Source organism: Quercus robur, chromosome 2 (genome assembly GCF_932294415.1).
Source record: "Quercus robur chromosome 2, dhQueRobu3.1, whole genome shotgun sequence".
In the NCBI taxonomy this organism is placed as follows: Eukaryota; Viridiplantae; Streptophyta; class Magnoliopsida; order Fagales; family Fagaceae; genus Quercus; species Quercus robur.
The window spans coordinates 25,804,372-25,942,189 of NC_065535.1; the positions used below are offsets into that span (position 1 = coordinate 25,804,372).

A 137,818-nucleotide genomic window follows, 5' to 3' on the forward strand; every position below is an offset into this window, starting at 1 on the left:
TATCATTTAACCAATGGAGATAAAACATACTTATAAAAAAAAAAAAAAAAAAAAAAAAAAAAATTGGAAATAAAACATAAAACAAGTCATCAATATCTTTTCCTTTATTTTTATCTCTTCCTACCACAACAATATAAATGCTAAAATAAAAATAAAATATTTATATCTCCTATTTAAGATTGGTTATTTGCTAAAATAAAGTAAAATATTTATTTTTATTAACAAAACATGATGTTGTGATTTTCATAAAGAACAAGAATTTAAAATAGTTATTTTTGTATTATACATGTTATTTTTGATATGTTAGACTATAGTTTCAATGAATTTGTCTTAATTTATAGTTTATATTTTATTTGTTATTATTTATTTAGAGGAAGATTAAAAAAAATTGATATTGGGTTTATAAATCTAAGAATAGAATGGGAAAAATAAATAATTCCTTTAAGATTACTATGAATAAACCAAACATAGGAATAGTTACATTCCAAGACATTTAGATTGCAAAATATCACATTTCAAGGAATTTGGATGCCGGAAGTAATGTAGATTCTCCCGTACTAAATGCCACCTAAACATAACATAGAGAAAATAAAATAACTTCCAACATTTGATACATTCTTCTCATGCTTAAGATTCCCTATATGTACTTACATGTATGCTTTAACACACATGCACAAAGCTATTGATTAAAAAGAAATAATAGCAGCTTGGAAAACCCTTTTCTGTAAATCATATTCTTGTTTGAAATCCATAAAACATTAGATTTTAGAAGCAACATCATTTGTAGCTGTCAAGAGGTGAAATGTCTCTAGGCCTATCATTCATCTAGATCTTTAAAATCCAAAGTAACTTCACATATGATGATAAAAGTGTAGCAGAAAGAAACCGTGATGACGACTTTGGAACACTATCATAATCATGTCAAAACTCAAAAGGTTCCCATACTTTTGATTGTATGCCTGCATGCATAGTGTATTTTACCAAAGAAATCGTGTGAATTTTACTAAAGAGATAATTTATGTTTAGGTAATGTAAGGAAGAAGTTTGTTGTTTATGTAAATAGAAAGAAAAGACTTGATAGTTTTGGTTTTGAAGTGTCTTGTTGTTTGCCATTATATGACAGCTTATCCTAACCAAGGCATAACAAAGCCATAGGTGTCTTCGCTTTATGGTAAACTCATTACCATCACAAAGTTGATGCCAGAGTTCAAATGCCAACATCTATCACACATAGCAAATAACAACAAAAGAATTTATGAAGGGATAAAGGGTCTGATTCTCTCACATCATCTACCAATCTGACCCAGCTTTGAGAAGGGTCTGCAGAGGTGGTTGATGATGTAGATGCAGGCTCATAAATTTCGACGAGATCACCCCAAGAACTCCTGCAATACTGAACGTTTGGCTATGTTCAAATAATTTCCCTTTATCTTTAGGGGTAAGGTACCCACGCTATCTACATTCAAGAACTCTAAAATTTTATTACTTATAGAATAAATAAAAAAGCTCTAAAAAGATTAACATCTACAATTCAAAACATAGAGAAACTCAAAGGTTTGAGAAAGAAAGTTAACTAGTAGCTTTCATCCAATCATATAGAGACTTTACATACAACAACAACGAGCCTTAAACTCAAATTTTTTGTGGTAGGCTAATTCTCAACAGATAGTTAGAGTTGGCTACATGTATGAGAAATTTTATTACGTTGAAGGAAGCTTTAAAAGAGAAGCTTCCTAGAAATTACAATTGAAGGTTTAAGGTATCTTTGAAATTACAAATGTTCTGCGACCTCGAAATTAATCACATGATACAATAAGGAGTCACAGCCCACACACTACTATATCCTATCCACAAGAGAAGACATCTATCACCTTAGATGGCATCACCCAATGCAATCCATAAGTAAAAAACAAAGAACCATTACTCAGGCAACTGGACAATGGAGCAAAAAGATGATCAACAAACTTGCTATTACCTTTACGCATGCAAAACTGGTTGACCAACGCTATACTCCTTTTACCAAGGTCGCGTCTATGGTCAAAATCTAGCCTATGTTGTAGTTTACACCAAGAAAACCACCATTTTATGTACCTTACTGTTCCAGGCACATCTCCATGGAAAGAGCCTTATAATAGCACCTCTCAAACATTTATAGTACGATCGAACGCTAGACACAACAGTACTATTGGGTTCCCAACTCATACAATCAGCCCCTTTAGGAAGAGAAATATGAGAATATGAAGAATCCATCGGAGATTCTATGACCCCTCCAACTTCCAATCAAAGAAATTACAGATGAACTTGAGGATCCAATAGTATGTCCCATCCTTTCCTATGGTCTACGACATAGGGAACACTAAAGCTTATTTGTTCTCCACAACGAACATAAATCCAGGAATACCTCTTCAAGCCCAATCAGCACACCACATGCCAGAATATGATTTTTCTAGCAGCCCTTACTCTCTGATATCAGAGTGGAGAAGTTTTTCTAACCCACTCTAATTCCTTTCCAAAGACTACATACATGTGGTAGAACATGTCCAAACCTCCTCTAATTATTTCTAAAGACTATATCCATGTGGCCTACGCACATCCAAAGTAGATCAAACAACTCCCAATTTCCGATAATTCAAAGCAACTACTCACCTCCAAAAATGGTGAGTAGGTGCTTCGAATTACACTTTCTATCTAGCCTTCCTATTAGTTTCCTTTCTTTGTTTTTCTACTCATACGGAGGGTTGGGAGAATGCATTTTTTCCATCCTGATTGGGCTTTCTCAATAACCAACTTTATCCTATCTCTAAGCCTACTATCATGGCATTAGCTAATTAGCACTGAATCAAGTATCTGTCTCCCTTCTACAAAAGTGTAATGATATTTTGAAACTACTTTTACCGGTACAGTTTTGAGTCAATTCACCAAACCTTAGCTAGTATCTTATCTACTCTGCCAACCAAGCTAATTGGGCAGAAGTCTCTTATATTTTGAGTTCCAGGCTTCTTTGGTATAAGAGTGATGAGAGAAGCATCAAGGGAACTTTTGAAGCAGCAAGTTTCAAGAACTTCCTGCAAGAAATTCAAAATCTCTCTCCACAATTCCCCAACATTGTTGAAAAAAAATGCATGGTAAACCTATCCAAACCCTGAGTTTTATACCCTCTCAATTATTTCAATGCATTTAGAACCTCCTCTTTTTCAAAATCCCTCCAACCCATAAACAGTAGGAAACTGAAACATAGCCACCTTAGAGCATTCGCATCAGACTAGCCAAACTAGCCCTATGTTAAATATATAGCTAAAGACCCACAAAAAGCCCACGCATCAGCCTTACCAAACTAATACAAAAAATTTAACAATCAATAGTGCTTGCCAGAAGCAACGAGTCACTGCTCCTCACTATTGTTAAAAAAATAATTTTTATTCCTTCTCCCACCGTCTCTCTTATCTCTCTCTTTCTGTCTCTCAAGAACCAATCCACATAAATTGATGGGGGTTGATTTGTTTGGGGCTGCTGGTAATGCGAGGTGGTGGAGCTTTACTAGTTCATTCCAGTAGCAATGCGAGGTGGCATGGTGTTGCGATTTGGCTAGAACTGAATCGTTGGTAGGCAACGTTCAAAGAGTTTCCGTCGTCTGAGTCTCCGATTTGGGTTGCTGCTGCTGTTTTAGGTGTGTATCATTGATGTTCAAACTGTTCAGGACAGCAGGATCTCCAATTTGTGTGTTAAATTTTGAACCAAAAGTGGTTTGGAGATTTCTGATATGGTTGAAGAATGGGTTTTCAACATTTTGGGTTAATTTGGCTGGGATTGTGGTGGTCTGTGTGATGAGAAATTTCTTTTTGATTGAATGAATCGAAATACAAGACTCTGTTCAATATATATGGAACAGAGTATAATATCAAAACTGACAGAGCCTACTACTCACTAAGATAATTACACAATCTAACCATTAGAAAAAGACACATGTTTAAGTAAGTACATGACACTAATGATTCTAAAGAACACAATAGCAGATAGGACTTGCAGTTGTGTTGAATGTTGAATACAAACGGCCTGTAGCTTAGGTCATTTGTGTTGCTGCATCTTCACACTTTCTGTCACTGTATTCTTGCTACTCTGATAGTGATTAGGTTAAGGTATGTGCAATTGGGTGAACAATGAAGAAAATGGGGAAAGGGTGGATGTGAGAGAATAAAGGGGGAAGTCTTGGTTTATTGCGGTGGTGCCAGGAAGCCTTGGTTGAAAATGGGGAAAGGGTGAAGGAGGGTTGGGAGAGAAATAATAAATATTAAATAGAGTAGAGAAATAAATATTGAGTTTGATGCATGTGCTTGTTTGTGTTTGTTTGTTAAACTAGAAAAAGTAGAGTTTTATGGGTAAGTTTAGCTAAAAATTTGAGAAGGCTGATGTGAATGCTCTTAGGCCTCAAATCTTCAGACTCTTCATAAAACTGCACTATCCTTTACTGTACCTCATTTTCCTCCATAAGCAAAGTATATAATTCAAATCCAAATAATAAAAACTCACCCTCCTATATGTATTAGCCAATCTGTGAATGAATCTGATATTCAAATTCACAGTCCTTCCAATGCCACAAAAAGTCCCACTGTAACTTCTTAATTCTATTCGCCACATGGGTAGAAAAACAAAGAAAGGAAACAAATAGGAAGACCAAAAAGTGCAATTTAAAGAAGAAACAGACAAACCCCGTGGAGAGATGCATCTTTTATCCTAATTAGGCTTTCTCAATAACGAATTTTATCCTATCTCTAAGCCTACTATCAAGGCATTCATTAGCTATTAGCACTGAATCAAAGTACTTGTCTCCCTCCCACAAAAGTGTCACATGATATTTTAACACTAATTTGACCAATAAAATTATGAGTTTATTCACCAGAGCCTAGTATCTTATCTACTCTGCCAACCAAGCTAATTGGCTGGAAGTCTCTTAAATTTTGAGCTCCAGTCTTCTTTGGTATAAGAGTGATGAGAGAAGCATCAAGGGATCTTTTGAAGCAGCAGGTTTCGTTAGTTTCCTGCAAGAAATTCAAAATATCTTTCTCCACAATTCACAAGCACTGTTGAAAGAAAGCCATGGCAAAACTATCCAAACCCTGAGTTTTATCCCCTCCCATTCATTTCAAAGCATCTAGAACCACCTATTTTTCAAAATCTCTCCAACCCATAAACATTAGGAAACTGAAACCTATCACCTTAGGCCTCTAATCTTCAAGCTCTTCATAAAGTTCTTCATAAAACTGCACTATCATTTCCTTTACTTGATTTTCCTCTGTAAGCGAAGTATCGTTCGCCTCTAACCAATAAAAGTTCACCCTCCTATATCTAATACCCAATCTGTGATTAAATCTGATAATATTGTCACCCTCTCTTAACCACATGGCTCTAGACTTCTAACACCATGAAATTTCCTCTGGTTGTGCAAGTTTCCAATCCTGCTTTCAATACAAGCCTTCTCCTCCAGGACAAGCCTTCATGCCCCTCTTTTGCATCTAACGATATAATGTCAGCCAAGTGTCTCTTTAACCTTACATCTCCAAATTCCTGCTTATTTCAAACCTTCAAATCATCCTCGAACACTTTAAGTTTTCAAGCTAATACAAAGCTCATATGCCTTTGGAAATTATAGCCATCCCACCCTTCACTCTATTCACAAAACTTCAAAAACATATAAACAAAGTCACAAACATGAACATGAATCACTAAACCACATGAATGAGAGGAGCTTGCATAAATGACTTAACGGGCATGACACTATTGGTTATTACAATCAAAGACCATCAGAAGAGGAAAAACCAGAAATTTCATGTAACAGCTTCTCACCCAAAAAAAATTACTCATATTAGGAAGCACAATTGACATATATTACAAGTGTAATTTACATTTCATATTATTAGGGAAAAAAAAGTATCACATATTACAACATTCCTTGCCTTCCACACCTTGTGAAATATAGCATGATAGAGCAGGAAGACTGCAAAGATCAAGAGAAAGAACATGAGACATCAAAAGGGTTTTAAGCCATTAAATAAAAGTCACAATACCTGGAAAACTATCATCTGCATAACTAAATTGTCTCCATGAAATTGACACTAGTGGTCACACATTTGTCTCAGGATGCCACTTTATGCTGCATCCAACACTTTTGCATACAAGGGGAATAAAACTTCTAATCAGGTCATTATGTCCTACAAGGGATTTTAAAGATATTTGATGAAGAAGAGAAATAAAGTATAAATGAAGAAGGTACCTGGGTTTCTGAACTGATGGTACCAGTTGTCCACTGAGAACACAATCTATTGCCAGGCTTAGGTCCCTAAACAATGCATTATTGAAGCAAATTAGCTACCATTGTGATATTGATAGAAGTTATATTGTACATCTGAACATCTAACCTTCCATTTACAGGTACATTATTACTTGGTCGGGAATCATCAAATTGGCCATGATATACTAGCTCAAATGGCCTCCTACCATCCTGTTTTCATTTGATAGAAGCACCTGTGTTAGAAATATTACACACTAACACAAAATACAAGGGTTGGATCATGCAGATGGTTTCAAACCAAATGAAGAAAATCATAAAACTGGACTCTTTGAGCAGGGTCTTATCTGAGGGACCATGCTTGAAAAATGCAATTTATTTAAGTACATTTTCACCTTTTTGAATAGGAAGAACTCCGGTGTGCAAACTGCTCCAAAATCTCGTGCAACATCCTGTGACTGCAATTGAAAATACACAACTAAATACAAGGCACAAGCAAGAAGTTCTAATCTCCCAGCCATCCTACTTCTAAGGAAGGTTATCAAATGCCTAGATATAAATTTTAAATAAATAAAAAAATAAAAAAAGGAGGGAATTGGGGGCAAAGGTAACGACCAAGATCAAGTGAGCCTTTTTTTCTATTTTTTTAATAATAAAATCATATGGGATTAGATTATAGAAAACAAGAAATTCCACTTCCTACAGATAATATTTTTTTTTTTGATAGATAATGTAATAAATATTATTAATAAAAGAGCCAAACTGAGTACATTGGGGATGTACTATGGGGGCACAAATCAGGATGTTTCCTACAGATAAATTTATATCAAAATAATAGAAAAAGAAATTTTGGAGGAGGATGAAAAAGGAGGAAGGGAGAGGGAATTACTTGGATGTAACAGTAGCTAGTTTTATGTCATGTTCAATTTGATAGTGGCTCCAAACATGGATGAACAAGAATGCAGCAGTTCAACAAAATCAAACCAAATAATGAAGCTAAAAATATACACACAAATAGGCATTTGCATATGTGATTACAGAAAAACTGTAAGTAGAAGGTTGAGATTGACAGTAGAATACTGAATACCTCATCATATAAATATGGGAAAGGATAATTAAATAGTTTAGCTTCTTCTGCCATGAATTGTGGTCCATCCTGTGAGGAACAGTTCATGTTGAACAAATCACACAATAGCTTCAACATAGCTCTAATCCCAATTTATGGAGTTATTAGAACCTGTGGGTGAGTAGCTACAGAATTTGAAGATATTGCAACAACTGCAAGTCCTTTCTGCAGCAAGATAATAGCATACAAATAAGTTACACATGCATGGTCGATTACTTATCCACGATACTCGTGCAACTGGAACGGGAAGCAAGCGTATTGAGACAAGATGTTTTCAGATACCTTCATATAAAAATTTGTTAGCTTCACAATATCCTTTTTCAAGTGTTTAACAAACGGGCAGTGGTTGCAAATAAACATAACCTGCACCACAAATCTGTTAGAATGAATATTATCATTGCTTGTATTATTGCAAAAGACTGTAAAGGAACATCAAGACCAAGGAAGAAACTCCCATTACTGTCATAGGTCAATTCAAGAAGTTTTTAAGTTGAAAACCCTTCCAGCCGTTGAAACCATTGTTCCACATAAATTCATAACATGGTGTAATAACAAAACCAATTCCAAAGGTTATTGAAGAGTTAGTACAGGATTCCGGTTCAAGAATTCTTACACTTCAACATTTATTTTTATTGGTAATTACACATGCCCCAGATGGGTCTTGAACCCACAACCTTACCCTCCACATTGCTCTTACAAAGGGAGGAGGTGTGATTTAAGCCACAGCTCATTGACTCTTACACTACAACAGATAACAAATCGAGGCTGAGCTTTTTCACCAATGGAAGATTAACTTGTTACTACTTCATAATTTCATCTATTAAATATTTATTTTATGGGGACAATATGTGAATTCTAATTGAAGCAAGGTCATATAGTTTTTTGATTGGTAAGTTACACATATACCCGGTGGGTCTTCAACCCACAACCTCACCCCCTACCTTGCTTTTACAAAGTGAAGAAGTGCCATTTATGCTGGAGCTCATGGGCGCAAGAGTCATATGGTCTGAAGGTTTAATTATAAGTATTCAAGGTTTGAAAAAGTCTTTAGTTTGGATTTTTACTGTACAAGTTATAGTTAGTTTTCTAATAATGGACGAAAACTGTAACTGGATTTTGACAGTTAGACCTAGGACATTTATTGGTAGAGTATCGGAAAGATGAGTCAATAGCACATCTAGGTGGCTTTCAACAATTCGCTATGGAATTTTGGTTTGAAATCTTTAGGAATAGAAAGGGAAAAGTATGAAGGAATGAAATGGAATGTAACCCAAACCTTCCTTCGATAATTATAAAGCCTAACACAAACCAATATTCTGTCAATGTTACATTTAATAATGTTAAAACCCAAGTACCACTTTCTTAAATATGACTACAATGTAATAAATTTTTTTTATATTTTATTATATTCATATCAAAAAAATGATCTTTTACTTAACCAAAAAAAAAAAAAGAAGAAAGAAAAAGGATCATAGTATCCAAGCTGACACAAGCAAAATATAAAAGTAAAAGGGAGAGGTTACCAGTAAAGCAGGATATGTTTCAAAATCATCCAAATTCCACACATTCCCAGTAAGTGGCTCTGGAAGCTAAACCAACCAAAATTCACATTACACCCAATAAATAAACAAATAAAATAAGTTGATGATTAAAATACAAAATAGAATGAGGAAGAACCTGAAATTGTGGGGGTCTGAAGCCTAAGGAGGTGCCTTGGGAGAGGGTTCTAGCAGCTCGAATCACGAACTTTCTTGTGGGTACCACTGACTCAGTCACAGTGTTCCCAATTGGCTTAAAATGAAAACCCATTTTAGAGATAGAGAACGAGGAGCATGTTGTTCTTGTTGGCCTCAACAATGGTGCCAATTTGCCCACTGTCACTGAGGACACCGTAGCCATGGTTGATTGATGCTCTTCGGTTCGATTTTTGGTTGAGATGGAAAACGAAGGGGCGAGAGCAAAGAGTTGGATGACATGAGATGAGAGAGAACAGAAAAGGCGAAAATACAAGAGACAAACGCCAAAGCCCAAATAAAAATCAGCCCAGTCCACACCCAGACCTAAAAAACCAAGCTTAGTCTGATAATGCACCAAAGTCCACTTAAATACCCACAAAGCCCATCCGATTTCAAGAACAATGATACCACCATATAACTTTTGCTGCGACTAGCCCATTTGGTGAGTTGTCAATAGCGGCATAAAAGTAGTGGGTTTATAAACTCCACTACTCACAACTCATCACGTGAGTAAGTTGTTATAAAGTTGTGAATTTTGTTATGGTCTTGTCATTTTGGCCAAAATAAAAAGCCCACCAGTTAAGAGCATCTCTAATAATCTAGTTAAACATAAAATATTCTCTATTATAGAGAGTGAAACCACAAAACACTGATCCAACCATCTCTCTAAATCTTCCCAAAAAAAAAAAAAAAAATTGCTCATGTACCTCTCCAAACATGAAAGGTTATTATAGATTAGCAATTGAATTTCTTTCATTAAAAAATTCCAACACCTGAATATTATATCATTTCTTTTTCTTTTTTCTTTTATTTCTTTTTACACTCACACTTTCTCTCCATTTCTTCTACCAAAACAAACAAAGGAGGCCCTTTGCCTCTTGGTTTCTTCTCAAATTCCAGCACCTATGAGAGTATTGGCTCAACCAACAATTGAACAAAAGCTGAAATCAAACTAGTATGCCAACTTCAATAATTTGAAATCATTTTTCTAATTGGTTATTTTTGAGTTTAGAAAAATGGAGTTATGGGTATGATGGGTTTGTGTTTTGTTAATTGTTCTTGATTTGGTTTTTTCAAGTTTCAAGGGAATAGTGGTTGATTAGCTACTTTTAGGTTTGGGATTGAGTTCAAAATGGGTTCAACTTGATGAGGCAAGACAACAGTATCAAGCATTCCATGGTTCCACATTTCCATGTGAAGATTGTTGGAATATTTTGAAGCACTCACCAAAATAGTTGCAGATTATTCAAGATCATAGACCAAACAGAGGGAGATTTGAGACAACATCTTCATCTTCTAATCTAGAATCAATAAATTTAGAAGATGAAGATATTTCATATGTTCCCAATGTATTGGAGGACCACCAAAAAAGAAAGCTAAAAAAAAAAATGATTGAAGAAACAAAGAGCAAAGAAAGTACAGTTTCAAATATGGAAGACTTATTTAATGTCATGATGGAAGAAAGAAAGAAATATTGAGTGAGATGAAAATGACTACTATTGAGAAAGAACATCTTGCATACCATGAGCAAGAGATGATGCGAATTCATCTTGAGGATTAAAAAAAAAAAAAAAAAACTTGCAACAATGCAAATGAAAATGGAATTGGAAATGGAAAAATTGAGATTAGAACTGATGAGGGATGCAATTGTGTTGCCTCCAATGCAACAAGAATATATTCATCAATGGCAAATGGAAATCCTTGAAAAATGAAGGAATTAGCTTGACATAGGATGCTCTTGTTTTGTATGATTAAGAGAGCACTTTAAGCTTGTTTTATATGATTAATAGAGCACTTTAAACTTGTTTTGTTGCAAATGTGATCCAACTGATTAGAATATATTGATTCACTCATTTTGTTTTGCTGCAATGTGACACACTAACTATGGATAGTAGTTGTTATCTACTATTATTTGATATGTTACAACACTTGCATTTATCATTGCAAGTAGTCGATAAATTTGGTGCTATTATCATTTAAACTTGCAATTATAACATAATATGTATCAATTAATCTCAAAGATGTTGTTCGATCTTAGGGTGACATTAGTCTTATTTATACTAAAAATGTATGATTGTTTGAAAAATATAACCATTGTAAAAAATGACCATTTAGTAAATATGATCATTTTAAATAAATTTTTTTTTAAAAGTCTATTGGGAAATATGACAATTGGAAAATTTGAAAATGTTGTCATTATGAGATTTAAACAATATAGTTGTTGGGAATTTGAGAATTATAGCCGTTGAAAATGAATAAAGAAATATTCAAAAAAAAAAAAAAGGAATAAAGAAAGAGTGAAGAAATAATATTTATATAGAATAAAAAAAAAAATCTATTGTAAAGTGTATTTGTAAAAATAAGTAGACAAAAGGTAAAAATTATTGTTTACTCTTCAAAGTGCCATTAGCTCTCTCCAAACTTTTTCAAAATTAGATTTTCACAATCAGTCTTTTCTCAAATTATACATTGACTTTAGAAATTTTCTCAAAATTATATTTTTCAACCCCAAAATTTCTAGTTATATTTTCAAGATTACATTTTGGCCTCAAAACCTTTTTTTAAAAAAAAAATAATAATAAAATAAAACCCTTAACCTTACAAAAATTATGAAAACACCCTCGAAACTTCCAAGTCTACCACATAAATGCCAAAGCACAAAGAACTCAATAAAATTGTCTTCCACATCACATAAATCACATAATTATATTTGTTTGAAATAAATGCATTGCAATTTGCTAATTCAATTATTTGTGTGTTCTTCTCATGCGTGTTTGGGCTTGGAGTGAGGGTTTCACATGGTAGCTCCGTAGCTACTCGTGAAAGTTGTGGAGCTGTCACAATACTCAAATTGCCTAAACCCAATTATTTCAAAGTAATGGAGCATGTATGATCATTTCGGTTTTTTCCTCAGTCCAGAACAACCTCTTTAATTAGAGCCTATGTTCAAACTATTTTTTGAAATGTCACATAGTCAACTAACCATCACAAATAAACTGTACATCACAAATGTTTCTAATGGACAAAATTTCTCTCTAAACTTATTTGAAGAGAAACTCTTCAAACTTTTCAGATATATCTTTTTTTGGTATGAATTTTGAAAATCTCTAACCGTTGAATTTCATGTTCCTTATGTTTTTAGCATGCATATCAAATTTCGTTCAAATCGGATGTTATTTACTATTTGATCAATAAATTTATTCTTTATACACAATTTTAGATCACAAAAACTTGAAATTTTAATATTTATTTAATGACATAGCAATTGATTTTTGATCTTTTTGAAATTTTATAAGCATGAAGAATATAATAAGAACATACAAACCAACGGTTAGATTTTCAAAATTTACACTCAATATAAAGATATATAAGAAGTTTAAAAGATTTTTTTTCCAAATTAGTTTGGAGAGAAATTTTATTCCCTTATTGTTCTATACCCCAAATCGATCCTAAAAGTTAGAATGGGGACTATTGTTTTGATCTTTGAGATCAAAACCCAAGAGCAATGCTCTCCCCCCATGTGACGCACTATTTTCAATCTTATTCGAGAGAAATAGCCTGGCATATCTATGTCATTATCATCATTGTAAACTATATGTTGATCTTATTAACAACTATTTGGAGCAAAAAGAGAACACGCCAAAAGGATAAGCATACCGACCAGTTTAAAGTACTGTAAAATAATGCAACTCATAGTTATCCTAGGCTATAAGATTAGAAAATTAAAAAAATATCTTCCATGATTTAAAACAATAGTTACAATTTCTTTAGCAAAATATGCTCTTAAGTCAGCGACTAGTTTAACTAATGCAACTAATAGTCTAATACATTATTCATTTCTCTTTAGTCCTAAACTAGTGTAAAGTTGTTATTTACAACTATTTTGTGTTGGTTTTAATTCTGTGCCAAATTTTATTGTAATTCTGTTCAATCTTATATACCCTGTATTTTATGTGGGATTTCACTGTATGTGTTGTGTGTGAGAGAGTGTGTGAAGACTTAAGACAAATTGAAGATCAATGGAGTTTTCGCGGGTAGCTCACAAGAAGCCTTCCTGAGAAGTGAAGCCATGTGCTCATCGCATGACTGAAATATGAAAAGTCATGACAGATGGTGACAACTAGTTTTCATGAGTATTTCGCGAGTAAGGCCTTCCCGCGAGATACCTGTGAAACATTCTATTTTGCTATTTTGTCATATTTGATACACCATGTTTCTACTCACACTATATATACCCACATTATCCACATATTGTGATTAGTGCTTTTCAGAGAGAAAACCCTAACCATAACCCTTGAGTTAGAGATTGTCATACTGAGTTAGAGATTGTCATATCCACAATCCTCTGTACAATCCATTGTGGTTTTCCTCAATTCTTACCTCTCCATATCCAAATCCTTGAGAGGTTGATAGTCCAAACACTTACCACACTCATCCTGAATATAAAGTGAGATTTTGGTGCTGCTGGGAAGTATTGGAAGAAGCCATTTGTTTGGTGGATGCAATTGGGTTGAATTGCGTGATCCGAAGAGTTAGAGAAGACAAGGTGTCATCAAGTCAGTTGGTAGCAAGAGCTTAGAGGGCTCAAGTACATAGGGTAGACTAGGCTTAGAGGGTCTTTTGTTATTCGTGTACTCCAACTTATTTTCTAATTGATTGATTTACCGTTTGGAGAGCGGCAAAGAGATTTTTCGTCGAGTACTTCGGTTTCCTTTTCGATAACACGTCTCCGTGTTATTTGTGTTTGCATTTTTTTCCCCTACTCTTTTAGCTTTCATTTTATTGTTGATATTTGATGGATATGGCTTAGAGTAGTTTATTTTTTGTTTGCTCGTATTTACTCTATTCCGCACTTAGTTTAAGTTAGAGTAAAATTAATCAAGCCATAATTTTAATTTGAGAGTTTAACCAGCTCTTGTATTTTCACACAAATTCGAGCTTTCAACTAACTACATTAATTGTTCTAATAATTTCTAATTACTTTGTTCATTTCTATTTACACCTTGAATCTCTATTCTTTTTTCTTCTCCTCTCTCCCTCTCTCTCTCTCTCATTATCATCTATATGATTAGTTAAATACAGATTGAGATCCTATTTCTTGTAAGTGTCATATCTGTCATGTCATACAAGAAGCTACTTGATCTAGAAATAGGATCTCAATCTGTATTTAACTAATCATATAGATGATAATGAGAGAGAGAGAGAGGGTGGCCTTAACTTAATTACAATTGACTTTTGTATTCGCTATTCAATCAAAAGGTGTACTTTTAAACGTTACAATTGCTTAAAGCGCACTTGGTTCCCGAAGGAATCCATGCATTCACACCATTTTTTTTTTTTTTTTTTCTATAATTCTCTTATCCTTTTTTGGGATCCCCAAGGAATAATCCATTTGCATTCTCATACTTTAATCTATATGACTGTTTCTTGAGTGTTACATTTCGAGCTAGCCCATTTCAGCTCGAGTGATCTATTGCCTTCATCAATACACTGATACGCAGAGCAAATTCGGTTTAGTTTGGCCCTCACTGGTGACAAATATTTCTTATGCCTAACGTTGTATTTAGTAAACCAAAATGGCAAAACTTTGATCCAAAGTAAGAAATTTCAAAATTTCTATACATATCCATGCCTTTTATTTTCTTAAAATCCTAACTAACCAACAGTACATAACAGTACTGGTACAAGTCACTGTTGGTGTGGGTGTGCTCTAAACACTTTGTTTATTATTGTGAGTTTCACATTTATTTAGAGTGAGCTCTTTCTTGTGTTTATAAGACAGTGGGTTCAGTATGAATTTGAACATTATTTATATCACATGCGCGTTCTGTTGCAACTTACAACCATAACTCAACCGTTTGATCATTTCATAAAATGGTGCTGGATGCTTCAAGTCTTGTCTCTTTAAGTTACAATATGTCTTTATCAACTTGTGGTCTGTGTGAAAGCTAGAAGTCTTCAAAGATCCCGTTTTCTTTATCATTTCACAAATTTTGATCCAACATAGAAATAAAAAAGATTAAAATGAATTTTACTCCAATAATTGTATTAAGCAATTCGCATGATCGGTAGACTTTCAAGTATAATATCTAGTTTGTGATGTAAGTTGAGATTCTATAATGTTATACAATATATCCAGTATCAAGTCACAATATAGAGAGACTAAACAAATAATAATTGTCCATAAAATATAAAAATAAAAAAATAATAAGGCTTAGAAAATTATTTAGGTCCTTGAAGCAAACGCTAATAAACAATCTAAAATTCGACAATTAAAAATGTTTGGAGGACATCACTGAGTCACTGCGGTAAGCATATGCTCAAGAGGTTCTCTAGCGTGCCGTCCCATGTTGCCTGTTTGGACGGTTTGACTAACATTGGATGCTGTCTGTAACTATCAACAACAACATGAACATTGAGTTTTCAAAGGAAATGCAAAAAGAATTTCCAAGAAGAATAAGAGGTACAAATGGATGCACTCCAAAAGGGAATTGTACTGTTGGGTGCTTCCTAATTCATGGTGCTAACACTATAAAATCTAATGCCCAGATTGACCAAGCTCTTGACTCAACCTTGACAACTTTATTTTGGCAAAAAGATTTTGAAAATAAGTTAGTTTTTAGCTTTTTGTCCTAAAATACTACCAACAATTATATCTTTTAATAAAAATTATGCAGATAAGTTATTGAAAACTATGTGCAGGTTTCCAAAGGGACACTAAGATTCGACTTGGCATGCACAAATGTACTAAGACCATGTCAAACTAAAAGGGGACCTCTTTTTTGTGTGGATAAACACTAAAAGGAGACTTGGAAACACAGCAACACACTGACTAGTGACTACCGTGACAGTGACTTTCTATATTTAGACATAGCTAGTCGGACTTTTAACTCTTCAAAGATGTACAGGCATGGTAAAAAAAAAAAAAAAAATCAGTTCTAGGGATTTAATACAAATCTCCTATGCCATTTTTTGTATACCACTTTACGTTTTATTAATCACAACTTGTTATGTGTATGATTTTTTTACATTTTTAACTTTAGTTATTTTATAAAGAAAGTAAAATCAATACATAGCAAGTTGTAATTGGTGGAATATAGAGTGATACACAAAAAATGGTATAGAAAAAAATAATGCTACAGCCACAAACTATTTTACAACATTTTTACAAACTGGTGATGTGACCAACTTCTTATTGGTTTACATCTTGACCCCTATTAACATCACTTTTTTATTTACCAATAATCACTCACCACATTAGTAGTTTATAAAAAATTTTGTATCTTTGGCATTACTCTAAAGAGAATTTGTATTCTCTAGGGATTAGCTATGAAGAAAAGTTTTGGATCTATTTCTTTATATTGATCAAAATTTCCGGATATAACAGAACACAAAGTGATCACAAAAGTGGAAAATTATTAGATGTTCTAAAGAGTATAGTAGTGTGGTAAGGGTAAGTCATTTAAGGACAAAATTTGGTTACAAACTTGGTTATAACCAATAGTTACAACTCCTACTAAAATTTTTTTAATATAACAACATATTTTAAAAATCTAATAATTGGATTGCATATTCTTTACATTCTTAGTAAGAAAATCAAATTTCATGTCAATCGAAAATAGTTTAATGTTTGATTGATAAACTTATTTTTTATACATAATTATGAACTACAAAAACTTGAAATTTAAATGTTTGGTTGATGACATAATTATTGATCTTTAATTTTTTGGAAATTTTACAAGTATAGATGATATAAGAAGAAAATGTAATTTAATGGAGGATTTTTCAAAACTCACATCCAATAAACAAATATTGAGTAGAATTGTAGTCATTGGGTACAATTAAGCTTGTAGCTAAAATTTGTTTGTCATTTAATATGACAGAAACTCATAAAGTAATATGAAAAAGAGTAAGAGACAAAATTAGGTTGTACATAATTTTTCTCCAAACCAGTTTGAAAAAATTTCTTCTAACTTATTTTATGACAATTAATAAAATTATTCGTGTATATTATTTAAACAAGTCATATAACTCGTTAAATACGTTATATGATTAAATATACACTAGATGATATTATCATTTCATGGGATTTTCTTGTGCACCAGTATGGAGGTAAACTTTTTCCAGCTAAGATGTAGAGTTTGGCTTCAGCCCAACAAATTGTAGTCACGGCTAGGATTTTTATTGAAGACGTAATATCAACCTTTTCTCAAATTTCAAAAGCTAGCCTCTTTTTAGCCCTTTTCACCTTGCACATGGCCAACATTATGATAAATATTCCCTCAACTGGTAAAGGATAAAGTGTGAGTCCTGATAGCAAAGACTCAGGACAATGATAAGAGTGTTAGCGGCAATCTAGCCAAACTTATATGCCCCACATATCAAAGTATAGTCTTAAATATAAAATTGCAATTAAGAGAGGCGATAACTCCAAGGTCAAATTTAATGTCTCCATCAATGGCTTATAGAAAAAAACTATTAAAAAATTTGAAAAAAAATGTTCCCATAAAAAAAAGGTTAGGAGTTTCAACCAGAGAAGCTACCGTCTCTCATCTAAAACTTTAAAAAGTAACATTTGGGTTGCTAGTCTCTATCAGTGTGACAGTCATCACTCATCAATGCAAATTCAAAAGGCTACCCCTCCCTCTTTTTAAATGTTAGAAGTTAGAACTTGGCAAGTGTAATTTATAGGAAATTAAATATACCAAGTGGTTTAAGGGCTATTTATTGAAACAATAATAATCAAGAATTAGAGAAGATTGAAGAGGGAGAGAAAGAAAAGATAGGAGTTTGGAATGAAGAGGAGAAGAGAGATGGAGAAGGGATCAGAGATAAAGTCTGCCATTGAAGAGCTCTCTATGATGGTCAAACATAAACCTAGTGATAATCATGATGCTGCTGCTCACATCCCCACAAAGCCTTTTCTTTATGTCTGCAACTTGTTTGTTCAAGTTCTTGGTAGGTCTTCTCTCTCTTTCTTTTCTCTATCTCACAGTAGCTCTTCTACTTGTACATGTAGAAACTCACATAATCCTTCTGTGGAATAAATCCTTTGGCAGATAAGATTGGACCAACAATGGCTGTTCTGAGAAATGACATAAATCAGAATATTCAGGTAAGTCGAAAAGAACATCAGGGCATACCAAAAATCTCCCTTTTATTCTTCTTTTAAATTTTTGGGCAGTATTACTCTCCTTATAAGTATCTCTCTTAGAATTTCTTCTATGAATAGAGTAGTCATGATTTTTGGAGCACCTTGCTTTTCTGGCTTTATAAAAATTGGTTATTTTCTAATCAGAAATTAATGATTGATAAATATTTGCTTATTTATCCTTAATTAAGTTCATTTTCATGTTCTTTCTCGTGTTATAGAGATTGGAAACGGTGCATGAATCCGATCCTTTACCGAATTCAAATTTGGTTGAGATATTGAAGAAAGAGGCCAGTGAAGGCAATGCAAGAAAAGCTAAAAGCTGTAGTAGAGCCTTTCTTTGGCTTACCAGGTAAACATATCTATATCTTTGTCTTTTTTAACACTAAAAATTTTATTAGAAATAAAAGGTATGGTGATGTTTCGAATCCAATATAATCCTAGGAATCAAGCAACTTTTTCTGAGAATGTTTATGTAGCTTAACAGGGGAGCAACCTTTCTTTATTGTAAATAAATATTACTATTAGACTACAACTTAGTGTAGTAAGTAATAACATTAAATGCGATAAAGAAATAAATGTGTCTACCTAAAAGTCTGTAGCATGGCAAATTTTTTGTCTTCAGTTTGCCAATGACGTGTTAAACAAAGTTACGAAAGCTAATGGTCGTTAGTCTCTTGTCCTGTCCATGCCATCTTGTTTGTGGTTTCCACAAGCCTCATCTATCTGTTTATGGTTTCCACAAGCCTCATCTATTTGTCACTGCATGATCCAATAAACAAAAAGATTATTCTCCTCCCCGGCCCCACATCCAAAAAAAGAAAAGAAAAAAAAAACCTTTTAATTCTAATCCGATCGGATCACAAAAGATCGTGCCTTTTTTTTTTTTTTTTTTTGGTTTAGTTTGGATCATGTGAGATGAGTTTGAAATTTTTTAATTCTCGAGATTGAGAGGATTTGAAGGCAGGGGAGAGAAGGGGAAAGGTTTCACTTATATTAAAAAAAGAAAAATAATTTTTTTTTTAAATTTTGCCCTTATTATATAAATTTATATTTATCTCTTTAAAATTAGCAAATAGATCATAATTGTCAACTTATGACTATTCCTATCCAAATGGTTGGCCTAGTGATTCCAAATGCCTCATTAGAATCATGATTCATGAGGACTTAAGGCTCGAAATTTCTAACTAGCATCTTGGAATCACTTCAAGAGATTCTTCCTTATAATTACTTAATATGGTAGGAATACATACATCTGGAAAAATAATCAAGCACTCCAAGAGTTATGGATACCCTCATTAGCTAATAAAATTAATAATAATAGTTTTTAAGGCATTCAAATAAGGGGATGAATATTTATTCCTGTTTCCAGTACTAAATTATTAAAATATTCAAGTAAGAGGAAAGGGTAACCATTCCTCTCTTGTCTACTCTGTTTCCCTCCTTACCCTCTACTCTCCTCTCCTCCACTCTAAACTACTGAATACATAGTAAGAATTAAGGCTATAAATAGGCTAATAGTTGAGTCAAATTCTTTTTTATTTTTTATTTATTTCTTCTTCATCCTTTTTAGCAAACTATTCTCATCTCAATTTTAAAATCTAATGGCTATATAGGCCTAGGTATTTAGTTATATATACAAATGATTTCGTTTCTCTCTCTCTCCAGATCCATGGATTTTACTGTGGCATTGTTACAAAACTTAGCAAGAGATCCTGAGCAGAGCATGGTAGAAGCAGTAGAAGAGTCTTACAACCTCACTTTGAAGCCATGGCATGGATGGATATCATCAGCTGCTTTGAAAGTAATAATACCTCTCTCCCTACTTGCCTATATCCGTTCCTTTTATCTTAATCACTTCTTTTTCATCTAGGTGGGTGAGTCAAACTGACCAAGTTTGAGCTGAGAATTAATGTCTGTCTGGACTGGGCCATCAAGGCTTTTCATGTCTTGTTTATCCTCATGAGTACTGCTTTGTTTTCTTCTAGGCATTGTCTTAGTGATAAGCTTTGTCAAGCAATAAAGTATGATCATGCGACAATATGCTGCATCAGCCTTTTTCAATTTCTCTTTCAACTAACAAGTATGGTGTTTGCAGGTAGCTCTAAAACTAGTGCCTGATAACAAAACCTTCACCAATCTCCTAATGGGAAAAGATGATAACTATGAGACCCTTAAAGAGCAAATGCACACCTTTATTTCATTACTTTTGCCTTTTCTAGAGGAAATCCACTCTATCCTGGTACGCTTAAGTTCATGATTGCTAACACTATATGCATGCAGTTCTTTTTTAATTTATCATTTTTTTTTTGTTTTTGTTTGCAGAGGGTGTATAACTTGGACAGGTTAAAGTCTACCTAAGAAGATACCACAGAAAGAAAAGACGAACATATATATACAGAGTTTGGTTATTTTGAATAACAATGAATCCCCCCTTCCCTCTTTTCCTCTCTTCCTTCATGTAAAAAATATATATATGTGTAGATAGCTCTTTAAGAAAAATTTGGTATAAAGCAACTACTATTCACTCGTGTAAACTTCTATGATGTATATAATATATATCATCTCCTATGTTTAGTACAAGCACTTCCTTGGATAAAGTTAGCTAGAGAATACTACTAAATCCCAAAACTTCCCACAATACATTCTTTGAATTCCTTCCAATTATTAACGACCATATATATATATATATATGTCACTGTTGGTCATATCGACCAAATTTGAGTAAAACCATTCTCTTTGTGAGCAGCACATGTCCTTTGACCCTAACCAGTTTATGCTTCTTTTGGGGGTTTGTACAAGGTAGCATTAGAAGAATGTTAATTAGGATTCAATTTCCAAGTTACACTAAAGATGGCAAACACCAAGTATGAGGATGAGGTAGAGAAGTTTATGATAAGAGAAAATTTTCTCTTTGACATAGGTGAAGGTGAATGAACCATCTCTTAATCTAGCAAGTAATTCATAAGGCTTTGCTTGGGAAATCAAAGAAGCACGGGAAGATGATTTAATCAAAGAGTGTCCCAAAGTTTGATTATGATTTAATCTTAATTAAATTATTATCGAACGACCTTCGTTTTGTACAAATAAATAATCGTTGGAAAGGTCTCATAACAAGTTTCAATTTGGTAAGCTTTGTTCACCATAAGTCCCACTTGAACAAAAAGGATTTTTGAAAATAGCAAAGTGAGATCTTTAATAAAAAAAAACTTGGGTTTGGTACTGCCAATCAAAGCCTGGAGTTTGCCAAATTAGAAAAAATGGAGCGATGTGCATGGTAGTTAGAGTTCAAAAAGGTGATTTGGGAAGCATGATTGTTTGACTATCACTACAAGCATATTTAGGCACCATTAGGTTAAATTAATGGTTGATTTTGAAGGTTGGGTTCTATGTTTGAGAAAATGGAAATGAAAAACATGCAAAGAAACAAAAATTTACGGGGAAAATCCCATGTATGTGTCAGTTTGGGAACATATTATTTAGTAGAAATTGAAAATTTTTTGTTGAAAGTACTATAGATAATGGTAAAAGTTAACTGAAATAGTAAAGTGAGACTCATGTATAGTACCAAAAAGTGTAGTGAGACCCATGAATAGTAGCAAAAATAAGTTAAATAGTAAAATAAACTGGCAAAATTAATCAATGCCAAACGCACACATTAATCTGGTATGAAAAACCAAGGGTGGAGCAAAGGTTAAATTCTTTCTCCTGGAACTGTTTCTTTATAGAGAAAAATGTCTAAGTTTTTTAGAAGACCCCTCTCCCCTACCTATTAGCCTACTGCTCTTGAGCTTTTCTTCCCTACCAGACTACTACTCTTTTGAAATGAGCGAATGGGCTAGCACTAGTATTGTAGCAAAGTCCTTTAGCCAATGAAACTGGGTTATGGTGCTCCATTCCTTGTGCGTGGGAGTATGTTCCTTTGTCGCCATGTATGGTTGTTGCACCCATGCACGATATTTTTTAAAAGTAGAGGACACAAACTCTCCAACTTACCTCGTTTGAGACAAACAAAGGTTGGAAAGGCCAAAAAATTAGTTCTCAAAAATAGGAAAAATCATGCGAAACCCACAAAATTGTCCAAAATCAGGTTTTGGTACCTTCTTTGCACACAAATTTCTCATCGCTCACACAACATTAGTCCAAAAAGTTGGTACTTTCTAAACCTAGAAGTGATTATCTACATCAAGCAAAAAAAAAAAAAAACATCGTCTCAAGATTGCATCCAGATTGCTAGAAATGACTTGTGGAAAACTACAAAAATAAACTTGGAGACTTCTTCCTATTTGAACCACCCTACTTCATACCTGGGGGCCATTTGATAATGTTGTTTTAGTAACGTTGTTTGTATTTTTTGAAAATACGTGTGAGTAAAAAAGTGTGTAAAAATACCTGTAATGTTATTTAAAAACTGAAAAGTGTTGCTTAAACTACCATACCAAACAGCCCCTAAAAAACTTTTTGCACATTTTACCTAAACTGCATAAAGCTGGAACATTTGGAAAGGACCTGATGATACCAAGTACATGCAAATTTTAGTTTGGGAAGGTCTCAAACCAAAATGTGCAAAGTTAGTACCTTGAAATTGACTGCTCGTGGATGTAGGCATCTCTTAGAACCACGTAAATTATTGTGTTTTTTATGTGTATGCTTATTGTTGTTGTTGTTGTTGTTTTTTTTTTTTTTTTTTTTTTTTGGTATTTATTATTACCGATTTGGATCCTGGTTTTCTTAAATGCTTATAAAATTTGCACGGCTCAAAGTTGAGATCAATAGTGTTTGAGGCAACTACTAGTGCTAGCAAAATAGTCACGAGAGCTAGACACTCATGGTTTCTATTAATCTCATGCCTTGGCTATGTATACAAGCTGAATCTGCAAATGTAACTCTAGAGTAACAAACTTAAGGTGAGTTTGGTTCAGCTTTTTGAAATTTGGCTTTTTGAAGAGTTTTCAAAAAGTGCATAATGAAAAAGTGTTTTTTCAAAAAGTTGAGTGTTTGGTAAAAACTGTTAAAAAGTGTTTTTTGAAAAAGTTGAGTGTTTGGCTAGCACTTATAAAAATGGCAGTTTGAGGGGTAAATTACCAAAAAGGACAATGTATATATAAGGAAGTTTATTTCATACTTAAATAAATATTGTGAAATTATTTTTTTTCTCACTAATATTAGCTAATAATAACCTACCACTTAAGATTTATTGTTAAAGTATTGTGATAATTTATACTGCTTTTAATTTGAACGTACTATTACAATTATTTTTTTTCTCTTTCTAAAAAAATTATTTTTTTCTCACCAATATTAGCTAATAATAACCTACCACTTAAGATTTATTGTGAGAATATTGTAAAAATATTGTGATAGCATTTCTCAATTTTAATTTCTTATTCTTTATTTATTATTATTTTTTTCTTTTCATCCATATTTCCTTCTTTTTTTTTCCCTCTTTTTTTCTCCTCCACACATGTACCCTTCCTTTTTTTCTTTTTTTTTTTCCTTCTTTCCTTTTTTTTTTCCCTACCACTTCCTCCACGCTCCAAAACATTCCACACAGAGCCTCTTTTTTCTTTCCTCCTTTCTCCCTTTTCTCTTGCCACACAGAGCCTCCCTACCACTTCCTTCACATATTACTGGCAGTACCCAGTACCCACACTTCAAGAAGACCAATACCCACACTTCAAGTACCCAGTATCCACACTTTAACTCTATTTTTTGAAACACAGTGGGCAATTTGGGAAGAAGACGAAGAAGAAAGAAGAAGAAGAAGAAGAAGATCGATCCGGATCGGTCAAGAGGAAGCCGTGACTTTCTAGCTACAGACCAAAATGCACCTCAGAGAAATCCCTCTCTGTCGAAGCTTGCATGGTTGAATCTCTCTCATCTAATTTCGAGTGTTCTGCTACTATTGAGTTTGTATTTTGATTTTGATTTTGGGTTTGGGTTATGGGTTTTCAGTTGATGGTTTAATTTTAAGTTATTTTTTGTGGATTTTGGGTAGATCATGTTTGATTTTCGTTGTATTTTGGGTTTTCGTTGTTTTAATGGGTTTTGGTGGGGGTGGTTTTAACGAGTGATGGTGGTGGTGGTGGTTGGGTGGTGATGGTTGGACGGTGTTGGGTGGAAGATTCAACGGATGACAATAGAAAAGAGAGACGTGAGGGAGTTGGCTTTGCGCAGAGTAAAGAGATGAGATGAGAGGAATGAGGCACTGTGTGTGAGACTCTGAAGACATGAGCATCCTTTATTGAAGGGCAATTTGGTAATTGCCCAACTCACCCCAACGGATATATCAAAATGCCCATGGACTTTTGGCAAAATGGACTTGAAGAGCTCCAAATTTGGGATGCACATTCTCTTTACAAGTATAAAACGTAACTTTTTCCAAAAAGTTTGCATTTTATACTAACCAAACGCTATTTTTGGGCTGGCTTTTTTCAAAACGTGACTTTTAGGCTGAAAAAGTTGAAACAAACGGGCACTTACTAGTTATGACTTAGCATTAGCTCACTTGCAACATGCTCTTGCCAACATCTGAATGAAACAAAAAATTTAAATTGGACATTATGAGCACTCTTGTTCCCATAATCCATTAGTCAATCTGAATTATACAAAAGTTGATATCTTATATTAAGAATTACCCTCAAGGGAATACTGTTCAAATTCAATTTTAAAAATTACCCTCAAGGGAATACTGTTCAAATTCAATTTATTAACTTAATCGTTTTATTATCAATCAGTACTTTTCCTCCTCTCTTTTCTGGTACATCTATTTCCATATCAAGGTTAGCAATCTATTGAAATCTCAAGGAGCTGTTGGAATACGGATATTCTCAAAGATACCCAGTTGGTCTATGCCGAAACTAAAGCCATTTGTCATAAGAAATGCTGGGAGGATCATGGAGTGCAGTTAGTGCTGCCACTAAACCAGCATTGCTCGAAATAGTTGGTTCAGTAAACTGTGGTTTATCCCTTTAATCTATGAAACTGTCATTTTGGTCTGGTCCTGCTACCATGGCTCCCAAAAGAACATTTGGATTTGGATCCACAGAGTTTAGCCATCTATCCCCCTCTGCACAAGAGTAATGTTGATTATCCCAAGGGATAGAGGAACTCTTGTGGTGAACTTGAGTCGGGAAATGGTCGCCAAAGCCAACCATGTAGCTCATCTTCATTGGATTATCTCCTACTATGTAATTAGCCTGAAAGAGTACAATTAAAATGAAGGAAAATTACTGCCTATTCAAATATATGAGCTTTATGAATTAAATTCCATCTATTCTATCAAGCAGCAAGGCTAAATATTGTGATATTTTTAATTCTTGTGTTCACTTTATTGTTGGGAAAAATTCTATATTACTGTGAATAAATTTTAGCAAGCACAGCGGAAGCACAACCACACAAAAACATAAAGATTTACGTGGAAACCCTTTCTCTTTGAAGGGAAAAACCACGGGACAAACTCCGAATAATTTCACTATATTAAATAGAGATTACAACATGTAGAGATACAACTTGAGTAAAAAAAAACTCTCTTTTTCTTTTCACTCACTGCTCTCTTTCTCACTGTATATTTTCTCTTACTCTCTCTATTTTTCTTTTCTCTTTTGCTTGCTCTCACTCACGTAGCTCTTCAAGACTGCACTAGTCCTCACACTTTGGGACTTCACTTCTTTTCTTTACACTCTGCACTGGCCGAATGGCCTCTCTATTTATTTCTTCATCTTTTCCTTCTTTTCTTCCTTTCACACTCTTCACATCAAGTCACAATAAGTGCAAGCCACTTACTTTGACTTTGCTTCAACTAAAATCTCTTTCTTTAGCTCTCATTGACCGAATGGCCTTGCTTGTTTCTTTCCTTTTTCCTTTCAGCTCTGCCATAGCAGAATAACTCTTGCTTTTGCTTCTTTCTTTTCTTTCTTCCTTCAGCATGTTAGACATGCCTAAGCCAACCAACCCAATTACTAATGTTGACTTTTGTACATGATGAAGAAAAGATAAGAAACATTAAAGACAAGCTCATTAAATGAGCATGTCTATTACAAGTGGGCTGAACTCATGGTGTAATGCACCCAACAATCTCCCCCTTCAGCCCACTAAGGGAGGAGATTCAACTCAATTCTTCAATTAGAATTTATTCCGGTCAAGCCAGAACCAAGCTCGACCTTTTTCATTATCTTCACCAACACTGAAAAAATATCATCAAAATTAATACCTTTCATTTTCAAATAATTTATTTCATCTTGGATATCCTTAATCCAATTTCTTAGCTCCCCCTGCTCAAGACCTTCACGATCTTTCACTTCATCATTCTTCCTTGCATCATGATATTTTTCATCAAATATCACTTTCTCATTTAAATCACTTTCAGGTAGAGAGAATTTTACTCTCTTGGCTGCAACACTATTACTATCAACTCTCAACTGTTGAGTTTTCTCAAAAACTTTGGCTGCATTGGACTTTTTCTTACAAGCCCTCACATGAGTCCTGTACATACTGCAACAAGCACGTCCTCTTGCAATAACCAATAATCCTTTAGAAAGTTTCCATCTTCCATTGCCAAGATGGTTACTATAACCCACTCTATCCAAAGCCAAAGTAGACAACACATTCATCCTTAAATCTGGAACATGTCGCACATCCTTCAATATCAACGTGCAACCAACATTTGTCTTGATGCACACATCACCAATTCCCACAATTTTTGAATAACTGGAGTTACCCATCTTCACAACACCAAAGTCGCCTGCTTTGTATGTGGTGAACAACCTTTTTGTGGGGATAACATGGTGGGAAGCTGCTGAATCAACAACCCACTCAACATCATTCTTAGCAACATGCTTACATTTTTGCTTTTCAAGAGAGAGCATCAAAACATCCTCATGAAACCCAACTGCTGCAGTGTTCTTCTCATCATCATTCTTTTCATCTTTCTCTTTAGTTTGTTCTTTATTCCAATGCCAGTAGTTTCTTTTTATGTGACCCTTTTTCCCACAATGGAAACATTCTCTTATCTCTTTAAACTGAGATCTACCTTTTGACTGTGACTTGTCATTAGATTTGGCTCGATCATCAAGCCCTCTGCTTCTATTTCTACCCTTGTTCTCCATAACAAGAGCTTGACTTTGTGCATTGTTTGTACCAGCATCTCTTCTGCGAACCTCCTCACTTAGAATCAAATCTCGAATATCATCATATTTGAGTTTGCTTTTTCCTGCAGAATTGCTCACTGCCATTCTCATGGCCTCCCAACTGTTTGGCAAAGAAGCCAAAACAATTAATGCACGGATCTCATCATCAAAATCAATCTCCACAGAAGACAATTAATTTGTGATGGTGTTAAACTCATTCAGGTGCTGAGCCACGGGAGTACCTTCCACCATCTTCAGATTAAACAACTTCTTCATCAGATGCACCTTATTGTTAGCCGAAGGCTTTTCATACATGCTAGACAAAGCCTTCATAAGATCCACTGTGGTCTTTTCCTTCATAACGTTGTGTGCAATTGATCTTGTTAGAGTTAATTGTATAACTCCTAGCACCTGTCTATCAAGAAGACTCCATTCTTCTTCTTCCATACTATCTGGTTTCCTTCACGAAAGAGGAAGATGTAATTTCTTCCCATACAAATAATCTTCGATTTGCATCTTCCAATAGCCAAAGTCTGTGCCGTCAAACTTCTCGATTCCTGACGTCTTTCCTTCTTCTTCGGCCATTGCTCCCAATCGAACCTACGCTCTGATACCACTTGTTGGGAAAAATTCTATATTACTGTGAATAAATTTTAGCAAGCACAGCGGAAGCACAATCACACAAAAACACAAAGATTTACGTGGAAACCCTTTCTCCTTGAAAGGAAAAACCACGGGACAAACTCCGAATAATTTTACTAGATTAAATAGAGATTACAACATGTAGAGATATAACTTGAGTAAAAAAAAAAAACTCTCTTTTTCTTTTCACTCACTGCTCTCTTTCTCACTGTGTATTTTCTCTTACTCTCTCTATTTTTCTTTTCTCTTTTGCTTGCTCTCACTCACGCAGCTCTTCAAGACTGCACTAGTCCTCACACTTTGGGACTTCACTTCATTTCTTCACACTCTGCACTGGCCGAATGGCCTCTCTATTTATTTCTTCATCTTTTCCTTCTTTTCTTCCTTTCACACTCTTCACATCAAGTCACAATAAGTGCAAGCCACTTACTTTGACTTTGCTTCAACTAAAATCTCTTTCTTTAGCTCTTATTGGCCGAATGGCCTTGCTTGTTTCTTTCCTTTTTCCTTTCAGCTCTGCCATAGCGGAATAACTCTTGCTTTTGCTTCTTTCTTTTCTTTCTTCCTTCAGCATGTTGGACACGCCTAAGCCAACCAACCCAATTACTAATGCTGACTTTTGTACATGATGAAGAAAAGATAAGAAACATTAAAGACAAGCTCATTAAATTAAATGAGCATGTCTATTACAAGTGGGCTGAACTCATGGTGCAATGCACCCAACACTTATGCCCCACCAATTACATTATGTAATGAGTTAGATTTTTTTTTTTTTTTTTTTTTTTTTCATTTTAAACTTTGGTTACTTTCAGAAAAAAAAGAAGGAAGTGTGATAAGTTCTGATTGTTGGAATATAAAGTGGAACACTCAGAATTGGAAAGGATTTTTATTAGTGAGTTTCAATATTTACATACGTGTATATTCAAATATGGAATGCAGTTGAACAGACTTTTATCTTGTGTTTTATCGAAGTTCTGATCAGAAAGATAAGAACACATTACAGAGTCAGTCAAGTTTGAAGATGATAATAAAGCATCTTCATATGGGTAACCAACATCATGGAAGAATCGAAGTCGTGTTAGCAAAACCTGAAAGAATGCACAAGTTAAGAAATTGCTCTGTGATCCACACCCAACTTATGTATTATCTTCTAAAATTTTCATATAAGAATTACCGAATTAGCTGTAAACTTGTTGTTCCAATAAAAAATTCCTTCGTCAAAAGGAATTTTATCCTTCTCAGCATCGTCATATCTTCTGGTAGCATCTTCTAGGTAAGAAGTGTTCACAGTTGCAAAGAACAACCAAGTTCCTCCCCAAATCAATTCATCTAGGTAGCCAGATGAGTTATAGAAATTTCTTGCTTCTCCTCCACAGGCATCAACCGTGGTGTAAGTACCCTGCTTCGTAGAGTCTACGTTAGTTGCAAGCTCAAATAACTTCACTGCTGCATCGACTAAATCTTTGGAGTAAGCCTGATCATCTTTAGTTTGGATCATGTGAGATGAGTTTGAAAATTTTTAATTCTCGAAATTGAGAGGATTTGGAGGCAGGGGAGAGAAGGGGAAAGGTTTCACTTATATTTTAAAAAAAAATTTAAATTTTTTTTAATTTTGCCTTCATGATATAAATTTATATTTATTTCTTTAAAATTAGCAAATAGATCATAATTGTCAACTTATGACTATTCCTATACAAATGGTTGGCCTAGTGATTCCAATTGCCTCATTAGAATCATGATTCATGAGGCCTTAAGGCTCGAAATTTCTAACTAGCATCTTGAGATCACTTCAAGAGATTTTTCCTTATAATTACTTAGTATGGTAAGAATACACACATCTGGAAAAATAATCAAGTACTCCAAGAGTTATGGATACCCTCATTAGCTAATAATATTAATAATAATAATAATTTTTAAAGCATTCAAATAAGGGGATGAACATTTATTCTTGTTTCCAGTATTACATTATTAAAATATTCAAGTAAGAGGAAAGGGTAACCATTCCTCTCTTGTCTACTCTCTTTCCCTCCTTACCCTCTACTCTCCTCTCCTCTCACCCTAAACTACTGAATACATCGTAAGAATTAAGGCTATAAATAGGCTAATAGTTGAGTCAAATTCTTTTTATTTTTTATTTATTTCTTCTTCATCCTTTTTAGTAAACTATTCTCATCTCAATTTCAAAATCAAATGGCTATAGAGGCCTAGGTATTTAGTTATATATACAAACGATTTTGTTTCTCTCTCTCTCCAGATCCATGGATTTTACTGTGGCATTGTTACAAAACTTAGCAAGAGATCCTGAGCAGAGCATGGTAGAAGCAGTAGAAGAGTCTTACAACCTCACTTTGAAGCCATGGCATGGATGGATATCATCAGCTGCTTTGAAAGTAATAATACCTCTCTCCCTACTTGCCTATATCCGTTCCTTTTATCTTAATCACTTCTTTTTCATCTAGGTGGGTGAGTCAAACTGACCAAGTTTGAGCTGAGAATTAATGTCTGTCTGGACTGGGCCATCAAGGCTTTTCATGTCTTGTTTATCCTCATGAGTACTGCTTTGTTTTCTTCTAGGCATTGTCTTAGTGATAAGCTTTGTCAAGCAATAAAGTATGATCATGCGACAATATGCTGCATCAGCCTTTTTCAATTTCTCTTTCAACTAACAAGTATGGTGTTTGCAGGTAGCTCTAAAACTAGTGCCTGATAACAAAACCTTCACCAATCTCCTAATGGGAAAAGATGATAACTATGAGACCCTTAAAGAGCATATGCACACCTTTATTTCATTACTTTTGCCTTTTCTAGAGGAAATCCACTCTATCCTGGTACGCTTAAGTTCATGATTGCTAACACTATATGCATGCAGTTCTTTTTTAATTTATCATTTTTTTTTGTTTTTGTTTTTGTTTTTGTTTTTGTTTGCAGAGGGTGTATAACTTGGACAGGTTAAAGTCTACCTAAGAAGATACCCCAGAAAGAAAAGAGGAACATATATATACATAGTTTTGTAATTTTGAATAACAATGAATCCCCCCTTCCCTCTTTTCCTCTCTTCCTTCATGTAAAATATATATATATATATATATATATATGTAGATAGCTCTTTAAGAAAAATTTGGTATAAAGCAACTACTATTCACTCGTGTAAACTTCTATGATGTATATAATATATATCATCTCCTATGTTTGGTACAAGCACTTCCTTGGATAAAGCTAGCTAGAGAATACTACTAAATCCCAAAACTTCCCACAATACATTCTTTGAATTCCTTCCAATTATTGACGACCATATATATATATATATATGTCACTGTTGGTCATATCGACCAAATTTGAGTAAAACCATTCTCTTTGGGAGCAGCACATGTCCTTTGACCCTAACCAGTTTATGCTTCTTTTGGGGGTTTGTACAAGGTAGCATTAGAAGAATGTTAGGATTGAATTTCTAAGTTATACTAAAGATGGCAAACACCAAGTATGAGGTAGAGAAGTTTATGATAAGAGAAAATTTTCTCTTTGACATAGGTGAGGTGAATGAACCATCTCTTAATCTAGCAAGTAGTAATTCATAAGGCTTTGCTTGGGAAATCAAAGAAGCACGAGAAGGTGATTTAATCAAAGTGTCCCAAATTAAGTTTGATTATGATTTAATCTTAATTAAATTATTATCGAACGACCTTGGTTTTGTACAAATAAAGAATCGTTGGAAAGGTCTCATAACAAGTTTCAATTTGGTAAGCTCTGTTCACCATAAATCCCACTTGAACAAAAAGGATTTTTGAAAATAGCAAAGTGAGATCTTTAATAAAAAAAACTTGGGTTTGGTACTGCCATTCGAAGCCTGGAGTTTGCCAAATTAGAAAAATTGGAGCGATGTGCATGGTAGTTAGATTTCAAAAAGGTAATTTGGGAAGCATGATTGTTTGACTATCACTACGTACAAGCATATTTAGGCACCATTAGGTTAAATTAATTGTTGACTTTGAAAGTTGGGTTCTATGTTTGAGAAAATGGAAACGAAAAACACGCAAATATACAAAAATTTACGGGGAAAATCCCATGTAAAAAATGACTAAATTTTTAGAAGACCTCTCTCCTACCTATTAGCCTGCTGCTCTATCTTGAGCTTTTCTTTCCTACCAGACTACTACTCTTTTGAAATGAAAGAATGGGCTAGCACTAGTATTGCCGTAAAGTCCTTTAGCCAATGAAATTGGGTTACGGTGCTCCATTCCTTGTGCGTGGGAGTATGATCCTTTGTCGCCATGTATGGTTGTTGGCTTGTTGCACCCATGCACGATATCTTTTAAAAGTAGAGGACTGGACACAAACTTTCCAACTTACCTCGTTTGAGACAAACAAAGGTTGGAAAGGCCAAAAAATTAGTTCTCAAAAATAGGAAAAATCATGCGAAACCCAAAAAATTGTCCAAAATCAGGTTTTGGTACCTTCTTTGCACACAAATTTCTCATCACTCACACAACATTAGTCCAAAAATTTGATACTTTCTAAACCTAGAAGTAATTATCTACATCAAGCAAAAAAACACATCGTCTCAAGATTGCATCCAGATTGCTAGAAACGACTTGTGGAAAATCTACGAAGCACAGGTGCGTTTTCGGATTCGAGTGTAGGTGCGGGTGCAAAACTCGGTAATTTTTGAAAATATAGAGTATGGATGCGGCAATTAAAAATTATTAAAAATGTTTTTATATAGTAAATTTAATATTTTTTATGTAAAAAAAATTCAAATAAGGGGGTAGAGTTTATTATTAAAAAGCAATTATTTATGTTTTGTTTTTAATAAAATCAATGTTTTTGGTAATTTTAAACAAAAAAACCACCTTCCAAGAAGTTTCCTTTGCTCCTTTTCCAATTCTCAAGCCCACTCACGTGAAACAATTGACTTTCTCACTTACTATTATTTTGAGAATGACTTTCTCACTTACTTAATTTATATTCTTTTGTTATCTATACTATTATTTAAGGGGCTTCTTTTGTTTGGATTCCTCAATTTTGATGCCAAAATACCCTCAAATTTACCAGTTTGTAAAGCTTAAGTTAGACATGTAAAATTATCAATTCAAAAAGTCCTAAATTTTAGATAAATTTGAAAAAATATTGCCTACAAAATAGAAACACTCCCACTATCCCACTTATTCTAACACATGTTTCTATTATTTTATTCTAAAAAAAAAAAACCTCATGTTTGGTAAAAAGAAACACAACTATATAGTCATGTTTCTAATATTTTATTCTTAAAAAAAAAAAACCCTCCCATTTAGTAAAAAGAAAAAAGAAAAAAAAAAGAACACAATTAATGAAATACCCTTAATTTAATAAACACTTAGTGCCCGTTTGGATTGGGCTGAAAGCTGCATCTGCGTTTTTTTTTTTTTATGAGTCTCACAAATTACACTTTTCAGCAACTTTTTCATTAAAAATGGGTGTCACAGTATTATTTATACATTTAAAAATTATTTCGCTACAGTATTTTCAGTTTCAGCAAAAATAAACTGTATCCAAACAGACCATTATCTTTATCTCTAAATCATAAGAAATGGTTTAGAATCTTAAATTGATAAAAAAAATTTTAAAAAAAAAACCTAATGAAAAAAGCTACATTGTATCAAAAAAATTATCTACCATGTTCTTATTTATTTATTTAAAAACTATCCTAAGTTTTGTAAAAAAAAAAAAACTACCCTAGCCACCCCTTTTTTTTTCAAATTCAAAGTTTAAAAACAGTACAAGTTTTAGATAACATCACATTTAAAAATTCAAGTAAAATATGCTAAAATTTCAAATAAAACTACCACTCTTCCACTATCACTCCCAGAATCACAAGTTATTTTTCCTTTATCTAAATGCAAGTTACATGGAGTTATATTTCTGCCAAAACTACCACTTTTCCACAATCACTCCCAAAGTCACAAGTTATTTTTCCTTTATCTAAATGCAAGTTACATGGAGTTATATTTATGCCATAATGATAAACACTCATGAGAAGAATTATCCAAATTAATTCATGGCCATGTCAAAGGTTACTTCCACACCATGTTAGGATTTGCTTAATTTGTGATTTATACATGTGAGTTTGTCACTTTGTCTTCAGTGCAGTTTGATCAATAACATCTTCTAGGGATTTTTTGTGATATTTACTTTACTGGGTAAACAATTGTGGGAATTACTTTTTTTTTTTTTCTTTCTTTTGTTTTTCTGAATTGCAACAACCAGGTTATGAGTAAGATTGCTTTACAATGCCATTAAAGTCCAATACCCTTTAAACATTGTCCTTTTATGGTCGTGGTATTTAGTTTACTGTGTTAACAATTGTGGAGTTTTTACTTTCTTCTTCTTTTTTTAAATTGATTTTGCAATTGGAGTCTAATACACTTTATAGGGGGAGTAAACATGAGATTGTAGGGTCAAGTTCTTATCTACTTTTTACTCTAATCTTTTTTTTAATTTTTTCTCTCTTAATTTGGATTATATTTTCCATTTTTTAGTTAATTTTTTATGGATGTATACATTCCTCTTCTACATTGGGGGTTCTAAAGTCAAATGTAAAAGAGGAATCATTACCACCAAATGCAGTTGTGTTTATTTATTTATTTTTATGAAAGATTGTGTTTATTTTTAAGTGCATACTAGCCTTTAAGCGTGAGCGCGTACTCAGACGCTCTTCTATTTTTTTTGGGAAAAAGTTAATAATTTACATCCATTATAATTTGGAATTACTACATTTTCCAACAGCAAAAATATCTAGGCGTGTGATGAAAAAATTATTTCACCCACCAACGTATAACACTCATCACACACCTATGTATTTTTGTGATTGAAAAATGTAGTAATTTCAAATTATAATGAATGCAAATTATTAAATTTTTCCCAAAAAAATAGAAGAGCGCCTGATCATGCGCGTGCTTAGAGGCCAGTAAACTTTTATTCTTCTTCCTCACCTCTTCTAAGTTCTAACAATTTCTTTGTGCCTTCTCATCTTCTTCTTCTTTTTCACAAGGCCACATGAAGCAGAAGAATGGCGGCCAACGACCCATTTTGGCAGTCGTATTGGCCAGAATGGGGCCGTATCAATCTGTTTTGGTGGTTGGAATCGGATTGTATTGGCCGTTTTGGCTCCCATTTCTGTCTGAATTGGGCCAAATCAGAAAAAAAAAAAAAAAAAAAAAAAGAAAAAAAGAAAAGAAAAGAAAAGGAAAAAAGAAGGGTGAATCGGCACGTCGGATGCTAGACACCACATCAAGGCGAGTCCGGTGTGGGTGCGGTAGCCTTGGAGCCACACCCATGCTTTCTAGTGGAAAAATTCAAAAATCAACTTGGAGACTTTTTCCTATTTGGACCACCTTACTTCATAACTAAATAACTTTTTGCACATTTTACCCAAACTGCATAAAGCTAAAACTTTAAAGGACCTGACAAGTACGTGCAAATTTTAGTTTGGGAAAGGCCTCCAACCAAAATGTGCAAAGTTAGTACCTTGAAATCGACTACTCGTGGATGTAGGCATCTCGTAGAGCCATATAAATTATTGTGTTCTTTATGTGTATGTTTGTTATTTATTTATTTTTGTATTTATTATTATTGATTTGGATCTTGGTTTCTTAAATGCTTATAAAATTTGCTCAGCTCAAATATGAGATCAATAGTGTTTGAGGCAACTACTAGTGCTAGCAAGGTAGTCATGGGAGCTAGACACTTATGGTTTCTATCAATCTCATGCCTTGGCTATGTAAATAATTGTAGTGGGCCTTTTTGGTTATATTGGGCTAGGCTACCTCCTGTGATACTGGGCTCAAATATTCTGAGTAAGGGAGTTGAGACCGGTCCAATTGCAACTCAATTTGGTCCAACTTGTGCACAAACTATACCTCGTTCACCAAGAGCGTACTTATGGCAGGGCAGAGCTGTTTTAGATGAGTCGTGGTAGGCAAATATAATAATAATAAGACAAAAGAAATTACTTTGACTTCTTAATTAAAGTGAATAAATGATCCCTAATCAAGAAAAGATAATCACAGTTTAACAACAATTACTTTTATAAAGAAAGTAAGGGGAATAAGTGGGTAGTATATGGGTTAATTAAAAAAAGAAAGAAATCAGGCTAAATCTGATCCGCAGAACCAAAACCAGAGAGGGAAGAATGCCTTTTCTCAAAGTAAATAATCTTCCAGGGAAATCCTGCCGTGAAAATTAATCACTTTGAGGGAAACGGACCTGAATGGTTAGTGCACAAGAGAACTCTTTGTTTTTGGCAGAGAGTAGGACTTTGAGAAGGAGAGGGGGAATCAACCTATTGGTGCATGCTTGCTGCTTTAACTCTTTATCTTTTTCCTTCCTTCTCTTCTAATATTCCCCTTTCTTATCTTTTTTTCTTTCTTCCTCTTTTTCTTAATACTTGTTTTCTATTTCCTCGTTTCCAAATTCCTACACCGTGGTGCTTGTGTCGTCCCCTGTACACGGCAAGGGCCTCTTTTTATAGTGGTTGTCGTGACTGGGTTTTACTATTTTAGCCCTTAACCATCTTTGTTTAGTCTGGGTGTACTTGTCGACTACCACTGGTCCGTCTGTGTGCCACTCCCCGTCACCAAACAAAAGAAAACTATTTTGTTTGTTTGTCTCCCGTGACACCCTTCCCTGCTATGGTATGGGTGCCTTCTCTCTCCCTATCCCTCATGGCATGCACCTAGTGGTTCCAACTCAACTTTACTTCTTTTGGGTGGTATGTCATTCCAGCAGGACACTTCCCCCAAAAGAGCTCGAGCAGGAACCTTAGAATAGGTTTTTCCCCTTTCCGCCAAAGCATGCCCTCTTACCTCTGACCCATGACCTTATCGTGTCCTGTATTGGCTGGGTACAAGCTAGTGACGCCTGGGCCTTGCACGTGCCTCTCTTTCATGTATGTCCAAGATCTACTTGCTGCTCATGCATTTGCCGTGGTTGGCCTGCACAGTCTGTCGTCCTTTTTTTGACTATTTTCTGGATTCCTTTTCTTTTATGGCTTGCCCCACTTAGGGGCTAGGCCTTGCTTGACGGTGGGTTTTGCCTTTCTTTAGCCCACCCTTTTTCCTACTACCATCTCCTGCCACACCACTTTATCATTCCTGCTGTGAAGTTGTTTGCCTCAATCCTGTTGAGCCTCTTTGGGCCTACCGTTTATTCTTCTCTCAATGGCCCAGTACGGCCATTGGTTCTTTTACTACATCACTGACGGGCTCCTATGTCCCATTTGTTTTCTCTTGGGCGTCCCTCCCCCATTTGCTTTCCTTGGGCTTCCTAGGCCCTTTTTTTTTTTAACTTTGCATTCCCATGAACTTTTACTGAGTTCTTTGGGCTTCCCCGGCCCAATTACATTATCCCTCATCTTTGGAACTCATGGGCTTGCCATCAACCTCTTACTTTCTTTACTTTCATTACTTTGGGTCTGCCGTGACCCATTCTCACTTTTCCACATCATATACTGCCCATGGTTTGCTTATTTCTCTCTTTTCGGGCTCCTTTAAGCCCATTTATCCCCTCAAGACCCATTTGTTTATCTCATGGGCCTGTGATCCATTATTCCTGCCGCTTGAGCTTAATGAGTTTTTTTTTATCCATTTACCAATTCTTTTCTATCCATATTACTGGGCTTCTCTTTTCCACCTGGACTTCCAAAATGGCCATCAACAACAATATGAGTGTGTGTTTGCGTGCAAATTATTTAGCGTTTGCGTTTTTGGTTGGGTCTCATGGCATTATTCACAACCCAGCCAAAAAATGCAAAAACGCACATAGCCATGCATTTCTGGGTCTCACGGTACTATTCACACATTCAAAAATTATTTTCTTACAATATTTTCAGTAATAAGTTTTCAGTTTTCAGCAAATAAGCGGTATCCAAATAGACCCTGAACCTGCAAATGTAACTCCTGGGTGACAAACTTACTAGTTATGACTTAGCATAAGCTCACCTGCAACGTGCTCTTGCCAACATCTGAGTGAAACAGAAAATTTAAATTGGACATTATGAGCACTCTTGTTCCCATACTCCATTAGTCAATCTGAATTATATAGAAGTGGATATCTTATATTAAGAATTACCCTCAAGGGAATACTGTTCAAATTCAATTTTAAAAATTACTCTCAAGGGAATACTGTTCAAATTCAATTTATTAACTTAATTGTTTTATTATCAATTGGTACTTTTCCTCCTCTCTTTCCTAGTACAGCTAATTCCATATCAAGGTTAGCAATAGATTGAAATCTCAAGGAGCTGTTGGAATACAGATATTCTCAAAGATACCCAGTTGGTCTATGCCGAAACTAAAGCCATTTGAATCATAAGAAACGCTGGGAGGATCATGAAGTGCAATTAGTGCTGCCACTAAACCAGCATTGCTCGAAATAGTTGGTTCAGTAAACTGTGGTTTATCCCTTTGGTCTGGTTCTGCTACCATGGCTCCCAAAAGAACATTTGGATTTGGATCCACAGAGTTTAGCCATCTATCGCCCTCTGCACAAGAGTAATGTTGATTATCCCAAGGGATGGAGGAACTCCTGTGGTGAACTTGGGTCGGAAAATGGTCACCAAAGCCATGTAGCTCATCTTCGTTGGATTATCTCCTAGTATGTAATTAACCTGAAAGAGTGCAATTAAAATGAAGGAAAATTACTGCCTATTCAAATATATGAGCTTTATGAATTAAATTCCATCCATTCTATCAAGCAGCAAGGCTTAATATTCTGATATTTTTAATTCTTGCCTGCGAGGCTGCGACATGGAGAAACTCCTCAACATCTTCACAGAAAATCCATCATTGCTACACATCCCACCTGATCTACGCAGAAGATCAAGGTAGTCACTGTACAATTTGCTGAGAAAAGCTGCTGTTGCCGCAAACTGGAGTGGCGTATCATAATCAGGCTTTAGGAAGATCAATCCACCTACATCAAGGAAAGTTATGGGATAGCATGAACAGTTCATATACACAAATGCCCGGAAATTTGTTTCCATATGTACAGACATGTATATTCAAATATGGAATTTAATTGAACACTCATAGATACAAGTGTCAAAAAGTGCATTTTAGAATAAAAATCCTTTCTACTTGTGTTCACTTTATGCCCCACCAATTACAGAATGTAATGTGTTAGATTTTTTTTTTTTCTATTTTAAAATTTGGTTACTTTAAGAAAAAAAAGAAGGAAGTGTGATAAGTTCTGATTACTGGAATATAAAGTGAAATACTCAAAATAGAAAGGATTTTTATTAGTGAGTTTCAATATTTACATACGTGTGTATTCAAATATGGAATGCAGTTGAACAGACTTTTACCTTGTGTTTTATCGAAGTTCTGATCAGAAAGATAAGAACACATTACAGAGTCAGTCAAGTTTGAAGATGATAATAAAGCATCTTCATATGGGTAACCAACATCATGGAAGAATCGAAGTCGTGTTAGCAAAACCTGAAAGACTGCACAAGTTAAGAAATTGCTCTGTGATCCACACCCAACTTATGTATTGTCTTCTAAAATTTTCATATAAGAATTACCGAATTAGCTGTAAACTTGTTGTTCCAATAAAAAATTCCTTCGTCAAAAGGAATTTTATCCTTCTCAGCATCGTCATATCTTCTGCTAACATCTTCTAGGTAAGAAGTGTTCCCAGTTGCAAAGAACAACCAAGTTCCTCCCCAAATCAATTCATCTAGGTAGCCAGATGAGTTATAGAAATTTCTTGCTTCTCCTCCACAGGCATCAACCGTGGTGTAAGTACCCTGCTTCGTAGAGTCTACGTTAGTTGCAAGCTCAAATAACTTCTCTGCTGCATCGACTAAATCTTTGGAGTAAGCCTGATCATCTTTAAATACCAATGATGCAGCTGATAATGCTGCAACGATTTCCCCAGCTAAATCTGAAGCTGTGATATCACATGTAGAAGCAGGTCTTTGATAAGTCATGTCTTCTGGCCTTTCCCAACAGTTTATATCATTAGGATTCTTGGAATCATTATTAGCACTTCCAACCTAAAATCACAATGCACAAAATTAAATCTCCAATGCCAGACTCTAGGAAAAAGGACGAAGGTACAATAGTTATGTATGCTTGCCTGAGAATACAAGATGGGTGCAGCAAAAGTTGCATTTGGAGGAACAAAATGCTTAAGCAAGTAGTCACTGCCCCATTTGATGATGTCCTTAACATGGTCAAGCTCACCTATATCAGTATACTTTTGATGATATTCGATCACAGTCCAACTCAAGAGTGTAACAGTATAAGCTGCAGGGAAACTGAATTTTATATTGTTTCCTGAATCATAAAAACCACCCACAAGGTCATGTGTACCAGTTGAGTTCCCATCTTGCAATCCTGAATCTCCTCGAAATTTTACAGGACTGTTACTCGGGTAATTTCCAGCTGAAAAGAACAACTCTTCAGTGAGTCACAAGAAAACAATCAAGTTGTATCAAAAAAGGAAAAGAAAAAAATCTTATATTAAATGAAATGCTATGATATATATAACACTTTTGAGCATCAAAAAATGTTAGAGCTTGGCTTATTGCAAGTGTGAGATTCCTTGAAGTTCCATGTTGGGCATGTTTGTGAGGCAAAAAGTGTATCAATAAGACAAGGGCTAGGACTAGCAAAATTGCGAAGCCTGAAATGTAAATAAAACGTTTGAAATATTTTTTTGTCTGTGATAATGAGATGAAACTCAATGGATTTTGAATATGAAGAAGGAAGTGAATCATAAGCAGTTTCAGACTTAGGGATGAGGTTCTAGTTGATCTCTATAGAATTCCACTGGCTTGATGAAGGGAGAAGGCGACCAGACTCTTATATTGTATGAACAAACCTTACAGTGGGCCTTTCTATATCAGAGGAAGACATGGTTTACGAATATGGTATCAGGAGAGAAAAGAAAACATGAAGAAGAAAGAGATTCAATGCAAAATAGTTGTGATAGCTAGATGGTCTTCTTCTAAGGCCTTTTCTTTCACTTACCGGATAACTCTATAAACAGTAAGGTCCATCGATAATTACAATTGAAACCATTTTTTAAAGAAGGTTTTATATTATTAATTCCTGATAAAACAAGAGCCATAATGCTAGCTTGTCTATGTATGTATTAACAGTTGCTGCTAAAAAGAATTATGGTAGCCTACAAAAAACTTACAGTTTCATATCAGCAGCCATTTAATGTTGGGGACATAATCGTTAATGTATCATATAGGGATATCAGTTGACACAAAAGTTTAACCAATAGGGTTGGGACCAATTTTGTTATATCAACCACCTACTCTTGTGGTTAGTATCCAATGCAAGAGTTCATCCTATCAAAAAAATAAAAATAAAATGTGGTTCACTTAACTAATTATGTCACTCACACGTGAATATTCCCAAAATAATAATAATAATAATAATGAATGCAAAATACATAAGCTCGTTAGTGGTATGAATTCAAAGACTAAAAATTTAGGAAGTACAGACCCTTTATTTAAGGTGCCGTATCCATGTTGTATTCGTGTCGTACTCATGTCATATCAGTGTTATATCGGTCGTTTTATGTTATAATTTTTTATAAATTGCTTATGTTACCATATCCTACCCGTGTCCATACCCATACCGTGCTTCTTAGCTAAAAATACATATTCATGATTTCTAATTGATAAGATTCCAAGGAATTTGGATATTATGGACATACTAAGAGATGCTTTGTGGATGGGTGGAATTCTTGAAAACGCCCAAGAAAAGCCGTCTCAAGTTCAACGATCATCTCAATGCAGTCTCTGTCTGTTGTGCCTTGGAGTAAAGTGTTTGAGAGATATATAGAGACACTTCGCTGCCTATTGGCCTTTGCAATTTACATTAAAAAAAACCAGGAAGGAAAGCATCTTTTCTATTACAATTTAAAACTATCTTAACTGTCTCTCATTTTGTAACTCAGCCAGTCAACTCGTAGTGTTGCACTTCCTTGACTTCTGTCTAAGGCGCACACAGTGATGCAAAGATGCTTTGTTGTGCATGGCTATATGTAACATTATTTCACTTATATGTAAAATCCAGCTGAGAGAAGCGTTGCATAAGATACTACGGAGATCCACACACTATGATCCAAGAGATTACACACCCTTGGACACTAAGCACAACCCACATTTTAGAATTAAAGCCCGTTGAATGCCCTTTTGGCTATTCACGTTTTCTCATTCTGACCTGTATACTATAAAAAACTGCACCACCGTTTAGATTAATTGTTTTAAAACTTGTTACAGATTTTTAATGATAGATATTCTATATTGAATTAAATTTATGGATAACAATAATTACCATCAAATATTGAGGAACCCTTGATTTGGTCTATGAAACTTATATTAGATGTGCTAATCTGTTAATTTTTATTTATTTTCTATTTATTTTTAAAATAAACAGAGTGCTGTAGACTTATATGGAGTTATAGTTATTTAAATTAACTTTACAACTATAATTGCATGGACAATCACTATTTACCAGGGAGAAGACCCAAAAAGGTGGACTGGAGATGGAATGGGCCCAAAGGAGTAACAGAACAAAGCCCAACCCATAACGTTAACGGGCCACAGAATTTGCAGACACTAAACACAAAGAAAACAGAACAGTAGAAATGCTGAATACTGTAATTAATGTACCCGTAAAATCTGGTTAGGGCCCTTGTCTTGATGGGCGCAAAAAAATTTCTCAATTTAGTGTTAGTGGACATTAAAGAGAAGCCACACTTTTGGGCCTTCTAGGTTCTAAGTTCTAACGGAGATCAAAAAATAAAAGGACTGACCACCTCGAAGAACAATCCTTCTCTGGAAATGGAAATGAGGAGTATCTTCTTTTTTGTGTTTGTCAAGTCAACAGCCAGAGTTAGCACAAATCACAATCTGAGTTAAAGATTAAACAGTACGTAGAAGCAAACAAGATCCTCTCGAAACCTGAATCTTGTCTGAACTAAGAAACCCCAGAATTTTGCATTGTCTTTTTAGTGAGTTCTCTTTCTTTGCTTAATTATCAAATTATCATTATTACTCAGATCAGAGATCCATTTGATTCTGCTTCATTAATTCATACCTGCAACTTGATGGATTGATTTTCATTTTCCCTTTACAAAGCTATCAAAATTTTACAAACCATTCTTTGATGTATGATATGATATCTCTTGCTTTTTTTGTTCAGAGTTGTGTGTGTTTTTGTACCCAAAAAAGAATCGGAAAAATCCATGACCCCATTGCTTAATTTGTCTAAATTACCATCTGGGTATGCTTAATTTCACTCCCTTTCCAAACACATAAGCTGGATTCATACTATCATGAAAAATTATTCATTTGGGTCTTCTGGGAGTCCAAAGTCTTTCCTTGCATACCCCAAAAAAGGTGGTGACTTTTTTGATTTAGAATCAGGAACTAGTAGACGTATCCGAAAGCCTAAGAATTCACCCTTTCATCCCATCAAAATGCTTAAATCTTTCGGAACCCGTATTCAGTATTTCTCTAAGCTGCACCCACTTTTAGTTTTCATCATCTCCTTGTCACTTGGGCTCACAATTCTCATCATATTGTCTCTGTATGAGAGTCATTACCGGATGGTGATTAATAGTTATCAAAAACTCGATGCGGGTTCCGATACTTATCCATTTTCAAAGCTTCAGAATCTTGTAATGGTTGCTGGACATTCGGTTTATACGAGTAGTAGCTGTGGGAAAGTTGATAAGGAGGATTCATGGTTTTTGGAGTCTTATCAGAAGAATCCAGGCCAAGCTTCTACCTTTGTGAGACATATAAAAGAGGGAGTTGATATTGCAGCCAAAGATGATGCAGCTTTGCTTTTGTTTAGTGGTGGGGAGACTCGGAAAGATGCCGGTCCTCGTAGTGAGGCACAAAGTTATTGGAGTGTTGCTGAATCAGAAGGATGGTTTGGTGAGTGCATGTGTTATCTTAGTACTTGGCATGCCTGATCTTAAATAGAAAATATTTATAAACTAAGAACTTATTTATTGTTGATTGCTAAAGAAATGTTTCTAATTTTTGTCTGTTGGATAGAATATAGATTGTACCTGCTCATTTATCTATATACATATTGGCCTAAATTTAGAGTTAGACGTACCAGAGTTCATGGTTATGTTCAAAAAAGTTTCTCACCTTTTAGTGGAATGGTTGTAATGATCTGCTGAAAAAAGATGCTCGAATTTTGATCAATATAGTATTAATCAAGAACAAAGTGCATACAGTACAAAGCAAAGTAAAACTTCCATGGCATTTGATTTGATTGTATTAAATTTGCAGTTGCTTAGTATCATCATAATGTAATTTGTGTGTTTGATTGTATCGTCCCCAATTGTATACATCCTTTATACTTGAGTGACTCTTTTTTTTCAATAAAATTTCATTATCTATAAAAAAAATAAAGAAGTATAATCATAATGTATTTAATAACTATTATGTTATGAAATTATCCAAATTTATGTAGTACTAATATATTTTACAACGGTGATAAATGAAGATTAGGAAAAAATTGCACCTCCTGGAGTAATTTGAGAATGCTGTCTTATTGACCATTGATCTCAGTTTCCATCTGTGAATAAGTAAGCAGTTGTTGGATATCTGATATGAGATCGGCTTAAGGGTATTTTGGGTATAAACTGATGTAACTGTTGAATAAGTGCTTGTTTGGTATTGCTGAAGGAAGTAGAGCTTTAACTATAGTGTTTTAGTAGAGCTTTTGCAATAAAGATCTTTAACAGAAACGAGTTATAGCATTTATAGCTAAGCAAACTACAATGATAAAGTGCTATAGCCTATAAAGTTGTTACTTTGTTTGGTAAGCAAATTGATAAAGAGCTTTTAAATTTGAGAAAATAGCAAAAGAGGACATAATAAAAGTGTTTTGTATTCTTGAACCCAATTAGTTCAATTGGCAAACTACCAATCACTTCTTCTAAATCCTGCAGAAGTGTGAGCTTTGTGCATTGGGTACAACATTTCTTTTATTAATATTGATATTATTGTTTTTTATTTTTATTATTATTATCATCTCTCTCTCTCTTTTCAAGTTTAAGGGGGTCCTTATAGCTCTTCAGTAAAATTCCCATAAATGTGGTAAATTTTGCTAAAGAGCTTTAAGGGTCCTTAAAGCTCTTTAAGTCCATCCTCAGCGCAGATCTAAATAGGTGTTCAATAGCTTGATATTCCATAAAGTATATACAAATTCCTTTAGTTTAGTTGCGATAGGGTCACATATGTCATGCATTCCTGTGGATCCTTATAACAATCTGTGTGCACTAGAGAATCTGGTTAGCAACTTCTTGTTACAATTGGAGCTGTTGCATATGATCTGGTTGTGTCGTCAAATTTAGCATATAGCTCAAATGAATAATCAAATTCAGCATCAAAGTTGGTATTTGAGTTGTTTTCAGATGAACATAACATGGTGAACACTGCTGCTCTGCCACCTCCACTATATCTAAAATCACCAACACCTCTACGGATATTATTTTTGCTGACCCTACTGCCACTGTCACCTCCAGTATTCCAATCTAATGTTTCCAAATCTACCCTAATCACTCCTACCATAATTACCCTCATTGCTAGTAATGTTAGCAACCCCCTACAGTGTTTACCACTGTACCACCACTCCCAGTGCTGTGGTCATCAAAATCTTTGGTCCAAATCTAGAAATACTATTGCATTAGTTTTTGAGTGATAATTTGCTTAAATGGCTTCTTTTCCTTTTGCTAGGAAGTGAGGATGTTTTTCCTTCATTTCTTACAGTGAAGATCAGAAAGACAATTAGTTTGCTTTTGTTGCTTCTTGTAAGTACTATTTGAAGCCATAACTAATGGTGCTTGTACCATTGTGCTCTTTGTTTTACTACCAACACGCCCCTTCAAGTGGGGCAACATACCTGTCAAATGGGTTTGAGCTTTGGATTGCCAGCAAAATTTCATGTTTGTTATGGGTGTAGTTCTTGCTAAATTGGGTTAAGCTGAATTTTCATGTTGCTAATAAATAGTCTGGATAACTGCAATGGATGACAGAACAACATCTCCATTGAATGGTTTTCTGTTAGCCTTGAGTTGTTGATTGTTGTTTTATAACAATGGAAACTCGATAGATTAAACATTGTTTATTTGTATGGTAGAGTTTTTTCTGGTACATGAAAGCTGTAAACTATCTGATTCTTATGCTATTGATATGCAACTTATGCTATGACTGCTTTTATAGGCAGTGAAGAAAATGTGAGATGGAGGGCACTCACAGAAGAGCATGCAAGGGACAGTTTCGAGAATCTTCTCTTTAGTGTGTGTCGTTTCCGAGAGCTTACTGGGACATATCCTTACAACATAACCGTAAGCCCCTTCTACTGGAAGCTTTATTATTATTATTTTTATTTATTCTCTTTTCTAGTGTTTTCTTTTGGGGCTAAATACGTGTATGTACATGAGATTGGATAAAGTTGAGAAAAAAGAAAAAACCAAAAAAAAAAAAAAAAACGAATCATTAGACACTTTTATCTAAGTTTTCATTCCCTCTTATAATAGATGGGATCACAGTACAGAATAGTGACTATAAATCCGTATAATTTCTGTACATCAATAAAGGTTTCAGACATAACATAAGCATTTCCTTTGGGCCAGAAGAAGAAAAGAAAAAAGAGAGGAGGGGCAGGGGGTTGAGAGGGGGCATGATCATTCCCCCAAATTTAGATTTAGGGGATTATGAAATATAAATAACTTATGATTCTATGAAAACTATAATAAAGTCAATTATTCAAGTTTTTTACTTTGTTTTTGTGTGATTGGAGTTGCCCATGATCATCAAATCAAATGTACACTAATATTGTAAATACTTTTGACTTGTATCACTGGGTATCAGTTGCTGAAATGTACACATTGTGTCAACGAAGTGAGACTCATTCTTCAGAACATTTTTTAAATTGGTGGTAAAGGTTACTAAATAAGTGTCTAAAATGCTGATATTTATTGTGTAAAAGTTCTGTCATACTGTAAGAGAACACGCTTTTTTTTTTTTTTTTCCTCTGAAGTTTATACCCAATTTACTTGTCAAAATTATGACCTCGTTGATGCATTCAGCCATGTACAACCACTTTTCTCGATAATGTATCATGTCCTTTATTATTATTATTTTTTTCTTATTCAAATCATGCCTACTACAAGTTAGGTATTTTATTAATTTTTAATTGTTGCTTGAAAATTTCTGCAAGTTATATTTGAATTGAAACAACTTTTTTCTCCTTGAGTGATGCGACAACCTTGTCTGTTCGCCAAAGTAATGCACATGATCTTGATAATATCAGATGTGAGTGCAGACTGCAGAGAGATGAAAGACATTTGTCTTCCATTATGATACTTTAATAAAGACTCCCAACTCAGAGTCTTTTTCACCACAGCAGCTTTATACCCCCCACCACCCCTTTTCACCTTTCAGGGTTCTGACTTTCATATTGATTTCTTTGTACATTGGGATCAGGTTGTAAGTTATGATTTTAAGGAAGAGAGATTTGCACATCTACATCGGACTGCAATTGGATTTCCAGAGTCAAGATTCTTCTACTTAGGCACCCCAGCTTCATCTACTTCAAAAGAAGCAGCTCTGAAAGGTGAGGCATTGGTGCGGGCTCAATTCCTAGGAGATCCATATGGCTGTCAAGGTTCACTCTATCGGAAAAGACTTGGTCGTGATCCTTTTCACCGGTCAATACCTTATCCTAATGGGTGCCCTGAGATTAAAGATCTGTTCAGATATTGTGGGGCAGGTCCCTTTCCAGGTTCCCTTCCTTGGGTTAGTAAAATTAGTTAGAATTTTTTTCTACCTTGATATGTAACATAGGATGAATCCACCAATACAGCCAGAAAGAGGTGCTTAGCCTGACAATAATGTAATTCTTTGTAATAAACGTATTATAATCAATTTGTTGAAAAATGAAAAGAGAAAATTAGTGTGGTTGCTTGGAGAAAATATGTAGAAGTATGTTGGGTAAGTGTATGCTCTGTTTGGTTGTGGATCTCAAGACGCTAATCATATTCATTGCCTCCATGGTGTGCATTGTATTTGCTCTTGAAATTGACAAATATCATTTTATTGTGATATTAATTTTCACATGTTGAAAGGTTTATATGGTGTCACTTTCATTTTAAATCGATTACTTGTATACCTTTAAATCTGTCAAAAACTATATGTTAACAACAAAATGACCTTTGTCCTTGAAATAAAACCGGTCATTAATCTTCTTACTGCCCTTGCGATAACTGTCCTAATCAAATTCTCAAAACATTTCGTTAGATTAAGAATTGAAGGAAGGATATCTTATAGCAAACTTCACTCTGAATACAAAAGAATTATACATTTGCACTAAAGAATTTATTTATACATGAAAGGAGTGGAACAAATAGACTCAGAATATGAACGAAAAGAGAGGAACAAATTCTCGTTTTGGGAAGCATGGAAATTCTTAAATTTCAATGGTTCCCAATTTTGAAGGAATCCTTTTGCACATAAAGTTAGTGGCGGAAGATTTTGGCGTCAGTCAATTTTTTGATTCTGCAAGTGTCCTATATTGTTGTAGGGCAAAGCATGTTGGACGTGAGCAATAATTTTGTAATATGGGAGTACAGTGATGGTACTCGCTCCTTTCACACAATAATGAGTCTCGTTAATGAGATTCATGGCAAGATCCATTATTTATGTGGGAGGAAGGAATATTATATCATTATATTATGAGAATACTAAATACCCAATAATTTTCTGTTGGGCAATGATGTACACATTTGCGGAGAATTTAATCAACTCAGGTGAATGTATTGAAATTAACAAAGGAAAAAGTTTAAAAATCCTATCATTATGTAGATAAAACTAGTGATAGAAACAAGAGTACAATGCTTTATTCATAATATATAATTCGAGGGAATTTGAACTTTGGCTTGCTTGGTTTCAAAAAGGTAGTGTATCCACTTTTCATTTTCTTTATTTTATATTCAAAACCTGAATTTGAATATAGATAAAAGCACCTATTTTCACATTTAATAGTGTTTGGTAAGTTGTTTTGTAAGTTGTTTTGAATATATAATTTGGGTATAGAATATATCATATCCGGATTTGGTCATTATTTTTTATTAAAAAAAAAAAGTAACTTTTCTCACTCACATACATCACTAAAAAAAAAAAAAAAAAGCAACCTTTTGTTTTCATAATATTTACGAACTAGTCGTAAACCCGTGCGATTCACGGGAAAGTTATTGATAACTTCCCTAATATGGAAAAAAAATATCAATATCATAGTATAATTTATATACCAAATCAATAAAATCTATCACTTACAAAGTAATAAAATCTATCACATGTACTGAGATATTGTGATAGCCAAGAGCTTGAGATTTGATAATAGTTACAATTTAAGAGGAAAAAAAAAATACTAATACCAATAATGATAAGTCCAAATCCAATATAATTTGATATATTTTTTTCTATCACTAATAATTTGTTATACCTAAAATGTATGCTAAAGATGACATTAATAATTATTCTCAATACCTAAAAATCATATGTAATATGAACAATATATATAAAAAATAAAGAAATGGTTAACAAAATTGGAGTAGTAGTAATTAAATTTGTAGTTGTTTATCTAAAAATAAGAGTAGGACTTGCAAAATAAGTATTTTTAAGTTATTAATATATAAGGGAAATAATGTAGACAATCCAATATGAGTCAACCTATTTTATAATTTTAAAAAAATCTAAACAATTGAAGAGACGTGAAGGTGGGAAAGTAGTCGGTAAAAAAAAGTTTTAAATTCCTTCTGCATTTCAATTTGTGAACCTAATTTCACTTTCCTCTCTTTTTTTCTTCTATTTTTTTTCCTTCTCCACGGTTTTTAAATTATCTCATCTCTATTTTTTTTTACTCCTATTTGGAATTGTTCTTATACACACTTAAAAAAAAAAAAAAAAAAAAAATTTCCAGTGCCTTATCTTTTATTTTCCCAATCCTACATGGCTACATCAATACAGCTTCTCCCTTCTCTCTCTTCCTCACTCTCTCTTCTTAGTTTCACTCACAAAAACAATAAAAATGTTATGTTTTTTTACAAAAAAAAAAATCTTGCACTCCTTTTTTTTTTTTTTTTGTCAAAAGATTTCGTAAAAGTATTCATCTTATTGTTATTTTCAGACCTGAACAGCTAAATAAACTGTAAAAAGGAAGGATTAAAATTTTTGAAATTAGACCAAGGTCAAATCAAAGTTGAACCATGATGACATCATAATTAATTGAAAATATAAATAAATATATTAAATTAGTACAAATTGAAAAATTAATTAAAATAATCCAATTAAATATAGAGAGATATATTTCTTTATATAATATTGGTCAAAATCCATATAATTTTTAAGATATTTGAACTAATATGTCAAATCAAACCCAAATCTGTACCTAATAATAATAATAATAATAATAATAACAACAATAACAACTACATTTTTTTAGAATATTATAATCATAACGTGAACCTAAATATAATGAAAAAGAAAAAGAACATGTTGACAAAAAAGGAATAAGAGAGAGAACATGATAGATGATACATACATATCATTATCACGTGGGGGAGGGACTGAAAATTGAAATGAAATATAGTCTGACACTTTCAACTCCCACCATTCAATTTTCCACAAGTTAGTCATGTAGAGGTAAGGACGAAACAAAAAGGGGTAAGAAGAAGAAAGCACAAATCAAATTTGAATAAACGAAGAATTCAATCCTTACAGCAGGTAGCCTTCTTCTTCTTCTTCTTCTTTTTTTTCTTCTTCCTCATCTTTGAAACAAAACCATCAATGTTTGACAGATTTCATGGTGGTTGAAGCTTCAACAATGGTGATAAGGTGTTATGAGCCTGTAAAATACCTTTTTTTATATAAAATAAAAATCGTCCCCTTTTTTTTCGTAGAACAGATCCTTTGTCATCCCTCTCTTATAGAACTACTCTTTTCTAAAATGATCTAAGAAAGAACATAGTGGGCATTTCAAGGGCAGAAATAATCTTTCAGGTCTTTTAAAAAAAAAATTCAATGTATTTATTGTTTTGGGTTTAAGATGGGTGCAATTTGGCAATTTCTTTTAGTGGAGTTTTTCCCATACTTCAGAAAATAGAATCAATTAATTTTTTTAAGTGATTTTCACTTATTCCTTTGAGTTTATAATACAAATGCTGTTGTACTACGTTAATATGTACCCGAATTTTATTTCCCATACATTTGAGGAAAGGGTATCTGACCTTTAAACTTGTTTTGGCTTCGTTGGCTGGTGTTACAAAAAAGAGAAGTCTGCTGCAAATGGTAAATTTCAGAAGAAGGAGAGAGTGAGGAAAAAAGAGCGTACAATGAGAAAGACATAAAAAAGAAGGTGAAGTTTTATTTATAATTACTGCTCCAAGAAGAGACAGAACGTTGTGTCTCTTTTTAGCAATAGGCAGTTTTTGTTTTTATTTTTATTTTTATGGTGAACGTTTCAGTTTTATAACTACCAAATGGTACGGTGCAACTAAACAACAAAGGTAGCAGAAAATAATACTGAAACAGTTTGTTTAAGTGTCAAACGAAAAGGTATATTTTTTTGTGTTTTTAATCGTAAACATGGCATAAATTTAGGTAGTCATGTGGTGTAATGAGGCGTGGTCAACAAAAAGTCAAACGTTTCGGTTTTTAATTATTATATAGATATGCTACTGTATTCGTATTCATAGAAAACGAAAATGCTGAAAAGTTATATTTATTTTTTGTATTCAAATCCAAATTCTAAGGTATTGAAAATGAAAATTGAATACAAATGTTAAAATCAAACCAGTTTTTTAGTGGTGGAACCACTAAATTCTGAAAATGAAAACAAAAAACCGTGATTTTTTCAGCTAAACAAACCAACTTAAAAGTTTCCCTTAGTAACTTCAGAACTTGCCAATTGAGTTACAAAATGCTGGACGCCTTATTCATTAAGTACTTGGTAAGCTATAAAGCTACCCTGTGCTCCTCAAGATAGGGCAGGTTGAAACCGCCGCTTCAGTGGAACTATCAAGACTAGCACCTCGCAGAAGACCTCCTAGCAGTTCTCCACGGTCAAAGAAGAACTCAGTCTTGATGATTTTCTCTTGTTCATCCAACTGTTTCAAACAAGAGAATAAATTCCATATGGAAAAGGACAGATGATCATGAATCATGATGATGCTAAGCTCCTGATTAAAAAATAAAAAATAAAAAATTGCAGGAGGATACCTCGAAAATTCCAATCCCAAAGAGTTCAACCATTTCCCCAGTTGGTGCATGGCCCTTGAAAGGACCCTCCATGTAACCCCAGTGCCTGAACTTGTATACAATCACTGGTGGTCCTGAATAAACTTGGAGAATCTCCACAGCAAACCCACGAGGGAAAGCCGTTGTGAAAGCTATATGAGATGAATCAGCTGTTTCTTCTGCTGGGTTGTACACACGAAGCTTCTCTGGCAAAGAGGTTTGTAGGAAGAAGTTGTAGCCTCCCCCAAGCTTACGCTTTTCTTCCAAATTCACTGCCTGCCTTCCTGCATGTTTTGCATCAGTATACATATGGTCAAAGAGATTAGAGATGCTTATACACAAAACAACAGTGAAGTAAATCTATATATATGTGTGTGGAGTAAAAACTGTTACCATTTAGACTGGCAGTATACTTTTTTGGATCAATTGATTTATTGTCATCAAAGCTTTTCTTGTGGAATATCTCCATTTCCCATGTCTTTACAAGGTTTTGCACTTTTTCTTCAAGTGAGCCAGGAGGCCATACCTGCCATTAATCAATTATTGGTTATCAGACAGATCATACAAATATAATTATCGTATCTCTTAATATACAAGAGAGAGACCTTAGTTCTGCCTTCTTCAAAAAGCTTGTTAACAGCATCATAATTAGGAGGAGCACCAAACCTCCATATGGTGTTCTTCTCCCCTTCATCATTTAAGTGGGAACGATATTTGTCGTGATCCATTTCTACTTACACCTTTAGTAAACAAGAAGATTTAAGTCTTGCTTAACCTTGAACTAGAATTTTGTGTTTGAGAAGACTTTATATGGGCAAAATTTTACCTAACACCTTTATTTATTTATTTATTTTTTATGAATACCTAATACCTTTAGAAAAGTAATAATAATAATAATAATAATAATAATAATAACAACAACAACAACAAGGGCGTAGCCATTAATAATTACTTAGGGGGCCGGGTTGTAGTAGAGATATACTAAATATAATTCATAAGTTTATTGAATACAAAATTATCAACTTTCATATATCATCATATTCTTGTACATTAATGAACATGAAAAAATGTCTAGTTTAATGTAGACATACAAAAAAGAAAATTCACATCAAATTATACCTGACGACGATTTTTCATGGAATAAAATTCATCCATTATCATCTCTATAGTGAAATTCCCTACAATGAATTATCATATAAAATTCATTATAATAAATTATCATCCACCTTTTAGGATAAAAAAATTAAATAAACAAATCAATCAAAAGTATAAACAAACAACATAAACAAAATACACAGACTCACGAATCTCACCCCAATTGCCTTTCATAGATGATTATTTATTTATTTATAATTTACTTAGTTTACTACCCAACTACACAATGCAAGCCCCACTGAAGAGACAAACAACACAAAAGCCAAAATGCTAAGTCACAGGGTTAGTGGGTCAAGAATAAAGAATACAATAACAATAAACACAAAAAGACAAAGTCAAATAAGCATAAATTGCTTATTGATGGAGGCATGACACTATGGAGGCGTGAATTGAGAACTGAGAAGGGAAAAAATCCAAGGCATATGGTGTGTTTGGATACCGCTTATTTTGATGAAACTAAAAAATTATTATTGAAAGTACTATAAATAAAGGTAAAAGTTAGTTGAAATAATACAATGAGGCTCATGAATAGTACTAAAAAGTGCAGTGGGGCTCATGAATAGTAGCAAAAATAAGCTGAATAGTGAAATAATTTTAATTTTTTATTTCAATCCAAATGCACACATAGGCGTGACAGTCAGATTGTTTTCTCCTTTTTTCTAATGGTGAGGATTGAAGATGCTTTTGTTTTGTTTGATCAGGCATTTTAGATTTGGGGTTGGGCTAGGCTGGAAGTGTGTTTAATTTAGGGGAGAAATTTTTTTGTTTTATTAGGGATTTGGGGGTGGTTGGTGGCGCTGGATGTGGGCCAAGATTTTTCTTTTATTTGAAGTTATATTGGACTAGGACTTTAGAAGAATTGTTGAAATAGTCTGGGGGGATATTTATTTTTGCGGGTGCCCATGTCATTTTTTATATACTCTAATGGAATATGAAAAATTTTGGGGGGCCAAGGAGCCAAGTGGCTCCGCCCCTGGATAATAATAATAATAATAATAATAGTTGTTAAATATTAGCATTCATACACCATGTTGAATATGCTAGTATAGATGTGGAAGCGAAAGCATAAAGTATAAAATAAAATAACACACGAGGGTTACGTGGTTCAGCCTAACGACCTACATTCACGGAGGAAACCCTAAAGGGCTACATCAATAATATATTAAAGTGTAGTACAAATCCTGTATTACAATGAATTATAACATGTTTATATAAAGTAGACTAAACCCTAGACTAATAGACTTCTAGTACAAATAGGAGACTTGGCTTGCACACAAAGTAGAATTAGGCTTGAGCCTATCCTAATGGGCTAATATATCTCTAACACCCCCTCTCAAACTTAAGATGGAAGCTTGATGAAATCTTGAGATTTGATAAGGTTGAGAAAATCCCTTGAATAAAGTTTGGCTCTGTGACGGTAGTTTGAGGAAGGCAATGATCTTGCAGTGTTGATGCGACTTCTAACGATGGCTTGACTATACCAGAAAGTTTTGACAGCAACAGTAGGAAGCCAAAGAAGATGAATGCAACAAAGAAAAATATCGAGGAAGACAAAGATTGCTCTTAAATATATCGTAAAGACAGAAAATCATGGCCACAGGAAGGTGGCTCTGATACCATATTAAATATTAGCATTCATACACCATGTTGAATATGCTAGTATAGATGCAGAAGCGAAATCATAAAGTATAAAACAAAATAACACACGAGGATTATGTGGTTCAGTCTAACGGCCTACATCTACAAAGGAAACCCTAAAGGGTTACATCAATAATATAATAAAGTGTAGTACAAATCCTGTGTTGCAATGAATTATAACATGTGTATATATAGTAGACTAAACCCTAGACTAATAGACTTCTAGTACAAGTACGAGACTTGGCTTGTACACAAAATAGAATTAGGCTTGGGCCTATACTAATGGGCTAATATATCTCTAACAATAGTAATAATATAAAATTTAAAAAAAAAAAAAAAATAGTTACCTAACACGCTTAGAATAGTCTGAGACTCCAATCTCCCCGCAACCATGAGTCAAGGTTTTGATCATATAAATAAAATAAAACAAAAAGAAGCGTATGAGTATATGATCCTTTTTTATTTTTATTTTTTGGAAAATAAACAAAATGGAGACTAGTCACAAGACTCACAATAAAATATCTGAAGGAAAAGTAAAATAAATGAAAACATACAACGCATCTTACCTTAATATGCATTAGCATCATTAAAATGCATGAATAAGTACACATGAAATGCAGGGGGGAAAATTTTTAAGAACATGAACACGTTGTTTAGGAGGCGTTATATATTTCTGCCGGTTATTATTATTATCTATATATATATATTATATATATATATAACCGAAACCTCTAAAGCTCTCACAATTTTCCACATCAGCACAATATTTAAATAAAATTATTTGACTTTTTAAAAATAAATAACACACATTCCTTTTTCAAAACAAAAACCTAACTAGCCATGCTTCTCCTTCTTGAGCTAGGGTTTCAGCCATTCATACTTTTCTCCTTCTTTAGCACTCCCTTTCCAGTTGCTACATCCGAAAAATCAAATCAAGTTTTGGCTTTTTCTATTTGCTAAATTTTTTTTATATTGATTTCTAGGGTTTAGTTCAATAAACATTAGCAATTTACAAATCTGTGCAACCGACAATACATATTTATAAGTGATGCAAGTGTTGACTAATATTTGATTGCTGATTTTTACAAATTTGTGCAACCGACAGTACATGTTTATGAGTGGTGCACGTGTTGAATAATACTTGATTGCTGATTTTTCAACCTTCAATGATAGCGTACATTTCTAAATCTTGCAATCAAGTTTAGATATTTGTTTACCATGACCTGATTATATTAATATCTTTACATGATGAAAATTTCTGTGATTATAAATCAATAATTCATTTTTATTAATCATTGATTTGTGCCCTTTGTTATAGATTCAATTTTGCAAATCTCTATGGATTTCACCAATGACCTTTTTACTATGGATTTTCGTTTGCTGAGTGAAGGCTTAGTTATTGGTAGCGTGGGGGAGGGAATCAATCTTATGAGGTGATGTCAACAATTATAACATACTGTATGAATTTTGGTACAACTACGCCTCCATAGCAACTTTCTTAATAATTTTTAATTTCTGTTAATGATTGTTAATTGGAATTCTACTTTAATGTAGTAACTATGGCTCCCTTGCTTATTTATAAAACTGTTTTTGTTTTTGCAATTGGAATTTACAAGTACTTCGGTGGATTTGTGGATTACATTGATTGGCAGAAGCTTTTAGCACCTTCAAAACCCACATATGTGATCATAGCCACCTCACCTAATGGTTCTTCTTATTTATAATTTGTGTTGATATTATTCTTAGTTGAGAAAGGAAAGAAAAGTTACCCAACATAGGTAATGGCGTTAAATTTAATTTTACTATATAGCTGAAATAGGTTTGCATTTGATTTGATTTTTTCACTTGTAGTTATTTTCGTCAATGTTGAATACTTTCTTGAATTCCAAATGCATTAGGATTATGATTGTCTCAAGTGAAGAGAGACATTTTTTAAAATTTTTATTCAACCACCCCCTGTTGGTGCATCTTCATATTTTGAATTTATATTGATCTAATTGTTATTCCTATCTTGCATGCTTTCTTTGCAGCATAATTGCTAATAATGATAAGTTAGCATATGTAATGTGTGGTCTTATTAATAGTTAAATATATATGGGGAAGTATATATCTTAACTTACATTTTAGTTTAATTTTCGTTTTTATGAATTTAGAACAATTATTGATATTGCATATTTTATATAACTATTCCGTGCATCGCACGGGTTAGCGACTAGTTATTATTATTATTATTATTTTGGTAAGTTAGAAAAACGAGAATTAGTGACAGATTATGAACATGATCACACAAATATGTTGATCACATTATATCATTAAGAAAATGAGAACTAATAACATCTTATCACCTAAACTTTGTTGTGAAACTGTTGTGTCCATTATATATTACTCATTTATTTTTTGGTAATATCAAATCAATGCTGAGTTATGGTTGGGTTTTATTGTGAGCGCGGATTTGATTGGGCCCTTTCAGATAACACAAGGTGTATAGAGATTATGAAGGAATAAAGAGGATATTGGGCTTTTGCCCTATTTTGTAAAAAATCTAGCACAATATCCCTATTTTGAAACTATTTTGGTCCACATCCTTGTTTTAGTACTCGATTTAAAAAAAAAAATTTGAGTTATAAGTGGAACTCGACATTAGCAATGTCGAGTTTTTTGCATATTATGCCACTTAATTTAAAAAAAAAAAAATTTAAGTGAAACTCAACTTTGCTAAAGTCGAGTTTTAATTAAAAATTTACATATAACTCGATTTTGAGGATATCGAGTTTTATACCGAACTCGATTTTGTTAAAATCGAGTTTCAAAAACAGGGACATAAACCTAAATAGTTTCAAAATAGGACCATATTGCTGTTATTTTTACAAAATAAGGGCAAAAGCCCAATATCCCCAAGGAATAAAAGGGTCATGTGTTTTGCACTATTAAAAGCAAAGGGAAATGCAAAAGCTCAGCATGTTAGCAATATCTAGTCTTAGTTATAAAAAAAAAAAAAATCCAGTTGACATGTTGTCAGTTGGGCATGTGATTTTGGTTGCGAGGTAGGTTTGAAGATATGTAGCTGCTATTTTATCAAAATCCTTAGGAGTACTATATTTACAACATTTTCATAATAATTTTACAACAAGGTTTAGGTGGCAATTTATTACTAGTTCTCGTTTAAACCCACCACTAACATCACGTTTTTGCAAAAGAACGAACACAACACTTAGGCTGTCGTGTCTATGTGTGGCATGTACAGAACACAGGAAACACATTGAACATGGTTGCATGCATGTCCCAGTTGTGTTTTATTTATTTATTTATTTTATTTTTATATGACTGACATGGCTAGAAAGAGCTTGTGCCCCCCCCCCCCCCCAAAAAAAAAAAAAAAACAAACAGAAGTTAAACACACTACCTCTCACGCCAATCTCCTCCCCCACCAATCTTTTTGTTCTTCTCCTCCCATGTCGATCACTTCTTCTTCTTTTGTTGCTCTTAGATCTATTTCTCTTCTACAATTTTACCCCTTTGCCCTTTTTCCTTCTTTTGTCTGTGTGTGCCTTTTAATTGTTTTTTCTGCCTCACATTATCACACACTCACACATGAAGAGCTCTTTTATCTCTAGCCACCCATGTTAACAATAGATATGTTTATAAGTTAAAGTCCACTATCTATCAAGCCAAGTAATCGACTATAACCTAAAAATATATGTCCAACTCCACTTAAAATGCCTACAAAATAGGACATTCTCCTACTAATCCATGTCTTCAAAACAAACTTATTCAAAAAACCTTTTTTTTTTTTAATTTTAAAAAAAGGGAAATTATGATACTAGACCAAAAAATTAATTAAAAAAAAGCCTCATTGCACGCGCAAAGCACGTTTGATGTGGCTAGTATATATATATATATATAATTAATTAATTAATTTATATATATTTATATATTTTGCCATACCCGTGTCCTAATTTTTCAAAAATTGTCATATCTTTGTATTATACCTATGCTCGTATCCATGTCCATGTTTCCTAGTCTACCATTAACAGTTTGCCACCTAAGTTTTGTTATGAAATTTTTGTAAAAAGTTTGTGTCCATAATTTTATTCCAACCCCTGGTTTGAGTTTCTTTTACAACCAAATAATATTTGCCTTATTTCTTCACTAAATTTGGTTCCTGCATTATAAATTTATGGAGAATGTTAACAAGCACCAGAGAGTGCTTGTTAAGGTTTGCCAATGTGGGTCCCACATTAATAAAAAAATTGAGTAAATTAGAGAAAAAGCATGACATGGCTTGTAAGAAAAAATCGGACAAATTTGCCCTCTTAATATGGGACACGATTGGCACTGGCAGGGGGCATTTTTTTCCTTCGACAAAATTGCCTTCTTAACACATTTCCCTCTCTTTCACTTTTTATTTCCCACCAAATCTTATTTTACCATTATTTTACTGTCCACTTTCTTTCACTTTACCAATATCAAACTCAATTTCTTCCCCTTTACCAATATCAAAGAGAAGAAGAGATGAAGAAATGTCAATAAAGGATTGAGGAATAATTAAACAAGGTACCACTATTGTATTTCATTTGATTCATAGTTATTTTTTTAAAAATAGGTTAAAATTAATATGTTGTTAGTTTTTATTTTTGATACATGTATACTGTAGCACTAATGGATGGGGATGTAGTTGCAAAAGGTTGCTTTGACCTAAATGAACCACTTCAAGAAGGTATTATAATTTTATTTTATTTGTGATTTACATTTCATTTATCATAGAATATTTTTAAACTCTTGTTTTTATATAGCACCAAAATTAATATGATGTTAATTTTTATTTCTAATACATGTATTATAGCATCAATGGATGGAAATGTAGTTGCAAGTGAGAGTCACAACTTTACTCTAAAAAATTGTTTTGACTTAAATGAACCCCTTCAAGAAGGTATTATAATTCTATTTTATTTGTAAATTTATATTTCATTTATCATAGAATATGATGTTTATATTTTAAACTCTTGTTTTAATATAGCACCAATGGATGACAATGTAGATGCAAGTGAGACTCATCAATTTGTTCCAATGGATTGTTTTGACTTAAATGAATTGTCTCAAGAAGGTATCATTATTTTCATTTTATTTGTAATATATAATTCATATATCATATAATATGATGTTGATTGTTTTTTTAATTTTTGTTTTAATATAGCACAAGTTGATGATGATTTGATTGCAAGTGAGGTTCATAGAAGTGTTTCAAAGAATTGTGTTGAATTAAATGAGCTTCCAAATGACGGAAAAACTCATAATACTTATGGAGATGAAATAATTGATTGGAATGAATGTCCAATAGATAAAATGGGAGTTATTGAAGAACATGAAGATATAAATTCAATAGAAAATGAATTTGAGCCTTTTGTTGGTCAATGTTTCCTTAGTGAAGAAGAAGCTTTCATTTTCTATAAAAATTATGCAAATCGATATGGTTTTGCTATTCGAAAAGGTGATACTAAGGAAATAAAGGGAGAAATAGTAAGATGTGATTTCTTTCGTCATCGACAAGGTAAACAACCACTAAAAATAGTGGATCCATCTAAGGAGCAACGAAATAGGAAGTTTTTAAAATGTGGATGTAAAGCTCATTTAAGTATAATTTTGCAAAAGTCATTTGATATTTTTCCTCGAGAATGGCATGTCACTAAGTTTGTTGTAGACCACAATCATGATTTGTTCTCCCTTTTAGAAGTGCAATTTCTTCCAGCCAATCAAGTTATCAGTATAGATGATGAAAAACACATTTTCTTATTGAAAGAAGCTGGACTTTCAATTAGAGAAGTAATGCATGTTATGGAACTTGAGAGGCATTTGAAACATGGACAACTTCCATTTTTTCAAAGGGATATTCGTAATCTTTATGTGATTATGAGAAGGAAGAATGCAAAGAATGATGACATGGATCTTTTACAATTTTGTAAAGTTGTTAGAAGAGAACTCTAGATTCCAATATGCATTTACAATCGATGAAGAAAATAGATTGGAGCATATTTTTGGTCACCTACTCATTGTTTTGATTGGTATCAAAAATATGGAGATGTGGTTGTTTTTATACTGCTTATAAGGTGAATGCTTATGATATGTCTTTTGGTATTTTTTTTGGTGTCAATAATCATCGAAAGAAAATTCTCTTTGATTGTGCACCTCTTCAAAATGAAACAACAACTGCCTTTAGATGGTTAATGAAGGTACGTTCTTTGTCTTATAAATTTGTACAATTATTTTTTAAATTTTATTTGATTAATTAGTAGAATAATAACGTATATCCTTTGAAATATTTTCATGCTTTAGTAAATTTGTATTTGATTAGCAGACTTTTGCATGCTTAATGAAGAATCAACCCAAGGCAATTTTGACGAACCAAGATCCATGGATTACAGAGGCAATATCAAAAGAATTGCCGGCTACAAAGCATGCCTTTTGTATATGGCATATTACCGCTAAATTTAGCGGTTGGTTTGCATCAATTCTTTGTAATCAATATTCAAATTGGTGTAGGTCCCTTTCCAGGTTCCCTTCCTCGGGTTAGTAAAATTAGTTAGAATTTTTTTCTACCTTGATATGTAACACAGGATGAATCCACCAATACAGCCAGAAAGAGGTGCTTAGCCTGACAATAATGTAATTCTTTGTAATAAACGTATTATAATCAATTTGTTGAAAAATGAAAAGAGATTAGTGTGGTTGCTTGGAGAAAATATGTAAAAGTATGTTGGGTAAGTGTATGCTCTGTTTGGTTGTGGATCTCAAGACACTAATTATATTCATTGCCTCCATGGTGTGCATTGTATTTGCTCTTGAAATTGACAAATATCATTTTATTGTGATATTAATTTTCACATGTTGAAAGGTTTATATGGTGTCTGATGAGTCCAGAAAAATCATTAAGGTCGTCCATTAATATGGACGACCTTGCATCATTAGTAGGCCATCAAAGATAACCACTCAACACATTCAATAACGACCATCAAAGGTCTTAAACTCTCATCAAGACAAAGAACGTTACAATCAAGGTAATAATCACCCTAATTTATGTACAACAGCTACCTAAGTCACCTATAAAAGGGACAATTTGTCTCATTAGCTAAGGTATGTCAAAAACTAGTACAAAATACTACAAAACACTACCTATATACATAATATATGAGCTGATACTAACTTAAGCATCGGAGGCTCCCCCACCGGGCATAACTCGGTGGTCTCTTTGATCTATCTCTCTTTCATCTTGAAGGTCTTATAAGATCGTCTAATGCTTCGGATTGGACGAGTGACCCAACTTACGATTTTGGCATCATCAGTTTGGCGCCGTCTGTGGGGAAGAGACTAGCCATTCAGCTCTTCCTGAGACAAAAGGGTTACTCTGCTCAATCTAGGACCACGGATACTGAAAATGCTAAGCTCGTCCCAAAACCATCGACAAAGAATGCATATCCACACGTCAATAGACAAAAAAGTGACCACAACCACTCTAATGAACGATCTTAATCAACTGATTCATAGATATGTTCATGGCCATCGCAACAACACCAGCTATCCTCAAAAATCTTTGGCCAGATCAAGACAAGCCTCACTACCGCAGACACTCCAAAAAAAAAAAAAAAATCTCGTTCATTGTCTGTAACAACAACAACGAGCTCCTTGAGCTCCACTTCTCCGTGCTGCCCCCAATCTGAGTTGAAATTTTCTTCAATCATACCTCGTGGACATTTCACGTCACTATGAGTGTCAAACTGGTAAAGGAGGGGGCTAGACAAGAGAGGACGCAAAAGGGATAAATTTTCATGGTTTTCTTCAGACTCACTTGGTGACTGGTATGTTATTTAATAACTCAATTGCTCATGTTAGCTAGTCTAGGCCATCCATCAGAAGATGGGGCAATCCTTAAGCCCATGTGTCATACTCATGAGGCTAAAGTGATAATAAGATGGTGGATGACCCACATGGCCAAGCCTTTTGTTATACACTAGCATAACATATTACCATGTGCCTTTCATGCTTATCATATTCACCAATTTCAAGTTATTGTTTCTTATGTCATTTGAAATGAATCATTAACCAGCCTTTGACTAATATAAAGCAAATATTAAAAAAGAAAAAAAAAAGAGATATTACTTCGGTTACAAACTATGATATCTTCTTTACATGGTAAATGAGTTTCTATGATGCTTATATCTACCTAGTGGCCCATCAGTTAATACACCCAACACCTACCTCTCATGCACCTTATTTTATAATAATGTTTGTGTTAAGATTGTCGTTTGAGGTTATGAATTTGCAGTGCTACAGTATTTAAGTATAAGGACCATTTAAGGTAAGGGCTCTCAACTTTCGTTATTCTACCAAATTTAAAGATACTAATTTTGAGTATTGAAGAAAAATGAAGCCAAAAATTTACCATCTTACCAAAATTATATATAGTAATTTTGGGCATTAAATATGTGAAGATTTTGCATGGAGGCGGCTAGGGTTGGTATCATAGAAGTTTGGTTGCATTCCAATTCTGCTGCCTTAATGGAATTAGCATTTATGTTGGACACTTCAATGCTATTCCCCACTAATATTGCCCCCATTAATTCTGTATCAATTAGCTGAGTTGGAGTGGTTAAAAACCATATCAAATTCATCCTTTTTGGAAAGGAAATCAGAATCATTGTACCTTACGTTAGTCATAATCACTTCCTTATTTTTCGGCATTGAGTGATTATCATTTAGAGAAATGCTATGTCTACAACATTTCTACAACATTTTTACAACAAATCTTAAGTGGCAAGTTGTTACTGGTTGTTTTTGTTGGGGCAAAAAAGTAATCTTAGTGTTAGTTTTAAATTTGAACCAATAACAACTGACCACCCATGATTTGTTGTAAAAATGTTGTAAAAATGTTGTAGACGTAGCATCTCTCTATCATTTATGGCCCCAAATGTTTTTGTCTCCTCCCTCAAACTTCGCTGCACAATTGCTTCTGTAACTGCCTCCATGGTCTGATTTTCCTCCTCCCCTTTCTCCGCCACTGTTGGTTCTGTGTCCGCCAGAGTTGTAGTGCCTGACTGAACGAGACCCACATTATGAGAGCTACCTTCATCCCTGGTCCGTGCCTGCAATCTGCTTGCCCTCTTCTCATAGTAACCAGGGAGATGTTTTATCACCGCTCTTCTTTCCCAATATGTCTTGCTAAAATAGGAAAGATGAAATCCACTAATCCAGTATTATTGCTTTGCCCAAAATAATAAATCTCAATTTCTAGTCGTTAGAGAAAATGAAGCAAAAATTTATTACCGTACAAGATTATAGCTTCAGATATTAAAGAGGAGGGGCAATTCTTATTTTGCTTCCAAGTTTAAAAACCCCAAATCCAAGAATTAAAACCGGAGATTATTTGGTTTTCTTTTTATAAATAGGGTAACATATTGAATTATAAGCATACATATGCATGTGACATTTACTCTGGATAACATGACAATTATTTTTGACCATCAATCTTAAATAATTTTAAGATAGTCTCTTTTATTATTCCATCAAAAGCCCAAAAAAAAAAAAAAAAGAACTTAAAAAGAAAGTTTCAAGCAAAATTGCAAATTTTACGTTTGCCTTATAGGCTTAAAAATAAGAAATGTTGCTCATTGACATTCCAAGTTTCAAGATCCCAATTTTGGGTATCTAAAAGCATGGAGCCAGATATAATTATTGGGCTTGAGATCCTTCTTGCTCCCTTTAAAATTGAAACATGGCATGCCAAATTATTTCTCTGAATTTTGCATATGCTCGTGCGCAACTAATTAATTACATGTGCAAAACATCGTTTTCTTTTGATATATATCTCATATGTTATAGTTCGTCAAAAAATAGATACCTTTTAGGAGAAATCCTGTGAGCATATGATTGATTATGAATTCACAAATAATAATCGTGACCCACTATTCCAAACCTTTCTAAATGATATTGGTTGCTTTAATTTTGAGAAGGAATTCCAAAACATATTTGTGTTATGTAAACACTCTAATGGATATTATGCTATGTCATAGATGCATCAACATATATCACCCTTAAGTTAGAAATTTTTTTAATTAATTGTGAATTTCTTTATCAATATTGTTGCTCCTAGTCTAACACTTTGCACAAAAGAGAGTACATGTAGTACAACCACTAAAATAGAGCAACTAGACTATCTCGATTGTACATATACTGTCAAGTCCACAGGATTAAGGATGAGGACTCATCAAGAAGAGCTTGCTAAAAAGAAGATTAGAGGTATGTGACATGATAGCATCATACCACCACATCTCTATCTATATACAATTCTTGACACTGTTATAAGGTAATTTTGTACCAAGGCCAAAAATCATGGAAAGGCCTAGACTCTTTCCATAGCATCACGAATATTTCTTTCATAATGGCACTACTATATGTCTATAATTGTTGACACTACTATATGTCTATTACATAATGGCTCACACAATGGTATATATGAGGCATGATGTTAAAACATTAGCTTAAATATTTATTGAATGTGAAAGTATGATAATAGATCACATGTCAAGCATAAGTACTCTCTTTAAATTGTAGTATATGCGTAACCAATTAGGCATGTAATAATAGAAGCACATGGCATAACCTTCGTCCCTAAATGAAGGAGATATAACCTTGAATGAACAAAGTATCCTAGTACTTGTACCTTCAAAAGAATGAAGCAAAAGAGATCTAAGCCTCAAACATGAAATAGCATGTTAAGCTTAACAAAAGAGATCTTAAAAGAGGGAGAGCTTGTCAAGAAGACTACAACAATGAAAAGATCGAGGTACGTACACAATAGTATCGCAATTTAAGGTCTCTTGTCGAGGTAACTCATTTATTTCTTTCTCTTTAATTAGCCATGCCAAATATTATCTTATTAGAATTAAGTGCATATCAAGCTTGCATGATCATTACAAGTATGCATATATGGAACATGTTGAAAATATTGCAATAAAATTGTTACAATTATCACGACCAATATGACTATATTATTAGTAGCATATGTTTCATCGTCATGAATCTGAGAAGTTCTATTAAGTTTCCTAAACTTAAAATTCTAGATGATCATGTTCACAATATACTCATAAATTTAAGTCTCAATGAATTTCCACTATCTCCATCAACTCACCAAGATCTTCTTAAATTGCTTTAAAAATCATATACGGTGCAAGCACCTAACAAAGACCAGTTTAAAGAAGCATATAATCAAATAGCTTCAATTTTTATACTTCTCTATGATTTATATAGAATAAACTTCATCTTGTATAGCATGCAATTGCACATTTGTACATTGTCATGCAGCTAGTACTATTGAAGTGACTTAAGCATACAATTAAAGAAGAAGGAAGAGGAAATTGCTATTACAAATGGCAATGACCATAGTCATCAAAGCATGCCAAAAAAAAAAAAAAAAGGTTCCAATCGTGATAGACCATTCCTCTAGTCATCAACAAATGAGAATTGTACTTTTCACGTTTGAACAGGGGCAAAAACGTGGCCTAGTTTTTACGCCTTCAAAAAAATTGAAGCAAAAGAGATCTAGGCCTTAAACATGAAGTATCATGTTGAGCTTAAAAAAATCTTGAAAAGAGAAGAGCTCATCATCTTAAAAAGGGAAGAGCTTGTCAAGAAGATCCCAGTAATAAAAAGATAGAGCTATGTGACAAAATAATATTGTCATTTAAGGTAACACATTTATCTTTGTCTCTTTTATATTTGTCTATAAAAATTACACCTAGTAAGGTTTCATGCAAAATTGTATGCATTACTAGACAGATCACAAAAGAGGTAAAACTCTAGGATTACAAGGAAATAAGAAAAAGGTCCACCTAGGCTATTGGTAACTTATTATTTATATATGAATTGTTTTAAAATTCTTGTTTAACCAAGTCTTGGCAAGTGCATGTGCTAATTAATGTAGATATCAACATGGCCTCAAAAAGGTCTAAAACGACATAGCAACAAGGAATCTTTCCAGCAACAAGTGACAAGATTTCTTAAGTGATAAGATTCTGCCAGGACAGATGTAAATTACTGATGAAGCCCAAGTGACAAGATTCCTTAAATGGATGTAAGTCACCAAAAAAATGGCTAAGTGATAAAATTCCGCTAGGACGGATGTAAATCATTGACAAAGCCCAAGTGACAAGATTCCTTAAATGGATGTAAGTCACTAAAAAAAAAAATGGCTAAGTGATAAGATTTCGCTAGGACGGATGTAAATCACTGACGAAACCCAAGTGGCAAGATTCCTTAAATAGATGTAAGTCACCAAAAAATGGCTAAGTGATAAGATTTCGCCAGGACGGATGTAAATCACTGACGAAACCCAAGTGGCAAGATTTCTTAAATGGATGTAAGTCACCAAAAAATGGCTAAGTGATAAGATTCCGTCAGGACGGATGTAAATTACTGACGAAGTCTAAGTGACAAGATTCCTTAAATGGATGTAAGTCACCAAAAAAAATGGACAAGATTCTGCTAGAACGATGTAAATCGTTGACGAAGTCTAAATGACGAAGCTCCGTAACTGGATGTAAGTCACCTAAAAGTGGCTAAGTGACTAAATACCCTTAGACGAGTGTAAGCAGACAAGGATTCTTACACAAGCACAAGTCACACGCAAATCAAGAATATCAAATGTGACAACCAGAAAATGAATAAAAGAATAAGCATCAAAGTTATCAAAGATGGTTGTCCAAAGAAATCACCTCGCTCTTTAGCAGTGATAAAAAATGGCCGTCCAAAGAAATTAGCTTGCTCTTTAGCAGTGATAAAAAATGATCTTCAAAAGAAATTAGCTCACTTTCAAGATCAAGCTATGATCCCTCGAACATCCAAAAAGACCTTCAAAAGGCAGATACTAAGAAGTCGTCACAAAAATACTACCATTCTTGAAGAAGAAGGTAGTTGAAGATAAAGAAGCCTGAATCTAAACAAGTCAAGAATATTCCCTAAGCCTGACCAACATAAAGCAAAATCAGACTTGGGAATGGGGGGCAACTGATGAGTCTAGAAAAATCATTAAGGTCGTCCATTAATATGGACGACCTTGCATCATTAGTAGGCCATCAAAGATAACCACTCAACACATTCAATAAAGACCATCAAAGGTCTTAAACTCTCATCAAGACAAAGAACGTTACAATCAAGGTAATAATCACCATAATTTATGTACAACAGCTACCTAAGTCACCTATAAAAGGGACAATTCGTCTCATTAGCTAAGGTATGTCAAAAACTAGTACAAAATACTACAAAACAATACCTATATACATAATATATGAGCTGATACTAACTTAAGCATCGGAGGCTCCCCCACCGGGCACAACTCGGTGATCTCTTTGATCTATCTCTCTTTCATCTTGAAGGTCTTATAAGATCGTCTAATGCTTCGGATTGGACGAGTGACCCAACTGACGATTTTGGCATCATCAGTGTCACTTTCATTTTAAATCGATTACTTGTATACCTTTAAATCTGTCAAAAACTATATGTTAACAACAAAATGACCTTTGTCCTTGAAATAAAACCGGTCATTAATCTTCTTACTGCCCTTGCGATAACTGTCCTAATCAAATTCTCAAAACATTTCGTTAGATTAAGAATTGAAGGAAGGATATCTTATAGCAAACTTCACTCTGAATACAAAAGAATTATACATTCGCACTAAAGAATTTATTTATACATGAAAGGAGTGGAACAAATAGACTCAGAATATGAACGAAAAGAGAGGAACAAATTCTCGTTTTGGGAAGCATGGAAATTCTTAAATTTCAATGGTTCCCAATTTTGAAGGAATCCTTTTGCACATAAAGTTAGTGGCGGAAGATTTTGGCGTCAGTCAATTTTTTGATTCTGCAAGTGTCCTATATTGTTGTAGGGCAAAGCATGTTGGACGTGAGCAATAATTTTGTAATATGGGAGTACAGTGATGGTACTCGCTCCTTTCACACAATAATGAGTCTCGTTAATGAGATTCATGGCAAGATCCATTATTCATGTGAGAGGAAGGAATATTATATCGTTATATTATGAGAATACTAAATACCCAATAATTTTCTGTTGGGCAATGATGTACACATTTGCGGAGAATTTAATCAACTCAGGTGAATGTATTGAAATTAACAAAGGAAAAAGTTTTTCAAAGTTTAAAAATCCTATCATTATGTAGAGAAAACTAGTGATGGAAACAAGAGTACAATGCTTTATTCATAATATATAATTCGAGGGAATTTGAACTTTGGCTTGCTTGGTTTCAAAAAGGTAGTGTATTCACTTTTTATTTTCTTTATTTTATATTCAAAACCTGAATTTGAATATAGATAAAAACACCTATTTTCATATTTAATAGTGTTTGGTAAGTTGTTTTGAATACACAATTTGGGTATAGAATATATCATACCCGGATTTGGTCATTATTTTTAATTTTAAAAAAAAAAGTAATTTTTCTCACTCACGTACATCACTAAAAAAAAAAAAAAAAAAAAGAAGCAACTTTTTGTTTTCACAATATTTACGAATATGTCATTGTATTCATATTCATAGGAAACGAAAATGCTGAAAAGTTATATTTATTTTTTGTATTCAAATCCAAATGTTAAGGCATTGAAAATGAAAACTGAATACAAATGCTAAAATCAAACCAGTTTTTTAGTAGTGGAACCACTAAATTTTGAAAATGAAAACAAAAGACCGTGCTTCTTTCAGTTGAACATATCGACATAAAAGTTTCCCTTAGTAACTTCAGAATTTGCCAATTGAGTTACAAAAAGCTGGTCACCTTATTCATTAAGTACTTGGTAAGCTATAAAGCTACCCTGTGCTCCTCAAGATAGGGCAGGTTGAAACCGCCGCTTCAGTGGAACTATCAAGACTAGCACCTCGCAGAAGACCTCCTAGCAGTTCTCCACGGTCAAAGAAGAACTCAATCTTGATGATTTTCTCTTGTTCATTCAACTGTTTCAAACAAGAGAATAAATTCCATATGGAAAAGGACAGATGATCATGAATCATGATGATGCTAAGCTCCTGATTAAAAAATAAAAAATAAAAAATAAAAAATTGCAGGAGGATACCTCGAAAATTCCAATCCCAAAGAGTTCAACCATTTCCCCAGTTGGTGCATGGCCTTTGAAAGGACCCTCCATGTAACCCCAGTGCCTGAACTTGTATACAATCACTGGTGGCCCTGAATAAACTTGGAGAATCTCCACAGCAAACCCACGAGGGAAAGCTGTTGTGAAAGCTATATGAGATGAATCAGCTGTTTCTTCTGCTGGGTTGTACACACGAAGCTTCTCTGGCAAAGAGGTTTGTAGCAAGAAGTTGTAGCCTCCCCCAAGCTTACGCTTTTCTTCCAAATTCACTGCCTGCCTTCCTGCATGTTTTGCATCAGTATACATATGGTCAAAGAGATTAGAGATGCTTATACACAAAACAACAATGAAGTAAATCTATATATATATATATATATATATATGTGTGTGTGTGTGTGTGTGGAGTTAAAACTGTTACCATTTAGACTGACAGTATACTTTTTTGGATCAATTGATTTATTGTCATCAAAGCTTTTCTTGTGGAATATCTCCATTTCCCATGTCTTTACAAGGTTTTGCACTTTTTCTTCAAGTGAGCCAGGAGGCCATACCTGCCATTAATCAATTATTGGTTATCAGATAGATCATACAAATATAATTATCGTATCTCTTAATATACAAGAGAGAGACCTTAGTTCTGCCTTCTTCAAAAAGCTTGTTAACAGCATCATAATTAGGAGGAGCACCAAACCTCCATATGGTGTTCTTCTCCCCTTCATCATTTAAGTGGGAACGATATTTGTCGTGATCCATTTCTACTTACACCTTTAGTAAACAAGAAGATTTAAGTTTTGCTTAACCTTGAACTAGAATTTTGTGTTTGAGAAGACTTTATATGGGCAAAAATTTACCTAAGACCTTTATTTATTTATTTATTTTTGATGAATACCTAATACCTTTAGAAAAGTAATAATAATAATAATAATAATAATAACAACAACAACAACAGGGGCGTAGCCATTAATAATTACTTGGGGGGTCGGATTGTAGTAGAGATATACTAAATATAATTCATAAGTTTATTAAATACAAAATTATCAACTTTCATATATCATCATATTCTTGTACATTAATGAACATGAAAAAATGTCTAGTTTAATGTAGACATACAAAAAAGAAAATTCACATCAAATCATACCTGACGACGATTTTTCATGAAATAAAATTCATTCATTATCATCTCTATAATGAAATTCCCTGCAATGAATTATCATATAAAATTCATTATAATAAATTATCATCCATTATAATAAATTATCATTTAAAATTCATTCTTACATGAATTATAATATAAATACACCTTTAGTTAAGTAATGACCTTTTAGGATAAAAAAATTAAATAAACAAATCAATCAAAAGTATAAACAAACAACATAAACAAAATACACAGACTCACGAACCTCACCCCAATTGCCTTTCATAGATGATTATTTATTTATTTATAATTTACTTAGTTTACTACCCAACTACACAATGCAAGCCCCACTTAAGAGACAAACAACACAAAAGCCAAAATGCTAAGTCACAAAGTTAGTGGGTCAAGAATAAAGAATACAATAACAATAAACACAAAAAGACAATGTCAAATAAGCATAAATTGCTTATTGATGGAGGCATGACACTATGGAGGCGTGAATTGAGAACTGAGAAGGGAAAAAATCCAAGGCATATAGTGTGTTTAGATACAGTTTATTTTGATGAAACTAAAAAATTATTATTGAAAGTACTATAAATAAAGGTAAAAATTAGTTAAAATAATACAATGAAGCTCATGAATAGTACCAAAAATTGCAGTGGGGCTCATGAATAGTAACAAAAATAAGCTGAATAGTGAAATAATTTTAATTTTTTATTTCAATCCAAACGCACACATAGGCGTGACAGTCAGATTGTTTTCTCCTTTTTTCTAACGGTGAGGATTGAAGATGCTTTTGTTTTGTTTGATTAGGCATTTTAGATTTGAGGTTGGGCTAGGCTAGAAGTGTGTTTAATTTAGAGAAATTTTTTTTTGTTTTATTAGGGATTTGGGGGTGGTTGGTGGGGCTGGATGTGGGCCAAGATTTTTCTTTTATTTGAAGTTGTATTGGACTAGGACTCTAAAAGAATTGTTGAAATAGTCTAGAGAGATATTTATTTTTGTGGGGGGGGGGGGGGGGGGTGTCATGTCATTTTTTATATACTCTAATGGAAATTTGAAAAATTTTGGGGGGCCAAGGAGCCAAGTGACTCCGCCCCTGGATAATAATAATAATAATAATAATAATAGTAATAATATAAAATTAAAAAAAAAAATAGTTACCTAACACGCTTAGAATAGTCTGAGACTCCAATCTTTCCGCAACCATGAGTCAAGGTTTTGATCATATAAATAAAATAAAACAAAAAGAAGCGTATGAGTATATGATCCTTTTTTATTTTTATTTTTTGGAAAATAAACAAAATGGAGACTAGTCACAAGACTCACAATAAAATATCTGAAGGAAAAGTAAAATAAATGAAAACATACAACGCATCTTACCTTAATATGCATTAGCATCATTAAAATGCATGAATAAGTGATTATGTACACACGAAATGCAGGGGGGAAAATTTTTAAGAACATGAACACATTGTTTAGGAGGCGTTATATATTTCTGCTGGTTATTATTATTATTATTATTATCTATATATTCTATATATATATATATATATATATATATAAAACCGAAACTTTTGAAGCTCCCACAATTTTCCACGTCAGCACAATATTTAAATTAAATTTTCCACCTCATCACTGTTTTCCTTTTCCAATGCAAATTAGACTTCTAGCCAAATAAGGACACTCTCCCACCGCCTCTACTCTCTCCTATTTAAGAATTGCTTGCGTAGAAAACCTAAGCCCCCAAAAACTTATTTTTGGCACAACACAATTTTCTCCTTAAAACTTATTTTTCTTCAAGATTTTTTTTGAGGGCGGCTCATGCTTCACAATTCACATATTCCACTTATGTATTGGACTCCTCTCCTTCTTCGGTTAATGCATCAAGGTTAGGGTTATTTGATTTGTTCAATAAAAATTATAGATTTGTTGCTTTTTCTTATAAGTTTGTCAATTGTTGTTTTGTTTATTTAATTGCTAGGCCTGAATCTTTTAATTAAATCTTCAAATTTTTATTGAACAAATCAAATAACCCTAACCTTGATGCATTGACCGAAGAAGGAGAGGAGTCCAATACATAAGTGGAAAAGCTATAATCATGGATTCCCTTCTTTCTATTGTATTTCTCTATTGCGTAATTATATATAAATATATATATATATATATATATATATTTATATTGTTTTATTTCAATACTTTTGAAGCTTTGAATCTCCTGATTTAAAAAAAAAAAAAAAAAAATTGGCCTTTTGGAAGTTTTAACATCATAACTTTTGGGTTTTATTTTTTCTATTATCAGAAATTATCTAGAAGATTTCAATGAATATCCATGAATTATTCTTTTTGAGGGTAACCCATCTTTATCTTATATTTCTATTCCTAACTTTTTTTTCCTATATTTTTTCTTTAATTGTCCGTGTTTACGTCTCTTTTGTTTTTCTTATTTTTTCTATAATTGTCCGTGTTTATGTCTCTTTTTGTGTGAGTATGTGTCATCGTATCTGGGTACTTAAGCAAAAACTATAAAGACTAAAGATGCTTTTTTTTTTTTTTTGGTAATGAATCCTGTGTTTTTCATGACTTTAGTGAGTCATATTCTTAATGATCGAAATGGTTTTGTTTGATGTGGATTTTGTTCATATTGGTTTCAAAGTTTATTTCTTGGCTTATATTATAGATTGTAATATATTTATTCATCAAACTGTTTAGTTGAGTTTGTTTTCGAAATTGTTTTCAGTGTTGGACATTTTCTTGAAGCATGTTGGTATCATATATTAAAATACTGTTAAATTGATAATAATAATAATAATAATAATAATAATAATAATATAGTTTAATAAATGTCTGAAACTCATAGCTGTTAACAAATGTTTTAGCTATATGATTTTATTTTACAAATTCAATTTTGGTGTTGTAGTAAAATAAACAAAGATTAAATTATATATTGTACTCAATACATTTCCCGTGCATCGCATAGGTTAGCGACTAGTTATTATATAAAACTGAAGCCTTTGAAACTCCCACAATTTTCCACATCATCATTTTAATTTAAAAAAATTTTAATTTTTAAAACTAAATAGTGAGAGTCCTAACAGGAGTCTCTTTTATATATATATATATATATATATATATATAAGAGACAAAATATTTGAAAACCCTAAAGCAATCTCCTCTGTCCGTCTCCACTAAGAGAGAGAACCCTAAGCTTCAATTTCTTTGGTACGCTTGCTATTGCTTTTTCTCTTTTTTGTGAATTAGTTTTTTTTGCTTTTGTTTTGTATGGAGTAGTACTTTACAATATATAGTATAACTACAAGTATTGTAGTAAGTTTGCTAACTTTTTGTGTGGTTCAAAGATGTTATATTCTATATTATTTTAGATTATATAACCTTAAGCTTTACCTTATGAAGACGTATGTACAAGTTTTTAATTCCTTTTGTGTGGATATTTTCTCACAGCTATGGAGTAAGGTATATGCATTATATGTTATCTTATGTTTTCTCTTATGGTGTCATGCTTCTTTGTTTATTAATTAAAGATTATGTAGGAAGCCTATATTATTTGCACTTTCAAAGTGTTCGACAATGTTTGAACCAAATTTTTCATCAATTAGGAAGAATTGGATAAAAAAAACTTAGAAAAGCTTTCCATCCTTATTGAAATTGTCTCGCAATAATGACCTTTTTTTTTTTTTTTTTAAATAATTTGTAGGTTCTGAATGTTTTGATTTCTAATTTTATTGTCTTTTGAAAGTTTGACCATCTAAATTTTTGGGTTCAATTTTTTGTAATATTTGAAACAGTTTAGCAAATTTCAACTGTTATAACTATGGATTATTCTCTTGATGGTAACCTATCTTTCTCTTATATTTCTCTATTTGGTAGTCATATATATTTTGTTTTGTTTCAATAATTTCTAGGCAGTGCCAATAAATTTTCTGATTTTTTTTCCCTTTTCGAACGTTTTAACATCAGAACTTTTTAGTTATTTTTTTTTCAATATCTAAATTTGGCTTATTCATCAAATTGTAACTAAAAAAGATAGAAGCAATTCATGCAATAGTATAGTTTCATAATCAATTTAAAATTTTATAAAATTATTTTAGTCTATTATAAATAGGTAAGTTCCCGTGCGCTGCACGGGTTTCCGACTAGTTATATATATAACCGAAGCCTCTAAATCTCTCATAATTTTCCACGTCAGCACAATATTTAAATAAAATTATTTGACTTTTTAATTATTATTATTATTATTATATATATATAACCGAAGCTTCTAAATCTCTCATAATTTTCTACATCAGCACAATATTTAAATAAAATTATTTGACTTTTTAAAAAATAAATAACACACGTTCCTTTTTCAAAACAAAAACCTGACTAGCCATGCTTCTCCTTCTTGAGCTAGGGTTTCAGCCATTTATACTTTTCTCCTTCTTTAGCGCTCCCTTTCCAGTTGCTACATCTGAAAAATCAAATCAAGGTTAGGCTTTTTCTATTTGCTAAATTTTTCTTATATTGATTTCTAGGGTTTAGTTCAATAAACATTAGCAATTTACAAATCTGTGCAACCGACAATACATATTTATAAGTGGTGCAAGTATTGACTAATATTTGATTGCTGATTTTTACAAATCTGTGCAACTGACAATACATGTTTATGAGTGGTGCACGTGTTGAATAATACTTGATTGCTGATTTTTCAACCTTCAATGATAGCGTACAGTTCTAAATCTTGCAATCAAGTTTAGATATTTGTTTACCATGACCAGATTATATTAATATCGTTACATGATGAAAATTTTTGTGATTATAAATAAATAATTCATTTTTATTAATCATTGATTTGTGCCCTTTGTTATAGATTCAATTTTGCAAATCTCTATGGATTTCACCAATGACCTTTTTACTATGGATTTTCGTTTGTTGAGTGAAGCTTAGTTATTGGTAGCGTGGGGGAGGGAATCAATCTTATGAGGTGATGTCAACAATTATAACATACTGTATGAATTTTGGTAAAACTACGCCTCCATAGCAACTTTCTTAATAATTTTTATTTTCTGTTAATAATTGTTAATTGGAATTCTACTTTACTGTAGTAACTATGGCTCCCTTGCTTATTTATAAAACTTTTTTTGTTTTTGCAATTGGAATTTACAAGTACTTTGGTGGATTTGTGGATTACATTGATTGGCAGAAGCTTTTAGCACCTTCGAAACCCACATACGCGATCATAGCCACCTCACCTAATGGTTCTTCTTATTTATAATTTGTGTTGATATTATTCTTAGTTAAGAAAGGAAAGAAAAGTTACCCAACATAGGTAATGGCGTTAAATTTAATTTTACTATATAGCTGAAATAGGTTTGCATTTGATTTGATTTTTTTACTTGTAGTTATTTTCATCAATGTTGAATACTTTCTTGAATTCCAAATGCATTAGGATTATGATTGTCTCAAGTGAAGAGAGACATTTTTTAAAATTTTCATTCAACCACCCCCTGTTGGTGCATCTTCATATTTTGAATTTATATTGATCTAATTGTTATTCCTATCATGCATGCTTTCTTTGCAGCATAATTGCTAATAATGATAAGTTAGCATATGTAATGTGTGGTCTTATTAATAGTTAAATATATATGGGGAAGTATATATCTTAACTTACATTTTAGTTTAATTTTCGTTTTTATGAATTTAGAACAGTTATTGATATTGCATATTTTATATAACTATTTCGTGCATCGCACGGGTTAGCGACTAGTTGTTATTATTATTATTATTATTATTGTAAGTTAGAAAAACGAGAATTAGTGACAGATTATGAACATGATCATACAAATATGTTGATCACATTATATCATTAAGAAAATGAGAACTAATAACATCTTATCACCTAAACTTTGTTGTGAAACTGTTGTGTCCATTATATACTACTCATTTATTTTTTGGTAATATCAAATCAAAGCGGAGTTATGGTTGGGTTTTATTGTGAGCGCGGATTTGATTGGGCCCTTTCAGATAACACAAGGTGTATAGAGATTATGAAGGAATAAAAAGGATAGTGGGCTTTTGCCCTTATTTTGTAAAAGAATCTAGCACAATATCCCTATTTTGAAACTATTTAGGTCCACGTCCTTGTTTTAGTACTCGATTTAAAAAAAAAAAAAATTTTGAGTTACAAGTGGAACTCGACATTAGCAATGTTGAGTCTTATGCATATTATGCCACTTAATTTTTTTTAAAAAATTTAAGTGAAACTCAACTTTGCTAAAGTCGTGTTTTAATTAAAAAGTTACATATAACTCAATTTTGAGGATATCGAGTTTTATACTAAACTCGATTTTGTTAAAATCGAGTTTCAAAAACAGGGACATAAACCTAAATAGTTTCAAAACAGGACCATATTGCTGTTATTTTTACAAAATAAGGGCAAAAGCCCAATATCCCCAAGGAATAAAAGGGTCATGTGTTTTGCACTATTAAAAGCAAAGGGAAATGCAAAAGCTAAGCATGTGAGCAATATCTAGTCTAAGTTAAAAAAAAAAAAAAAATCCGGTTGACATGTTGTCAGTTGGGCATGTGATTTTGGTTGCAAGGTAGGTTTAAAGATATGTAGCTGCTATTTTATCAAAATCCTTAGGAGTACTATATTTACAACATTTTCACAATAATTTTACAACAAGGTTTAGGTGGCAATTTATTACTAGTTCTCATTTAAACCCACCACTAACATCACGTTTTTGCAAAAGAACGAACACAACACTTAGGCTGTCGTGTCTATGTATGGCATGTACAGAACACAGGAAACACATTGAACATGGTTGCATGCATGCCCCAGTTGTGTTTTATTTATTTATTTATTTTATTTTTATATGACTGGCATGGCTAGAAAGAGCTTGTGCCGCCCCCCCCCCCCCCAAAAAAAAAAAAAAACAAACAGAAGTTAAACACACTACCTCTCATGCCAATCTCCTCCCCCACCAATCTTTTTCTTCTTCTCCTCCCATGTCGATCACTTCTTCTTCTTTTGTTGCTCTTAGATCTATTTCTCTTCTACAATTTTACCCCTTTGCCCTTTTTCCTTCTTTTGTCTGTGTGTGCCTTTTAATTGTTTTTTCTGCCTCACATTATCACACACTCACACATGAAGAGCTCTTTTATCTCTAGCCACCCATGTTAACAACATATATGTTTATAAGTTAAAGTCCACTATCTATCAAGCCAAGTAATCGACTTTTTACAATACTTTTTCATTATCTTGGTAGACAGTAGACACCTGTATATATTATCAGTGGCTAGGCTTTAATATGCCTTTAAAAGAATTTTTAATAGTTATATAAAAACATGTAATAATTTTTTTATAAAAAAATTCATAAGCTTTGAAATATATATATATATATATATAAAGCATTCCCCTATCTAGACTGGATTTTTATGTGGTTCAGAAATACCCCTAAACATTACGTTTAACCGGGAAAATAACTTGAGGACAACCTAAAAATATATATCCAACTCTACTTAAAATGCCTACAAAATAGGACATTCTCCTACAAATCCATGTCTTCAAAACAAACTTATTCAAAAAACCTTTTTTTTTTTATTAAAAAAAAGGGAAATTATGACACTAGACCAAAAAATTAATTAAAAAAAAAAGCCTCATTGCACGGGCAAAGCACGTGTGATGTGGCTAGTGTGTATATATATATATATATATATATATAATTAATTAATTAATTTATATATATTTATATATTTTGCCATACCCGTGCCCTAATTTTTCAAAAATTGTCATATCTTTGTATTATACCTGTGCTCGTATCCATGTCCATGTTTCCTAGTCTACCATTAACAGTTTGCCACCTAAGTTTTGTTATGGAATTTTTGTAAAAATTTTGTGTTCATAATTTTATTCCAACCCCTAGTTTGAGTTTCTTTTACAACCAAATAATATTTGCCTTATTTCTTCACTAAATTTGGTTCTTGCATTATAAATTTATGGAGAATGTTAACAAGCACCAAAGGGTGCTTGTTAAGGTTTGCCAATGTGGGTCCCACATTAATAAAAAAATTGAGTAAATTAAAGCAAAATCATGACATGGCTTGTAAGAAAAAATCAGACAAATTTGCCCTCTTAATGTGGGACACAGTTGGCACTAGCAGGGGGCATTTTTTTCCTTCGACAAAATTGCCTTCTTAACACATTTCCCTCTCTTTCACTTTTTATTTCCCACCAAATCTTACTTTACCATTATTTTACTGTCCACTTTCTTTCACTTTACCAATATCAAACTCAATTTCTTCCCCTTTACCAATATCAAAGAGAAGAAGAGATGAAGAAATGTCAATAAAGGATTGAGGAATAATTAAACAAGGTACCACTATTGTATTTCATTTGATTCATAGTTATTTTTTTTAAAAAAAATAGGTTAAAATTAATATGTTGTTAGTTTTTATTATTGATACATGTATACTGTAGCACTAATGGATGGGGATGTAGTTGCAAAAGGTTGCTTTGACCTAAATGAACCACTTCAAGAAGGTATTATAATTTTATTTTATTTGTGATTTACATCTCATTTATCATAGAATATTTTTAAACTCTTGTTTTTATGTAGCACCAAAATTAATATGATGTTAATTTTTATTTCTAATACATGTATTATAGCATCAATGGATGGGAATGTAGTTGCAAGTGAGAGTCACTACTTTACTCCAAAAAATTGTTTTGACTTAAATGAACCCCTTCAAGAAGGTATTATAATTCTATTTTATTTGTAAATTTACATTTCATTTATCATAGAATATGATGTTTATATTTTAAACTCTTGTTTTAATATAGCACCAATGGATGACAATGTAGATGCAAGTGAGACTCATCAATTTGTTCCAATGGATTGTTTTGACTTAAATGAATTGTCTCAAGAAGATAACATTATTTTCATTTTATTTGTAATATATAATTCATATATCATATAATATGATGTTGATTGTTTTTTTAATTTTTGTTTTAATATAGCACAAGTTGATGATGATTTGATTGCAAGTGAGGTTCATAGAAGTGTTTCAAAGAATTGTGTTGAATTAAATGAGCTTCCAAATGACGGAAAAAATCATAATACTTATGGAGATGAAATAATTGATTGGAATGAATGTCCAATAGATAAAATGGGAGTTATTGAAGAACATGAAGATATAAATTCAATAGAAAATGAATTTGAGCCTTTTGTTGGTCAATGTTTCCCTAGTGAAGAAGAAGCTTTCATTTTCTATAAAAATTATGCAAATCGATATGGTTTTACTATTCGAAAAGGTCATACTAAGGAAAAAAAAAAAGAGAAATAGTAAGATGTGATTTCTTTCGTCATCGACAAGGTAAACAACCACTAAAAATAGTGGATCCATCTAAGGAGCAACGAAATAGGAAGTCTTTAAAATGTGGATGTAAAGCTCATTTAAGTATCATTTTACAAAAGTCATTTGATATTTTTCCTCGAGAATGACATGTCACTAAGTTTGTTGTAAACCACAATCATGATTTGTTCTCCCTTTCAGAAGTGCAATTTCTTCCATCCAATTAAGTTATCACTATAGATGATGAAAAACACATTTTCTTATTGAAAGAAGGTGGACTTTCAATTAGAGAGGTAATGCATGTTATGGAACTTGAGAGGCATTTGAAACATGGACAACTTCCATTTTTTCAAAGGGATATTCATAATCTTTATGTGATTATGAGAAGGAAGAATGCAAAGAATGATGTCATGGATCTTTTACAATTTTGTAAAGTTGTTAGAAGAGAACTCTAGATTCCAATATGCATTTACAATCAATGAAGAAAATAGATTGGAGCATATTTTTGGTCACCTACTCATTATTTTGATTGGTATCAAAAATATGGAGATGTGGTTGTTTTTTATACTGCTTATAAGGTGAATGCTTATGATATGTCTTTTGGTATTTTTTTTTATGTCAATAATCATCGAAAGAAAATTCTCTTTGATTGTGCACCTCTTCAAAATGAAACAACAACTGCCTTTAGATGGTTAATGAAGGTACGTTCTTTGTCTTATAAATTTGTACAATTATTTTTTAAATTTTATTTGATTAATTAGTAGAATAATAACATATATCCTTTGAAATATTTTCATGCTTTAGTAAATTTGTATTTGATTAGCAGACTTTTGCATGCTTAATAAAGAATCAACCTAAGGCAATTTTGACGAACCAAGATCCATGGATTACAGAGGAAATATCAAAAGAATTGCCGGCTACAAAGCATGCCTTTTGTATATGGCATATTACTGCTAAATTTAGCGGTTGGTTTGCATCAATTCTTTGTAATCAATATTCAAATTGGTGCATGGACTTCTATAAGTTATTTAAGTTAGAGTCACGTGAAGATTTTGACAATCAATGGCTTCAAGTTATGACAAAATATAACATGCTCTCTAACAAACATGTAATTGGTTTATATCAAATCAAGCACTTTTGGGTACCATGTTACCTCTGTGGGCATTTTTTTGGTGGAATAACAACAACCGGAAGATCAGAAAGTATAAATGCATTTATTAAATGGTTTGTTAGTTCTCACACAAACTTGATCCAACTCATCAAACAAGTAAGTCATTATTTACCATTGATTTCTTTTGTTGTATAATTTTTTTTTTTTTTTGGTTAATATTTGTTGTCTTCATGTGTCATACAAAAGTTTTTAAATTATTTTACTATTTGTAATTTTAGGTTGATCTTGCCATTGAAGATATTGAGCAAACACAATCACATGATATGATATTGGAGACATATAGAGGTTCTTCTTTAAGATCAATGTCACCGTTGGAAGACCAAGCACATAGTGTTTTGACGCCCTATACTTTCAAGATTTTTCAAGAGGAATTTAGAAGAGCAACACAATATTCGGTGCTTCAAGAAAATGGTATTCAATTTGTGCTACAATATTATAAAGATGAAACTGGTCAAAGGCTCAAAGTATTATGGGATGGTAAGATGACATATTGTAGTTTCAAGAATTTTGAATTTGTGGGTATACTTTGTCGTCATGTACTTAGTGTATTCCTTCATAAAGATTGTTACCAAATTCCATCCTTGTATTTACCACCACGTTGGTGTCATGAAACATCATTAAGTGAAAAAGAATTGCTAGTGGTGGATGATGAAAATTTAGTGGACAAGGAAAATACGGTTGATGCTAATGTTAATGATATGATTGATGGAGATTGCTTCATTAATTGTCCGCTACTCTCAAAGATAAAAGTTCGTCCAAAGCAAAAACGAATGAAAGGTAGAAGAGAATTTGGAAAGAAAAAGAAGTCTTGTGGCTTTTGCAAGCATGTTGACCATAACATTTCAACATGTTCGGAGAAAGATAATTGTACTTCCTCAAATGGTGCGGAAAAAAGAAAAAAATGTACTTCAAGTGAAATTGGATTGAATCCAATATTTTCTTTGAAATGTTAGGCATAAACTCTTGAGCTTGTAAAAGAAAAAAATTATGACAATATTGTGTTTGTTAATTTTGACAATATAATGCCTTTGTTAATTTTGACTCTTCTCTTGTTTTTTTTATTTTTTTTTATTTTACATTTCCATTTTGACATATGCTAGTGAATATTCACATTATTATTTTCAATATTATGTCATTGTACTAAAACACTTCTTCCTACCTTTTTTTATTTTTATTTTTATAATGAATTTACTTAAATTTTTATAAGGGACTCAATAGATACTAATTTAAATTAAATATTCTTGAAGAAATTTAAGTCATGCTTAAATTTCCCATTTATAAGGGATTCAAACCTAAACTCTAATCCATGGTGATATTACATTGTTAGTCCCTAATATTTATCTATCAGTGCTTTAGTCCCTAAAGCATCAAGTGAATGTTATTGGTCTTTAAAGTATCAACTTTGACAACTTAATGTATTTGTTATTGTTTTAACTTTCTTTTTTGGTGTACCCATAGCATAAACAATTCAATCAAAATTAATATTTTTCTTTGGGTTGAGGAGTATTTTCAATTCTACCCACCTAGATCAGGTTGGAATTAAAATAAATAAATTAATTAAGCATTCAAACAATACCAATACAAACAACACCGATACAAATAAGAGCAAATTTATAACCTAATAAACCTGAGCCTACTACCAAACTAACACAAACTATTTTATTAGTGCTTCAAAGTTAGTAGGATATCGTATAACTCTATCCTAACACGGTTGATAAACAAAAGAATAAATAATAAAATTATATAATATTTTTAAAAATATATATTAAATATAGGTGGATTGGGTTAGGCGAATTTGCTGACCCACCAACCTCTAAAAATTGACCCAAACCAATAGGTTAGGTAGGGTTGGATCGGTTTTGGCGGATTAATGAATTGGTTGCACACCCCTAGCCTCTTATTGTAGAATAAATGAAGGGTATAGAGTTGAAAAAGAAAATTTAAGATTTGAGTTTCCTCTAATGCACTTGTGAATTTATGTTCTCTTATCCTATCTTATTTGTTTGGTTACAAATCTTCGTCTTCTTTTTTCATCTTTTAATTTCTTAATTGATCTTCCTATCTTTTTCTCATTAGTTTTCATTAGTTTTTCTTTTTCATTAATGGTAGATAAAAAAATATTAATGTCACTAGTAGGTCCAGATGAGAACCAATAACAACTTATTGTGTAAACTTTATTATGAAATTGTTATGAAAATACTGTGTAAATAGCACTATTTTTTTTTTCTAAAGAAAAATGTACTAATTTAAAAAGTTTGGAGATACAATAAAGGACAAAGTTTAGCTGAAAAACTGATTGTAGCTTAAGACTACAACTTTACTCAGTAAAATAAGCATTACTATACATTTTGAAAATCTAATCGTTGAATTGCATGTGCTACGTGCTTTTAATACACATGCCAAATTTTGTGTCAATCAGATATTATTTATTATATGATCTATAAACTTATATATTATGCATAATTTTTTTTTGATGAAATAAAGTGCATATATTATGCATAATTTTAAACCACAAAAACTTGTAATTTAAAAAATTTATTGATGACATAGCTATTGATTTTTAATTTTCTAGAAATTATTAAGTATGAAGGATACAAGAAAAAGATGTAATCCAATAGTGGATTTGTCAAAATTCACCTCCAATAAAAAGATATTGAGTAAGGTTGTAGCCTAAAGTTACAACTAATTTTGTAACTAAACTTTCTCTTACAATAAAATGTGACAATATTTTCATAATATTTTTTGTTTTTAGTTGTGGTTAATCCTAATCTAATATTTTATTAATTAAATTTTTTTTTTTCACATGTGAAAGATTTGATACCTCAACTATTGTGAAAATTTGTTCTGTTGTAATACAATTTGTGTAAAATTCCTTCTATGATAGACACGTAAAACCACCTTTTACTTTAATTTATTTTTACTTCTCTTTTTTTTTTTTTTTTTCTCAATCACACTTTTTGTTTCACCCTTACACTTATCTTCTCCCATCCACCTGCTTCTCCTTTCTTTTTCTTTTTTTCTTTTTTTTTTTTTTAAATTTTTATGTTCTCCCATATGAAACTCTTGGCTCAACTTCCCTGTCTTCTATTTTTTTTTTCATAGCTTTCTTTTCTAACTCAGTTCGTCTCCTCCTTGATTTCCCCACCATCAACCCAGTTTGTCTCCCTCAAAAAAATTTTATGTTCTCCCATATGTCCTTATGGGTTTTTATTTATTTATTTTATTTTATTTATTTTTTATATACTAATGTTGGTTGTTTTTCTGTGAGATGGTTTTTTTTTTTTTTTTTTGTTTGGTGATCTACTAATGTTGGTTGTTTCCTGATGATTGTGATTTTAGTTTTATTTTTTTAGGTGTTGTTTCCTGTAAGATATTTGATGTTGTTTTCCTGTGAGAGACACATGAGTTTTCAAATTTTTGTGTGAGACACTTGACTAAGGCTTGAGTTGGTGAGAGAAGTAAAAAATGGTATTTTGGTCTCTTTATTTATTTTTCTTTTTTCCTATAAAGCTGGCCCACACATGGTAAAAAGACAGCATAAAACTATGTAAAGACCGCAAAAAAGCTAGGTATTAATGGGTACCAGTAAGGTACCCGTTAACACAACCATAAATTTATTTCCAATAATTCATGCATAAGGCCAAAAAATTTATGTGATTTGAGAGTACACCTAATATATAATACTTATGTTTTATTGACATGTGGGCCCATAGACGGCGTTTAATAATTTCACGTTTTTGTAGCGTGTCTTTATGCTTTGACTTTTTATTTTGTCATGGTATAGCCGCCTTCTACTACTTAGGATCAAAAGTTGGACTTGGAGTCTGACCGAAAGGAACTCCATAAAGGCAAAGGCAAACAAATCAAAGCTCACCAGCGGCCAGCCAGTGACCTTTCGCCCCAAAAAAAGAAAAAAAAAAAAATTTCTTCAACTTTAGTATCTCTTTTCTCTTCAGCTGTGCTTTGATTATCGTAAAAACATTCCATGTTGTGGCAAATAGGTTTAAAAGAGTTTTGCCTCATATTATTACTAACATCAGGGCGCTTTTACAAAAATCGTCTCATTTTTGACAATATTTTGATAGCCTTTGCATTTCACAATATGAATATATATATATATATATATATATATAGTTGAATGGGTAAGAGAAATACAATTATAAATGTGAATCTTCCAAGACCAAGGAATCTTGATGATTACACATAATCAGCTTAAATTTCCATTGATCTTATTTTTTCAAATAGCTCAAGAAAGTCTTCATAAATTAAAATTAAAATTACATCTTATATCTATTTTCCTAGTGTGGTCAAAATAACTAGTAAAATAGAACTTCGAAAACATATACTATCAAACATGCATGAACACTTTCGCATTAGGACGACTTTGAGAGAGAGAGAGAGAGAGAGAGAGATATTTTCAATTTAGTATATGGTAATATTATCAATTATAGGTTATTGTGGAAAGCTTCTTAACACAAACGATGACTTAACAACAAAGATTATTCAATAGCCATGGTAACACAAGCATGAAAAACCTTTATATTTTATTTCTCTCTTTTTGCATTAAACATCATGTTTTATATAACTATTAATCTAGCTGCTTACATTAAATATCATTTTGAATTTACTATGGTTTCAGGTTAAATTGGAAGAATCTTAGGATTTTTTTTTTTTGTTTTTTTTGTTTTTTTGAGAAAGAGTTATACTTGCTACATGACGATTTCCAAATGTCTCTTGTTTTAAAGAATAATGTTTTGCGTTGTGTAACGATATTATTAATGGATATTGTATTTCTTGTCTAGTTATTCTATTTATTTTAAGGGCTCTGTTGTTGAATATTATCTATAAAGTTATCACGCTTATTCATTCTCAATCAAAAAAAAAAAAAAAAAAGAGGTTATCGCGCTTATTTTTTTAAAATAAATATTATATTGTTGAATGTAACATATCAAGATTATTTAGATTAACTCACCCACCATAATTACAACCAGGGGCTCTTACACCATTCATCAACTATTTGTCATATTTACGGTTAGGCATGCTACAGTGTCTAATCCTTCTCCACCATTATTACAATTAATGAATAATTACATCATGGTTAGATTAACATACGTCAAATGAATATAACACATGAATAGCAAAGCTTAGCTTAGCCAAGTGGTTGATACTTAAATATAACACATGAATAATTAAACTAACACCAACACAAAGAATATGTTAATAAACATAAAAACTAAATATATTTAAGTTAATTAAGTAACACACAGTGAGTTTTAAAATGTTCTGAGAGTGAGAGAGAGAAGAGTGTTTGTATGTTTAGGGGCAAAGTTGTCTTTTGAGAATTAAATTGGTGAGTTTTAAAATGTTTTGGACCTAGCTGGTATTATGACAAATCTCATGGTAAGTTTGTGAAATTTACCCAAAATAAAATAAAAATTGAACAGAATTACGAAAGAGATAATAGGATTATTGGAAACTGAATATAAAGTCTCGCAAAGTTACTTTAACCAAAATATTTTATTTGGCAACATAATTTTCCAGAGACTAGATTATTTATAAGATCAACTCCTTCTTGTTGATTCTTGCTTATTAATTATGTAGATGATTGGGTCCTGTCGGTACCGCGCGTTTTGAACCTTCTTCTGATAATTGGATGATAAGCAAAGGACCTAGTCCCCGTTGAGTTATTCTAGAGACTAGATTTTGTTTAAGATGGGGTGGTCCTGGTAGTGGTGGGTAGTCATTATGTAGAGGATTCGGTCCTGTCGGTACTGCGCGTTTTGAACTATCCTCTGATAACTGGACGTTGTGCAAAGGATCTAGTCCCCCTTGAGTTATTCTAGCATTTGAGCTTATGAAAAAAAGCGTGAAGGCGAAAAATAACATGACAACAAACATCTTTTTAATTGTCGGGTCAAACATTTTGTTGATTCTAAATTAACGAAGTGGTTTGTTGGATTGAAGTGCACAACTTTGTTAAAAAAACCTTATTTATAAGCCCTAAATTTAAACATTAAAGGTAACTTTATTTATTCAATTCAAAAAGTTGATTTTAAAGGTAAGTTTATTGTTGCAAATCTAGCATTTTTTTTCCTTGTTATTGTTAGATTGACATTAGTGTATATCCATGTACTATCAAACTATAATATCATAATTGTTCTCATGACCAATGTTATGTCTTAAAAAAATTTAACATAGAAAACATGATTTTATTATTTAATAAGGATACGTTTGGTACACTAAATGTGGATTACAATAAGAATGGTAATCTATATTACTGGGAATAAAATATGTTGTAATGGAATAACTAAACATATTAATTAGTTTGGTCATAAGTTGTAACATTAGAATAAACTTAAGATTTATTTTAGAAAATATTTCACTCATACAATTATATTTCTTAGAAAATAACATAGTTTAAATTTGAGAGAGATGATTTATTTTTTGATAATTTTTCATTTCCATAATTGTTACATGGATATGAAAATTTAAAGTTTGTTTATTTGGAAACATATTAATGTTAGAAATTATCACACCTACTAAGGAATAGCTATTACAACATTTTTAGAGAGGAATACTTATTCCTCATTTTAAAGAATACCTATTTATAAGGAATGACCATTCTCTGTAATAAAAACATAACCAAATTATTAAATAACTAAACCATAGGAATCACTTTTATATTACAGTACCTATTACAGTCTACTAAACATACCCTAAGAGTCAAAAAAATAGTATAGTAGCAAAATGTATTTGTGGTCATAACAAGTAAGGTAATCTCAATCACAAAGCGCTGTCCTTTCTAATTATGTCTTTTTGGTAACTTTGTAGTTGAAATTTATATAAATCCTACCAAGTGGCTGCTCAAAATTTTATTACAATTTAAGCTCTAGGAAAAAAAATTATTTAATGTTTAATATAAATAAGTAATTCATTAAAACTCTAGTAAAGGTGGAATTTTCAATGAATCAATTGGTTAAAATTTTTGTTTATCTAAAAGGTTCAACAAATAGTACCTATTTCCATTCAAAGAAAAGTGAGACATGATACTGATTAAAAGATGAGGTGGAAGGCTAAATAATGGAATTATTAAAGAATGTCCTACATGGCATAATCTCATTTTGTCACACACGGGATTCTTGCTTATATAATATTCAAAGGAATTTATGGTCATAACAACTAAGATAATCTCAAATCACAAAGTGTGATTCTTTCTAACAATTGTTTTTGCTAACTTGGTTGTTCAAGTTTGGATTAGTGTTTTGTTAACCTTAAGAAATCTCTCCAAACCAAACTTTACTAACCACTTTTAATAAGACAATGGATAGGGCAAAAGAGTATATGAGATGTAATTGTACATATACTAGCCAAACCAGTCGCAAATTGCGTTGTCCTCTATCAAACATTGGCATTCACTTTCCACGCTACCCCCAATGAGGGGCATTTTGTAAACAACCCATTTTATAATTAGGAATTCTCATAAGGGAAAAATCGTAATCTATATTTATACATTAATAGTCAAAGCTTAGAGAAGATCCAATTAGATTTTAATTGGATTCTCAATTTTGCTCCATGTGTCTCATTTAATTTTTAATTTTGTGCCAAGTGAATTATTGAGTGTAAAAATCAAAAAGTCCATATCCAATTAGATTCTAAATTAGATTTCAATTAGAGTCCAATTTTCCGCAACGTGTTCATCTAAGTTTTTAATTCTTATGGCAAGTGAATTATTGGGTGCAAAAACCAAAGAGTCTAAAACCAATTAAATTTTAAATTATATAATTATATAATATTTATATAATATGAGAAACCATTATATATTTTTTAAATGTATGGTTTAAAAAAAGTGTAAACTAATATCATATATAATTTGAAACTCTTCTAAAAAAAAATGTTTAATTTGAACCATATAATTGTGATTGTTTTTAATTGTACCCGTGCATATGCATGGGCTACATACTAGTGTATATTAATAGGCAAAGCTGAGAGAAAATCCAATTAGGTTTCAAATTAGAATTCAATTAGAGTCTAATTTTGCACTACGTGTTCCATCTAATCTAAGTTTTAAATTTTTGTGTCAAGTGAGTTAATTCAGTGTAGAAATTGGATTTCAATTAAAATTTATTTTTGTATCACGTGTCCTTTTGGTGCCAAATGAGTTAATTTAGTGTAGAAAACAAGGAGTCCAATATAAATAAACCATAAAAATATAATAATATTGTTGGGAAATTTAGACCCCAATTGAAAGAATTAACAAGTTTTAAACCCAAGTTGTTAATTAGATTTATTATGAACAAACCTTGAAAAACAAACATCAATATCATGTCAATATCATGCACAACAGAATAGTAAATAAGACAAGATATGATGACTCAGGAAAACCAATGAAACAAACTAGTTCCACAGTAAAAAACCTAGGGGGAAACCTTCTCGAAAAGCAATTTACTATAGTAAAGAGAAGTTTCAGATCTAGTACAAAACCTTTGTCCCTAGATTCTACAAATCCCATAGATGAAGTTACAACAGAAACCTTCTACCACTTTAGAACCTTTGAACTCTTCAATATATGAACGCCACCCTTTTGCATAGATCCTAGTTCGTTGTGAGAGACCGCAAAAGTGCCGCTCAAAAAAAGAGAGTTTTGAGTGCTTTGAAAGATATCTCTCTTTTTGGGTAAGTGGTGTGGAGTCGCCACTTATTTTTTATACAAAAAGAAAAAAGAAAAAACCAAATACAGAATACATGACTAAATTGTTCCATTCTCATTGATTGAATAAAAAAGAATACATATTTGATAAATTAAGCATTACATGGCTTTGGGTCCTAGTTATAAACTACCAAATAATTACATGGCTTTTTGTCCTAGTTACAATCTACCCAAAATAAAAATAAAGATAAAGCTTAGGTCTACCTATCCAAAGACACTAAATTCGGAGGCTAGGTTACAAAATGGGAAGGTGTTAGGCACCCATTTCGCCCAAACAAAGTCTGGTCTTCTAGACTCTTGTGACCAATGTACTCCTTTATGCATGACATGAATGATATGTTACACACATGAAAAAAAAAAAAAAAAAAATCACACAAGTTTGTTTATGAATGCATCCTCCTCTTTGTTAAAAAAAATTCATATCTGTTGTTGTGATAAAAAAAATTGAATTGGGTTTAGAAAAATCATATATGTTTTTAAGAACTAAAAAAAGTGGTTTTTTGATAAAAGAAAATCAAATCTGTTTTTAGGAAATAGAAAAATTGGTTTTTTCATGAAAGAAAAATAAGATCTGTTTTTTTATAAGTACAAAAAAAATATGAAAAAGATTTCTTGAGAAGAGGATTTCATTCTGATAGGCCAAAAATGTATTGACCCCTTGTGATGAATTAATTGATTAATTAGCCTAGTTTAATAATTAATCAAATTAACATGCAAATGCATGGTAGCACAAACAAATCACCAATTAAACTAAGTATGCAGCGGAACATAAATTGACATGGTGATTTGTTTACGAATGGGGAAAACCAACACAACAAAAACCCCACCGAGTGATTTTAAAGCCACCACTCCTGAGAATCCACTATTATCAAAACAAGCGGTTACAAATAAAAGAATCCTAGTACCTTATACCAACCTACAGTTGAACCCTTACCCCAATACCCAATTGGACTTATTTTGTAGTGACAATCTCTCCTTGTAATGCACGGCTCCCAGTACGTGACTAACCAATTGCACAAATCCCAGTACGCGACTTCAATCACCAACTAGAGAAGGTTGTTGGCTGCAAAGTTCTTCAGTTCATCCAAACGATGAAGATCAAGAAGATGCTTGGTCACAAAACCCAACGATGCACAAACACAGTAACTTCTTCACAAGAATGATGAACTAGGGCAAATTCTGTCTCCGGTCACAATTTGCTTGAACAAACTTACTCAACACTTGTGCAACTTGTGTCACCTTTGACGGCCCTTAAAATAATCCTTTTATATGTCTAGGGTTGTAAGAAAAGAAAGCCCAAACATACAATCACAGATTGCAGTCAAAACAGTCCTGAAAAACTGCACTTCATAAACCTCGACAAATACCCTATCTGTCGTGCTGCTGTCGAGCCACGGGCTTCAACAACTTTGCAGGTCTTGACAGATAGCTAACTGTCGAGCTTTAATGAACAACACTTTTCACACTTGAATCTTAAACAGACTTGCATGGCTTTAACATTTGATCTTGAAATAAGGTTTCTTGAAGTATTAAACACATCCTAGATCTACCCAAATACAAGTAAAGTACGTTTTATCAAAGGATTAGCCAATTACATAAAATAATGACATATGTTCCTAACAAGTGAATCACATATGTCCTAACACATTCATAAAATAAATTTGTGCTACATGCACTAAATAAAACAAACACAACAAACACAACCATTCATTATCTTTTTTATTTCAAAATCTGCTATGTTAAGAAAAATCAAATATGTATCTAAGAAAGATACAAACCAATTTTTATTTATAAAAATTTCAGATCTGCATCTAATGAAGATGCAAATCCGTTTTTTATTTAAGAAAAATTCAAATCTGCATCTAATGAAGATGCAAATCCATTTTGATTTTGAGAAAAATTCAAATCTGCATTTAATGAAGATGCATATCTGTTTTTAATTTAGAAGAAATTCAGATCTGCATCTAATGAAGATGTAGATCAATTTTTTATTTGAGAAGAATTCAGACCTACATCTAAGGAAGATGCAAATCAGTTTTTGATTTGATAAAAATTCAAATCTGCATCTAATGAAGATGCAAATCCATTTTTACTTTGAGAAAAATTCAGGTCTGCATCTAATGAAGATGCAGATCCGTTTTTATTTTGAGAAAAAATTCATATCTGCATCTAATGAAGATGCAGATCTGTTTTTGATTTAAGAAAAAGAAGTAATAACATGTAGATTTTTGAAACTAAGAAATAGATCATAACAATAATAAAAAGAATCAAGAACATGTTTCAACAAAATAAATCAACAATTCATGATATAAATATTTGAAACAACTAACTGAAAAAATAAATAAACATGCATCATCACAACAAGAGAAACGTAAAAAAAAAATAATAAAAAAATAAAAAAAAAATGGTAAATAAGAAACAGCCTCTTGCATGGAGCACTCTTCTTCTTGAGGGGACAATTTAGGGTTCAAAGAAATTTATGCAATTATCTTTGAAACCTAAAAATCCTAGCTTAAGAGAGAATATCAGAAAGGGAGATTAGAAATATGAGAAATTTGAGAGTGTGAGAAAATGTCTCCCCTAGAGTGTAAAAGAGTCCTGAATTTTGAGATCCAGTCTCTATTTATAGAGGCTGGAATGCTTAAAAAATAAGCAACGACAATTAGAATGTGAAACAGGACGCGTCCTTTTGCGAAAAAGTCAAAAAGGATGTGTTTTATCGTCACTTGAAGAGCGTCGGGCCAAAGCCCTTATAGGTGACATTCAGCACTCCAAAAGTGCTGAATGGCACTCTTGGATGCCAATCACGCTTTCGTGTTTGGGTGTGTTTTAGACTCCTTTTTTGGGTTTTCTTGAGCCGGGCCTTGCACTTAGACGTGTTTTCAATCTGTATTCTAAGATTTTTATCTCTTTTCTAGATAATTTAGGTCTTTTCAGCAACAATTATCTTGTAGATAAATATTCTAAAGTAAATCTTGATAAAGTTTAGATTATCCACAATTTTATTGTTATCCAATTATCCCCTTTTATTCCCATGCAAGCAATCCTATTTTATACACTAATTATCAACCAATCACAAAATTATTAAATTAATTTTAATTGTTTAACCAATCGGAATTAATTTAAATTAATCATGCGTGGTTGACTCTACCTAAACACCATGCATACTGACCGTGCAAACTTGATCATGCGATATCTTTCGATCCGACAGTCTGATTTGGAAACCAAGCATACTGTCGTGACCATTAGAATCTCAAGATCATTTTTATGATATGCAATGAACAAGTTAATGCATGTAATGCAATCATGATTTTGGGGGTATATGAATGGTCATTCTAGTCATTCTTTTTGATTAAATTATGGGTGCAAAATCGAGTGTCTACAGAATGCCCCTTATTGACGGAGCTTGGAAAACGAATGTCAATGTAAAACAAAGACATTGATTTTGGCAGCCATGATTTAATTGAGGTTGAATTTTCAAAGATTACCTAGCCCTTGAACCTAAAACTTTGGAACATAGAACTAGTGTCTTGCCTTTGACCAAAAATAAAAAATAAAAATTCTTGACCTAGCTGATAGCTGATGAACTTTGAAATGATTCTTGATAATTGTTGTGACCAAGAGGCTTTTCAATCCTGATCTTGAATGGGTGGTAATTGAGGTGACCAAGAGGCTCTTCAATCCTGATCTTGAATTGTGGTGACCAAGGGGCTTTTCAACCTCGATCTTGACAAAAGAGAACCAAGGGGCTCTTCAATCTCGGAACCAGAGTTGTGGTGACCAAGGGGCTTCTTAACCTCGATCTTGATGAAGGGTAACCAAGGGGCTTTTCAACCTTGGAACCGGAGCTGTAATGACCAAGGGGCTTTTCAACCTTGGAATCGGAGTTGTGACGACCAAGGGGCTTTTCAACCTCGATCTTGATGAAAGGGAACCAAAGGGATTTTCAACCTTGGAACTGAAGCTATGGCGACCAAGTGGCTTTTCAACCTCGATCTTGATGAAAGGCAACCAAAGGGTTTTTCAACCTTAGAATCAGAGCTGTGGCAACCAAGGGACTTTTCAACCTCGATCTTGATGAAAGGTAACCAAAAGGCTTTTCAACCTTGGAACCAGAGTTGTGACGACCAAGGGGCTTTTCAACCTCAATCTTGATGAAAGGGAACCAAGGGTCTTTTCAACCTTGAAACCGAAGCTGTGGCGACCAAGGGGATTTTCAACCTCGATCTGGATTGCTGGAATGTTGATCAAATTGCTGGATTGCTAGAATGTTAATCAAAGGGATTTTCAACTTTGATCTGAGTTGCTGGCACGTTGATCAAAGGGCTTTTTAACTTTGACCTGGGTTGCTAGATTGTCGATCAAAGAGCTTTTCAACTTTGATCTGAGTTACCGCCTGCAAAAAGTAAAAAATTGGGATTAGACTTTAAATGATGAGTGCTTTGTTGCTCCCTTGTTTTTGAAATGTGTGATTTTCATTTGTCCCTTCTTGATTTCACTTTTATCAAGAAAACTTTGATTGATTTTTTGTGGTTCTTTGAAAAAGATTTGATTTTTGAAGCTTGAAAGCTTGGAATTGGAAACTACAAATTATGAATTTTGAAACTTTGAAAATTGAAACTTTGGAATTTTAAGACTCGAAACTTTGGATTGAAATTTGGAAGTTGAAATTTAAGATTTTGAAATTTTTGAAAAATTGTGACTTGAAATTTTGAACATGAGATTTTGAAATTGAATTTTGAAATTTTGAAACTAGAGATTTTGGAAATTTGAGATTTTGAAAATTTGCAACTTGCGATTCTGAAAATTGAAACTTGAGATTTTGAAAATTTGAATTTTAAACTTGGGAATGAATATTTTGAATTAAAAATTTGGGGTTTGGGATTTGAATATTTTGGAATTTGAACTTGAATCTTTTATCCTTAATCCGCTCCAAGAATATTTTCTCTCTCTCTCTCTCTCTCTCTCTCTTTTTGCTTTCTCTTCCTCCTTCATCTTTTCTTCCACCATTAACACTATTCACCTCATCTTCATCTTGATTTTTCTTCTTCACCTCACCATTTCTTCTCCAAGAAAAAATACTTTTCTAAGCTTCTCAACCTTTCTTCACTCATCTCCCTCAATATTTCTTTAGATCCTTGTGTTCTTGAGTACTTTTGCCACACACCCATTTTTGGTGAAACCCATTTTCAAATCCATCTTTTCTTTGCACCAACATGTCTTCTTCTTCCAATGGATCTTATTTTCTTACTTTTCATGGCAAGAAATATGATCCAACATTTGATTGGAATGATGAGGAGGGGCTCCTTCAAGTCCCCAAGGCCCATGCTCCATATTCTCATATGGACATCAAGGTGAGTTCTTCTTTGGTTTCTTTGTTTGGAAAAATGTTATTTCATGCTTCATTGAAAGTTTGATGGTGAGACATTATCATTTTGTTGTATGATTGTTAGAATTTGGGACATTGTATGATTGATCATGTTGTAATGTTGGCTTTGGAGCATTTTTTGAAGCGTTGTATTTTTGGTCATGGTGTAATTTGGACAATATTGATGGCTTATGGAATTTTTGGTAATGTTGGCAATTTGTGATGTTGTTGGATGAATTTTGTCTTGGATTTTGGGGGCATTGGCATTGTGAAAATTTTTGTGTTGTAAGCTTGCATGAACATATTCATGATACATGTGCGAAATTTTGTTGGCATGTGTAAATTTTATTTCATGAACATGTCAAAATTTTTGTGGGTATGGAAAATTTTCGTGGATATGGAAGAATTTTTATGGGCATGAAATTTTGGTTATGGAAAAATCTTGTTGGGTATATGATGTTGGATCATGGAAAATTTTGTGGTTATGATTTTGGATATGTGGGAATTTATTTGTCCATGGACATGGACATGTGGAATTTTTTTTTGATGGCTATCTTGGTCATGTAGGAATTTTTTCTTGATGGCTATTTTGGACATGTAGGGAATTTTTTGATTGTGTATGGTTATGGGAAAAATTTGGTAGTTGTGTATGGACATGTGAAAAAATTTTTGATTGCGGTAAAATTTTTGGTGGGGGCATTGTTTTTTTTGTTTTTTGGTTGTGGGAATTTTTAGACATGTGATTTTGGTCATGGAAATTTTTTTGGACATGTGATTTTGGTCATGGAATAATGGGCTAAATTTTTATGTTGCAGAGCCTTAAGAGTTGAGGTAGTCTCTAAATGTTGAAGAGCATATGGGAAGCATTGTCTCCTGCCATCAGGAATATCATCAATGATGCGGGCTTTGGTACTTTCTTTGGAGCTTTACTAAATTAGGAGACTCATGAATACAAGGACTTCCAGCTACTCCTCGCTTTGTCAGAACGCTTCTGGGACACCACATGTACCTTCCATTTTCTAGGCATTGGTGAGGTAATGTTGACACCTTACAACTTTTCCATTATCACTGGCTTGAAGTTGGGTGGTGAGAGAATCCATGTCAAGAAACTTCTAGGTGTAATGTCTTCCAAAATGAGGAGTAAAAATGTTCCTTTGTCGTGGTGAGAACATTACCAAATGTGATACTATGGCAAAGGGTACCTGCATGTTCATGCTTCTTTTCATTGGGACTTTCTTGTGCCCGGATTTAGGTAGTACAGTGAATTTGTGTTATTTATGGAGCTTGAGAAACATTGAGCAAATCAAGAATTATGACTGGGGCTCCATTTGTATAGCAAGTGAGGTTTGAAATTTTTGGTTATGTGTGAATTTTGGAAAGTCATTTTGGCTATGTATGGTAATGGTGTTGTGAAATTATTTTTCAGGTCTGGATGTATGAATACTTTGGAGTTAGCCCTGAAATTCAGGAGGAGGTTAATAACTTTTTTCCTAGATTTCTCCGTTGGTTGCCCAAACATTGTTTGTCAATGCCCTCCAGGCATTCTTTGGAAATTTAGCGCTTGGTGATTGACAACTTGACTACTAATGATGTGAGTCATTTCCCATTTTTTTTTGTGGGATCTTTGGTGCTTAGCGGTGGTTTGGCCATTTTCTCATTTTGGGTTCTTTTGTGATTTTTCAGATGTCTTTGAATCCTTGGGTTGGATGTAAGGAGTATGCAGAGTGTGAGTGGGCTTTGGAGCTGAATAGCCATCAGGTATAGTTTGAGTGTGGGCATGGAAGGTATTGGTATCTTGGTAATTAGGTGTTGCCTCAAGTTCAACATGTGTATCCTCCTACAACAATTCCAGTTCCTCCTTGTCCCTTCATCTGGTTGGCTAACTTTTTGATTGATGAAGAGATTGCTTAGGCCCGTGTTGGCTTTGCTGTTGTAGGAGTAGCCAGGACTTATTCTGAATTCATTTGAACTCATCTACAGGGTTGCTTGGCTAGCATATCGATACCTCTCTTTCCTTTCTGAAGTCAAATTCTCATTTTGTATACTCCTTTTCCATATTTTTGCTTGGTGACAACATTTGCATGTTGGATTTTCAGACTCCATCTTTTGAAGGAGAGGAAGAGGGAGAGGAAGAAGAAGAAGAAATTCCTTCCCCTTACCATACTGGTAGCTCTTCTAGTTTTTTCATGGAGACTTATCCCCATTTTCTAGCATGGAAATATGAAGTGATAAATCCTGATGGAACATATAGTTCCATGCCTTTGAATAGGCCAGAGCACACACCAAATGCCCCTTGGCCTGATCCGGTGTGTTCTTGAATTTTTTTAGTTCCTTGTCTTTATCTCTTCTTGGCTTACTGAATGGCTCCTGATCTTTGTAGATTTGTGATTCAGGTTGATGTTTATCTTGTGGAGGAAAGTATGCAAATGATTAGAGGTTTGTAACTATTGGCTCGTACTCAGTTTTCCCGATATATGATCAGTGAGGCGAGTTGGGTATGCAATGATGCTTTCCAAATGGCTTTTGCTTGGATTTTTCTTGACAAATAACACTTGATTTTGCTAACTTTTCAGGTGAGTCGAATGGAAGTGGCTAATTCCTCCAGAAGAACATTGGAGGACAGGATCAGAAACCTTGAACTTGAGAACTGTCAATATGATCCTTGATTCTATATAAGTCAAGAGGGAAATACTAAAGGCGGTTCCTCTAGAGGTGGGTCGAGGAGGTCTTCTCACAGGCGGACCCAGAGTCCCAATGTTGTTTGATTTGTATTTTTAATTTTTCTTGCAAAACAAAAGGAAGTGTTCCTTAGACAATCTTTTATTAACTTGCATGTTTAGCTCTTTGTCCTTGGAATTGTCCTTGATCATGTAGAAACTTTAATTGAGACAAGTTTAGAATTCACCTAATGAGATCTTGTAGTACCAATTTAAACTTATCTTGATTAACTCTAATGGAATATACACTTACTTGGATGAGGTGAAGCCGAATGCCCCTAGTTTAAGATGAATACATGATTTTTGAAAATCTTGATGACTACTTCTTCTTCTTCTTCTTCTTTTTTGAAAAGATGATGGTGGTTTCCCCTTTTTCTTTTGAAAATGAATGAGCCATGGGCGAATGCCCCTAGTTTGAGAGATATATTCAGGAGCTTGGAAAAAAAAATCTTGATTTGATCAATTTTTGAAAATAATGATGCAAGTGATGATTTTTTAAAACAAATGAGTTAGGCATGTCTGAATGCCCCAATTTAACCAAAAAAATCTTTTTGAGTGTTTTAAGGTCCTAAAAAAAATGCTTGAAAACGCAAAATTGCTGAACGAGTGATGGCAAGGCTAAGTGCCACTTGGCATTTTAGGAGTGCCGAATGGCACTTGGCCACGCCATGACACTTATGCCATGGTGGGCCGACTCCTCATGCTTTTCCAATGTGTGTTTTGCGTTTTCGTGTTTTTTGAAAAATATTTTCTTCGTTTATAATCATGAAACACTCTCCTACTCAACTACAAACTCTTTGAAACTTATTTAAACTTAATTTAGGAACTGATGTAGCTTATATTAATGATCTCTCCTACAACAAATCTCTGCATCAAGGTTAGCAAAACACAATAATCACAAGCAAAAGTCATCCATGGCTAACAATCAAAAAATTTCTCATTCAACAATTCATGATATCAATAGATGGTCTCATAGCTTTGATTTTAGTGCCAAGAACAATTTTATAGCCTACAAACTGGAGGAAATTAAGGCTCTGAGGAATGTCAAAATCAAGTGGGATTTCCTTTGTGCTGCTGTGAAATTCTAGGATCCCGAAGATCATGTGTTCCAGTTTAAAACTACTGAACTCTGTCCCACAATAGAAGAATTTTCTGCTATCTTGGGCTATGATCCAAGCAAAAAATCTGTAGCGGTTTCTTGTGATCCTAGGCATAGGGAGTCTTTGTTTGATGTTCTCAGTCTTCCTACTTCCATCACCAGTTGTATGGTTAAATGACATATGGTGAATCTTTGTGTAATTGTTTCCAGGATAATTAACAAACACACTTATGGAGTGACTAACAATATGCAAAATTTTTTTGGCTTGGCCCTATGATTTATGGAAGAATTTTTGCTTTGGTCTAGAAGACACGGTTTTACGGATGCTCGAGCCATAAGTGTGGTGAGTCAAATTAAGGATGGTGATAATCGTATTTCTTTGATCTTGGCAAAAACTCTTCTAGAACTAGACTCTGTATTTCATGGTAGAGAATCTCAAAACTTCCTTGGGAGTCCCTTGACTTTGCAGATATGGCTGATGGAGCGACTAAATATGATTGCCAGGCCTACAATTGGTAATTATGGTCTTAGCAGTTTTCTTAGTAGGACTGTCATCAAAATTGAATGCCAAATTGAAAGCGACTGGGTGAAATTTTTGAACAAGAAATCCAGTGCCTCAATCCGATGGAATTGTTATTAGTGGAAGTACCCACCCCCTCTACTGCGGTCTTTAGGATTAGATCACATCTTTATTGTTGGATTGCAGAGGGCAACTTTCTACAAGGCAGATAGACTCTTGAGGCAATTCCAATATGAGCAAGGAATGTCTGGTGGAAAAAGAAGAAGACCTTTCACTCCTATGGACACAAATCCTACTTCTATAAGGAACATGCTATTGGGCTTAGAGATGGTTGATCGAATGGACCAGTCTTTTGTCAAGGTTCACTTTCACAAGATGACTACAAAATACTTTAACTGGTTGGTGGAAAAGATTGCTGACAAGGAAATTGAGATGGATGCTATGAGAAAGCAGTTTCTCAGAGATAATCGGGAAAGACATGATGATGACAACTATGAATTTAAAAGAAGGGACAAGGATGACAAAGTACCTAGCACAAAGGAAATCAATGATCAACCTAAAGAGAAAAGACTAAAGACAAAGTGACCTTCTTATTTTTGGCTTTGAACATGTTTATTTAGAAGTTGATGTAAAAACTCTTATGTTTAGTGTGCGTTTTTAGACCCCTTAAAACACAACCGGATAAACCTAGTTAATTAGCTAAGTGATTAGTTAGTCAAATTATCAAATCTAGGTTAACACAAATATATCATATCATTGTAAAGTGTGGAAAATAAATAACACAACAATATGATAACCCAGGAAAACCAAATCGGTAAAAAACCTGGGGAGGATTTAACCTAGCTATCCTTAAGGTAAAACAAATCCACTATGAAAGAATTGAAGTTTACACAATAGCAACTTAGACCACTAACATCCTATTACTACCTCGAGTAGGAAACTTACTACCTCGAGTAGGAAACTTACTACCACAACCACGTGACAGCTTCGAGTCCAGGGACTACTTCTTTCTTGGATTCACAACAAGTACAAGCACTCCCGCTTGTGTATCTTTAAGCTCTTGAAAACAGCAACTGAATTGGAAACCCAGAATGTGTATGAAGGCAAACACCTCTAGATGTCATAGGAGATTCACACACACTGCATAAAGAGCAACCTTAAAACGTGACTAGGGTTTTTCCTTTTATACTTAAGGCAAAATATAAAACCCTACACGTCAAACAGGCTTGGGCTAAGTTGGAAAATTCTACAAAAAAACAATTTGCATGAGCTTCGATTGATCGAGTCTAATTTTCGATCGATCGAGCCAAGCAGATTTACATAGTAAATCCTACAGTACATTTGAATCAGGATGCATCCCTCTACTAAAAAGTGAAAAAGGATGTGTTTTATCGTCACCTGAAGAGTGTCGGGCCAAAGCCCTTATAGGTGCCATTCAACACTTTGAAAGTGCTGAATGGCACTCTTGGATGCTAATCACGCTTTCGTGTTCGGGTGCATTTTAGACTCCTTTTTTGGGTTTTCTTGAGCTAGGCCTTGCACTTAGACGTGTTTTCAATCCGTATTCTAAGATTTTTATCTCTTTTTTGGATAATTCAGGTCTTTTTAGCAACAATTATCTTATAGATAAATATTCTAAAATAAATCTTGATAAAATTCAGATTATCCACAATTTTATTGTTATCCAATTATCCCCTTTATTCCCATGCAAGCAATCCTATTTTAGACACTAATTATCAACCAATCACAAAATTATTTAATTAATTTTAATTGTTTAACCAATCAAAATTAATTTAAATTAATCATGCATAGTTGACTCTACCTAAACACCATGCATGTTGACCATGCAAATTTGATCATGCAACATCTTTCGATCCGATGGTCCGATTTGGAAACCAAGCATACCGTCGCGGCTATTAGATTCTCAAGATCATTTTTATGATATGCAATGAACAAGTTAATGCATGTAATGCAATCACGATTTTTGGGGTATATGAATGGTCATTTCAATCATTCTCCTTGATTAAATCATGGGTGCAAAATCGAGTGTCTACATACGTGACTAACTTCAGCAACTTGAAGATGTTGTTGGCTACAAATTTCTACACTTCATAAACAATGAAGATCAATAAGTACTTGGTTATAAAACCCTAAGGCGCAAAAGATGTAGCAACTTCTTGCAGAGAGAACAAGGCACTAGGTCACTTTTTGCATGTATTCTCCATGTATAATGCCCTTTAAAATAAGCCTTATATATGTCTAGGGTTGTGAGAAAAGAAACCCTACACATACATGTCAGTTAGGGCCCAAAATCATATTTGTAAATTCGGATTTCGTAGATCTCGACAGATTCAGCTTCTGTCGAGATTTAATGAATAGCTTTTCTTCACTTGTTTCTCGGTCCAATCTTCATGGATTTATTACTTGACTTGAACTCTTGTTTCTTGAAGTATTAAACCCATCCTAGATCTACCCGATTACAAGTAAAGTGCATTTTGTCAAAGGATTAGCTAATTACATAAAATATGTCCTTAACAAATATATCTAACTCTATATATAAAATTAGAGGAAGAGAGAGTTTGAATGATTTTATATTTATAAGCTTTTTTTAAGAAAAGGTGCAAAAATACAAATTTCAAAGCCTAAAAAAGGTAAAAATAAATACAACATGATTCAATAGTCGATCAAAGGGTCACAACATTCAAAAACCCTATTTGTAGCAATTGAGCCCAAACCCCTAACTAGGTATGGTCCAAAATGTTGATTTTTTTATCCAACCAACGGATCGTGTTGAATTTTAGACTGTCTCGTAGGGAATATTTTTCCCTTCAAAATGATAGTTTACGAGCCAAAATTGGATTCAAAACGGATGAGATATCACTAAAACACCAAAAACCCTAATAAAATCTCTCTCTTTTTTTTTTCTTTTTTTTTTTTTTTTTTATAGAAAAAACAGGCAATTTTTTAGCCTACTTTGCACAAAAAAAACTGTACTGATTGGATAGTAACTAGAGTGATCTAGCTTAAACTTCTTGAAGAACAAGGTCTTAGCTATTTTTCATAAAATGGGCTCGACGATATCTACCACTGATAGAAAGATACGTATTTTTCGAGAAAAAACATCACAGAATTTTTCAACATTGCATCACCTTCCTTTCGAGTTCGATATCTTGACGACCGTAACTCCAAATCAAGCGAGACCAAGACCGTTGGAAACTAGACATCCAAATATTTCAAATATGAAATGTTTGAAGAAAATGGAGCTCAAAAAGGCCTCCAAAAAGCTGCGCGAAGATCATACCAGAAAACGGGAAAAAGATGAAATAAGCCCGATGAGGTGGCAAGAATGGGAGGCTAGCTAGGTGTAACATGTTACACTTAACTAGCCTCCCATTTTGCCTCTTCCCATATAAATACCCCCCATTTTTGAGAAAAAAGATGAAGAAAAATAGGGAGAAAAAGTGAGAAAATTTTGGAAAAATAACCCTAGAAATTCTGAAAAATCTCTCTCTCTCTCTCTCTCTCTCTCTCTCTCTCTAGATACCAAATTTTGTACCCCTTATGACTCGGGCCCCCATTCCCTAATCATGTTGAAATTCTATGACTCAAAGTTAGTTTAGGGCCCAATCAAATGTTGAATTGACTTGAGAAATTTTAAAATGAAAAATATAAATTTTAACGAGAAAATAAATCTATTTTTGGAAAAGTAAGGCCAAGGAAACCCTCGGCATATGCACACAAAAATCATCCTTCACGCGTAGCCATGATGCATGCGCATGCAGGCCTAAACCTGCACGCGCATGTAGGGTTCCAAAAAATATGAAAGACAAGTTTTTTGCATTAAAGATTGAGGTTTGGAATGAATCCCACATTGTCTAGGAGACATTCCAAACCCCCATTTTCACAATATAAATAGCCATACATGGTACGTTTTTAAAACACACCGAAATCTTAAAGGAAAACACTAAAAGTCAGTAGAAATAGTGAATCAAAGAGAGAGTTTTTCACAAAACATACTTAAGTCAATTTTCTTTTGATTGGGGCCTTTTCTGGCCTTGATCTTTGAGTTTAAGATTACTAATCACTTTTCTATTGTTTGTGAATAGATTTTGTTAGGACATATGTGATTTGATGTTAGGAACATATGTCAATTTAGAATTGGCTAATCCTTTGACAAAACGCACTTTACTTGTAATTGGGTAGATCTAGGATGTGTTTAATACTTCAAGAAACAAGTGAAGAAATGCTGGATTTTAAAACTCGATAGCTAGTATCTATCGAGGTTTAAAAAGTTACTGAAGCCTGAAGGTCGACAGCTTCTCGACAGATAAGCTATATATCGAGGTTAATGGAATTCAGTTTTTTAGAGCTGATTTTCATCCAATCCATGTATATATGTTTGGGCTTTATTTTTTCACAACCCTAAACATATATAAGGACTATTTTAAGGGCCGTCAAAGGTTGCGCAAGTGTGAAGCAAAGTTGTATTCATGCAAATTGTGACCGGAGATAGAAGCTCTAGTTCATCTTTCTATTGAAGAAGCTGCTGCGTTTGTACACCTTAGGATTTTGTGACCAAGGAGTTTCGTGATCTTCATTGTGTAATGAACTGAAGAACTTTGCAACCACATCATTCTCAAGTTGGTGAGTAAGCCGCGTACTGGGATCCACGCATCTATTGGTTAGTCAAATACTGCAAGTCGTGCATTGAAAAGAAGAGATTGTCATTACAGAACAAGTCTAATTGGGTATTAGGGTAAGGGTTCAATTGTAGGTTGGTATAAGATACTGGGATTCCTTTACTTGTAACCGCTTGTTTTGATAATAGTGGATTCTCAGGAATGGTGACCTTAAAATCACCTGGTGGGGTTTTTACCGTGTAGGTTTTCCTCATTCGTAAACAAATCACTGTGTCAATTTATTTTCCACTACACTTTAACTTCGTTGGTGATTTGTTTTTGCTATCATGCGTTTTGCATGTTAATTGAATTAATTAATTAACTTGGCTAAATCAATTGGTTAATTTATCACAAGGGGTTAATACATTCTTGGCCTATCAAGTGGGGAATAGTCAAAAATCAAGCCTAAGAGTTTTTTTTTTTTTTTTGAGGTATTGAGTTCTAAACTCTTTTCTCTCTTTTCTATTTTAATCTTGCTTTTAATCTTGTTTCTTTGCTTGTTTTATGTTTATATGTGTTTATGTAGTTCAGGTTTGTATAGTTTTAATGTTTTAAAGCATGTTAGGATGTTAGATTTATTATTTTAAAGTCCTTCTCTGTTTTTTATGTTACTGTGTTCTTGGGTAGGGTTTTTGGGGTGGATTCCACATGTGCATAATCCTGCCTGCGCACGCAGGCTAGATTATGCGCACATAGGCTTATTCATCCATGTGCATGATCCTACACAAAAACCCTAACCCTAATTTTTCTAATTCTGTTTCTTATTTCACATGTAATGTTTTTGTTTTAAATCCTTTATATATAAATTTTTGGTTCTGAGCTTCTGTTTCACATGCTTGTTGTTTGTTTGCTTTCACATGTTAGAATTAAGGTTTATCTCATGCTTCCTTGTTTTGATGCCATGGACAGCATTCACATGTTCATACATTAATGCCATAGGTTCTGAGATGCAGTAAGGTAAGTCATGCATTCATATGTACATGCATTTTGTTTGTAATCTTGTTTAGGATTGATGAACATGATGGTGATTTGAATAGGCATGTTTGTGTTCTTAATACTTTCCAATGATCTCTCGATGATACCATGACTATTTGCTGCCTATGTTCTGCCTTAATATAGTTGTTTATATGCTTTTGCCTTGGATATGATATGTTTACATGATAATAGATGGATGCTAGGTTGATTTGAGATGCCATGATAGATGTATGTTAGGGTATGCCATGATAGATGAATGATTAGGTCTTTTGTGAATATTGATGTCATGTTGTATGCTTAGATGTATGCTAGTGTGTGTGTGAGTTAGAATACAATATTGAGTATGCCATTAATAGGGTTAAGACATAAGACACAATGAGAGGAAGCCAACATTAGGGTTTGGCAGTTTTAGGTGCCTAACACTTTCCCAAAACCATACCTAAACTCCGAACCCATATCTCTGATAGTAAGATCAAAAAGGTCATTTCTCGAAAGGACCCTATATATGGTTCCTAGACCATTACAAAAAGTAGGCGGCGACTCCCCGTTGTGTCCACACTCTCAAAAACCCACCACCAAGAAAAAGCCTCATCCATTTTTGTTTATTTTGTGGGTAAGCTTGTAGGGATGGGTTAGTTCCTCAATAACTACATTCATCCCATCCTCTCATATTATCGTGTAAACATTCCATATATAAAATCATTCTCTTTATCTTGTTTGTTGTTTATAGTTGCTTTATATTCCAATGCTTTTGTGTATATATATCTCTCTTTATCTTTATGTTCATATTATTGTTGTTTGTTTGTGTTATTGTGCTTGTTTCCCTAGATGGGTATTAGACCATCTCCTAGAATTTGTATAGGAAGTACCCTTAGGGATTTTTACTATTCTTGCTTTTAACTTATGTCATTCCTTTTATTTTTCAACCAATCTCCCTTCCCTTTTAGTTTATGTCATCCTTTTAATTTCTTGCACAATCCCTCTCCCCCTTTATTTTATTGCACTTATATATGTGTGTGTATATATATATATAAAATATTTTCTATTTCATCCCTCTTAATTGTTTTTTAAACCTCAAATAAAGCACAACATGGGTATGTCTCATAAGAATGGTCGATGGCTTAGAACTCTCATTTCTTTATGATGAAGGACCATAAGGCTTGAAAGAGATTAAAATTTATTTAAGAGGGACATTAAAAAAACTTTTTAATCAAATTTTACAATATTTCAGCTATTTACTTTTATGTCATTTAAATTTCAACTCTTTGCTTTTAATGTCATTTAAATTTCTACACTTTACTTTCCTTGCCATTTATTTTCTGTACTTTATTATTGTTGTCCCTTTACTTTTCTCATCATTAATGTTGCCATAAAATAAATATGGTTGGGTAAAACAACTCCCTTACACACTATTCTAAGGAAATGCTTTTCAAAATCTTTTTTAACTTCTTTCTTAAAAAAATGAAGTCTTTCAAATTTTTTTTTTTTTTTAAAAAGAGTTTTCTAAAATGCTTTCCTAAGAACCTTTTTTTTTTTAAGTGTTTTCAAAATAATTTTTTTAAAGGGAAATCCAAAATTGATATGTTTTCAAAAAGTTTACTACATAAAAATGTTTTTTCCAAGAAAATGTTTTCAAAAATAAAATTTTAAAACATTTTCCCTACGTACAAAAGAAAATAATAAAAATGTTTTCAAAAGAATGTTTCCTCAAGAAAAATGTGTTTTACCACGTTAGATTTCCCTTCAAAAAAAAATGTTTTCTCCCTTCCTTAAAAAAAAAAATCTTTTAAAGAAAAAGAGTTTTTAACAAGTAAAATAGATGTTTTTAAAGAAAATGTTTCAAAAATATTCTTCCCTTTTTAAAAATCCGAAAATTGTGTTTTTTTTTATAAATAGTTTCTTTTACCACAACGGAATTCTTTTAAAAATAAATAAAGGTCTTTAAAAAAAAAAGAAAAAAAAAATTTCTCAAAACTTCTCAATAAAATCTTTTCTAAAAAAATGTACTTTTTCAAAATGATAAAAGTTAACCTTTGTTGAGGTACAAATTTTCGGGCCTTAATTTCATTAGCACACTCACAAAAATACCCACATAAGACCATGAACTATTTTGAGCCCACATAAATATTTTCCACATTATTACCCAACTTGGGCTCTCACAAATATTCCCTATATAAGCCCCATAAAATTATCTTGGGCCCTCTCACGCATATTAACACATATTATCCAACTTGGGTTTCCACAAAAAATACTCATTATATTACTACCAAGATTGGGCCACAAAATTATACTATCTCCACAAAAAAGCCCAAAAAACATTTACCTTGTGGGAAAATCCAAAAAGCCCAACAAAACCCCCTCTAAAGCTTGTTGCTATACGGCACTCTAAAAGCCCGTTACGATATGGCATCTCTAAAGCCCATTATGATATGGCACTCTAAAAGGCCGTTACAATACGGCACCTCTAAAGCCCGTTACGATACGGCACCTCTAAAGCCCATTACGATACGGTACCTCTAAAGCCCATTACGACACGGCACTTTAAAAGCCCATTACGATACGGCACCTCTGAACCCCGTTATGACACGACACTTTAAAAGCCCGTTATGATATGGCTCCTCTAAAGCCCTTTACGATACGGCACCTCTAAAGCCCGTTGCTACACGACATTCTTATTAAGTCCGTTGCTACATGGCAATATTTTTACGAATCCTACAAAGCCCAAATACTAATTTGGCACCTATTTTACAAAACCCAAATATTAATTTGGCACTATTTTTACAAAGCCCAAATGCTATTTTGGCACTTATTTTGCAAAGCCCAAATGCTAATTTGGCACTATTTTACAAAGCCCAAATGCTATTTTGGCACCCATTTTTACAAAGTCCAAATATTATTTTGACACTTATTTTATAAAGCCCAAATATTATTTTTGGCAACTAGTCATAAAGCCCAATAATACTTTGGCACCTATTTACAAAAGCCCAAATATTATTTTGGCAAAAACTATTACAATATGCTCAAAGCCCAAAACTATCTCTTGGCAAAATATATACTAAATTCCCTAACTTATGGGAAATATAAATTACTCATCTCTCAAAAATATTTCTTTCACAAAGTTTATGGGAACTATGCTTATTTTTCCATAATCAACTAACTACAAAAGCCCATATATATTATCCATGGTAAAACCATTCATTTTGTAGGGATGACCAAGCCCAAGGAAGCTCAAAGCCCAGTTCATATACAAATCCTAGCACCTGAAGCTCACGTGAGCTGTCCAGTCAAACTTCAGCACAACCTAACAGCTGGAGCCCATCACCATCAATTCCAGCATGTCCAATCAAGATCAAAAGAAGGACACGTGTCCAGTAGGGGTTAAACCCTTCCTTGCCAAGCTGAATTCCATCATTTCTCATGTGACATAAAGCTGAGGTAACATGAAAAAAAGCTGGGAAGCTTCAGCCAACTGTATCTCCTTCCTTCTCCAACCCATTCGGTCAAGCACCAAAGGCAGTCATAACTAGGCCATGAAAGCTTCTAGAACAACGTGAAATCAGTTCACTATCATGCCAAAAACATGTACTTTCTAGTTCATGGACCAAGCACATGAACCTATATGGGGAAAACTTAGGGAAATGTGGGTTGGAGGGCACCAAAGGGATCCCAGCAGAGTTCCCAGCGTAGGGCTCCAAGATTGACACCTAGCTTGGGTGATACAATCTGCCCTAGGGAACTCTGATTCTAGCAACAGTAAAACCAAGATCATTAGCCTAATACATACTTTAATCCCATCAGCTAAGGCCAAATCAGCATTTAATGCTAGGCCAAAATCCCAGCTGTATTACCTAAAATAGCAGGAACATCCTAAAGCTGAGCTTACTATTCTTGGCCAAAGATCCTAGGAAAAATTCTCTAAGGATTTTCTGAAGATTGAGGAAGATTTAGCAGAGATTATTTTCTAATTACTGCCTTAAACTCAACTATAAATGGAACTCTCCACTAATCCTTCAGGGGGACCCACATACATTAAGGGACAGACTGATAGAAAGAGTTCTTCTTTAACTTCTCTGTCTAAACCTTCTCTAAACTCTAGCAAAGTTCTGAGTTCTTAGTTTCAAGCTTAGAAACTAAGTTCTCCAGCTCCTAGCTCACAAACACTCCTTATACCCTTACTCATAAACACTTATCTGTCCCCAGCAGAAAGCTTTATCAGCTTTACTATACCCTCTCACTCATTACTCATACTACTCACAAATGACTCTCATTACTCACTACTCATACTATATTCACGAGCATGTCTTGGCACCAAAATGATCTTGCTGCGTTAGCTGGAATCTCTCTCTCTCCCTTCATCTCACACTAAGTTTTCCTCATTACTTGTTATAATGGAGCCCATAATATTCATTTACTCATTTACTATTGAAGGTTATGATATAATTGTCACTATAGAATTTTTACCTCATATTGTTGTGTTAGAGGACTCTTCTCCAGAGCCAATGGATGATGAGTCTGAAAATGTGGATTCTTTCTTTAATCTATGAGATAGCTAACAGCTGGAGGTTTATTATGTTCTATCTCATTTTACCGCTGGGTTATTTTCTGCAGAAACATTTCACTGCTGGGCTATTTCTTACAGTATGCTTTTTGATCATGTTGATGTGTCTGCTGTAGGAATTGTTTATGGGCCATTCTTGTCAGTTTCAATCTAAGACTAAGGCATAAAATAAAGTGAGTTCTTTGGATCTTCGCCGATAGCCTTTAGGCCGTGCCTCGAGCCCATCGTCTAGTTTCGGTTTAGGCCCCCAACCTAACTCAAATCTTATTTGTCGGAAGGAAAAACTTTTTCGCCTCTGACAACCTTATTACTTTCTTCATACACTTTAATTTCAAGCCTTTTCTTAGAATAGTTGTAGTTAAGGATTTGTGTTCATAGCTCATTCCCTTGAGTCCTTAAACACCCTTTAAGCTTACACCGTCCCTGTCATTTTCTTTGGCACTAATGAACTTCATTTGTTATCTTTTTTGCATGATAAACATGAGAAAAATGTGGATGACAACAAGGTTCTATTCTTCCAACTCCTTCTCATTTTTGTTGAGTTATTAGCTTGTATACTTATAACAGCTAGTATTCACTTGTTATGTATATATTAAATATTCTATTCACATGTCTTTGTGTTTGTTTTAAATGATCTTTCACATGTTACTTATGTACATACCTCACATGTCTTGATTGTAAATATTCTTTGGAGTTAATATTCACATGCTAGTTATATGTAAATATTTATTCACATGTATATATATGTACGTATGTATGTATGTATGTATGTATGTCTTTTGTTTGCAAAAACCTTTTTTCAAAAAAAATCAAAATGCCAAGTATTCTATTTCTTCATAAAAAGATAAAGTTTGAAATAAATTAAAATAAAGTACTATCTTCAGATAGGCATTGTGGGGTGCCTAACACCTTCCCCACATGTAACCAAACTTCCGAGTCCATGATCTTTGGTTCAAGACTTTTTGGTATGCCTCAATTAATGAACCCTTAAAATTTGGTTTAGTTAATTAGGTAATCTAAAATGAATTAGACCTCTAGGTGACCGATCACATCTAATACAAAACCAATAGTTGGTGGTGACTCTTAAAATAAAAATAAGAAAAAGGGATTCACATACACACATACCCTACCCTAGAGACATAAGCACACAAGAATCACATCGCCAAAGACCCAATGTGTGACAAAACCCGGAAAAAAATTTCAAATTTGGGGGGGGGGGGGGGGTGTCCACACAAAGTTTAGAGAAAATTCAATTATAATCAAAATTGGATTTTGCTGTTATTTTTTCTCTAAACTAATGAGCATATTTTTTATACTATTTCTATTCAGATATTTTGTATGCAAAGATATTGAACGTAACAAACTATAACTGAGCTGAACGATCCTATGCACCTATCCCCATTCAATTTAGGAGATACTATTTTGACCAATTTATTATTTTATTTTGTGTTATATTTAGTCGAATTTCACATACAATAATTGGGAATTGATATTGTATATGTAGTATCTAATAGTGATTTTCAAAATTATATACATAATAGCAATGTAATGAGAAACTTGGAATAATCCATATCATAAAAATTGCAAGGAAAAATTATTTTAGTACCTCCAAATGTCTTGGTCGATCTATGTCTTATATGTTTAATAATCCAAACTAATATCAATAGCACCACTACAATTCACCATTCCCGTGTGTAAGCACAAACTACATACCAGTTTTCCATTATGAAAGAGAAAAAACACCTTCCATGCCGTTTGGTGAACATACAATCAATTACAAATACACTAGATTTTACAACGATCAAAATGCCACATTGGATGACCATTATATCAAAAGGAACAAACCAATATCAAGATTTTATTGTCAAACTACACTCTCGTAATTTAAAGCATAAGCCATGTGATTCTGATCAATTAATTTTGAGTGGTCTATCCCATTGTATTATGTTCTGAGATAAGAATTAATTAAAACTATGGACAAGTCCTTAGCGATAATTATGATTTTAAAATTTTAATTAATTTCCTTGTAGCACATATAATTGATTTGAATTTAAATACGATAAAGTCGTAATTGCCCTTAAAGTAATCAGAAAAGCAAGTGACACACACTTAAAATTTAAAACTTGAGCCAAAAATCCAAACAATTGCAAAGAGGGATTGTTGATTGGCACTTAGATTTAGAACCTGTATCGTTGATTGGCACTTAGGCTATTTTTGGGAGTTCATAAAGAAATGGAATGGAATGATCATAAGGGAATGGAATGGAATTAAGTAACTGTGAGAGACCGGGATTTTTTGGGTGCTCTAAAATCAAAAGAGAAAGGCATTGACACCTCTCTTTAGGGGTTATGTGGAGTCACCACTTATTTTTTTACTACAAAAAATAATAAAAACTACAATATACAATCTACATATCTAAAATACCTCAAGTTTCATTAATTAAATGTAAATACAATTTGGTAGAAGAATATTACAAGGCTTTGGTCCTAAATACAATCTACCAAAAGAAAAGATAAAGCACTATTCTACGAACCAAAATCTATGGTTCGAGGGCTAGGTTATAGAATGGGAAGGTGTTAGGCCCTCATTCTGCCCGAACAAAGTCCGGTCTTCTAGACTTTGAATGATTATTTTAGTACCCTTATTCAAAATGTTAAATTATATGCAACAAATGCCATGTCAAATTCTAGATATAAGATTAAAATATTATTTAACAATCCTAGATTTGCAATTTAATTTTGTATGAAAGAGATTTGATGAGATTACTTGATGAAAAATTAAAATCTAAGTTTCCATGGTGAAAAAGAATGAAATTTTTTTACAAAAATTCAGATCTAATTTTATTTTTATAAATGTGAGAGAAAACAATTTTTTTATTTTTTATTAAAAGACAAATTTTTAATAAAAAATACAAATCCGGTTGACTGAAAAAATACAGATCTATATCAGATCTAGTTTTGACTTAAAAAAATACAGATCTGATTTTAATGAAAAATACAGATCTGGTTTTGGCTAAAAAAATACAGATAAGATTTTAATGAAAAATACAAATCTGGTTTTGGTTTAAAAAAATACAAATCCAATTTTAATGAAAAATACATATCTAGTTGTCTAAAAAAATACAGATGAGATTTTAATGAATAATACAAATCTGGTTTTGGCTTAAAAAAATACGGATTTAATTTTAATGAAAAATACAAATATGTTTTTGGCTTAAAAAATACTAATCTTATTTTAATGAAAAATACTGATCTGGTTTTAAAAGTAGAAACGAGTGAAACTTTCATGACAAATTTATTGTTGCAAATCTAAAATCTTAAAAGGAAATTTTAACCCTAGATCTATGCATGTTAATCAATCAACATGCTAAAATTTAAACTAATTGTGAGAGACCAGAAAATTAAGCACTCTCAAAAAAAGAAATTTGGGTGCTTTTAAGGGCACCTCTCTTTTTGGGTAAGTGGTGTGGAGCTGCCACTTATTTTTTATACAAAAAAAAAAGAAAAAATAAATACAAATTACATTATCAAAATATTTCGAATGTCATTGATTGAATAAAGACAAGTACAATTTTGGTAAATTAAACTATAAAGTTGTAATTTACAACTATGTATTTGTTGGCTTTTATTCCGTGCCAAATTTGATTGTAATTATGTTCAATCTTATGTACCCTGTATTTCACGTAGGTTTTATTTGTAAGGGTTGTGTGTGAGAGAGAGTGTGTGTGAAGACTCAAGCTATTTTCGCAGGTAGCTCGCGAGTAAGCTTCTCGCGAAGTGATGCATGTGCCTTGCACATGACTGGAATGCGAAGAGTCAGGACAGGATGGAGACAGTTGGTTTTTGCGAATGTCTCGCAGGTAAGGCCTTCCAGCGAGACACCCACAAAACATTCTGTTTTGCCAGATTGTCATTTCTGATACACTCTATCCTTACCCACACTATATATACCCCCATCACCCACATATGTTGAGGAGTGCTTCTGAGAGAAAACCCTAGCCACAAACATTGAGAGTTAGAGATTGTTGTACCCACAATTCTCTACACAATTACTTGTGGATTTTCCTCAACTCCTACCTCTCCATTTCCATACCATTGAGATGTTGATAACCCAAACACTTACCACACTCTTTCAGAGTGTTAAGTGAGGTTTTGGTGCTGTTGGGAAGTATTGGAAGAAGCCAAGCTTTGGCGAATGCAATCGGGCGTATTGCGGGATCCGGAGAGCTAAAGAAGACACGGTTCTGAGAAGCCTTGTTGGAATAGGAGCTTACAAGGCTTAGGTGCATTGGGTAGAATAGGCTTGGAGGGTCTTTTACTATTCGTGTATCCCAACTGATTGTCTAGTGGATCAATTACCGCTTGGAGGGTGGCGGAGAGGTTTTACGCCGAGTACTTCAGTTTCCTATTTGATAACACATTGACGTGTTATCCTGTGTTTGCATTCTTCTTCCCTACTCTTTTACCTTTCATTTTAATGTTGCGTTATAATGATTATGGGTTAGAGTAGTTTGTTTGTTTGTTTATTCGCTCGCATTTACTCTTTTCCGAACTTTGTAAAAGTTAGAGTAAAATCAATCGAGCTATAATCTTTAATTTGGGGGTCTAAACAGCTCTTGTGTTTTAACACATTTTCGAGCTTTCATAAACCTTACAAGGCTTTGGGTCCTAGTGACAATCTATGCAAAAGAATACAAAGTTTTGGTCCTAGTTACAATCTACCAAAATTAAAAGACAAAACACTAATCTACCTATCCAAATATCCTAAGCTCAGGGGCTAGGTTACGGAATGGGAAGGTGTTAGGTACTCATTCTGCCCAGACAGAGTCTGGTCTTTTAAACTCTAATGACCAATATACCCTTTTTTTGCATGATGTTGAATGATATGTTGAATAGACGACAGAAAATAATTTAAATAAATTTTCCTTATGAATGATATTCCATAAAAATAAATGAAAATCTTTTTCTTCTTCTTAATTAATTGTTTCAGATTTGCTAGTTAATAAAAAAAATTAAGATACATATTAATAAAAAAGAAAATCTGAAACAGTTAATAATGAATGATATTCCATAAAAATACATGTCAGATCTGTATTTAATGAAAATTGTTAGGTTCTAAATGTTTAGAACAATTGGCAAATCGTGAACACAAACTTGTCTAGGTATAGATCTTAGAGTCTATAGGTTTTATTAGACAATGCTCAATGTGATTCAAGTCAAGATTCACGAACATACAAGCTGCAGGAAGAAGCTTTCATAATCTGTCTGGTTCGACCGATCGAACGACAGGCTCGACCGATCGAAAGTCATATCTGTAGAATTTTAATTAAACCCAAACAACAGTCCAAGCCCATTTAGGATTAGGGTTTCTAATCTACTTCTCCCAGTATATAAAGGAAACCCTAAGCACGTTTTTGTATGGCTTTTCAGAGAGAAAAGAGTGTGCCTCTTTTGTATTTAGGGTTTTGTTCCTAAAAAGCTCTCTTATGTCTTCTACCGGTGCTATTCCTTGAAGAATCTCAAGATCCGGTATTGTTGAAGTTGCTACCTTCTCTTGTCATCAAAGGTGTTGATGATCTAAACCTTCAAGGGTGGTCTTGGAGTCACAAACAGGAGTGTTTGTGTTGCTAAACCTTTGAGTGGGATCTCAAAGTCACAAACGGGGGTGTTTGTGTTTTGCAAAAGCCAAAGAAAGAAGGAGTCCGTGGATTCGGAGCTTGCACGTGGTCGTGTCAGTAAGTTCTACTGGTTGGTAGCATTAGGAAGTCAAGCGGGGGTACTTGTAAGTCCTTTTGTATGAACTTCGATTCTTTCTAGTGGATTTGCTTTTTACCTTGAGGATAGCTAGGTTAAATCCTCCCCAGGTTTTTTACCGGTTTGGTTTTCCTGGGTGATCATATCATTGTCTTATTTATTTTCCGCTGCTATGCATGATATGGTTGTTTGATTGTGATAACCTAAACTTGGAATTTGGACTAAGTAATAACTTGGCTAATTAACTAGGTTAAATCAATTGTTTTAAGGGGTCTAAAAACCAACAAGTGGTATCAGAGCGGGTTGCTCTTTTGTTTTAGATCTTTTGATCTAAGAGCTGATCCTTGACCCCTGTTGTCATGGATAATTTGAAGTGTCTTTCTGATCATGTTTCTGCTCATGCTTCTGTTGATTTTATTGATGCCTGTGAAACTCTTCGTAAGGAATTATTGAAATCTATGAAAATTGCTAAGAAATTAAAGGAAGAGTTAAAATTGGCTAATCCTGAAAAAGAGGAATTGATTGTTAGATTAGATGAATCTAATAAAAAGAATGAATTTTTGAGAAATCAAATTTCCTCTCAAGATGAGAAGATGAAAAGCTTGGAACAAGAGTTAGTTGAATCTAAAGCTAAAATTGAAAATTTGACAAGTAACAAGCCTGCTGTTGATAACAAAAGTGTTTCTGTTTCTCTTAAGCCTAAAACTGAGAAAGTTTATATCCCTCCTTTCAAGAGGAATAATAAAGAAAAGGCTTATTTTGCTAGGTTAGACAAAGGTAAAAGTTCTGATGTTGACGCTAAAGTTTCTAAACCTAAGTCTAAACCTACTGTTAGAGAGCATAATAAATTTGTTTTTGTGCCTACCTGTCACCTTTGTGGTGTTGTTGGTCATATTAGACCAAATTGTTCTTTGTTGAGGCAAAAACCAAAATCTGAGACTAGATTTGCAGTTAGGAATACTGATGTTCCTAAATTTGTTCTTGTCTGCCACTTTTGTGGTATCCATGGTCACATTCGTCCTAATTGTTATAAATTGAAATTTAAGCATTCAGTGTTTCAATCTAGGATATGTGATGATATTTCTCCTGCCATAAGTCTATATAAATTGTTTCATATTCTTTTGAAAAATTTGAGCTTGTTGGCTTGTGAAAGGAATTTGCAGGATTTCAGTCTTTCTCAGAAGATTGGTGTAATCCCTCAAATACATTCTGCTTCACATGAATTTTCACCTACAAAGCCGAAGACTCGTGCTATATGGGTGAGAAAAAATTCTTCAAGGTGAGTGTTGCTAACTTGTCCCTGATTTAATTCTTTCAATTAATTGTGGACATGTTTTGTTTCTGTTTTTGGTCGTGTTTTTTTTAGGTTGTTTTTTATTAAAAAAAAAAAATCCAAAAACATTGAAAATTTTCAAAAAGACAAAAATATTTTATTTTGAGTCTAGTTTTATTTTTCTTGAGAATTACATGAGTTATGATATCTCTCTCTTAATGTAGAACATGCTTGACATTGTGGAGAAACTTGAATAGAATGTGTTATATAAGTGCTAAGCTATTTTTGATTTTATGTGAGTATGCACTAGTTTGTACATGTACTCAAGGGTTAATTAAAAAATTGATATTTCTTGTTTGTGTACCCTCTATAGCTTAGTTAAGCACTGTCATGCATTGCATTTGCATTGTTCTTTTAGCATAATATGTGCTTTTTTGTTTTTGGTCATAAATTTTTTAAAACCAAAAAGATTTTTGTGTTCTGTATTTCACATCTTGGATTTATAATCAAGGATTGGCCATATTATCTTTACATAACAAGCTTATGTACCTTGTTTAGCTTTGATGAGCTTATTTCTTGCACTCTACTAGTTGAAGATTTGTAGTGCATGTTGTGTGGGAAAGATGTGTATGGTTTTTGATTACTATGTCTTAATCTTGAAGTCACTTCTTTTAAATGATGGACTTGAACTTTTAGAGAAAGGCATAAATAACCATCTCACCACTGTTCACTAGCCAATCATGAACACCTTAGTGCATATCATAAGAATTTGTGCTCGAGAAAGTGTAGTACATGCACAAAAAGAACATAAGGTGTAGTCTCGGTTTAATTACTTAAAGCTTAAAATTGGTGTGTACTATTAGGCTTGATGCCAAATCACATAATTAAAATTGGTGTGTACAATATGAGATGTTTAGAACAATTGGCAAATCGTGAACACAAACTTGTCTAGGTATAGATCTTAGAGTCTATAGGTTTTATTAGACAATGCTCAATGTGATTCAAGTCAAGATTCAAGAACATACAAACTGCAGGAAGAAGATTTCATAATCTATCTGGTTCGACCGATCGAACGACAGGCTCGACCGATCGAAAGTCGTATCTGCAGAATTTTAATTAAACCCAAACAGCAGTCCAAGCCCATTTAGGATTAGGGTTTCTAATCTACTTCTTCCAGTATATAAAGGAAACCCTAAGCACGTTTTTGTGTGACTTTTCAGAGAGAAAAGAGTGTGCCTCTTTTGTATTTAGGGTTTTGTTCCTAAAAAGCTTTCTTATGTCTTCTACCGGTGCTATTCCTTGAAGAATCTCAAGATCCGGTATTGTTGAAGTTGCTACCTTCTCTTGTCATCAAAGGTGTTGATGATCTAAACCTTCAAGGGTGGTCTTGGAGTCACAAACAGGAGTGTTTGTGTTGCTAAACCTTTGAGTGGGATCTCAAAGTCACAAACGGGGGTGTTTGTGTTTTGCAAAAGCCAAAGAAAGAAGGAGTCCGTGGATTCGGAGCTTGCACGTGGTCGTGTCAGTAAGTTCTACTGGTTGGTAGCATTAGGAAGTCAAGCGGGGGTGCTTGTAAGTCCTTTTGTATGAACTTCGATTCTTTCTAGTGGATTTGCTTTTTACCTTGAGGATAGCTAGGTTAAATCCTCCCCAGGTTTTTTACCGGTTTGGTTTTCCTAGGTGATCATATCATTGTCTTATTTATTTTCCGATGCTATGCATAATATGATTGTTTGATTGTGATAACCTAGACTTGGAATTTGGACTAAGTAATAACTTGGCTAATTAACTAGGTTAAATCAATTGTTTTAAGGGGTCTAAAAACCAACAAAAATACATATTAGTTTTTGAACTAAAAAAGTCAAATCTGAAAATACAGATTAGTTTTTGTGTTAAAAAAGTCAGATCTATATTTAATGAAAATACAAATTAGTTTTGCACTAAAAAAATCAGATCTGAAAATATAGATCAATTTTTTGAACTAAAAGAAATTAGATCTGAAAATACAGATCAGTTTTTGTGTTTAGAGAAAATCAAATCTGAAAATACAGATCAGTTTTTGAACTAAAAAATCAGATATGAAAAATACAGATCAGTTTTTTTTTTTTTTTTTTTTTTTTTTTTCATAAAAGAATTTTTGTTAGCCATTGCAGATTTTGAAACTTAAGAAAAAGAGTTACAATAAACAATCACCTAATCACATGTTAAAGAAAATTCTAGCATGGTAACCATATCAAGAACAAAACATAATAAAAATATGCTAAACATATTCATGCATCAAACAATAACCAAAATTAATGAAAGAAGAAAAACAGAATACCTCTTGCATGAGCATGCTCCTCTAATGAAAGAATATTTTAGGATTCAAAGAAATTTGTTCACCACTTTAAAGCCTAAAATACTTTACTTACAAAAAAGAAGTTCCTAAAGTAAAAGCCTCCAGAACATCTTTAAAGTAAGGGGAATTGAAAAGTTAGAAGAGAAGAGCCAGAAAGAGGGGAGGTCAGAAAGTGTGCTGAATTTTGAGAAGCATCCCTTATTTATAGAGGTTGGAATGCTTTGAAAAATTAGCTAAATGATTAGATACAAATTGGAATGCGTCCTTATCTCTAAAAAATCGAAAAAGGTAAGGTTTATCTCAATCCAGGAGTCCTTAGGCCGAGCCACGAATTTTTGCCAATTGGCACATAGGAAGTTCCGATCAGCACTCCAAGAGTGCTGAAAGGCTCTCTTGGGTGCCGAGCTCACATTTGAATTTTGGTCCAATTTGGACTCCTTTTTGTAGGATTTTTTTAGTTGGGAATTGCACTTAGATGCATTTTTAACCCATATTCTAAAAATTAATCCCTTTTTTCGGATATTCAAGTCTTTAAAGTGATAATTATCTTGTAGATAAATATTCCAAAAAGTCTTGATTATCCACAATCTTTGTTATCTGATTATCCACTCTATTCTCATGCAAGCAAGTCTATTTTTGACACTGACTATGTAATACCCCAATTTTGTTTTTATGATTATCACCATACCTTTCCATTTTAATATAAAGTTGATGTACTATATGTGTATGCATAGTAAGATGGGAGTAGACAATTTTGTGGTGCTACAAATAGGCAAGAAAAATCAAAGTTTTAATGCATACAATTTAGTGCGGCAATTAAACTAATAAATAAATAAATAAAGGATGAAGATGTTTTATGGGCTTCTTGGAGACTAAAGAGATAAGCTCAAGTGGATTTTAAACTCCAGCCCACTACCCCACCAAGCCCACATCTCTGATGTGTTAAAATATAAGATGGAGGAAAAGATAAATTAGGGTTTTCATAGAAAGGGTTTTATCAAAGAGGCTAGGAGGTGCTTTCCTTGGAGTCTAGAGCGCATACCAGTGAAGAGGCAATCAGACTTTTCAAGGTATGACTTCTCACCGTTAGAAACAAAGAATTAAGGTGTTAGAATTTTTTCATGGAAAACTTAAGTGATGTGTAGATTGTTAAAAAAAAAGGGTTTTTTTTTTTTTTTAGAATTGTGGTTTACACTATTAAATCTTGGTTTGCCCACTATCCAGTATGTGGGTTCTTGAATAAATTCATGGAATTTCAATTCCTAATTCAAGAACACGGCTGTAAAGCTTCAACTGTGGTTAACATATATTTATATATATTATAGGATGGCTTTAATTTTAGGATGGCTTTAAGCCTTTAACGTTGTTTCGTTGGGATATAAATATATATATAATCCAAAAGTTGAGCCACTGAATTTCAAGGATCTATGGTTATGGCATATGTCTTCCTACGGACATGTACATATATAATATATTTGAAGTCAATGATTTTGCCACCGTGTGTACCCACGAAAATAGTCATGGATCAAAATATTATTAATGAACATGGCCTTCACGTTTTTCATCGGAGTTATATAATTAAATCCTAGGTTGCCCACTGTGTGTCTCTAGAACAAGCCATGGATTACAAATATCTATTCAGGTATATGGCTCTTACATTTTCATTGGGGTTTTATATTAAATCTTAGGTCAATGATATTTTTGGCTACTGCCTTCCTCATGGCAATATGAGTTTCGATTAATATAAGGGAATATTATTGGTTAGAGCATCATTGGATTAGAGAAACTTTAACTTAGTGTTAAAAGTGTTATTAGTTCAGCAAAATATAATCCTAGTGAGTCCATTTGTATGGTTCTATAAGCGTTATATTTTGTAGAGGATATTAAGTATATTTTCATGATTAATTATAGGTCATATTTAAGAGTGTTTTGAGGCTTTTTGGAGGTTGTTTCAGCTAGACTGTCAGAGTGATTCAAATGTTGTAAGTAATTATGCATAATATGCATAAGTTTTGTCCATTAGGTTCTTAGAAGTTAAAAGTTTTCAAAAGTTTTGTATTTCAAACTTGTATTTTCCAAAGTTTGTCAAAAGTATTTTTGTATCATTGAAAGAGAAATTTTGACTATTAAATAAAGAGATACTTCGAATTTTAAATAAGTTTTGAATGTCCAAATCTCATTTAAAAGATGATGCCTAAATTAAACTATTTTCCATAAATAATTGAGTTTCAATGTAAGTTTTCTAAAAAGGTTCTTGTTCTTTAAATTTGTTAAAACCAAGTGATTTCAAGGTCATATTCCTATTCTCCAAATGGTATTTAAAATGTTTCTTTTAGCAAATTTAATTTTCAGATTTACTCAAGAATTGTAATATATTTACATAAACTCCTCAGTCTCTATTCGTTCCCTAAGAGAGTCAAGCATCCTTTGATTTATGTTCTATTCGATATTATGATCTTTGATATGCCTCTGTATTTGAAAAGAAATTGTTAATACCAAGTAAATTATTATATTTTGTATAAACTTTTCTTTGTGATATGTGACTCAAATAAGTGTTTTTTTTGGAATTGATTAGATATATCAGATATATGTGTAAATCCACTCACAGGATTGTATGTGAAAATATGTGTTGATCCCTCACCAGCAAGGGTTAGATGTTGGTATCCGCTTACAGGATTGTATGTGAGAATATGTGATGTGTATATGTGACACTGTGCTCTGATCAATTTTATGTATGTGATTTCAAATGACTTTAAGATGCGATTATATATGTATTAAGTGATTCATTACATGTTTTGGAATAATTATTTTGATATCATTGAATGAGTTTGTGAAAAATCAAAATACTCGTGCTTTGCTTAACTCTATTCCGTTGTGTATTCTGTATAATTACTTACTAGATGTGTGGCTCACCCCATCAATTACTATTTTTTCAGATTAAAGTATAGTTGGGAATATAGAACTGTTGGGTCGCTTTGTAAGGTGCAAGGTAGAGCATGGAAGTTGTAGGCGACTTCAGTATGAATTGAAGACTTATAGAATTTAGTTACCTTTATTTTGTAATTCATGTTTTTTGTTATGGTGGAGATTAATTTCCCATTTTTGGAGTTTAGATTTTTGTAAGAGGTTTTTTAAGAGTACTGTTTCTTTGGAGTATTGATTTATTTTGGATTAATTATGTTTATGGAATTATATAAGTTTAGCAAGTTAGTCATGCATCTAAATTCATGTTCCATAGATTTGGGTCATGATAGTGTTGGTAGTAGAGCTCTAGGTTATGATTCTGTAGACAATTAGGACTTATGATGTTTTTGTATAGGATGTGGAAGAATAGGCTTCAATCATTGGATAGTCAATGGGTATTTTATGGTTTGATAACTGTTAGGAGCTGTGTGCCTGTATGCTTAGAGTCATAAGAATAGTAAAAGCTTTAGTAGCTCTTGTATACTATGATTTTTCTTTGAGGTTTATCCAACTCTAAAGTTTTGTTTGTTTGGTTATAGGAAAATTCCACCCCGCAATTCTACCCCTTCTAGTTTGAGCCAAATCCTGAAAACCTTGAGGGTGTTTCAATATCCTCTTCTTGTACATTTTGGGCTCTTTTTTGGGCATTTTTATGGGCCAAGAATTGTACTTTGATGTATTTTGGACTTGTATTCTTAATAAAATCCATATTAACTTGATAATTAAATCTTTAAAAATAATTATCTCAAAGATAATTATCTTAAAAACTTAATCATAAATCCAATTTTAACATTATCATACTGTTCATTTTATTCCTCTACAACCAAACTTATTTTTAATCAAATCAACAACCAATCACAAAAATTTATTTAATTAATTTTAATTATTCACCAATCAAAATTAATTTCAATTAATCACATGTGATCAGTTCCACTTAATAAATGCATGCAGTCCATGAAAACTTAATCTTGTGATATTTTTCAATCTAATGGTTCGATTTGGGAACCGGACATATAGTCATGATCGTTAGAATCTCAAAATCATTTTTATGACATGTGATGAATAATTTAATACATGAAATGCAATCATGATTTTTGGATACTTAGAATGATTATTTTGGTCACCTCCCAAGATTAAATTATGGGTGCAAAATTGAGTATCTACAATAACCTTGATTGGATGTTTTAAAATAAAGGAATGGAATGAATGAAAATGAATGTAATGTAAGAAATTTTGTTTGGCAATAATATAAAGGAAATGGAATGGAATTATTTTAAGACAATATTACTATTAGACCCTTACTTTAAAATAAAGGGTTGAATATATAGGGGTACTTTTGAAGTTTTAGTAAAAAATTCATTAAATCTAACTTCATTCCCTCTTATTCCTCCCAATTTTAGGGGGAATGAAAATTTGAGGTTTTGAGGGAATAGAGAGGAATAAGTGTTCCCTCTACTTATTCTATTCCCTCCCACTTAAACTCCCAAACAAGGGAATAAACTTTCTATTCCCTCAATTAAGGGTCCATTTGGTTGGAGGGGTGGAAAAGGGGGAGAATAGAAAAAAAAATTATTTTCTCTCCTTTTTGTTTGATTGGGAATGGAAAAGTGTGTGGATGGAAAAAATGAGTTTGAATAAAGTTACTTATATGCCCTTGTTAAGGAATGCTTGATTAAAAAAAAGTGACAAATAACCACACACACACACACACACACACACAAAAAAGAGTAATCATCCAAATTTATTAAAAAATAAAAATAAAAATAATATCCCTAAAAAAGAAGAGGCAATGTTACTGCTAGGGGAAAAAAAGAAAGAAAGAAAGAAAGAAAGAGGCACCAGGCCCTAGAAAATAAAAAATAAAAAAATAAACCAAAAAAAGGGCAACGGTACTGCTAAGTGAAAAAATAAATAAATAAATAAAGGCAACTTAAAGAATGCGCACATGGGCATTTTTTGTCAATTAAGAAAAAATTCATCTCCACTCAGTTTTCTCTCCATTTTGGGGAGAAAAATTTTTGGTGGGCTTGGGGAGAAAATATCTGGGCTCCACCATTTATTTTTCTTCCTCTCCACCCAACCAAACACACTTAAAAAAGTTTTCCTTCCTATTTTCTCTCCAAAGTTTTCCATCTACCCTATGGTCCCTATTTCACCTCCAAATAAACACACCCTAAAACTCCAAAATAAGGAAAGGAAATAATATTCTAAAATTATTCTTTTCATTTCTTTCCATTCCATTTTGTTCCATTATCTCCTCCCAAAAAAGGGCTTAAGCATAGTAAATTCAGAATTTTGATTATTAGCACTCTTGTTCAAGCTGAATTTAAAATAATTTAAGGCCAAACCGTAACCACGATTTCAAAAAAAATGCATGTATAACACGTTAGGAGGGAATTTCAAGTTTACCACCCATTCATTCTCTTTCTTTATTTTATTTTATTTTATTTAAGAGGAATTCATTCTCTTTCTTAAATATAAAAGCATCCATCACCTAAAATGGTACCCAAAAATTTTCTAATGCCATGAGAAACTCTGCAAATTTTCCTGCTGAACCAAACATAGAGTGAGGGAAGCATTACAGTTGTTTCAATCAGGGACGGACCCAAGTGGAGGCTTGGGCCCCCGCTGGGTCCAAAAAATTTTTTTTTTTTATGGGTCCAATTTTTTTTTGGTTATAATATTTTTCATTTTTGTAGTTAGGTCATTTTTCCGCAATAAGCCCAATTAGCCTCACCCAAATTGCAACTATCTAACAAAAAATCTTAATAAAAACAGTAAAAATATTTACAATGGTAATTGTATTTTAGCAAAAAAACACTATTTTACTACCAAAGAACCAAAAAATCATATGTTATTGGAGAAGTTAAAACTAATTTTTTTTGCAACTACAGTAAACTAATATAAATACCAATTGACTGTAGCAAGTTGTTAAAAATAAAATATAATATTTTATTAAGATTATATCTCTTTTTTCAATTAAAAAACTCAAATTTTCTCGCTTATTTTATTATTTTAATGAATTGTTTATATTATTTTAAATGAAATTAAAAATAAAAATAAAACATTTGATATTGGGTGTGTTATAAAGTGGGGTGGTAAAATAGATAAAGTAACTTTTTGAGATTTTTAGCACCACCAATGTGAATGCTCTAACTTCAACCAAAAAAAAAAAAAAAATCGTAGCCAGTCTAGTATTAAAAAAGACATTATTTTGTTTTTGTTTATCTTTGTTGATAAATGATTGCATCTTAATGTATTTAGAAACAACGATTTTGAGTATTTATATTTTTTTAATACTATATAGATACTTATTTAGAGTTTTTCTTTTCTTTTTTGTATACTCCGATCCCCTATAGCTTAAAATCCTGAATCTGTCCTTGGTTTCAGTACAACGTCACTCTCTTTAATGAGCCTTGAATAAATACTCGAAGAATTCTCATAAACAATCTCTACAATCACCTTTCAAACACTAGATACGTGCTAATCTTCTACTCAAAACCACGAGCACAAATACCTCGAATGCTCAAGTGAAAATTCAGTGGATTGACCCCTGGATAAAAGAGAAGCAAAATGATCCACAATCTCGAGATAATCCGCGCCATCCAAATCACTTGGAAAAGTTAATGTACGCAGATATATATGATTCTAAATCCTATTTAGTTTCCACATAACACATCCATTGCATGCAAACTAACACAGTTTTTGATGATTTGACTTTTTTCTTATTTGAACTGTGTTTTTTTTTTTGAGGGGGGAGAACTGTGTTAGTTTACATGTTCAGGCATATAATATCACGATCATCCATATTGGGATTATATTTAAATCTTGGTAAGATTTACATGAAGTGCATGCAACATAAATATATATGACAAACATTCAAAGATCACATAACCTAGAAAACTTTAAAATCTAGTTTATGTCTCTTTGTAATTAATGAATACCATTTACGCTGAAAGTAAATTTCTTGTGATCAATGGATTTAATCTCATCTGGTTCGGTCTTATGGAAAAATTCTTGTTAGGACATATGTGATTTGATGTTAGGAACATATGTCATTTTAGAATTAGCTAATCATTTGACAAAATGCACTTTACTTATAATTGGGTAGATCTATGATGTGTTTAATGCTTCAAGGAACAAGATTTCAAGTTCTAGTGTTAAAACCATGCAAATCTGTCCAAGAAACAAGTGAAGAAGTGTTGGATTTTAAAACTCGATAGCTAGCTTAACAGCTAGTATCTATCGAGGTTTAAAAGCTGCTAAAGCTCGATGCTCAACAGCTAGCTCAATAGATACCCTATCTGTCGAGGTTTATGGAATTCAGTTTTTCAAAGCTGATTTTCATCCAATTTGTGTGTATATGTTTGGGCTTTCTTTTCTCACAACCCTAAACATATATAAAGATTATTTTAAGGGCCATCAAAGGTTGCGTAAGTGTGAAGCAAAGTTTTGTTCATGCAAATTTTGATCGAAGACAGAATTTGCCCTAGTTCATCTTTCTTTTGAAGAAGTTGTTGTGTTTGTACACCGTAAGGTTTTGTGACCAAGGAGCTTTGCAATCTTCATCGTGTGATGAACTGAAGAACTTTCCAGCCAACATCTTTCTCAAGTTGGTGATTAAGTCGCGTACTGGGATCTGCGCATCTATTGGTTAGTAACGTATTGGGAGCCGTGCATTGAAAATGAAAGATTGTCACTACAAAACAAGTCCAATTGGGTATTTGGATAAGGGGTCAACTGTAGGTTAGTATAAGGTACTGGGATTCCTTTACTTGTAACCGCTTGTTGTGATAATAGTGAATTCTTAAGAGTAGTGACCTTAAAATCACCCGGTGGAGTTTTTGCCATATAGGTTTTCCCCATTTGTAAACAAATCACCGTGTCCATTTAATTTTCGCTGCATTTAGTTAATTGATGATTTGTTTATGCTACCACGCGTTTTGCATGTTAATTGAATTAATTAATTAACTTGGTTAAATCAATTGGTTAATTTATCACAAGGGGTCAATACATTCTTGGCCTATCAAGTGGTATCAGAGTAGGCACACTTTGATTAGACGCTAATCTTTGCTGTGTGATTCATTGACCCCTGTTTTATCATAGATAGAGGACAGTCTCTTATTATACCTCTTTTATTTGATGGCACTAACTATACATATTGGAAAGTACGCATGAGAGCTTTCTTGCAGTCATTGGATGAAAAGGTGTGGCAAGCTGTGGAGATAGGCTGGACCAAGCCTACGGAAGCACCGGCCGACCTAGACGATGCTAAGATCAAGGCGGCAAACTTCAACAACAGGGCATTGAATGCTTTATTTAGTGCAGTCATGAATGAAGAGTTCAAGAAGATATCCTCTACTGAAATTACTAAGGAAGCATGGACCATTCTCTAGACAACCTATGAAGGAACCAAGGCTGTCAAGGATTCAAAACTTCAGAGGCTTACTACGAGCTTTGAAGAGATTAAGATCGAGGAGGATGAGTCATTCAATGAGTTCTATGCCATGCTCAAGGACATAGTGAACTCAGCTTTTAATCTTGGAGAAACCATTCCTGAACCCAAGATTGTTAGAAAGGTGCTTAGATCTCTACTCGAGAGATTTCACGCCAAGATCATCACAATTGAGGAATCAAAGGATATTGACAAATTCCTTTGACAAAGTTGGTTGGTAATCTGCAAACCTATGAGTTGGGGTTGATAAGGATAGGGAAATCAAGCAAGAGCAAGAGCATGGCATTGAAGGCCAAGAGTAGTGACACTGATGAGTCTTCAGACGATGAAGATTCTAAGATGAAATCCTATATCACGAGGCAATTCAAGAAGTTTATGAAGAATGCCAACGCGAAAGGATTTGACAAGGACCGAAAGCAATCCAATTCCTCACAATTTAAGAGGCAAGACAAAGGGAAGAAGGATGCTAATGGCGGTCAATACACTATTCCCTCAAGACCAAAGTCCTTTGGGTGTCAGGGTTTCAGTCACATGAAACAAGAGTGCCCTACATATCTCAAGACTAGTGGGAAGAGCAAGGCACTTGTTGCTACGTTGAGAGACACTGAGCCTAAGGATGATTCTAATAATGAAGATTATGAAATCCTAAATGCCTTCACTGCCACTGTAAATCCTATTGAAGGGATTGTTGAAAATATGGATAAATAAGAGGAATTGGTGGAGTCTAAGTTTTGAAAAGATGGATGAGTAAGATGACATCCACACAGCCAATGCAAAATTTTACAAGGTCTCAGAAAAGCATGAGAAGTTGTATAGGTTGGCCACCAAGAAGCTTAGCGAAGTGGAGCTTGAACGAGAAGAAATTTCCACAAAGTTTGATGAAGCAAATCAAACCATTGGAGCACTGAGATTTGAGAATAATTTCTTGGTTGAGAAGACCAAGAAGCTTGAGGCAAAAATGTTCCAAGTCAGAGCCCAGTTGGAAAGGACTTCAAGTGCAAAGCTCGATGAGATGCTCAGTCTTCAGAAATCTGCTTCCGATCAAACTGGTTTAGGGTATGATTTCTCTTCTCCTAGTATTGCTACTTCTAGTACTACTGTTTTTGTTCCTCCCACTAATAATGTTGAATCTGAGAATAATGATGTTAAAAATGAATTAGCTAGTGAGAACATAGACAAGGGTAAATCTATCTCAGGAGCACTCCCTAAGCTTGATAAGAAAGAGATCAAGAACCCTTGGACTAAGAAGGGAAATACTCAAAAGTCTAAACAGAAAATATAGCATTTCTGTCATCATTGTGGAGTAGCTGAACATACTCGATCTAATTGCTATTAGTGGTTAGCCACTCAAGAGAGTAATAGCATAATCTCGTCGGAAAACCAGAATCAGCTTCCATCCTCTTTTGCTCCTCTTGGAGATCTTCTTAAAGCCCTCATGTTTCTTTCGAACTTGAACGGTTTCAATTCTTCCCCCTCACCACCGGATCAAGGGCTTTCTAAACAGAAAGGTTCTTCCAAGGTGTGGAAGGAAAAAGGTTCCAAGTGATTCTGTCACTCTCTCTCTCTCTCTCTCTCTCTCTCTCTCTCTCTCTCTCTCTCTCTCTCTCTCTCTCTCTCTCTCTCTCTCTCTCTCTCTCTCTCTCCCCTTCTTGTTTTTGTTTTTACATTACTTGTGCATTTTGCTTTCATGTTTTGAGTCAATCTAGTTTTATGCATTGCTTTGTTTAACATGTTTTTGTTTGTTTACTCTTGGAGATCTTCTCAAAGCCCTCATGTTTCTTTCGAACTTAAACAATTTCAATTCTTCCCCCTCACCGCCAGATCAAGGGCTTGCTAAACGAAAAGGTTCTTCCAAGGTGTCGAAGGAAAGAAGCTCCAAGTGATTCTGTCACTCTCTCTCTCTCTCTCTCCTTCTTGTTTTTGTTTTTGCATTACTTTTGTGTTTTGCTTTTGTGTTTTGAGTCAGTCTAGCTTTATGCATTGCTTTGTTTAACATGTTTTTGTTTGTTTACTTTTTAGTTTTGCCTTTTTTTTTTTAAATTGAAAATCAAAAAAATACAAAAACAGCATGTGTTTGTGTACATTAGTACTTGTGTACCTTAGATGGTCATTGAAACAAAGTTTTCTATACTTTGTATCATTTATAGCTTAGATGAGTATCTCTATGCACAACTAAGCAAGTGAGCTTTGTGGCTCGTGTTTGTGATGAGTAAGATTAAGTAATCTCTTATACTTAATACTCATATCACTCTTTTTGATGGGAAGGACTAGAAAATCCTAAGAGAAAGGCATAAATAATCATCTCACCACTATTGCCCGCTAATCATGAAATGACATTTGTATGCTTCGGCATAGCAAAAGTGGAATGTCAAATGCTTAACATCATTGGGTATATATTTTCTATCTCTTATGACCAAGCATGGTTTGCTTAAAAGAAAAAGAATGCAAAGAACAACAAAAAGAAAAAAAAAATCAAAATGCTTTATACATGATTGCAAGCGTGTATTCTAGGAGATATGGGAGTTATAGGATATACCTCGAAGGTCATAGTCCCCATCAAACAGTTATGATTGTGTTTGAGTTAAAGTGATTTTCTCATATCTCAAATCGTCATAACATATAGACACTAATGCAATCTTGCGATGTTTTTCACACACAACACACAATATTCTTTGCTACCTTTGATACATGTGCAGGTACAATGTGATTTGGCCATCACAAGGAATACATGTGTTAATGTATGCTCACTAAACTGTCTTAACTTATTTTTGAAATATAAAATTGGTTAGACATGTTGTGTGTGTGTGTGTGTGTGTGTTTTGGATCTATATGCTTAACATTTTTTTGTTGAGACATGATTTTGAGAGCTTAAAATGTGGTTTGGATCCTTGGTTGTGTAGCATGCTTGATTGTATTCATGTCTGTGTTTTTTTCTTCTTGAAAAACTATTTTTAAGCAATCTCAACAGCTGCTAGACACCTGTCAACAGCTAGGCTATCTATCGAGACCCTTCAGCTGCTTTTTATCACATTCTCGACGGCTTCTCGATAGCTACTTCAATCCATCAAGAAACTTTCTAGATGCTCGATAGCTACCTCAATCCATTGAGATCCTTTAGCTATGGACACCTATCGACAGATTCTAGACAGCTCTTCGACAGATAAAACACACATTTTAATCCTCGATACCTCTCAACACATCTCGATCTATCAAGAATTATGTTTTTATATATATTGGATCTGCGCAATTTTCTCTCATTTTTCTCTAATCTCTCTCGATAGATTCTCTCTTCTCTCACTCCAAAACTCCTCAAACTCAACCTCTTCATCTTCCCTACTCATTCTTTGGTCTTTTCACTGCATTTTTCACAAGTATGATCTCTTTTCTAGCCTTTAATCATACATTTCATGCATTTTGACCTAGATTTTGGGATTTTTTGAAAACTTTTGGTGTTTATCGAAATTGATGAGGTTTTTGCAAAATTTTTGGGTTGGGTTTTGCTTAAATGAGTTTTAAAACGTCATGCATTGCATCACACTTGCATTATAACTATATTTCCATGCATTATAGATGTGTGCTATATATGTTGATTTCCTGTGTGCTGTTAGGTTTGGATTGGGCTGAGCCCATGATATTTTTTTTTGGTTTACATGTCACATGTTCATGCGTACGTACTTTCATTTCTTTATATTCTTATATATTGATGTGTTTGGTGCTTTTCTGCGTGTCTCTCTTTCTCCCTCTCTCTTTCTTTCGGTTAGTTGCATCATGGCACCTAAACGAAAATCCACTCCGTCCTAGAACCCTCTTCATTCTGGGGAATCTTCTTCTTCTAACCCTACACCTTCTCATGTATGGTTCCGTGATGATAAAGCCCGAAAGGACTTTTCGGAGAACTTTTGTCGACGAGGCATTCATTCGGAATGCCAAGTCATCTTATCAGATTTTTCCGATACTAACCTACCCATTGTCATTCACAGTAGGGGTTGGGAGTCAATATGTGACATCTCGGTCACTTGTCCCTCTGTGATCATACAGGAGTTTTACTCCAATATGCACGGAATAGATACTTTTGTACCTCATTTCTTCTCTCGCGTTTAAGGTACGCGCATAGTAGTTACTCCAGATATTGTATCCGAGGTACTACACGTTCCTAGGGTAGTGCATCCTAACTACCCTAGTTGTGCTTGTCTGCGGATTATGTCCAAAGATGAACTCTTGTCTCTCTTCTGTGAGACACCTTCATCTTGGGTGACCGTCAAAACACCCCTTGCTCGGGCTTTGCAAAAGGTCTAAGATTCCTGAACATGATGATGACATTTATTCTTCATTCTTAGAGGATATCTCTAAGAGGATAACTCCATTACAGAGCCTCGTGCTCGATTTTTGTTATCCCTCTTAGAGGATATCTCTATCGACTTCCCTTCTCACTTCATTCTATCCCTTATAAATGTCTATAGGGATACGGGGACCCGTGATAAGCTCATTTTTCCTTCAGCTATCACGCGGATCCTCCGCCATTTTTCTATCTCTTTTCCCAAGTCTCCTCACTTCACGGTGATGTGTGCCATAGATGCAGCTATCGTTCGATGAAGTGCGGCACAGCTCAGACCGAGGCAGCCCCGAATAGAGATGACGACTCCTCCGACTTCTACCGCTCCATCCACCTCCGCTCCTTTATCTTCTGCGGGTGGAGTGACACTTGAGGCCATCATGGCATAACTTGTGCACATGGATCCTCGCCTTGACACTCTCAGTGATGAGTTATGTCAAGTGACACCCGTGTTGGTCGTATCGCACGACGACAGGCTATCATGGGTGGTTTCACTATTGCTTCTTCTCTATCTCCACTAGCTTCTGAGGATAAGAGTGACGATAGCTCCGACATTGATAATGCTGATGAGGACGATGGTGCTAGCTCGCCCAATGATGATGAGATGTCTACTTGATATACTTACTCTTTGTCACTCGTGACATAAAGGGGGAGTAGTTTTGATATGAGAGTAGTCATACATAGAGGGAGGGTTAGAATAGGAGATTTTTGTGATAGGGGGAATGTTTATGAGGGATGTAGTGAGGACTTTTTGTATCTTTTCTTTTCTTTTTAGTTTAGATACATTATTTTTTGTACATTGGTCTTATGACCACTTAGTGATAGCAAACCTTGTACTTATGTTGATATATATATATTGAGGTTGTTATTACTTTCTTTCATCAATCTTTACATGTGTTGTTTCTTTTCTCTCTTTACGTGCATGTTTCTTATTTAATGTATGCAATCTTATATTTCTGTTTCACACTAAGATGCCTTGATGAGTTTTGTTTAAAGTGTTTCAGAAATACAGGTTGTCAAAGTCTTCTTGCCATAAACTCTCTTCTTGCAAAGTTTTTCAAGAGTTTGTGCTAGGATAGATTTTATTGTACTCAACAAGTGAGTATGAGTTAAGTGATTTATGACTTCTCTCATATGTTCATTTGTTTGTTGTGGTTTTGTCATGGATTGCCAAAGAGGGAGCTTGTTAGGACATATGTGATTTGATGTTAGGAACATATGTCATTTTAGAATTGGCTAATCCTTTGACAAAACGTACTTTACTTGTAATTTGGTAGATCTAGGATGTGTTCAATGTTTCAAGGAAAATGTTTCAAATTCTAGTGTTAAAGCCATGCAAATCTGTCCAAGAAACAAGTGAAGAAGTGCTAAATTTTAAAACTCGACAGCTGACATCTATTGAGGTTTAGAAGCTGCTAAAACTCGATGCTTAACAGTTAGCTCGATAGATACCCTATTTGTCAAGGTTGATAGGCCAAAAACGTATTGACCCCTTGTGATAAATTAATTGATTAATTAGCCAAGTTTATTAATCTATATATATATATATATATATAATCGAAACCTTTGCTAGCACCACAATTTTCCACGTCAGCCCAATACAATATTTAAAAAATAAAAAATAGAATTAAAAAACTTTTTTATTTTATTTTTTAAAAATAGAATTAAACAAAACTCAATAGACACAAACACAAACTCAGCACGCAGGTTTGCTCCACTCTTCACGCTGCCCCTCATTCCTCTCTCAGAGCATCCCTCTTCTCTCAGTCCAGCTCTCTCTATTCATAGCCTTTGCTAGCTCAAGTCTTGACCTCTAAAGCTTGGTACGTTTTTGTAATCATATTTGGTTCTGGAGAACATGTTGATTTCATATGATTTTGTTTCTCTCTTTTCATAGTCAAGTCAAGCTATTTTATAGATAACAAAAATTACAAAAAAGATTGCTTAGAGTTTTAGGTCTTACGGAATTACTAATTTTCTGCTCCAATTTTGTTTTAGGCCCTTTTGTTCTATTAGGGTTTTTCAACAATTTAATTTTGATTCGTACTACAATATTCAAATAAAGTTCTCAAAAAACTATCCCTATTATCTGAATCAGATCAGGTACTGTGTTTATAGCTTTTAAATTGCGTCTTTAATAGCTCTGGACTCTTACTGTGTTAGTCTTGACTGTTTCACTTAACTTGAATTGTCTATTACGTTGCTTTAAATACAAATTTTGTATTTGTAGAACTAAATTTGTATTTGGGTTTTTGTTTTTAAATGGTTTATCACATTCTGTTTGCAACTAAACTGTGTATTGTTGTTTTTTGGTTTCACAATTTTTGATATATTCAATGAGTGTTAAGGGATGTCTCAATGAGTGTGAGATTCCCCCCTTCTAATCCATTCTTCTGCTTTCTAGAAAAAAAAAAATTGGAGAAACTTCTGCTTTCTAGAATGGTAGACAACAATGCTGATAAAATGTGTATAGTGAAGAATTTTTTTGAAAACTATAATGGAAAAGGGGCAATTGCAATATATTGGAAACATGATCTAATTTAAAAAGGAAGAAAAATAAAAACAGCACTACCTAGCAAGCTAGGATACTAAAAGATGTTAATCTACCCTCAAATTACATGGCAGATATATAAAACATCATCTGAATGTGTAGAATTTGTCTTATAAAAAAGGAGTTAGAACCACGATCTAAAAAATTTCATAGCAAACATCAACTGCCAATTAAAAAAGTTGATAAATATTCAATACGATCTTAAACATATAGGCATTTTTCTAAACTATGTTTCAGACTTACAATCTGCAGATTCTCTTAACCACTTTTTAAGCTTGAGTTACCTCTGAAACTTTGATTTTATTTTTTTTACTTAAGTTTTTGAAACTTCCAACTTTTTTATTAAGGTGAAACTGTGGAAACTTCAAAGTTGAACCATCTAGCCTGCAAAACTGTCTAATAGTAAATATGCTTCTTTTGGGGTTAATAAAAGAGCTTTCCAGTTAGCTGCATTGTTTAGACAAGAAACTAATAGGCCCAGGCAAGCCTGATAAGAACTAGGAAAATAATTATTTACAATCAATTATGATGGTTGTGTTAAGGGATGTGTCAATGAGTGTAAAGGTTAGAATTTTTGATATATTCATTAGGTTTTGTAGAGATAGTTGACCTTTGAGTGAGGGATGGACTCACTAAGAAGCTGGAATAACCTACTGTAGATGGGTGGGATACTGGGATGTCATATCAAATTCCGAGGCATTTTGATTTTTCTTCCAGTTACTTTATTGCTTTTTTCCTGGCTTTGAGAGACCCCATTCCTTCCCTTTCCTTTACTCAAATGTCATTATCTTTAGCATCTATATCTAGCACAGCAAAGTTGGATTATTTACCTCTATATTGTACATGTCTACAAGATACTATGCCCTCTGATGTAGACCTCTCTCATTTACTGTGATGATTCCATTGAAACTTCAATATTCAATAGTGTGCAAATAATGGGCCTGAAAGGAATGGCCTTTTTTACCACAAATATAAGTTTATATATAGATAATTGTACTTTTTTTTTCTAATGAATCTCGTGCATTGCAGGAGAGTATAACTTATCATCAACAAGTGGAACAAGAGTTTATATTGATTTGGACATTCCTGAGACTGCTAAATTCAAAGATCAGTAAGTGCTTTGTTTTGGATTCACATTTTTAATTTATTTACAGTCTCTACAATACTGCTTAAAGCATCAATGCAAGCTGTATTGTGAAAACTGATGCATGGCACCATGTTTGGTGGGTAATAGGTCTGCAACCACAAATGGCCACATCTGACTAAAATAGTAGGTTTACTCATAGGATTACACTTTCTCAAACATAGTCAGCAAGCAAAAAAATTATAAAGTCCCTGCCAAACTAAATGATTGGTTTAATAATTTTTTCCTCACATCAAGTAAAGAATATAAATGATTGATAATATATTTTTTGATCACTAATTTTAGTTTTGGATTAAAATTATAGGTCTATGTGTTAGCCCAAACATCATGAGAAACTTTATACTATAAGGTGTTAGTTCTGGACTTTGTGATAGATCTATGCATTGTAAAAAGAGGTGACTCTCATATTTGATCCTCCCATGATACATACATATATTGCTTTATTCATGCAATTCATGTTTATGTGCAAAGCTCATGTTTCATGTTTTTTTACAATATCCCTTTATGCTTTATCTATCCAACTAAGAAATCCTATGATCTTTGAACCTTTACTTCAGAAACTCAGAGCAAACATATTCCCATAACCTTTAACTTTCCGCTTTCTTTAGTTACCTATTGTAATGTTTCCCTTTATCTTGGATTCACATAAATATAGATATTTAAAAAGCAACAAAATCACCCTTTTGAAAGGTCACAATACTATACCATGTCTATAATACTATGTCTAATATCATTATGTAATATAACAGGCTTGTGGAAAATAACCAACCAATAGTACAAATGCCAAAGCAATTCAAACCACAAGTGACAATTCAAGAAGAGATGAACATCAACAAAAGAACCATAAGTGAAATAACAAAAATTATATGGGACTTTGATAGTGAGGTAAGAAAAAAAAATACCTTCAACAATAACATTGTGTCCTTAACATTGCTTTATGTACTATAGACCTGCTTTTACTAAATTTAACTATAAAATTATGAATTGATTGATATTAAATTCAATTTCTAGGAAACTATCTTTACCTATCAAGGAAATATTATAAACATTGACATAGATAATTCTGGTTGGTACTTTATCTCTTGCGAAGTATGTCGTAAAAAGGTAAAGTCAAGAGATAAATTTTTATGGTGTGACAATTGCAACAAAAAGGCATGCTTCCCAATCCCAAGGTACACAAAATGATATTAACATTATATATGTCATTTCTTTTATCAGGTATAGAATTCAATTAAAGGTTGAAGATGGCTCAGGAATGGCCACATTCATTTTATTTGATTTAGAAGCAGAAAAATTACTCAACATATCAGCAGAAGACATTTTGAACAAATGTTTAGAGGTGAGAATATGGAAGATAAAATTTATATTTAATATTTACTAAACTTTGCTTAAGTGTACAA

General features: G+C 33.3%; 6 protein-coding genes, 1 long non-coding RNA gene and 2 pseudogenes across 11 annotated transcripts; 5 read left to right on the forward strand and 4 right to left on the reverse strand.

The window, feature by feature from the left end:
- Positions 1-5,721: 5,721 nt before the first annotated feature.
- Positions 5,722-9,409, reverse strand: LOC126713056 (uncharacterized). Of its 2 annotated transcripts, XR_007651262.1 has the most exons (10): positions 9,087-9,408; positions 8,933-8,998; positions 7,692-7,772; positions 7,521-7,574; positions 7,371-7,439; positions 6,679-6,741; positions 6,414-6,496; positions 6,269-6,334; positions 6,063-6,160; positions 5,722-5,992 (listed from the first exon to the last, which is right to left on the reverse strand). XR_007651262.1 is itself a non-coding variant. In XM_050412698.1 (9 exons), exons 1-9 carry the CDS (start codon positions 9,306-9,308, stop codon positions 6,118-6,120), a joined length of 747 nt encoding a protein of 248 aa, XP_050268655.1. In that variant the 5' UTR covers positions 9,309-9,409; the 3' UTR covers positions 5,722-6,117. The 2 variants fall into 2 exon arrangements, 1 of the variants encoding a protein (XP_050268655.1); XM_050412698.1 differs by having other exon boundaries at positions 5,722-6,160; positions 9,087-9,409.
- An 8,344-nt stretch (positions 9,410-17,753) lies between these two features.
- On the forward strand, positions 17,754-31,215 carry LOC126713058 (glycolipid transfer protein 3). 4 transcript variants are annotated; one of them, XM_050412701.1, is made up of 6 exons: positions 17,754-18,103; positions 18,205-18,260; positions 18,518-18,648; positions 30,318-30,453; positions 30,748-30,891; positions 30,992-31,215. In XM_050412701.1, the coding sequence occupies exons 1-6, from the start codon at positions 17,941-17,943 to the stop codon at positions 31,025-31,027; spliced, it is 666 nt and encodes a 221-aa protein (XP_050268658.1). In that variant the 5' UTR covers positions 17,754-17,940; the 3' UTR covers positions 31,028-31,215. The 4 variants fall into 4 exon arrangements, with proteins under 4 accessions (XP_050268658.1, XP_050268659.1, XP_050268657.1 ...); XM_050412702.1 differs by lacking the exon at positions 30,318-30,453 and adding an exon at positions 19,965-20,100 and having other exon boundaries at positions 17,757-18,103; XM_050412700.1 differs by lacking the exons at positions 30,318-30,453; positions 30,748-30,891 and adding exons at positions 19,965-20,100; positions 20,395-20,538 and having other exon boundaries at positions 17,765-18,103.
- A 7,113-nt stretch (positions 31,216-38,328) lies between these two features.
- LOC126696743 (endoglucanase 25-like) lies at positions 38,329-40,956 on the reverse strand (annotated as a pseudogene).
- A 1,881-nt stretch (positions 40,957-42,837) lies between these two features.
- On the forward strand, positions 42,838-48,219 carry LOC126713059 (uncharacterized protein C57A10.07). The gene is made up of 3 exons (XM_050412704.1): positions 42,838-44,003; positions 46,308-46,432; positions 47,574-48,219. The coding sequence occupies exons 1-3, from the start codon at positions 43,397-43,399 to the stop codon at positions 47,901-47,903; spliced, it is 1,062 nt and encodes a 353-aa protein (XP_050268661.1). The 5' UTR covers positions 42,838-43,396; the 3' UTR covers positions 47,904-48,219.
- Positions 48,220-51,851: 3,632 nt separating this feature from the next.
- On the reverse strand, positions 51,852-53,168 carry LOC126713061 (pathogen-related protein-like). Its single transcript, XM_050412706.1, has 4 exons — positions 52,988-53,168; positions 52,776-52,908; positions 52,365-52,666; positions 51,852-52,252 (listed from the first exon to the last, which is right to left on the reverse strand). The coding sequence occupies exons 1-4, from the start codon at positions 53,108-53,110 to the stop codon at positions 52,109-52,111; spliced, it is 702 nt and encodes a 233-aa protein (XP_050268663.1). The 5' UTR covers positions 53,111-53,168; the 3' UTR covers positions 51,852-52,108.
- A 6,666-nt stretch (positions 53,169-59,834) lies between these two features.
- LOC126696751 (protein FAR1-RELATED SEQUENCE 11-like) lies at positions 59,835-61,743 on the forward strand (annotated as a pseudogene).
- An 8,031-nt stretch (positions 61,744-69,774) lies between these two features.
- Positions 69,775-71,147, reverse strand: LOC126713060 (pathogen-related protein-like). The gene is made up of 4 exons (XM_050412705.1): positions 70,955-71,147; positions 70,743-70,875; positions 70,304-70,605; positions 69,775-70,184 (listed from the first exon to the last, which is right to left on the reverse strand). Exons 1-4 carry the CDS (start codon positions 71,075-71,077, stop codon positions 70,041-70,043), a joined length of 702 nt encoding a protein of 233 aa, XP_050268662.1. The 5' UTR covers positions 71,078-71,147; the 3' UTR covers positions 69,775-70,040.
- A 10,715-nt stretch (positions 71,148-81,862) lies between these two features.
- On the forward strand, positions 81,863-83,006 carry LOC126705848 (protein FAR1-RELATED SEQUENCE 11-like). The gene is made up of 2 exons (XM_050405070.1): positions 81,863-82,080; positions 82,203-83,006. Exons 1-2 carry the CDS (start codon positions 81,889-81,891, stop codon positions 82,935-82,937), a joined length of 927 nt encoding a protein of 308 aa, XP_050261027.1. The 5' UTR covers positions 81,863-81,888; the 3' UTR covers positions 82,938-83,006.
- A 12,761-nt stretch (positions 83,007-95,767) lies between these two features.
- On the forward strand, positions 95,768-98,794 carry LOC126705892 (uncharacterized). The gene is made up of 4 exons (XR_007648450.1): positions 95,768-96,045; positions 96,875-97,650; positions 97,743-98,365; positions 98,453-98,794. It is a non-coding gene; the product is annotated as an uncharacterized LOC126705892 (long non-coding RNA).
- Positions 98,795-137,818: the final 39,024 nt, after the last annotated feature.

What these genes read in the sequence shown, in the direction of transcription:
- LOC126713061 (XM_050412706.1), bottom strand. Translation starts at nt 53,110, where the DNA reads ATGGATCACGACAAATATCGTTCCCACTTAAATGATGAAGGGGAGAAG. An exon ending in GTATACTGCCAGTCTAAATG is followed by an intron (nt 52,667 to 52,775) that starts GTAACAGTTTTT and finishes CAAAACATGCAG; the next exon opens with GAAGGCAGGCAGTGAATTTG. An exon ending in TTGGGATTGGAATTTTCGAG is followed by an intron (nt 52,253 to 52,364) that starts GTATCCTCCTGC and finishes TGTTTGAAACAG; the next exon opens with TTGGATGAACAAGAGAAAAT.
- LOC126713058 (XM_050412701.1), top strand. Translation starts at nt 17,941, where the DNA reads ATGAAGAGGAGAAGAGAGATGGAGAAGGGATCAGAGATAAAGTCTGCC. An exon ending in ACATAAATCAGAATATTCAG is followed by an intron (nt 18,261 to 18,517) that starts GTAAGTCGAAAA and finishes CTCGTGTTATAG; the next exon opens with AGATTGGAAACGGTGCATGA. An exon ending in AGGAAATCCACTCTATCCTG is followed by an intron (nt 30,892 to 30,991) that starts GTACGCTTAAGT and finishes TTTTGTTTGCAG; the next exon opens with AGGGTGTATAACTTGGACAG.
- LOC126705848 (XM_050405070.1), top strand. Translation starts at nt 81,889, where the DNA reads ATGACAAAATATAACATGCTCTCTAACAAACATGTAATTGGTTTATAT. An exon ending in TGATCCAACTCATCAAACAA is followed by an intron (nt 82,081 to 82,202) that starts GTAAGTCATTAT and finishes TTGTAATTTTAG; the next exon opens with GTTGATCTTGCCATTGAAGA.
- LOC126713059 (XM_050412704.1), top strand. Translation starts at nt 43,397, where the DNA reads ATGAAAAATTATTCATTTGGGTCTTCTGGGAGTCCAAAGTCTTTCCTT. An exon ending in TGAATCAGAAGGATGGTTTG is followed by an intron (nt 44,004 to 46,307) that starts GTGAGTGCATGT and finishes CTGCTTTTATAG; the next exon opens with GCAGTGAAGAAAATGTGAGA. An exon ending in CATATCCTTACAACATAACC is followed by an intron (nt 46,433 to 47,573) that starts GTAAGCCCCTTC and finishes CATTGGGATCAG; the next exon opens with GTTGTAAGTTATGATTTTAA.
- LOC126713060 (XM_050412705.1), bottom strand. Translation starts at nt 71,077, where the DNA reads ATGGATCACGACAAATATCGTTCCCACTTAAATGATGAAGGGGAGAAG. An exon ending in TTGAAGAAGGCAGAACTAAG is followed by an intron (nt 70,876 to 70,954) that starts GTCTCTCTCTTG and finishes GATTAATGGCAG; the next exon opens with GTATGGCCTCCTGGCTCACT. An exon ending in GTATACTGTCAGTCTAAATG is followed by an intron (nt 70,606 to 70,742) that starts GTAACAGTTTTA and finishes CAAAACATGCAG; the next exon opens with GAAGGCAGGCAGTGAATTTG.
- LOC126713056 (XM_050412698.1), bottom strand. Translation starts at nt 9,308, where the DNA reads ATGGCTACGGTGTCCTCAGTGACAGTGGGCAAATTGGCACCATTGTTG. An exon ending in TCAGACCCCCACAATTTCAG is followed by an intron (nt 8,999 to 9,086) that starts GTTCTTCCTCAT and finishes TGGTTGGTTTAG; the next exon opens with CTTCCAGAGCCACTTACTGG. An exon ending in AATGTACCTGTAAATGGAAG is followed by an intron (nt 6,335 to 6,413) that starts GTTAGATGTTCA and finishes TGCATTGTTTAG; the next exon opens with GGACCTAAGCCTGGCAATAG.